The sequence below is a fragment of the Cajanus cajan genome, chromosome 1 (genome assembly GCF_000230855.2).
Source record: "Cajanus cajan strain Asha chromosome 1, NIPB_CcT2T_4, whole genome shotgun sequence".
NCBI classification, from domain to species: domain Eukaryota; kingdom Viridiplantae; phylum Streptophyta; class Magnoliopsida; order Fabales; family Fabaceae; genus Cajanus; species Cajanus cajan.
In genome coordinates, this window is record NC_138517.1 from 41,210,589 (window position 1) to 41,354,767 (window position 144,179).

At 34.1% G+C, this 144,179-nt stretch overlaps 8 protein-coding genes, 1 long non-coding RNA gene and 3 pseudogenes across 28 annotated transcripts; all 12 read right to left on the bottom strand.

Moving 5' to 3' along the window:
• Positions 1-31,573: 31,573 nt before the first annotated feature.
• Positions 31,574-36,256, bottom strand: LOC145954539 (zinc finger CCCH domain-containing protein 48-like; annotated as a pseudogene).
• Positions 36,257-38,682: 2,426 nt separating this feature from the next.
• On the bottom strand, positions 38,683-42,838 carry LOC145954540 (uncharacterized). Its single transcript, XM_083068979.1, has 6 exons — positions 42,770-42,838; positions 41,726-41,789; positions 40,311-41,237; positions 40,063-40,181; positions 39,805-39,948; positions 38,683-39,060 (listed from the first exon to the last, which is right to left on the bottom strand). The coding sequence occupies exons 1-6, from the start codon at positions 42,836-42,838 to the stop codon at positions 38,683-38,685; spliced, it is 1,701 nt and encodes a 566-aa protein (XP_082925105.1).
• A 12,860-nt stretch (positions 42,839-55,698) lies between these two features.
• On the bottom strand, positions 55,699-56,472 carry LOC145954541 (uncharacterized). Its single transcript, XM_083068983.1, has one exon. The coding sequence runs from the start codon at positions 56,470-56,472 to the stop codon at positions 55,699-55,701; it is 774 nt and encodes a 257-aa protein (XP_082925109.1).
• Positions 56,473-56,630: 158 nt separating this feature from the next.
• LOC109799443 (putative disease resistance RPP13-like protein 1) lies at positions 56,631-63,127 on the bottom strand. The gene is made up of 2 exons (XM_020360008.3): positions 59,728-63,127; positions 56,631-59,507 (listed from the first exon to the last, which is right to left on the bottom strand). Exon 1 carries the CDS (start codon positions 63,086-63,088, stop codon positions 59,750-59,752), a length of 3,339 nt encoding a protein of 1,112 aa, XP_020215597.2. The 5' UTR covers positions 63,089-63,127; the 3' UTR covers positions 56,631-59,507; positions 59,728-59,749.
• A 7,523-nt stretch (positions 63,128-70,650) lies between these two features.
• Positions 70,651-75,690, bottom strand: LOC145954542 (serine/threonine-protein phosphatase 7 long form homolog). Its single transcript, XM_083068985.1, has 4 exons — positions 75,664-75,690; positions 75,325-75,504; positions 71,083-71,889; positions 70,651-70,992 (listed from the first exon to the last, which is right to left on the bottom strand). The coding sequence occupies exons 1-4, from the start codon at positions 75,688-75,690 to the stop codon at positions 70,651-70,653; spliced, it is 1,356 nt and encodes a 451-aa protein (XP_082925111.1).
• LOC145949260 (putative disease resistance RPP13-like protein 1) lies at positions 74,526-79,597 on the bottom strand. The gene is made up of 2 exons (XM_083060488.1): positions 75,695-79,597; positions 74,526-75,504 (listed from the first exon to the last, which is right to left on the bottom strand). The coding sequence occupies exon 1, from the start codon at positions 79,432-79,434 to the stop codon at positions 75,724-75,726; it is 3,711 nt and encodes a 1,236-aa protein (XP_082916614.1). The 5' UTR covers positions 79,435-79,597; the 3' UTR covers positions 74,526-75,504; positions 75,695-75,723.
• A 3,973-nt stretch (positions 79,598-83,570) lies between these two features.
• On the bottom strand, positions 83,571-85,927 carry LOC109799507 (putative glycosyltransferase At3g07620; annotated as a pseudogene).
• Positions 85,928-105,826: 19,899 nt separating this feature from the next.
• Positions 105,827-109,233, bottom strand: LOC109799442 (putative disease resistance RPP13-like protein 1). Its single transcript, XM_083068990.1, has 4 exons — positions 109,223-109,233; positions 106,678-109,118; positions 106,314-106,564; positions 105,827-106,054 (listed from the first exon to the last, which is right to left on the bottom strand). The coding sequence occupies exons 1-4, from the start codon at positions 109,231-109,233 to the stop codon at positions 105,827-105,829; spliced, it is 2,931 nt and encodes a 976-aa protein (XP_082925116.1).
• A 24-nt stretch (positions 109,234-109,257) lies between these two features.
• Positions 109,258-109,944, bottom strand: LOC145949699 (putative disease resistance RPP13-like protein 1; annotated as a pseudogene).
• A 12,958-nt stretch (positions 109,945-122,902) lies between these two features.
• LOC145953956 (uncharacterized) lies at positions 122,903-123,440 on the bottom strand. Its single transcript, XR_014431172.1, has 2 exons — positions 123,276-123,440; positions 122,903-123,194 (listed from the first exon to the last, which is right to left on the bottom strand). It is a non-coding gene; the product is annotated as an uncharacterized LOC145953956 (long non-coding RNA).
• A 2,043-nt stretch (positions 123,441-125,483) lies between these two features.
• LOC109799444 (putative disease resistance RPP13-like protein 1) lies at positions 125,484-129,931 on the bottom strand. Its single transcript, XM_020360010.3, has 2 exons — positions 126,089-129,931; positions 125,484-125,900 (listed from the first exon to the last, which is right to left on the bottom strand). The coding sequence occupies exon 1, from the start codon at positions 129,826-129,828 to the stop codon at positions 126,118-126,120; it is 3,711 nt and encodes a 1,236-aa protein (XP_020215599.2). The 5' UTR covers positions 129,829-129,931; the 3' UTR covers positions 125,484-125,900; positions 126,089-126,117.
• A 5,978-nt stretch (positions 129,932-135,909) lies between these two features.
• Positions 135,910-139,543, bottom strand: LOC145949705 (kinesin-like protein KIN-4C). Of its 20 annotated transcripts, none has more exons than XM_083060521.1 (11): positions 139,069-139,537; positions 138,918-138,992; positions 138,726-138,811; positions 138,105-138,188; positions 137,950-137,988; positions 137,532-137,621; positions 137,193-137,229; positions 137,019-137,110; positions 136,740-136,892; positions 136,555-136,647; positions 135,910-136,444 (listed from the first exon to the last, which is right to left on the bottom strand). In XM_083060521.1, the coding sequence occupies exons 7-10, from the start codon at positions 137,197-137,199 to the stop codon at positions 136,555-136,557; spliced, it is 345 nt and encodes a 114-aa protein (XP_082916647.1). In that variant the 5' UTR covers positions 137,200-137,229; positions 137,532-137,621; positions 137,950-137,988; positions 138,105-138,188; positions 138,726-138,811; positions 138,918-138,992; positions 139,069-139,537; the 3' UTR covers positions 135,910-136,444. The 20 variants fall into 20 exon arrangements, 16 of the variants coding, with proteins under 16 accessions (XP_082916647.1, XP_082916653.1, XP_082916657.1 ...); XM_083060545.1 differs by having other exon boundaries at positions 135,960-136,444; positions 136,612-136,647; positions 139,069-139,536; XM_083060527.1 differs by having other exon boundaries at positions 135,910-136,647; positions 139,150-139,537.
• Between the last annotated feature and the right edge of the window lie 4,636 nt (positions 139,544-144,179).

The following is a 144,179-nucleotide window of genomic DNA, read 5'->3' on the forward strand; positions in this document are numbered from 1 at the left end:
ACAATTTAAAAGAGGATATTTTCTTTTTGTGTCTACTTTTTTAACACATTTATATTGTAACATTTTTTTCTACTAATATATCTCTTAAGGATAAAATAGGAAAAATGTGTATATAAAAGATTAACCACCCACTCAATAAATAATAATTACTCACTTATTTGTTTTATTTTAACTAGATTCACATTTTTTCTAACATTTTTTTTTCTCTCTAAACTCTCTTTTGATATGTACATAGTATGATCTATGATATATATGCATGCAATCATACTCTGATACAATGTTTTAAAAATTATATCAGTCATCAAACCAATTAAAGTATTGAATTAATGGATCAAATATCGAACTGATAAATTAATATAATATTGATTAAGCAACTAAATTATAGACTTATTGACCATATAAATTAATGTATAATTAAATATATAACTTTAAACTAAATATATTATATAAAATTTTAAAGTTATTATATCACAATTTAGCAAGTTGGTTAAGTAGTGCGTGTTTGGTTTCTATTTTTAAAAGCAATTTTTTTTTCTCTTTCCACGTCCAATTATGAATTTACAGAAAAACTACTATTTTTCCTTCTGGTTAAACGTAAAAAATCACGCTTGGACGCTGATACAAACACACGCGTAATCATTGAGGTGTTCATATGTATTAAATATATAATTTAAATATAACATAAAAGTATATAAATAAAATGTGCAGGGTACATAACAAAATAAAATGTTGCTGCACACTTTTGGACAGAGTGTTGCACCTTTGGAAAATGTGTTATAGTAGTTTGAAAAGAAAAAATCACTAGTGCAAAAATTGGATTTAAAATCGGAGTTTTAAGATCGGTTACAAGATACCCAATCTTAAAAGTGAAGCGGTGATAATTTTGTAAATAACATGAACACTTTTAAGATCGGTTGAAATTTAACCGATCTTAAAAGTACTTTTAAGATCGGTTCTTTTATAACCGATTTTAAAAGTACTACTTTTAAAATCAGTTATTTCAAAATCGATTTTGTATGTAGTATACAAAATCGGTTATGGAATAACCGATTTTAAAAGTATCGTCAGAAATCTTTTATTTTCCCCTGCATTCTCATTCTCTTCAATCTTTCCCTGAAGCTCTCATTTTCTAAAGTCTCCAATAAGGTAAATTTCGTTGTCTAATTCATTTTTATTTTCGTCTTCTCATGTTCTTCTTGTATTTCTTTTCATTTTTTCATGATTTCTCGTCTCTGTGTTGTAGATCTAGTTGGGTTCGAAACTGGAACAGCCCGTTCTGCAAGGAGAACGGTCTATTTTCCAAGCAGAACGGGCCGTTCTCTTTCCGGTTATAAAACAACCGATTTTAATTTTAGGCCTTTCAATCAGACTTGAACGACCCTTTCCGGTTTTGGAACGACCCGTTCCAGTTTAATTTTTTTTCCACATCCGAACTTTTAAAATCGGTTATAAAACAACCGATTTTAAAAGTTAACTTTTAAAATTGGTTGTTTAACCGATTTTAAAAGTCTAACTTTTAAATCGGCTCTTTCAAGATCGGTTAAAGAACCGATTTTAAAAGTAAAAAATAACCGATTTTAAAAGTCTTTTTTTCACTAGTGAATGGTTGGACCGAGGAGTTGGTTTTCACCAATTTTTAAACAAGTTGCTAAAGTCAACACGAGTTGACTACATAAGCAATATGAAAACATGACTAGATCGGGCATGAGTCTGGTTCTCAGTTCAACCGGTTGAATCAACCAGTTCGGTCTAAATTTTAAAATTATGTTATGATACATTAGACCATGATTATATGTTTTGTATGAATGTGTTTGAGTGCGTATTATTCATAATTGAATATGATTATATTTTATATGTTTAAAACCTTGTTTTCAACATTATGTTTGTTATTGTCAAAAAGAGAGATATTGTATAATCAAAGGACGATTTAGAACTCTTTAAAAGTTATGTTTTAATATTAATAACATTTTAGAAAAGGTATAAAAAGATAAATGTCAATGATGATATAGACAATGTTAATTGAATGTTGAAATGCATGAAAACTCTTTAGACTATACACTTTGTCCATTTAAAACAAATACTTTAAATATCATATTTAATATGTATGGTGTTTCTATCATCTACTTTCATGTTATTTCTTAACAAATCAAAGGAATAAAAGTTTCTTTGACACTCACAACACATAAAGAAACAAGAATTTGCTTTTCGTCGAAAAAAAAACAAATATCTTGAAGTATAAAAAGTCAGTTAAAAGTCGTTCTCGACTAACACATAGAATAATTAATTCCTTTCCTTTTGTACCCTAAAAATAATAAGTAATCTCCTTAATCATATAAGAAGTGGTCATTTGGTAAACACATTTAATGCAAACATTTATTACACCACTAACTCCTAGTTTTACAAAGAAGCAAGATGAAGTAAGATAAAGCAAGTTAGCAAGTGTGACTCAAGGATTTGCTATAGTTATCTTCAAAAGTCACCTATATAAAGAAGTTTGATCATCTAAGAGAAGTAGAATAACAATATACAATCACTAGTGGAAAAAAGGCTTTTAAAATCGGTTATTTTCAACTTTTAAAATCGGTTTCGTAACCGATTTTAAAAAATCCGATTTTGAAAGTTAGACTTTTAAAATCGGTTAAATAACCGATCTAAAAAGTCTGGGTTGCAAAAAAAATTAATTTGGAATGGGCCGTTCAAAACCAGAACGGGCCGTTCCAGGTTTTTTAAAATGAGAACGGCTCGTTCTCCTAGTAGAACGCCTCGTTCTGCAAGGAGAACGCCCCCTTCTGCATGGAGAACGGACCTTTCTACTTGGAGAATGGGTCGTTCTCCCTGAAGAACTCCCCGTTCTCCTTGCAGAACGGGCCGTTCCAGTTTCGTAATTTGCCCAGGCTGAAATATAAATAAGAGAAGAGCATGAGAAAACTAAAAAAGACACAAAAAGAGTATAAGAAGGTGAAAACGAAAACGAAAACCAGAACGAAATTTACCTTATTGAAGACTTTAGAAAATGAGAGCGCAAAAGAGTACAAAAATGAATGGAAGGAAAGATTAAAGAGAATGAGAATGGAGGAAAATATAAAAGGTTTCTGACGATACTTTTAAAATCGGTTATTTATGAATCGATTTTGTATACTACATACAAAATCGGTTCTGAAATAACCGATTTTAAAAGTAGCACTTTTAAAATCGGTTATTTTTTAAAATCAGTTCTTAAATAACCGATTTTAAAAGTAGCACTTTTAAGATCGGTTAAAATATAACCGATCTTAAAAATACTTTTAAGATCGGTTATTTATGAACTGATCTTAAAAGTGATGTCTGATACAACTTTTAAGATCGGTTCTTTTGTAACCGATCTTAAAAGTTATGTCAGACATACCTTTTAAGATCGGTTATTTTATAACCGATCTTAAAAGTACTTTTAAGATCGGTTAAATTTTAACCGATCTTAAAAGTGTTCATATTATTTACAAAATTGCTATCGCGTCACTTTTAAGATCGGTTACCTTATAACCGATCTTAAAACTCCGATTTTAAATCTAATTTTTGCACTAGTGAATCATTGAAGCAATTTCACTAACATATTCTTTAATCATTCATTGTACTTAAAAGGTTATTACATCTTGTTTGTAAGACAAATTCTATTAGCTTACCCAATTTAAATTGTGTGTTTGAGCTTGATGTTTGAAGAAACTTTGTTGTTTAAAGCACACATGATATTGAAGCTTGGAGGGACTTTATTGGTCTAAAAATACTTGGGTAATTTGTATAATGATTTTGTAGGTCATTACACTTACTAAATGTGACATCCTTTTTACCTCGCTAGTCAACATATATAATTAATCATAAAGTAATACATTTTTTTTTAATAAAACTTCGTCCTTATGTATTACAAAAGGTTCGTACTAAGGGTAGAAGATTCATATTTTTTTTTGCACACATAAACAAGTTCTAGAAGAGGTAACTAATATAGAAACCAAAACAAAATACATTCAAGTGGCTACCCAAAAGACATAACAAAACTCTGAAAGATTAATAAGTTTTCTAAAATAAATAGACAAGACATCAAAAGAATACAAAAAACACAACTCTATATTCTTGATATCACATCTTATTAGAACTCAATTCATAAGTATATCACAAGATCGAAGTTTTGTCACCAACATCATCGTTATGAAGATCTTCATGAATACAACACGCAAACAAGGAGAGTGAGAAATGTCTCACTTTGACTACTAATGTAATATAGAGTTGGATAGTCACACACAACAACAATATAAGCATATATAACAATTTCAAATAATAAACATAACAATTATCATATAAGAAGCATTTCAACAAACACCAACATGATTATAATGTTCATGATTCACACATATATAATGGACACAAACTTCATTAGACTATATACATTTAGTGTCGGTAAAATATTTTAACATCGGCGAATACTCATACTTGAAAGATAAAATCTTGTGTATGATTATAAAATATTTTGTGCACATAATGTAAGTCTCACATATAAGACTCTATGTATAATTCTAAAGGAACTTGATGATGAGAGAAGACATCCTATCTTATTTTAAACAACAACAAAAATTGCATTGAACCAAAATAGAGTTATTAATTGGGATACATTGCACTAAAACCATCAAAACAATATAATTTCCTTTTTAAAAAAATGCAAATAAATTGCCTTAGTTTTATTTTGAAGTAGATTCTATATTGATGATGATTGTGACTATGTTCTGATTAAAATTTTAATAATAATTATAAAATAAATAATTTAAAAAATAATTTAACATAAAATTTAAACTCTAATTTTATTAATAAATTAACATCATCTTTAAAATGTAAACATGAATATTTTAAAATTTATATAAATCTCGTTTGAAATATTATATTTATAAAATACATTTTTTTTATTACAATGTGATTAATTGGGTTTTTGGGAACACAAATTAAGAGATATAATTATTTTGAAGTTTTAACATGAATGAATACTACACCTTGTACTTTTCTTATATTCATCTGTCTCAAGAAATTTCTTTTACCAGATATAATAATTCATTTTACTTTACAGGTCTATATAATTAAGAAAATAGATTGAAAGAGGAGAATTATAATGAAGGAAGTGAAAGTTATTTTTTTTTATTCACAAAGGGAGAAGAGAAAATTGAAAAACTAATTAACTTACCTTTATATACTCGTAATTTTGAATTTTTAAAAATAAATAAAAATATTTTAAACAATATACTGAACATCTTATACTAAACCAAAATTGTATTGAACAAAAATAGTTATTAATTGGAGTTCCAATGGCATGCAATCATGCATTAGTTCCTTAATCTCATGCCCATGGAAAGAGCCTCTTTCTACCTTTTTAAACATACGTGTAAAATCATCCATTTCCACTATATGGCATATCATAATTTCTGAGATTTAAGGACAATATAAGAAACTCTATATTAAGAACATGATAGGATGACAATAAAATTTAAATACGTAAAAGGCTTGAAAATAAGTTATTGCTGGCCAAATGAATAAACGCAAGAAAGTTTGTTATCGAGGACAGCCACACAGTAGAGCATGCATAGCCACACTAATCAGGTAATAAATTATATTTTTAAAACACTGGAAACTGAGCAAGGCTAAATAAATTATGGATTAATTATATTTTCAGTCTTCTAAATTTAAAATAGTTAACTTTTTAATTCCCAAATTTACAATTTATATTTTTTGTCTATCTAATTTCAAAAAAATATTATTTTAATCTTTATAAATATTCTTCTAATCTCTCAAACTTAAAATATGCATTTTAGTCACCAAAATATAAAAATTATTTAGTCTTTTAAATTAAAAATTTATCATTTTAATTTATTTAATTTAAAAATATTATTTTAATATCTTATGGTCATTGATAACATAATTGATAGTCACATATTAAAACAATTTTATAGTATTAGTTGATCAAATATGATATTTTAATTAATAATAATACTAATAAAATAATTTTAGGGGACATATTACAATAAGTCCAAACCATAAGTTACAATAAAAAAAATATCCACCAAATTGGTGACTTTACTACTACAAACCGAAGCCTTTTCCTTCAAACACTGAATCTATAGCATTCTCAACAAACTTCAGGTTTTTATTCTGATTTTCAGACAGTAGTTCATATTAAAATAAGTATAAATGTTTGGTTAGACTTTAGCTGCAAGATTAAAAATATAGCAACGTGTGGAACATCTAAGGTAACAAAGTTTCATGCTCCAGAAGATACATTTTAGCAGAATATTTTCTACTCTAACAAGTCCCAAACCATCTCATATAGAAAACAGAACTTGTATTTCTCAAACAAAGAGTTGATGGTATAGAAAATCAATACTAAGAACAAATTTGTAGGGCAGATATTCTTAGTTCCATGCATACACGAGAAATCAATATTACCATATTCTAAAGCATCAAATGCATCCCCTTTTCCACCTGCTAAAAGTTTACGATACAAAATTTACCATAAAAAGGTTTAATATTAGGTTATCAAAGACAGAGTCATTAAGAAATTAGGGGGAAATGGATACGAATTGGGAGTGAAAGAATATAAGACTAGGAATTATCTCATTTATGCTCACAATTTTAAGGGACATGATGATGGTCTTCTCTATAATAAGTATAAACAGATATTTTAAAACTCAGTTCATCTTTTGATCATTTATATACTTTATGTTTTCTTTTTTCTTAATTAATTAAAAATTGCTCTCTGCAACATATGGCAATGCTCAATACTCCAAATTTCAGCTAAAATGATCACTAAAATCTAAACAGAGATTGCGTATTTCTTCAAATATCTGACTTCACTCACCAACTGTCGAAGCCCTTCGTGACATATTCATCAATCATTCAAGCTAAAGTCAAAAGAAATAAAACAATAAACCAAGATTGAGAAGAAGCCCAGTAATACACTTAATCCAACTACACAAAGATGAACCACACACCTCCCCAATGCCGAAACACAATTTTAACCAGTGTCAAACTTCAATTAAAATATAGAATGTCACGAAACAAAAACTATCAATCCATCAACAAAACATAAAAAGAGGGAAGGGGGTAAGACATATAACTTATAATTTATCATTATCATTCATCACCCCTAAACAAGTTTCAATGATACTATAACTAAATTGAGAACACCAAAGTGAAATTGAGAATCAATCCAACACAACAGCAGCACCCAACTCCTTAAGCTTCTCCATGATGGGCTTAACCTCCTCCTTCAGCCCCAAGTCAGTGAAAGCCCTCACTTCCTTAACGATCTTGATCTTCACAGCAGCATCATACTTCTCCAGCTTCAGTGGCCCCGGCCTCTTCGATGAAGTCGTCTGAAAAAAAGAGAAAAATATAAATGAGTAGGTGACATAATGCAATAATAATAAAAAGATATATAAAAATAAATATAATGAGTAGGTCCCATGCTGACGTGCTGCATCCGTATACTGTTAGCATTCTATAATTTTAAAATATACCAAGTATATAATATAAAGAGTTATGCTAAAGCTTTCGAATCAGTTGTCCGAATTATGATTCGAAATTTTAAAATATTAATATTTTTCAATAAATTTATTATAAAATAATTATTTAATTTAATATTTTATAATTTAAATTATTAATTTAATAATTCGGAATGAATTCGGAACAGGATTTCGGAATCCGAATCATTTTCCTAATATAAATCTTGTCTAACAAAAATTCGTTACGGTTCAATTTATTGATGCGAAGACTCTGTCGGTGAACAATATATAAAATTTTAAGATTTGTTCGGATCACAGTGAGTCATTTAATACAATTCACTTAAACTTTTTAATAAAATAATATATATATATATATATATATATATAAAGATTTACTTATTTTAACAATAATTTAATTATTGAATTAAATTTTTTAATATATATATCAAATCTATAAATTTTAAAAATTTTAAAATTATTTAATATTTTATTTTGTTAATTTAAATTAATAAATAATAAAAATATTTTATATGTTAATTTAAATTTATAAAATAAAACATTAAAATAATTTAATTATATATTAAAGTTTTTTTAATTTAATAATTAAATTGTTAAAATTTAATAAATAAAATAAATTATTAAATAAATTAAATTTAAATAAATTTACTTTAAAATAACTTAATCTCTTATATATATATATATTTTTTTTTTCCAGTTTACTGTAGCCCTATCAACAGCACCATATGGTTACAATTCATACTAGTGGAACATGAAATTTTCAATTTTGAAGTTTGGCATAAACTAAGAGTCCAAAGTATTAAAAGATAGAAAAACACCAAGTTTAATTAACGATTACCTTGGATCATCAAAAGCAGTTTTTCTTTCTTAGCAGCTTGTATTCCTAACAAAAGTCCCATGCCTATGACTTGAAACTTTTTTTCTGCAATAATATTTTTTTAAAAAAATTACAAAAAATGGAACTGGATACAAATTATTTATCAAAGTAGTACTATCACGCATGAAGCAAACATAATTGATAAAGGACAATTATTTATAATTATTTTAGGCAAATCTTTTACAAACTTATTTAGAGTTGATTTTATAATTCCATTTTTAGCACAAAGTTACATGCAGTCTCTTTATCAACTGAATTTGGCAAATGAACCTGGTAATTTCTCAAATCCTCCACAAGCTCATCCTGAATTAGAAGATCAAGAACTACAACGAAGAAATCCACCACGTAACAGATATCGCCCTCATTGTGAAACTGGACACTATTACGAAGATAATTAATTAATGTATGTAATTATCGATTGCTTATGAATTACTTTCTAATTATCCTCGTCTTTTCTGTTCATCAATAGTATAATAGAAGAACTTTTATCTATTTTTCTATTTATATTCTTCTTTTTTGTAACAAGAATTCATAATCATTTATATTTAATAATATTAAACTTATTATAATTAATAATTTAATAAAAAAAATTTCTATCTTATTAATTTTAAAAATTATTAAACTTAATTTAAACATATATATTTTTTATCTTCTAATATTTAAATTATACAAATAATATGTATTCAAATTATTTATTAAAAATATATTTTATTTGTAAATATTATTAATATTTTTAAACACATTTATTTATAATACATACTAACTTATTAAATTTATTTATAATTTTTTCAATTAATAATTTACTAAATTTATAATTTATTATAAATATAAGTTAATAAAATTATTATTTATTAACATTATAACTTATTACATTTATAACTCATTAAATTTATAAATTAACTTATTTTATTTATATAATACAAAATCTATTTTATTTAAATATTACATTTATTTTTTATTTTAAAAACTATGAATTTTTTTAAAAAAGATATTCAGCTTAATCAAAATAAAAAAAAAGGAAAACGCTGCTCGACATTCGGCTCCCCAGAAACCGAATTCCAATTGCCACCAATGCACATTAGGAGCCAACGGAGGAGGTCAAAATTCGATTTTCGGGGAACTAAACCTCAATAATAAATAGTGCTACTCTAGTAAATAAATTCTGTCCAGTTCCATTTTCGTAAACTATTTTTTTTAAAAAAATATTATTGTTGTACCATTGCAAGTTTCAGAAGGCCCAAAGTCCAGTATGGGTGATTTAGTAGCCCAGAACGGGTCGTTCCCTAACTGGAACGGGTCCTTCCAAACTACTAAATTGACCTATAAATCGTAGTTGAGAACGGGTCGTTCCAAAACCCAGAACGGGCCGTTCTGAATGGAGAACGGGCTGTTCTAGATGTGTAACGACCTGCCATGGTCTCTACACTTAGTGGAATCACACTACTACTAGTGAACTAGGAGAAATATTAAGTTGGATAACTCATACATACAGGTATAGATAAGAATAAAATAACTAAATTTCTTAAATACAAATCAAAACGCCATATATGTACAGTCATCCCTTAAGTAATATTCCCTAGTGCCGGTCAAGCACAGTCAAACCCGTTACCTAAAATGGTAACTCTAACACGAGGATCAAAACTCCCCGTCTCGTAGCGGACATCTCGACTCCAAGCTAGTCTTGACCTGCTCCCATACCAAGTATGATCATCGCAGTTCCACCACATGGAAACAAAAGGGTAAGCTAGAATTCACAAATCAGTCATACAAATATAGAACAATAATCTATACTACACAATTATCTAACCCTCAATCATATACATAGAGTCACATCATAAACTCTATCCAATACTACTCATGCATAAAATACAATTCACCAATCATGAAGTCAAACACCACACTTCATTATATTAATAATCATGCAATAAATGCATCTCATGACAGATATCAATGCATATCAATCATTTAATGCGTCGTCACGCATACACCTAGGAGATCTCCATAACAACAGAGATGTATAAGTGACATTACATCCTACCGAAACCACCCCAACCGTTTTCACGCCCAATGCGCTCGCTCGGTCACAACTAAACAGGATATATAATCCTCACTCGGGTTTACTCGGATGATGTCACTTACACAATTGGAAGTCCAGATCCACCGTCAGGTATAGCACAGCTGGGTACGGGCTTACCACGACCTTGGCATGCATAACCAAGTCAATTGTAGAGTTCGCCCACCGACTATCCGCAAGGATCCATGCACCTTCCCGAGTACTTGGTTAAGGGATAACCCTCGACCTCATACCCCGCTCCAACACTAGCTAAGGACTTAGAGGAGACTCACCCAACCCAGTGGCCTATCTGAGCACCACTCTCCCAAATCTAGTGGCCTCCCAGAGCACCACTCTCATATATCAGTGGCCTATCCAAGCACCACTCTCAAGAGACTCTGTGTGAGCTCTTCTAGTTCGAAAATATTTTTCCTCTCCTCAAGTCCTAGGCTAGACTCATGCCATAGGCATCACATGCAATCATGCATCATACATCATAATGGTCTGCCCACCATCTTGATCAACAATCATACACTTGTCATAAGACATCACATGCAATAATGCATCATTCATCATAAATGGTCTACCTACCATTATGATCAATAAACATACTCATATGAACATATACACATGTCATATCATATTCAAACATTCATACGTTTCATCATAAAGCATACATATGGATCACACCTCACCATACATCATATATCATACATACATGATCTAAAACTTCAACTTTAAACATGTATAAGCATCAATTCATTCATAAACATATTCACGCTCGGCGTAGCCTGAGCTCGCCCAACCTAATCCCAGCCTAAGAGTCCTAAGACTCATCCACGCCTAGCGCGTTCAACTCACGCTCGGTGTCCTTGAAACAGAGACTCCTAAGAGTATTCACGCTTGACGCAACCAAATAATGTCTGGCCCAACATCTAACCCGAGAGCCCTAAGCTCTCCCACGCCTGACGCGCTCAACCTGCGCCTAGCTTAATCCCAGTCAGAGAGTTCAAACTTTCATCCAAACTAACAAATCTAACCATATGCAAACACAAAAACACAATGGCTCCATACAACATAAAACAAACTCAAAATCAACATGCACCCATCTAATGCATCAAATTCACCAGAAACCCCATTTTTCCCAAGACCTCGAACAATTAGCGAATTCTCCGATCTAGCCATGGATCCTCAACTTTCATGCATCAATTGAGTTTCTAAACTCACATGCAACTTAAATAACAAACATTCTAGCTTCCCTTACCTGAAGATTGACTCAAAATAGCCAACAACTAAGACGGAATAGAATTCCCTTCCAAAGCTCAATCCAGAACTTCAATCCTCCTAAAACAAGCTTTCCAATATGAATTTCAAGAAAAGTCAGAAGGAGTTAGTGATCTAGAGGAGAAAATGAGTCAAACAGAGAAATTTGGGAGAGAAAGGAGCTCACTGACCCAGAGACCTTCTCTCTAAAACTTCTCTCTAAAAACTCACATTTTCCTGAAGGCCCCCAACCCCTATTTATAGACTTTCGGATTGGCCCAGAACGGCCTGTACCTCTGAACTCCCAAATCACGCACAAAATCCATGCCCAGAACGGCCGGTTTTGAAATCAGAACAGCTCGTTCCGGGACTCATCCGGAACGGCCCGTTCTCCTTCCAGAACGGCCCGTTCTCCATCTAGAACGGTCGTTCTGGAATTTGGAACGACCCATTCTCTCTCCAGAACGGCCCGTTCCCAACCACGAATTTTAGTTTAATTTAATAGCTTGGAACGGCCCGTTCCAGATTGGGAACGGCCCGTTCCGGGCTACTAAATCAGCCACATTTTTTATAAACCACGTTACAATACTCCCCAACAAACAGGAATTTTCGTCCCCGAAAATAGGTCTACCTGAAGAGAGGAATGGATACTGTTCCTTGAACTAACTCTCCACCTCCCAGGTAACCTCACTAGTAGCTGCATCCCAAACAATTCTCACCAAGCTAATGGATTTGCCACAAAACTTCTTCAACTTGTGATCAATCACAGCTACCGGTCTCTTCTCATAAGTCAAGTTCTCTCTAACTTGCACCTCATCCATCTCTACCACTTGGCTCGGATTTGAATGTACTTCCTCAACTGTGAAACGTGAAACACATGCTCTCCCTCTTCAAATTCTAGAGGTCTCCTCCTCCTATAAGCATAGGACTTTCATTAACTCTGGGTAGCCCTTAACCTTTCCTGAATCTATCTCACCATCTCAGTAGTCTAAAGAACTAACTCTGGACCAACCACTACTGACTCACCCTCCTGATACCAACATAATGGAGTCCTACACCTCCTACCATACAAAGCCTCAAAAGGCATCATGCCAATACTCGAATGATAACTGTTATTATAAATGAACTTTACCAATGGTAACACCTCCTCCTAGCTACCCAGATGATCCAACACACAAGCTCTTAGAAGATCCTCTAGCGACTGAATTATCCTTTCTGACTGACCATCTATCTGTGGATGATAAGCGGAGCTCAACCTCAACCTCGTCCCCAAAACCTGATGCAGAGTCTGCCAACCTGGAAGTAAACCTTGGATCTCTGTCAGAGATAATACTGGAAGACACTCCATGCAATTGTACTATCTCTCTAATATACAACTGTGCAAGCCTCTCCAAGGACCACCTCTTGACAGGAAGAAAGTGCGCACACTTTGTCAACCTTTCAACAATCACCCAGATAGAGTCACTGTTCCTAGCTGTCCTAGGCAACCCAACCACAAAGTCCTTAGTGACACTATCACACTTCCACTCGGGAATCTCCATCAACACTAAGCTCAAAACACTAAGCTCAAAACCAGCTGCCCTCTCAATACCAAGCAATCCCAAAATCCTCAACAACTCTAGATCTTGTAATTGCTTAGTTCCCACCTGTCTCAAGAACTCATTAGTTATGGTGATCATACCACAACTAATATGATCATAAACAACCACCACCTCTAGTCTCAAATTTCTAAACTACTCAATCAGCTCCAACTCCTTAATCAACATAACCGACACATGAATGGATTTCCTACTCAATACATCTGCTACCACACTCGTCTTTCTAGGATGATACATCAACTTGAAATCAAAGTCCTTTAGGAATTCCATCCACCTTCTCTGCCTCATATTCAACTCCTTCTGATCATTAAATACACTGAATCTCGCACCATACAGATAGTGCCTCCACGACTTCAAGGCAAACACCATAGCTGCAAGCTCCAAATCATGAGTAGGATAATTCCTCTCATGAGTCTTAAGTTGCCTCGAAGCATACGCTACTACTCTCCCTTCTTGCATCAACACACGGTCCAACCCCTGGTGAGAAGCATCACAGAACATATCAAAATACTCACCAGTGTCAGGTAACACCAAAATTGGAGAAATAGTCAATCACTCCTTCAATTCCTGAAAACTCTGCTCACAAGCTTCCATCCAAACAAAAAGTTGATCCTTCCAAGTCAGTTAAGTCAAAGGCATTACTGTTCAAGAGAAACCTTCTATAAATCTATGATAGTAACCCGTTAACCCAACAAAACTCCTAATCTCCGTAACAGTCCTCGGACGCTTCCACTGAATCATAGCCTCCACCTTGGCTAGATCCACTACAATCCCCTCTACCGATATCACATGCCCCAAATCTCACCTCAAACAATCAAAACTCACAGTTGGACAACTTGGCATACAACTACCTCTCTCTTAGCACCTCTAAAACCAACTTCAGATGCTCACGGTGATCCTCCAAAGATCTAGAATACACCAATATATCATCAATGAAGACCACCACAAACCTGTCCAAGAATGACCCGAAAATCCTGTTCATGTAATCCATGAACACTGTTGGAGCATTAATGACACCGAAACGCATCACTACGTACTCACAGCGACCATACCTAGTCCTGAAAGTAATCTTCAGTATGTCACTTTCCTTTACCCTAATTTGATGGTATCCGGATCTTAAATAAATCTTTGAAAATATCGAAGTTCCCCTCAACTGATCCATCAAATCATCAATCCTCGGAAGTGGATACTTATTCTTTATTGTCAACTTATTAAGTTGCCGATAATCAACACACAAATGGGCTCCACCATCCTTCTTTTTCACTAACAATACCGAGCACCCCAAGAAGAAACACTAGGCCTCACCACCTGTTTCTCCAACAAATCCTCAATCTATCTCTTCAACTCTACCAACTCAGCTGGAGCCATGCTATAAGGAACCACTAATACCGATCTTGCACCCAGTACCAGATCAATGCTAAACACAACCTCACGCATAGGTGACAATCCTGACACATCATCTGAGTACACCTTAGGAAACTCACTGACAATCTCAATCCTAGTGATAACCCTTTTTTGTCTCAACACTCAAAATGACAAACAACATGAAGCACTCAACTCCATCTCTCATCAACTACTCAGCCTGACCCGCTGACAACAACACCTCATCCTCTAACTGAGGAAGTACCAACTCTCTTTGAGCATAATCTATAAGGATGTGATGGGAAGATAACCAATCCATCCCTAAAATTATGTCGATATCCACCATGGGTAACACAATCAGGTTCACTCAAAACCTCCTACCAAACACCTCTATCAGGAATCTTACACACATCTCCAATGTCACCAAAGAAATTAAAGCCAGAATAGATACATATAAATCACCGTGCCATGCAGACACCGACAACCCAATCTCCCCACACAATCAAAAAAAAATAAATGAATGTATGGCACCAGAATCAAACAGGAACAAAATATCCTCACCTGCTACTTTCCCCTTCCTCTTCACCAAATCTGATGAAGTGGAAGTCTCTACACTTGACAATGCAAACACTCTCCCCACAGCTATAGGCCTGGGTGGCCCCGGGACACTCCCAGATGAATTCGACGGTGTCTAACAATCTTTAGAGATGTGGCCTGGCCTACCACATCTGAAGCAAACATTCTTCGGATGGGGACAATCTCTAACCATGTGGGCTTCTCCACATCTGTAACATTGCACTGACTGTGCTCCACCCTGAGGAGTAGCAGGACGAGGTCCCCTACTAACAGCTTCTCTCTGAGACTAAACAGGCTTGTCATAAGGTCCTCTCTGCTGACATCCCCTCCTAGATCCAAATGATCCCTCATAAACTCTAACAGCCTTGTCGCTGCTACCACCCTCCAATCTCTCAGCAGTCTCTACCTTCTCAACCAAGGCAGGAAACTCCATTATAGACATAGGGACTATGACCCTCTTCAGCTCATGCCTCAACCCCTCCGCAACTTCCTACATCCCCAAGGAGAGTAGAAACGAGCCAGATGCTCAAACCTCGTAGCATAATCTGGAATAGAGATGCTCCCCTGTTGCAGTCTCATGAACTTAGCCTCCTTAGCATATCTAACGCTGTCCAAGAAATACTTCTCTAATAAAACTCTCTTAAATCAATCCCAATCAATAAGTACACCCCTGCTTCAACCGGCTAAGTGTACTTTCGGAGTTCGGTCGGGTAAGCTTCTCGGGTTCATTGTCAGTGAAAAAGGCATAGAGGTGGATCCCGATAAAGTGAAGGCAATAATGGAAATGCCTCCTCTAAGACCGAGAAAGAGATAAGAGGATTCCTTGGCAGGGTGAACTATGTCGCAAGGTTCATCGCACAGTTGACCGACACATGTAGACCAATATTCAGGCTGTTGCGCAAGAATCATTCCGAATCTTGGAATGAGGATTGTCAACAAGCTTTCGACAAGATCAAACAGTGCTTGGCCAATCCACCAGTATTGGTGCCACCTATCGAGCGAAGACCATTAATCCTCTATTTAACCGTGCTTGATGAGTCCATGGGATGTGTGCTAGGACAACAAGATGAAACGGGAAAGAAAGAACGAGCCATCTACTACCTGAGCAAGAAATTTCTTGACTACGAAACCCGCTACACACCATTAGAAAAGACATGTTGTGCGTTAGCATGGGCAACACAACGGCTCAGGCAGTATATGATTAGGCATACTACTTGGTTGGTTTCCAAAATGGATCCAATTAAGTACGTGTTCGAAAAACCAATAATCACTGGGAAGATTGCCCGATGGCAAGTACAGTTATCAGAATTCGACATCATACATGTCACACAAAAGGCCATCAAGGGTAGTACCCTAGCTGATTACCTAGCACACGGGCCGACCAATGATTACCAATCCCTTCAGGATGATTTCCCCGATGAGGATATAATGAATCTACAACATGAGGAGCCTAAAGACGATGCATGGACCATGTATTTTGATGGAGCCTCCAACATGCTTGGACGAGGGATTGGCACAGTGCTAATCTCTCCACAAGGAAAATACATTCCCATAACGGCAAGACTCAACTTCGATTGTACAAACAACATGGCTGAATACGAGGCTTGCGCGTTGGGAATCCAAGCAGCCATCAACAATGGTATCCTGAAGCTCAAAGTGTTTGGTGATTCGGCCCTAGTCATCTACCAACTACGAGGTGATTGGGAAGTCCGAAATCCTAAATTGATACCATACGTTGAGCACATCAAAGATTTGACACATCTCTTCCAAAGTGTCATCTTTGAATACATTCCAAGGGAGGAGAATCAGTTTGCTGACGCTCTTGCTACACTCTCTTCGATGTTCGCCTTGGATAAGGAGCATGAAATTCCCGTCATCAATATCCGGCGGCACGATAAGCAAGCGTTCTGCCTACTGATAGATGAAGCTGTCGATGATTGTCCATGGTTCCATGACATCAAGCAATATTTAACAAAAGGGGAATATCCTGATGCGGCCAGCGATAATGACAAGAAGCATATCCGAAGAAGGGCCATGGGATTTTTGCTAGTTGGTGAAACCCTCTACAAGAAAAATTATGACTCGGTCTTGTTGAGATGTATAGACCAAGTTGAAGCTCAAAATATGATCAAAGAAATACATGAGGGGGTTTTCGGTACCCATATCCCTGGGCCTGCAATGGCTAAAAAGATCCTCAGGGCAGGATACTACTGATCGACCATGGAAAGGGATTGTTACCAGTACGTGCGAAAATGCCATAAGTGTCAAGCATACGCCGACAACATTCATGTCCCACCTACTCCACTCAACGTACTGACTTCACCTTGGCCATTCGCAATGTGGGGCATGGATGTTATTGGACCTATCGAGCCAAAAGCATCCAATGGACATAGGTTCATCCTTGTGGCCATTGATTATTTCACCAAATGGGTAGAGGCGGCATCATATGCTCACGTGACCCGAAAGGTGGTAACGACCTTCATCAAGAAGAACATCATATGCAGATACGGCATTCCCGATAAAATCATCACTGATAATGGATCTAATTTGAACAACAAAATGGTGGAAGAACTGTGCCAAGAATTCAAGATCCAACACCACAACTCTTCCCCATATCAGCCAAAGATGAATGGGGCAGTCGAGGCAGCCAATAAAAATATCAAGAAAATTGTGCAAAAGATGGTTGTCTCATTTAAAGACTGGCACGAGATGCTACCCTTCGCTCTTCATGGTTACAGGACTTCAGTACGCACGTCTACAGGAGCTACTCCATTCTCCCTCGTCTATGGGATGGAGGCAGTTCTACCCGTCGAAGTCGAAATACCTTCTCTAAGGGTAATCATGGAAGCAAAACTTTCCGAGGCAGAGTGGGTTCAAAGCCGATACGACCAGTTGAATCTTATTGAAGAGAAACGGCTGAACGCCATATGCCATGGTCAAGCCTATCAGAGGAAGATCAAAAAGGCTTTTGACAAGAAAGTCCACCCTCGAGTCTACCATGAGGGAGAGTTGGTAATGAAGAAATTACTACCAATTCAAAAGGACAAAATCGGAAAGTGGGCCCCAAATTACGAAGGACCATACGTGGTAAAGCGAGCTTTCTCAGGTGGAGCATTGATCCTCACAGACATGGATGGAGAAGAACTTCGATACCCAGTCAACGCTGACGTGGTAAAGAAGTACTATGCTTGAAGACGTTGCTTGCATAAGCCCGCTAGGATGAAAACCCAAAAAGGGCGTCCTAGGCAAAAGTTAGGGCAAAATAAAAAGCCCGCCGGTACAAGGGTACTAGGCAAAACAAAGGCGAATTTATCCCCGCTAGGATACGTCCTAGGCAAAAATTAGGGGCAAAAGAATAAGATACGAAAACAAAGCAAGCAACGATCACTTGAATCGAAAACCAAAAGGCGGTTCAAGTGATTATCTTCTAGAAGCAAGCGTCTTGCAGTATCTACACTCCTGGCTCAGGCATCTCACCCGAAGCAATTAGGGGAACGTAAGAGCAACAATTACAGATATAATTGTTAAGCCTGATGTATATAGCCTACCCTGGCCAACCATTCTTCATAAATTCCTTTTGTACATCTTTCTGTAAATACATTTGCGAATATCAATAAAATATCTATTCCTTTCTTTTCTCTCTTGACCATGTGATTATGCCTCTAAATTGGTATTTCATAAAAATTGTACGAAATTCCTTTAATAATCAGTCAATAAAGAAAGTTGGAGGGGTTCCTATAAAATCCGTAATCTCCTGCGAAAAAGGCTCACAAAAAAATCTTCCCTCACGTCGACGACAGAAATTCCTCCAAGAAAAGGAGGATAGGGAGAGCCATTCATTTTTCTAAAAACATTAACAAAATAATTAAACTTGCATTTTGTGCATCACACACACATTAGTTGCACATTCAAAGACCTTATCATGAGGCAACCGCATAAAATAGAAAAATAGGAAAAATTGCTTGTGTATGATAGCAGTCAACAGAAAAAGCCAAAAAACGACAAAAAAGGCAAAAAATTCAGAAAATCAACCACATCATACAGAATAACTGAGCCTGGAGAGGCTTGCCGAAATAATACTCCCTCATCATACAGAATAACTGAGCCTGGAGAGGCTTGCCGAAATAATACTCCCCAATTGTACAGAATAACTGAGCCTGGAGAGGCTTGTCGAAATAATACTTCCCAGAGACTTTTCAGCTCACTCTCGTGGATCAAATCCCCAGTAAGAGCTATCAAAACAAGATCAGCAAGATTCCCCAATGGAAGCATGATCATCTGAACAGAATATCCGAGTCAAAGGACTTTGACTTCCTCAGTGGAAGATAGCTTTCCAACTCGAGCGACGAGTGAAGCTAAGCCAGAAGAGGCTTTCTAAATAATACTTTGGGATACATAAGATCTTCAATCCCCATTCGCCTACTCAGAGGCACCCCTTCGAAAAGAGAAAAATCGAAAAGATCAATAACCATTCCCCAAGCGGAATCCGGCACTCAGCCGAACACTGAACATCAAGATCATTCGCCTACTCAGAGGCACTCCTTCAAAAAGAGAAAATCAAAAAAAAAAAAAAAAATCAATAATCATTCCCCAAGCAGAATTCGGCATTCAGCCAATCATTGAACGTCAAGATGATCCGCCTAACAGAAGAGGCCAATCAAGATCAAAACGACAGAATTCCCCAGCGGATGACAGCCTACGCAGAGGCAACAAAACCAAAAAAATCAAAAGAGTCACCCGAATAAGGATAACCAGGGTACTCCACCATCGTCAAAAGGACGACAGCCAATCATAAGGCATCGCTCACCTCAGAAGGAGCATCTTTGTGTCTGCACCCCCAAGGAAACAGAATTTCCCAGTGGGTACCAACTACGCAATGGAAAGTTGGGACACAAGAACCTATGAGTAACTGCACATCCCCTAGACGGATCCCTGCGTTATCCAGCCCTCAGCGGCATCAAAATAAAAAAACAACCGTCGAAGCAGCATCGTGGACTGTGGAGACAAAATCATACGACAGAATCCCCCAGTGGATAACAGCCTACACAGAGGCAATAAAACAAGAAAATCAAAAAGAGTCACCCGAATAAGGATAACCGGGATACTCCACCAACGTCGAAAGGACGTCAGCCAATCATAAGGCACCGCTCACATCAGAAAGAGCATCTTTGTGTCTGCATCCCCAAGGAATCAGAAATTCCCCAGTGGGTACCAACTACGCAATGGAAAGTTGGGACACAAGAACTTATGAAATAACTGCACATCCCATAGACAGATCCCTGCGTTATCCAGCCCTCAGCGGCATCAAAATCAAAAACAATCGTCGAAGCAGCATCGTGGACTGTGGAGACAAAATCATCGCAAATCCCTGGAGAGGGCAAACTCACACTACCAAAGTGACCAGAATCACGGAGGTACGCAGCTTCCGGCTCGGGCGTCGAGTGAAGCTGACCCTGGAGAGGGCAAACTCATGCTACCGAGGTTGTCAGAAACACCGAGGTATGCAACGAGCCTGGAGAGGCGACGACTAATACTCACAATACCCCGTCGTCAGAAACACGGAGGTATACAACTTCCAGCTCGGGCGTCGAGTGAAGTTGACCCTGGAGAGGGCAAACTCACGTTACCAAAGTGACCAGAAGCACGGAGGTACGCAGCTTCCGGCTCGGGCGTCGAGCGAAGCTGACCCTGGAGAGGGAAAACTCATGCTACCGAGGTTGTCAGAAACACCGAGGTATGCAACGAGCCTGGAGAGGCGACGACTAATACTCACAATACCCCGTCGTCAGAAACACGGAGGTATACAACTTCCAGCTCGGGCGTCGAGTGAAGTTGACCCTGGAGAGGGCAAACTCACGTTACCAAAGTGACCAGAAGCACGGAGGTACGCAGCTTCCGGCTCGGGCGTCGAGCGAAGCTGACCCTGGAGAGGGCAAACTCATGCTACCGAGGTTGTCAGAAACACCGAGGTATGCAATGAGCCTGGAGAGGCGACGACTAATACTCACACTACCCCTTCGTCAGAAACACGGAGGTAGGCAACTTCCAGCTCGGGCGTCGAGTGAAGTTGAGCCTGGAGAGGCGGTACTCAGCTACCGAAGTTGTCAGAAGCACCAAGGTATGCACGAGCCTGGAGAGGCGACGACTAATACTCAACCTGGAGAGGCTACTCAACAATTTTCCATCGGAAGACACTACAAGTCAGAAGGATGGCCTACTCCCCGGACAATTGGGTCAACTCCTTTACTTCGCAACCGGTACACTAAAAAGCCGTTTGACTAAGTAAAGGGGGGGCAGCTGTAGACCCCTAAAATTGTCCGGGTCGGAAATAAGACTCGAAGACTCTCGAAGACCGAAGGAAAGTCAGCCAGAAGGACTCCTGGAAGACCCTAGGATGATTATCTGTAGGTTTAGAGGTCTTAGAGTAGCTTAAAATAAGGATGTGGGAGGATTGAAGCTCAATACGGCCTCCTAGAAGTTCAGTACGGCCGTACTGAACAATTTGAACTACAATACGGTCGTACTGAAACCAATACGGCCATACTGAAGTTTTTGAACTTCAGTACGGCCGTACTGAAACCAATACGGCCGTACTGAAGTTTTTGAAACTTCAGTACGGCCGTACTGAATTCAATACGGCCGTACTGTAGTTCAAATCTTCAGTACGGGCCGTATTGATGTCAGAGGTCGTACTGCGCCTCACTCCTATATATAGGACGTCATTTGGACGTCATTCCACACTTTTCCACACTTCTTGGACTCTCTTCTTGAGTATTCTGGGGTTTTTGAGCAGTGTTCTGCCCTAGAATTCTCTCCGAGAGCCGATCCGACGAAGTTCTTGAGTTCTGAGCATTTAGCTTGAGAATTCGAACTAGTCGAAGGGAAATCTTTTTGATTTCCATAGTAAAGATTAATTTTTAGGGAAGGAGCGAGCGAGTGTGTAGTGGGAGGGAGCGCCAAAAAGCCTCCTAACATTTGAATATATAAAAGCACGCTTCAAAGGTTTCTTCTTCAAAATCCTTCCTTTTACTGCTTTCTGATTGTTGCATCGCATGTTTAATTTATTCATCATGTAGATACCTTATTCATAGCCGTTTATAATAAATAGGGGTAATTTAGTAATTTTACACTGTTATTTATGAAATAATCTGTCATAGGGAACCCGAAAGGGGCGTTGTGGGGTGCTAACACCTTCCCCGCACGTAACCGACTCCCTTACCCAACTCTGGTTGTAATGGCCAAGGTTGATTTGCGAAAATCAATTGCCTTATCCCTTTTTCCAATGTTTTGAGTAAAACATTGGTGGCGACTCCAAGAACCCTTCTTTTTGCGAAAACCACTAATCCATGGAGGGTCCCGCTTGGGATTAACGTGGATTGGTGAATCATTTAATAAAATTGTTAGTTCGATGAGGTCTCAGTTTGAGAATAAGTCGTTCTAACAATCCATCATTTTTTTCCAAACTTTAAAAAAGAGTCCGACCATCGTCGCGAATGCCAAGGTCCGTTTCGGCGGGTGGCGACAGATCACTAAACACCTCAAATTTTGAACCATACAAATAATGTCTCCAAATCTTAAGTGTGAATACCACAACTGCTAATTCAAGATCATGGGTGGGGTAATTCTTCTCATGTATTTTCAATTGCCTAGATGCATAAGATACGACCTTTTCCTCTTGCATTAACACTCCACCCAAACCCATCTTAGAAGCGTCACAATAAACCACAAAAGTCTTACTAAGGTCAGGCAACACTAAAACAGGTGCACTAGTCAACTTCTCCTTAAGGGCTTGAAAACTATTCTCACATTTACTATCCCATACAAACACAACTCCTTTCCTAGTTAAACTTGTCAAGGGTAATGCTAACTTAGAGAATCCCTCTATGAATCTTCTATAATATCCAGCCAATCCAAGGAAGCTCCTAATCTCACTAACTGACTTAGGTGTTTCCCACTTGAGCACCGCCTCAACTTTAGATGGATCTACTGCTATACCCCCACTTGAAATCACATGTCCTAAGAAACTCACCTCCTCTAGCCAAAAGTCACACTTAGACAACTTGGCATAAAGTTGTCTCTCCCTAAGGGTTTGAAGTACTACCTTTAAGTGTTCCTCATGTTCCTCTTTAGTCTTGGAATAAACTAGTATTTCATCTATGAAGACAACTACAAATTTATCCAAGTACGGATGAAAAATTCGGTTCATGTAATCCATAAAAATTGCAGGAGCATTCGTTACACCAAAAGGCATTACTAGATACTCATAATGTCCATAACGAGTCCTAAATGCTGTCTTAGGTACATCCTCACCCTTAACTCTAATTTGATGGTACCCCGATCTAAGATCAATTTTACTAAATACACAAGCACCCACCAACTGCTCCATAAGATCATCTATCCTAGGCAATGGATATTTATTCTTAATGGTCACCTTGTTCAACTGGCGATAATCTACACACAATCTCATGCTACCATCCTTCTTCTTGACTAAGAGTACGAGTGCTCCCCAAGGTGATACACTAGGTCTCACAAACCCCTTCTCCAACAAGTCTTCTATTTGTTTCTTAAGCTCCACTAACTCTACGGGTGACATCCTATAAGGTGCAATAGAAATAGGTCCTATTCCTGGTACTAAGTCTATGGAAAATTCTACTTCTCTTCTAGGTGGTAAGCTAGACATATCATCAGAGAAGACATCCGAAAAGTCACACACAACAGGCAGTTCATTCACCAAAACATTACTCTCAGAATTCAAAGAAGCTAACAACATGTACACTTGGGCATCCTCTTGCAAAGATACCTTAACTTGGTTGGCAGTCAAATAATCCTTACTCACTTTTTCAACAGGATCACCAAAAATAATAGATTTATTAGCACAATTCAAAAGGACATGATTAGAAGATAACCAGTCCATACCCAGAATAACATCTAGCTGACTTAGAGGCAAACAAATTAAGTCAACCATGAAATCTCTACCCTCAATAATCAAAGGACATTTTAAACAGACATTAGAAGTAGACACTGAACCACTAGTTGGTGTCTCTACTATTAATTCAAAAGACAAGGAAGAAATAGGAAATTTTAATTTGGACACACACGCATGTGATATAAAAGAGTGAGTCGCACCAGAGTCATACAAAACAATTAGAGGAGTTCCATTGATGAAACACATACCCTGGATTAAGTCTTTGGATTGTGAAGCTTCAACACCACTCAAGGCAAACACCCTTCCTGTCACTCGAGCTTTGCTAGCACTCCCCCCAACCTCTGTTGTCTTGTTCTTGGGGCAATCACGAGCTCTGTGTCCCTTCTCTTGACATTTGAAGCACGTTATTTCTCTAGGCAACGGACATTCATATGCCCTATGACCTGGCTTCCCACAATTGTAGCAGTTGTTGTGTGAAACAGAACCCACACTTCCTCCTCTAGAAGTTTGGCTAGCTGTGGGAACTTGGCTTCTTTGTTGCACAGAACCTTGATTATTCACCTCAGAACTTGAATTTTCGGCAAACTTGGTGTAAGGTTTACCCTTACTAGATGACCCAAACTTATTATTCCTCATGGGTCCTCCACTCTTATAATGAGTTACCCTAGCACGGTTATCCTCATCATATACTCGGCACTTGTTTACCAATTCGTGATAGTGAGTAATCCCTTGATAATTGAAAACTTGTTTAATCTCAGGGCGAAGACCACTCACAAACTTCACACATTTGTCCTCCTCATTGCCCACACCATCATACATAGGGCAGAATCTAACCAAGTCTTCAAACTTAGTCACATAATCAGCCACAGAATCTTCACCTTGCTTCAATTCAAGGAATTCCACCTGTTTCTTATGTCTCACATCTCGGGGAAAGTATTTCTCCAAGAATAGCCGCTTGAAATTTTCCCAGTTCACTTGGGTACCTGCAGCTATCATTCTTTGTAAAGTACCTTGCCACCAGATGCCAGCCTCTCCAGAAAGCATGAAGGCAGCCAAAGTTACCTTCTGTATCAAAGGACATCCCACAGCTTGGAATATCTTTTCAACTTCAAAAATCCAGTCAGTAGCTCCATCAGGATTATAACCCCCACGGAAGCTTGGCGGATTATGTCGTTGGAATCTCTCCAACCAATCTATCTCTGGTTGTTGGTTCATATTACCAAGAGCCTGAGCCATCGCTTGTAGGGCATCAGCGATTGCATGATCGTTCCTACCTCCTGCCATTACTTTTCTGATCACCAGAAAAGTTAACAATTATACTATAAGTAAACAACAAACTAACATATCAACAAATTCCACAATCAATCATTCCATTAATTATCTACCAAACAAGCATAATAGACTCATAACTCACGGCCGATTGGATCGACCTGCTTTGATACCACTAAATGTGACACCCTTATTACCCCAACACATATATTGTAATAATGAAAACTTACAAATAAATTTTTCAATTTCGGTAAAAGGGTTCACATGAGAATATTCAAAATTATACTTCAATAACCACAATAATAAAAATGAACGCAAGAGTTTATAAATTGTTTTCAAAAATGACATTTACAATTCCAAATCCAAATAAAAACATATGTTCTAAAAATCCTCTGCCCCGATGTCACAATATTAGAGCATCCCCACAATTCAACTGTTGGCATACTATATGCCACTCGAAGCAGGATCTTCCTCACCTAAAACATCCACAATTTGTTCGGTGAGAAAAGAAAACATCTATATATATAGCACATAAGAAAACACAATATATTATCTCATTATAATTTAATATTCATAAATATTTCAACATATCGTATTTCAATCAATCATGCATTGTCATTACTTCATAATTCTCAATCACACCAATCATCACAAATCTTGCACTTCATACTATGCCAAGGTCACGCTACTCATTTAAAAATCTCGGGTCGTGCTCACCCCTGATGTAACACTATGCCAAGGTCATGTTATCCCTATCCTAGGGTCGTGCTCACCCCTGATATAACACTGTGCCAAGGTCACGTTATCCCTAACCTAGGGTCGTGCTCACCCCTGACATGTTAACCAAGGTCACGATACTCATGTAACAAGCTCGGGCCGTGCTCACCCCTGGTCATAGGTGTGAAGAACCAAAACCACATCTCATTCACATTCAACACAACATCTCATAGTTCAATTTCATACATATATCAGATATGTCCAAAATAATGGGTTTCACACGTATCAAGTAATTCACATTTAAATCATCAATTTTTATCAAATAATATAACAATGATATTCATAAATTAATATAATAAACAACGGAATTACCAATTTAATATAATTTCAACATAAATAGTAAAACCCCTAATTGTTCCAAAACCTAGCTCACAGGCACTTTTCTACAATTTCGTTCTCTCTCCCAGATCATCATTCTTACGATTTTAAATATATATTTCTAATCCTCAACACATACGGAATCCAATGGTATAATCAATTCCTCAAACAAAAATAATCCAATTTTTCCAAAACCTAACCTACAGGCACTTTTCTATAATTTCGTTCTCACTCCTAGAGCATCAATTGTACAAACAAATTATATATTTATTGTCCTAAATATATACAGAATCAAATAATGCCAATAATTCTTCAAACAGAAATATTTCTAAAATTGCTCATAATTCTAAGGGGTTCTTCCTCTACCCAATTCCCTCATGTAACTCTATATATAAATAATTCCCTTTTTCCCCGTACCTGGATATGTAGAAGCTGAATTTATACGAGATCTGGTTGGTCTCCCTCGCTGGGTTCCCCTCGGCCTGAAGCAGAATGTAGAGGGAAAAGAAGAGAGAGCAGAAGAAAAGAAATCAGAAAATGAGAGGTGTGTTTTTTCAGAGTGGCAGACAGCTCAATTTATAGGCCTCAGACTTCGCCAGAACGGCCCGTTTAAATTTCGGAACGGCCCGTTCTGGACCCCAAAATCGTGGGCAAAAATCACACCCAGAACGACCCGTTCCCAAACCAGAACGGCCCGTTCTGGTTGCATTTATTACTCACAACTACCGTAGCCCGTACCAAGCCCGTTCCCACTTAAAGTACAAAGCATTTTATAATAGTCCAGAACGGCCCGTTCCAACTTGAGAACGGCCCGTTCTGGCCTACGAACTAGCATACAATTTGGTAGTCTAGAACGGCCCGTTCCAATTCCGGAACAGCCCGTTCCCAGCTACTAAATCACATACGTTTTGGTAGTTTGGAACGGCCCGTTCCAATTCCGGAACAGCCCGTTCCAAGCTACTAAATCACCTCTATACCTTTATAAAATTTACCAAAATACCCTCAAAAATAAAATAAAATTGAAATAATAAAAATGGGGTGTTACACCACTGAGTCACTTTCCACTTTTCATATTTCTTTGACTCAATGGCTCTCATGTACCATCCACATCCATCATGTGCATTTGGACATCTAGCAACCCACTTAGTCTTTTTCGACTCAACCACATAAAAGCTTTGATGCATTCTCATTGCATTTTGCTTTACTGCATTTTTTACCGCATCTTTATTCTCAAACTCCAACCTCACATATAAATCTTGGCCAATTGACCAAGTATTACGCACATCCATCCCTGAGATATCTTTTTCATCTGGATGATTCCAATTGATGTTAGTGTAATGGGGTAAATTATCCCAAAATTGATTTCCACCTATTTTAATAATAATAAATATAGTAATTTAAATAAAATAAATTTCAACTCGATTTTTTAAATAAGTAACAAAAATTATTGACAAATTTAATTTTCAGATGTTACCTTCAGTAGATGGATAAATTGAAATTGGTTCAACCATTGGACTATGAACAATAACATTTGACTCCACTTCACTATCAGATGCTTCACAATCATCTATTTCATCTTCATTTGATTCATCAACGCTTTCATATGATAATGAAGCATGATAGTCTTCATCCGCTTCGTCATCTTCATCTTTGTCTCTTGTCATCAATGGTGATCGTTCAATTGAAAAATTTTCTAATGAAATTGTTGAAGATTCTTTCATACCTATTTCAGCATATAATTCCATTATTGGCATCACATTCTGGCTCTGAAATGCTTCTATCATGCATTGTACATCATCATCGTCACTCAATTCCAATGAAGAATATATGTTGTCATCATGGTGTGAAACTACAAATATGTAACTTACAGATAATATCACTTGATTTGACTTAAGATGAAATTTATTGTGAATCATTCTCTTTAATATATCCAAAGTTAAACCTCGTTTAACATACATTCCTTTTCTTGGTCCATCAAATGTTACACCTTCAGAACTTTCATACATCCTTCCAATGTAAATATAAGCTATAATTTGATCCATAATATCTGCAAAAGAAATTAATAATTAGTACAAATAGCTATAATTTATATTTCAACTACAACAAAATTTCACTCACAAATTTTAATACAGAGCTCCACCTATTATACTTATCGGTGTAATTTCAAATGTGAACAAAACGTAACTGGCAGGAAATGTATATATACTGCAATAGTCACTATGGGTCATAGAGTCACAAAGTCGCTATGGCCTATAGCGACCTTATTTTTCAAATTTTTTTTCTCCATATGCCTTTTACCCATAGCGCCTTTGTGTCACTATGATCCATAGCGCCTTTGTGTCACTATGATCCATAGCGACATCTTTTTTTTTAATACTTTCTTTTTTGTGTGCGTTTTTATTTATTTCTTTCTTTCAATTAATTAAAATACATATGAAAAAAAATATAAAATTAACTGAACCAACAAAATAAAAAAAATTGCAGAAAAAAATAACTATAAAAAAAAATACTAAAAATAAATTATAAAATAAATGTGGAAAAGTTAAAAATAAATAAATAAAAACAAAGGTCGCTAGGGCTCATAGTGACTTTGTGTCGCTATGGCCCAGAGTGACATCCTTTTTTCTTTTTTTTAAATACTTCTCTTTTTGTGCATTTTTTTTCCTTCAATTAATTAAAATACATCGAGAAAAAGAAAAAAACAAGGAAAAATATCAAATATAAAATTAACTAAACGAACAAAATGAAAAAAAAAAACGCAGAAAAAAATAACTATAAAATAAAATTTTTAAAATTAATATATAAAATAAATCTGGAAAAACTTAAAAATAAAAATAAAAAGGGAGGTCGCTATGTGTCGCTATGGGCCCTAGTGCCTCCAATAAATATATAAATTTTATTTTCAAAAATTTTGCTTCGTTGTAGAAAAATTATTAATATATTTTTAAACATCAAGTTTTAAAAGAAATATATTTTAAATTATATTTTTTCTCTATTAAAAAATATTTTTTATTATAAAATTGAGCCATTTTAAATGGTTTAGGAGCTTATAATGACACTACCTAAGTCACTACAGCCGGTAGCGACTTCTATGTGGCTAAGTTGAAGCCATTTTCAATTTAAAAAAAAAAAAAAAAAAAAACAAACACGTGACACTGGTGTCGCTATGGGCCATAGCGACACTGTAGAAAACAATCCCAAAAGCGTAAATAGTTTCAAAAAAGTCTCATTTAAGTAATTTATTTTAAAAATTACCCTACCATGGAATATATATAGTATCTACAATCTCTGATGTTAGTTAAAGTGCTAAACTGCTAAGCTAAGCAGGATGTTGAACTGAGGATGTCACCTTGAAATCCAACCATTTCCATACTGTGACACACTTACTACCCCAACACATATATTGTAATAATGAAAACTTACAAATAAATTTTTTCAATTTCGGTAAAAGGGTTCACATGAGAATATTCAAAATTATCCTTCAATAACCACAATAATAAAAATAAACGCAAGAGTTTATAAATTGTTTTCAAAAATGACATTACAATTCCAAATCCAAATAAAAACATATGTTCTAAAAATCCTCTGCCCCGATGTCACAATATCAGAGCATCCCCACAATTCAATTGTTGGCATACTATATGCCACTCGAAGCAGGATCTTCCTCACCTAAAACATCCACAATTTGTACGGTGAGAAAAGAAAACATCTATATATATAGCACATAAGAAAACACAATATATTATCTCATTATAATTTAATATTCATAAATATTTCAACATATCGTATTTCAATCAATCATGCATTGTCATCACTTCATAATTCTCAATCACACCAATCATCACAAATCTTGCACTTCATACTATGCCAAGGTCACGCTACCCATTTAACAATCTCGGGCCGTGCTCACCCCTGATATAACACCGTGCCAAGGTCACGTTATCCCTATCCTAGGGCCGTGCTCACCCCTGACATGTTAACCAATGTCACGATACCCACGTAACAATCTAGAGCCGTGCTCACCCCTGATATAACACTATGCCAAGGTCACGTTATCCCTAACCTAGGGCCGTGCTAACCCCTAACATGTTAACCAAGGTCACGATACTCATGTAACAAGCTCGGGCCGTGCTCACCCCTGGTCATAGGTGTGAAGAACCACAACCACATCTCATTCACATTCCACACAACATCTCAGTTCAATTCCATACACATATCAGATAAGTCCAAAATAATGGGTTTCATACATATCAATCAATTCACATTTAAATCATCAATTTTTATCAAATAATATAACAATGATATCCATAAATTAATAATAATCAATAGAATTATCCATTTAATATAATTTCAGCATAAACAGTAAAACCCCTAATTGTTCCAAAACCTAGCTCACAAGCACTTTTCTACAATTTCGTTCTCTCTCCCAGATCATCATTCTTACAAATTATTAGCATATTTATAATCCTCAACACATACAGAATCTAATGGTATAATTAATTCCTCAAACAGAAATAATCCAATTTTTCCAAAACCTAACCTACAGACACTTTTCTATAATTTCGTTCTCTCTCCTAGAGCATCATTTTTACAAACAAATCATATATTTGTTGTCCTAAATATATACAGAATCACATGAGACCAAAAATTCTCCAAACAGAAATAATTATAAAATTTCTCATAATCCTAAGGGTTCTTCCTCTACCCAATTCCCTCATGTAACTCTACATATAAATGATCCCCTTTTCCCCCGTACCTGGATATGTAGAAGCTGAATTTATACGAGATCTGGTTGGTCTCCCTCGCTGGGTTCCCCTCGGTCTGAAGCAGAAAGTAGAGGGAAAAGAAGAGAGAGCAGAAGAAAAGAAATCAGAAAATGAGAGGTGTGCTTTTTCAGAGTGGAAGACAGCTCAATTTATAGGCCTCAGACTTCGCCAGAACGGCCCGTTCCAATTTCGGAACGGCCCGTTCTGGACCCCAAAATCGTGGGCAAAAATCACACCCAGAACGACCCGTTCCCAAACCAGAACGGCCCGTTCTGGTTGCATTTATTACTCACAACTGCCGTAGCCCGTTCCAAGCCCATTCCCACTTAAAGTATAAAGAATTTTTTTAATAGTCCAGAACGGCCCGTTCCAACTTGAGAACGGCCCGTTCTGGCCTATGAACTAGCATACAATCTGGTAGTCTGGAAGGGCCCGTTCCAATTCCGGAACAGCCCGTTCCCAGCTACTAAATGACATACGTTTTGGTAGTTTGGAACGGCCCGTTCCAATTCCGGAACAGCCCGTTCCAAGCTACTAAATCACCTCTATACCTTTATAAAATTTACCAAAATACCCTCAAAAATAAAATAAAATTAAAATAATAAAAATGGGGTGTTACACATACTGTCAGCAAACCGGTCCTGTCTCTGGTGAAAAAGCGTCCACCAAGACCTATCTCAAAAGTTGCAACCTCTTTCTTGGTAAATAAATGACCCCTCCCTGAAAATATGTTAAATTACACATGTTTAGAGCTGGGTGACAGAAATAAATGTTTCAAAGGAACAGAAAATCAATTCGAGTTTACTTACGATGGCAGTTCATGCAAGGGAACTGAATTGTCTTTGCATGAGAAAAACAGTATAAGATTGCCTTCTGCATCAAGTCATCCCAGAAAGTGCAACAGCACCCTGTGAAAAATATCATAACCAATATATAAAATATCAGCTCAGTTTTTATAAATGAAAATATAGTCAACAAGAACATGTTAACTAACATTTTTCTCAGTGTCGTGTATATCTCTTCCAAAGTTTTCTCCTCAGTAGCAGCCCAGACCTTAATTGTGCAGTCAAATGAACTTGAAAACAAATAATGGCCCCAACAAATAAGAGATGCAACTACATCAGTATGCCCATTGAGTGTCATTTCACACTCTAATGTATCTATGTCCCAAACCTGAAGAAAAAACAAGATAAAACTACTCATAAAATGATGATACATTTATCTAATCTGTAGTTCAGTTTTAAAAATTTCACATAACGCAAAAGGTATATATTTAAAAAAGGACAAGAGACGTGCCTTTATGCTTTGGTCCATGGAACCTGAGCACGGTCTCTTCCATCCATAAGTAAGACAAACCACATCTTTAGAGTGGTCAGTTAGTGATGTAAGCAAACCAATTCAAAAGGGGAGGTGAAGTTAGCTTCAGAACTTCCTATTCATGCATAAATGACACCATCCTGCATGCATTTCAAATAATCAGATTATACATATAAGACAAAAAAAAATCAAGACCTAATTCAAAAACAAAGCTTTAATTCCATATACCTTTGCTCCAGCAAAAAGTGTATCATTGTCAACAATCATGGAAAGGACTTGTCCTTTAGGTCCATCAAGAGTAAACTCTGATAAAGTTTGAATATTCCAAGCCTTAAACACAGTCAGTAATTTCTCTTGTATATAAAGCATTAATATTTCATAAAATTAAACAAACAAAAGACAGTAGAAACTAGAAAGCTTACCTTGACAGCATTCTGTATACCAACAAAAACCCATGGTCCCTGGCTGATCAAAGAAGTGGGTTTGATGCCAAAAAATATCACATTAGTACATCCACCAGTAGCAGTATGACAGTCCCATATCCGAACTGTCCCGTCACTACTGCCAGAGTAAAGTTTGTTGGGTCCAATTGGAAGTGCAATTCTTGAGATAACCTGTTTTCAAAAGCTCTAATTTTATTAATTAATTCAAATTAGAATATGTTTGAATATAAGTTAAAAGTGATTTGAAAATTTCTCCGCTGCTCTAAAAAAAATGTTTATAAGCTTGTATTCAAATAAAGTCTAATTAACTTATTATCTTAAAAGTGAGACACAAAATTTATAAAGATTCTGTTTGAAAGCGCTTTCTACTGGAAATAAAAAATATTTATAGAAAAAATCTCAAAAGTATTTATTAACTTGTACTCAAACAAACACAAAGTCAATTACCTTCTTATGTTCTTGAAGTTTTGTCACGGAAGAAACCGTGAAATGATGAATGCAAATTCCAACATTGTTGACCATATACGCAGTTGTCATTTATCCAATATTTACATATGTTTGGCAACTCATCTCTATTGTTTCTTTGTGAGAGGTGTCTTTGAGTTAGAGTGAAAGGAGGAAGGGAACTTCCTTATGTATGTGTAAGGAGTATTGACATAATGATAGGTAGTATGCGACCATGATTCTGAAAAAGCACAATCATTTCTAATTTTTAAGAACTATTAGGAATTCTTCTAACTTCTTATCAAATTTAAATTTTTTATTTATCGTATTTATTTATAAATTAAATTTAATATTTTAAAATAAATGATCAATAATTAAAAAAAATATATACTATAACCTAGATTATTTATCTTATATTAATCACGAATGACTATTTTATGAATTATTATTTTACATAAGTGTGTTTTAGTGATTATTATTCGACCGATTATTTATATAATTCATTTAACGTAGTATCTAATTCAATTTTTTTTTATTTATCATATTTATTTATGAATTAAATTTACTTCAATATATTAAACATGACTATAATGCATAAGAGTATTTTTAAAGTTATTCTTTGTGCTTTTAGGTTTCTATAATTAATTGTATAATTTAATTTTTTTATTTATCATATTTTTTATGAATTAATTTTTAATATTTTTAAATAAATTATTAATAATTAAAAATAGTATTATATTGTAATATAAATTATTTATCCTATATTTAAAAATATAACTTATATGTTTAAATATATATATAAATATATATATACACATAAATTTTAAATATACTAAAAAGTTATTGATTTAAGTATAGTATTGAACTCACAACACTTTCTCCCTTTAAACTAGGTCTCGAGAGTCTTGTGCATGAGAAAAATGTAGTTGGTAGGACCTACAAAGTCGGTAAATATTTCATACAATAATATGGTTAATAAAAAAAATATAAATTTTAATATAATTTATATTTAAATATAATATTTATTTGAATATATAATTTATTATAAATTTAATTATATATAATAAATATTTAACTTGTGAAATATATAAGTTAAAATACTAGTTTCTTATAATCATCTCAAGTGTTTGAAAAAAAAATATTAATTGCTTTTTTTGCTTGTTTTATTTTATTTTATTTTATTATAAATTTAATCTTCTAAGTATTTTTATTGTATTTTTGTAATAAAAAATAGGTAGTTATTAATTTTAAAAAGCAATTATTTAATATAGTAAACAGCACAACAAAACATCACAGCAATCAGCACAACAAACAACACATCAAGACAACACAACACAGAGTTCAGCACAACAAAAGCCTAAAGGAACCACCCCCAAAGAGTGTCCACTAGACTCGAACTGCTATGATACCACTAAAGTGTAAGGACCCAGTTGGTCACTACACACCGCACAACACACTAGAAACACCACACAGAAAGGAACAAGTGTATACATATAGGGTTTACAATATATACATATACATGGTCCAAGTCTGGATAGAGTTAAAGTGTACAAAAATACAATCAAATGCTACTACACCAAGTAGCTAAAACAACAAAACATCCTAAAAGATCAGCTCTGCCTGCTAACTGAAGACTCATCACCAGCCACCAACCTATCCCTGCTCTGCTCCCACACATAGTATGATCATTGCAGTCCAAACATCATGGAGACAACAAAGGGTAAGCTAGTGAAAAGAAATCAACATACATATATAGCAATATGATATAAAAACAGCTACAACTATCAGCACACTAGTACAGCTATCAGCACACCAGTACAACTTATACTACACCAAAACATTTAACAAATATCAGCACCGCAAAGCGGCAATATCAGCACTGCATAGCAGCAATAACAACACCACTCAAATGGCTATAACAGCACCGCATAGCGGCAATAACAGCACCGACTTAACGGCTATAACAACACCACATTAGTGGCTAATAACAGTATCGGCATAGCGGCAAGAACAACACCACAATAGTGGCTAATGATCAGCATACAGCTCAGCCAACACAACACACAACACAACACAACAAATCAACATACAGCACAGTCAAGTAGTATTCAACACAGCTTACTACTCTCATCTCAGCTCAACATTCCATAGTACAACACTACTATAATTCAGCATTTTAAAATCATCAATCACAGCCCAGCTCAGCACAACAATATACATCTTATTACAGCTCAGCAAAAATTTTCAGCATTAAACAACATCTATCAATGTTGTCAACAAAATTTAACAGCTATCAGCATATAAATCATCATCATCATACGCGCCCGGCGCACTCATGGTCGCGCCCGGCGTGACATAACCAGAGAGCACCAAGGGACATCGCGCCCGGCGCAAGAGTACTCGCGCCCGGCATGACCCATCCAGAGAGTCAAAGGCTCTCACGCGCCTGGCGCAATTCAGCTTTGCGCCTAGTGCATGCCCAGGCAGAGACTCCAAGGAGTCTCACGCGCCCAGCGTGGCCTAACCCGTGCCCAGCGTGGGGAAGGCAGAGACCTACCAAGGTCTCGCGCCCAGCGCAATTCGAATTGCACCCCACGCCCTCATGGCAGAGACTCCCAAGGAGCCTCCGTGCCCAGCAAGACCAAACGCGCACCTAGCGCAGCACCAGAACCCCAAAACATGTCACTACTGATATCGCGCCCGGTGCAGTTCCCATCACGCCTGGCGAGGGCCATCTAGAGGCTCCCATTCTCAAGCTCGCCCAGCGCACACAACTTTGCGCTCGGCGGGCCTGCCTAAATATAGAGCCCCTGGTGGTCACGTGCCCAGCGCGAAGAACAGCGCGAAGCTCAGCAACAACTTCCCCAAGTTCAAAAATTTGCCAAAACATGCAAAAACCAACAGAAAATCCACATGCAAACGGTTCAAAGTACCACATTTTCATCAAACATCAACAAAAATGCCTCATTTTCAACATGCAATCACAAACCATTAAAATCCCCCAAATTTCCTCCGAACCCGAAAAAAAACCCAAAAACCCCAATTCATCATTTTCAGAAATTCTCAGCTCAAACTTAGCAAACATCATACCATCAAAGAGTTCCTAGAACTCGTTTTCAGCTAAACACAAAAAAAGACTAACTTCCCTTACCTCGATTCAACGGCTTCGAGCTTCGGGAAGAAGAGAATGATGAAGAAGAAGAATAAGCTTGAGGAGAACTCCGCACGGCTCAGCTAAACCCAACACTAGGTATCAGCACCTTGAATCCAAGCAAAGAGAAAAGGATCAGCCAAATGAAGATTTTAGAGGGAAGAAGAGAGTTTGAGTGAGTGGGGAGGGAGTTGGGAAGAAAGAAAAACGGAAAAGGGGTCTCACAACCTCCCCAACAACAAGAGTTTTCGTTCCCGAAAATAGACTTACTTGGGAATAGAAACGGATACCGCTCCCTGCACTACTGCTCCACCTCCCAAGTAGCCTCACCAGTAGCTGCATCCCACAACACTTTCACCAGAGCAATAGACTTGCCCCTCAGCTCCTTCAGCTTATGATCGACCACAACTACCGGCAACTTCTCAAAAGTAAGGTTCTCCTTCACTTGCACATCATCCAGCTCCACCACATGACTAGGGTCATGGACATACTTCCTCAGCTGGAATACATGAAACACATCGTGTAGGTTTGAAAGAGACGGTGGCAAAGCCAACCGATAAGAAATTGGACCCACACGCTGTATGATCTGATAGGGACCAACGAACCTCGGTGTCAACTTCCTTGCCTTCATCGCTCTACCCACACCAGATGTTGGAGTCACCTTCAGAAACACATGCTCCCCTTCAGCAAACTCCAAAGGCTTGCGCCTCTTGTCAGCATAAGATTTCTGCCTACTCTGAGCAGTCTTCATCCTCTCCTGAATCATCTTCACCTTCTCAGTAGTCTACAGGATCAACTCCAGTCCCACAACCACTGACTCACCATCTTGAACCAGCACAAAGGAGTCCTACACCTCCTACCATACAAGGTTTCAAACGACGCCATCCCAATGCTAGCATGAAAGCTGTTATTGTAAGTAAACTCCACCAGTGGTAGGACCTCCTCCCAGCTACCCAAGTGGTCTAACACGCAAGCCCTCAGCAGATCCTCCAAGGACTTGATTGTCCTCTCTGACTGACCATCTGTCTGCAGATGATAAGCAAAACTTAGCTTCAGCTTCATGCCTAAGGCTTGATGTAGACTCTGCCAAAACCTAGAAGTGAACCTCGGATCTCTGTCAGAAATAATACTAGAAGGCACCTCGTGCAATTGTACTATCTCTCACATACAATTGTGTCAGCTTCTCCAAGGACCACTTGATGTTGACAGGAAAGAAATGCGCACACTTGGTCAATCGATCAACAATCACCCAAATAGCATCACTACTCCTAGTTGACCTAGGTAACCCCAGAATGAAATCCATAGTAATGTTATCCCACTTCCACTCTGGAATCTCAATCTGTTGCATCAACCCACTCGGCTTCTGATGCTCAACCTTTGCCTTCTGACAGGTCAAACAGGCCGTCACATATTCAGCTATCTCCCTCTTCATACCAGACCACCAGAAAGTCTTCTTGAGGTATTGGTACATCTTAGTCATACCAGGATGTATGCTAAGTCTGCTTTTGTGGCCTTCCTCCAATACAGCTCTCTTCAGCTCAGCATCCTGAGGTAGGAAAATTCTTCCCTTGAACCTCAAGATTCCATCTTCTCCCAGCTCAAAACCAACAGCCTTCTCGGTACCCAGCAAACCAAGAAGCTTCACCAGTTCAACATCTTGCAGCTGTTTAAGTCCAACCTGCCTCAAGAACTCACTAGTTATGGTAATCATCCCACAACTAATGTGATCCTGAGCTAATTCCACACTGAGATTCAGATCTTTGAACTCCTCAACCAGCTCCAGCTCCCTCACCATCATACATGACATGTGGATGGATTTCCTACTTAGCGCATCTGCCACAACATTGGCCTTGCCAGGATGATACATCAACTGGAAGTCATAATCCTTCAGAAACTCCATCCATCGTCTCTGCCTCATGTTCAGCTCCTTCTGATCAAATAGGTACTTCAGACTCTTGTGATCACTGAAGACGCTGAACCGAGCTCCATACAAGTAATGCCTCCATATCTTCAAGGCAAACACCACAGCTGCCAATTCCAAATCATGAGTGGAAAGTTCCTCTCATGGTTCATCAATTTCCTCGAAGCATACGCCACTACTTTCCTGTTTTGCATCAGCACACACCCCAGACCCTGGTAAGAAGAATCACAATACACATCAAAGGGCTCACCAGAATTCGGAAACACCAGCACAGGGGAAGTAGTCAACCTCCTTTTCAGCTCATCAAAGCTTCGCTCACAGGCATCAGTCCAAATGAACAGCTGCTCCTTCCTCTTCAGCTGGGTCAGAGGCGCTACTATCTTAGAGAATCCTTCAATGAACCTTCGATAGTAACCCACTAAACCCACAAAGCTCCGAATATCAGTGACAGTCCTTGGTCGCTCCCACTGCAACACCGACTCCACCTTAGCCGGGTCAACAACAATCCCCTCAGCTGAGATCACATGTCCCAAGAACTTCACTTCATCCAACCAGAACTCACATTTTGAAAGCTTAGTATATAGCTGCTTCGCCTTCAAAATCTCCAGCACTAACCTTAAGTGCTCACCATGCTCCTCCCGGGTTCTTGAATAAATTAGGATGTCATCAATAAATACCACCACAAATTTATCCAAGAACGGCCGGAAAATCCTATTCATGTAGTCCATGAACACTGCGGGGGCGTTGGTCATACCAAACGGCATCACAACATATTCATAGTGACCATACCTAGTCCTGAAAGCAGTCTTCGGTATGTCACCCTCCTTCACCCTAATCTGGTGATATCCTGACCTCAAGTCAATCTTAGAAAACATCGATGCTCCCCTCAGTTGATCCATTAAGTCATCTATCCGGGGAAGTGGATATTTGTTCTTAATGGTCAACTTGTTCAACTGCCGGTAATCAACACACAATCGACTACCTCCATCCTTCTTCTTTACCAACAACACCGGAGCAACCCACGACGAAACACTTGGTCGCACCAATTGCTTTTCCAACAGGTCCTCCAATTACTAACCCTTCAGCTCAACCAATTCAGTAGGAGCCATCCTATAGGGAGCCACCGACACTGGCCCCGCACTTGGAACCAAGTCAATGCTGAACTCCATCTCCCTAACAGGAGGCAACCCAGGCACCTCATCAGGGAACACCTCAGCAAAATCCCTTACCACATTAATATCAGCTAAGACCCTCTCGGTCTCCACACTCATAGCAGCAAGCAGAAGACAGCATTCTGCTCCATCTCTCAGTAATGACTCAGCTTGGCCAGCTGAAATAAATAGCTCATCTTCCACCTGAGGAAAAATCAACCTCTTATTGGCACAATCTATAAGAATGCGATTGGCAGACAACCAATCCATCCCTAAGATTATGTCAATATCCACCAAAGGTAAACAAATCAGGTTCACCTTATACTTCTTCTCATTCACAACAATCGGGAAACCAACACACAACTTAGAAGCAACTACCGAAGCAGAAGCGGGCGTCGACACAAGCAATCTCAACCCCAAATCACACACAGGCACACCTAGCATAGCAACACATGCATAAGATATAAAGGAATGTGAAGCACCAGAATCAAAAAGAATCATCACATCCTTACCAGCAGCTTTGCCCTTCCCCTTCACAAGATCAGAAGAAGTCGAAGCCTCAGCACCCGTCAAGGCAAATACCCTACAAGTTGTAGTGGGTCTGTCACCCCTTTGAGTATCACCCCTCTGGGCACCACCCCTCCGAGCATCACCCCTCTCCGGTCGGTTCTTAGCAGGAAAGTTGGCTGACTCATGACCCATCTGATGGCATCTGAAACAACAGCTCTCCGTGTGTGGACAACCCCTGACAAAATGGGGCCTAACACACCTGTAACATCTTAGAGTGGCACCTCCACTCTGTCTACCTCCACCAGCAGCACCGGAAGGTTGCCTAATGACAGGACCCCCTTGTTGTGGTTGGGGCCTATCATATGGCTTCCTCTGATTCCCACCTCTCTTGGACAGAGCTGGTCCCTCAGCAGTCTTCACAGCACGGTTACCACCTTCCAACCGCTCAACAACCTTCGCCTTCTCCACTAAGGCCGAAAATTTAGTGATGGCCATAGGCACCACCACCCTCTTCAGCTCATATCTCAGTCCCTCAACAAACTTCCTGCATTTCCAGGCCTCAGCTATACCTTGCGAATAGAAACGAGCCAGGTGCTCGAATCTCATCATATACTCAGAAACTATCATCCCTCCCTGGTGTAACCGCATAAACTCAGCCTCCTTGGCGTGCCTCACGCTCTCAGGGAAATACTTCTCCAAGAACATCCTCCTGAAGCACTCCCAGTCAACAGCCACTCCTCTAGCAATCGGCATATGGTGAGTACCCCTCCACCAATGCTTAGCCTCCCCGACCAGCATGTACACAGCATATGCCAGCCTCTTCTCTTGAGAACATCCCAGCACTGTAAAGATTTTCTCCAGCTCACAGATCCAATGGTCAGCTACCTCTAGATCTACCTCTACCTTAAACTGCGGAGGATGGCATTTCCGGAACTCAGCTAGATCCCAGCTCTCCTGTGACCCCGTGGGCCTTGTTGCACCAGCTGCAGCTCTATCAGCCTCCATCCTAGCAAAATAAGCATTTTGCTGCTGCATAGCCATAACCATCATCTCCATGGCACGGGCTATCTGTTCGTTGGTTCTAGTCATTGTCAACAAAAGTAACAACATCTTTAGTATACAATAACTAAACCAAACTACAAATAAACAGCACAACAAAACATCACAGCAATCAGCACAACAAACAACACAGCAAGACAACACAACACAGAGCTCAGCACAACAAAAGCCTAAAGGAACCACCCCCAAAGAGTGTCCACTAGACTCGAACTGCTCTGATACCACTAAAGTGTAAGGGCCCAGCTGGTCACTACACACTGCACAACACACTAGAAACACCACACAGAAAGGAACAAGTGTATACATATAGGGTCTACAATATATACATATACATGGTCCAAGTCTGGATAGAGTTAAAGTGTACAAAAATACAATCAAATGCTACTACACCAAGTAGCTAAAACAACAAAACATCCTAAAAGATCAGCTCTTCCTGCTAACTGAAGACTATCACCAGCCACCAACCTATCCCTGCTCTGCTCCCATACATAGTATGATCATTGCAGTCCAAACATCATGGAGACAACAAAGGGAAAGCTAGTGAAAAGAAATCAACATACATATATAACAATATGATATAAAACAACTATAGCTATCAGCACACCAGTACAGCTTATACTACACCACAACATTTAACAAATATCAGCACCGCAAAGCGGCAATATCAGCACTGCATAACAGCAATAACAACACCACTCAAGTGGCTATAACAGCACCGCATAGCGGCAATAACAGCTTCGACTTAACGGCTATAACATCACCACATTAGTGGCTAATAACAGGACCGACATAGCGACTAGAACAGCACCACAATAGTGGCTAATGATCAGCATACAGCTCAGCAAACACAACACACAACACAGCACAACAAATCAGCATACAACACAACCAAGTAGTATTCAACACAGCTTACTACTCTCATCTCAGCTCAACATTCCATAATACAACACTACTATAATTCAGCATTTTAAAATCATCAATCACAAACCAGCTCAGCACAACAATATACATCTTATTATAGCTCAGCAAAAATTTTCAGCATTAAACAACATTTATCAATGTTGTCAGCAAAATTTAACAGCTATCAGCATATAAATCATCATCATCATACGCGCCCGGCGCACTCATGGTCGCGCTCGGCATGACACAATCAGAGAGCACCAAGGGGCATCGCGCCCGGTGCAAGAGTACTCGCGCCCGACGTGACCCATCCAGAGAGTCCAAGGCTCTCACACACCTGGCACAATTCATCTTTGCACCCAACGCATGCCCAGGCAGAGACTCCAAGGAGTCTCACGCGCCCAGCTTGGCCTAACCCGCGCCCAGCGTGGGGAAGGCAGAGACCTACTAAGGTCTCGCGCCCAGCATAATTCGAATTGCGCCCGGCGCCCTCATGGAAGAGACTCCCATGGAGCCTCCGCCCCCAGCAAGACCAAACGTGCACCTAGCGCAGCACCAGAACCCCAAGACATGTCACTACTGATATCGCGCCGGCGTAGTTCCCATCATGCCCGGCGAGGGCCATCTAGAGGCTCCCATTCTCAAGCTCCCCCGACGCACACAGCTTTGCGCCCGGCGGGCTTGCCTAAATAGAGCCCCTGGTGGTCACGCGCCCAGCGCGAAGCTCAGCATCAACTTCCCCAAGTTCAAAAATTTGCCAAAACCTGCAAAAACCAACAGAATCCACATGCAAACGTTTCAAAGTACCACATTTTCATCAAACATCAACAAAAATGCCTCATTTTCAACATGCAATCACAAACCATTAAAATCCCCCAAATATCCTCCGAACCCAAAAAAAAACCCAAAAACCCCAATTCATCATTTTCATAAATTCTCAGCTCAAACTTAGCAAACATCAGACCATCAAAGAGTTCCTAGAACTCGTTTTCAGCTAAACACAACAAAAGACTAACTTCCCTTACCTCGGTTCAACAGCTCCGAGCTTCGGGAAGAAGAGAATGATGAAGAAGAAGAATAAGCTTGAGGAGAACTTCGCACGGCTTAGCTAAACCCAACACTAGGTATCAGCACGTTGAATCCAAGCAAAGAGAAAAGGATCAGCCAAATGAAGATTTTAGAGGGAAGAAGAGAGTTTGAGTGAGTGGGGAGGGAGTTGGGAAGAAAGAAAAATGGAAAAGGGGTCTCACAAATATCATCTTTCTTTCTTATTTTTGTTCTTAAGAGATATAATGGTCTTTTAAAATGTGAAAATTAAAGAATGATACTCCTTTATATATTATTATAGATACATCAAGTTACCATACGACAAAAACAATATATCATATTTATTTACTATAGGAAAATGTTATCAAATTTAAAAAATAAGTGAACTCATATTTTAAGGTTAGTGAATATAAATGGCAAAAAGCTAACAAATTTTTAAACTAAAAGAATTTAGTCCTTAACATTAGTTTTGATAGCTAAATACCATAAAAAATTAGCAATTTACGCCAATTTTTAAAAAAATTATGAACTCATTTTTTATTTTATTTTATTTTACTTATCCACAACCTAGTTATAAGTTTTGTAAGTTTAACAATTTGCTTGAAAATTTCCTATAACTATAACTAGACATAGACTCATGTGATGTGCGGATAAAAAAAGAAATTATTTAAATTAAAAAAATATTATTTTATTAGTTAATATATAAATTTTATATATAATTTTTTTAATTATGTAATATGAGTTTGTTATTGATTTTTTACGACAAATAAATTTATTATTGTAATAGGATTTGTAAAGAAAATATCATTATAAATATTTTTGATATTTATATTTATATAGTATTTCATCCTTTATTTTGTTTGTTAGATTCAAATTGAAAAACATAAAATTCAAGTAAATAATCTTTTAAAAAGTTCATAACTAAAGGTAATATATCCAGATAAATATTTTTGATAACTAAATTATAAAATAGTTTATTTCGATATTTTATCAAATTAATAATAAAGAAAAGTAATACGTTTTATTTTTGATAAAAATTATCATGTGAAAACTAAAATAAATAAAGATAGTAACAGATAGATTAAATAGAATGTAAATATGTAATATAAAACATAGATGAGAAAAAAAAGTAGTACATTTCATTTATGACAACGATTGTCATGTGAGATGAAAATTAAACAAAGAGGATAAAAAATAGATTAGATAGAACATAAATATATAATATAAAGGATAGAGGAGAAAAAAGGAAAATAGAAAAAAGTAATACCATGATGAAATAAAAATTAGATAGTAGAGAAATGAGAGGAGAACAAAAAAGGAAGATAGAAAACAATAATACCTTTTTGATGACGATGATGATGAAATAAAAATTAGACAATATAAATTAGATAGAACATAAATATATATTATAAAGGATAGAGGAAAAAAAAGAGAGAGAAAAGTAGTACCATGTTGAAATAAAAATTAGACAGTAGAGAAATGAGACAAAAAAAGGAAGATAGAAAACAATAGTACCTTTTTTGATATAAATGAGAGTTAGATTAAATAGAATGTGGAGAGATGTAATATATAGAAAATAAATAAAAAAAATATGATAAAAGATAAAAGTTTAGAGGATTTGATGATGATGATGAAATAAAAATTAGACAATAGAGAAATGAGAGTTAGATTAAGGAGGTTGTATTGGATTGAGATTCCATAAGACTTTAGTTGAAAAAAGTTTAGGGTTTAGGGTTTAGAGTTTAAAATTCGCAAGACTTTTTTAGTGAATTTTAAAAGATTTTATAGGATCACTAGTGGAAAAAAGAGCTACTACGTCTCTTCATTTACGTCGGAAACTAGCACACCCGATGTGGTAAAAATGCGGTGGCAGTTCCGTAAATAAGAGGAGTTATTTACGTCGGACATTGATGGGTCCGACGTAAATGAGATAATTTACGTCGGACAGCTAAAGCAGCCGACGTAAATTATCTCATTTACGTCTGACCCATCTTTGTCCGACGTAAATAACTCCTTAAATGAAGGGTGCGCACTATAGATTTCAAATCGTGGCATTCACCCTCAACTTCACGTTCTCCCGCGCGTTGTGGATTTTTGTTCCTCATCCCTCCGCCTCCTCCTCAAATCGTGGTTGTCTTCCTCATCTTCACGTTCTTCTGTTTTTCTTCTTCGGAGTTGCGTTGGTTTCTTCTTCGCGTGTTGATGGAAATGGCTTAACCATACATCCATCTGTTTTTCTATGAGGTAGCATCTTCTTCGCGTTCTGTTTTTCTATGTTTTTTTCGTAATAATGTTTGTGTTGCATTTCGTGTTTGTGAAGCTGCAGAAGGAAGTGACCGCTGCCTAGGTTTATCAAGCAGAACGACCCGTTCTGCTTGCACTCGTTTTTTTTTTTTTTTTTTTTTTTTTTTTTTTTTTAATTTTTATGACTTTTTTACGTCGGACCTTGGCATGTCTGACGTAAATTTACGTCGGTTTTTGACCCCTGACGTAAATTTTACGTCTCCCGTATTAACATCTGATGCTTTTCCGATGTAAAAGGCTTCAAATACCCGACGTAAAATGGGTCTTTTGTACTAGTGGATTTTCATGATTTTTAAGACTTTACATAATTTTGTAAGATTTTAAATCAAGATTTTAATAGATTTTACAAGACTTTTAATAGATTTTACGAGACTTTGTAGACTTTGCAGAATTTCATGATTTTTTTTACAGATATAAGAGTTCAAGATTTGTTTTTATACATTCAAATTTAAAAAGAGTCAAACACACACACACACACACACACACACATATATATATATATATATATATATATATATATATATATATTATTTTAGTTATATATTATATATGATATTTTTTATATAATTAAAATTTAGCAAATATTTTTAATCTTTAAACTATATTATAATTAAAATTCACAATAAATGGATATATTTAAATATATGAATTAAAATTTAAATTTATAATCAATAATTATTGATATAAAATTATTTTAAATATTAATAATTATTGTAAATAAATTATCAAAATTAAATTAAGAAATATAATTAAAATATAATAGACTGAAAGGTTAGATAATTAAAAATTTATATATTAACATAAAAATAAAATGAATATAATTTAACATAATTGAGAGAGTTTTTTTTAATTACAAAAATAATGTCTAAAATTAATATTAAGAAAGATAAATAATATTAAAAAATTGAATTAATGGAGGAATATATATAATAATATTTATAATGTAAATGTAAATTATTCTAAACAAAATTTTAAAATATTTTATTTATAATTTATAATTATTGAGTGATAAAAGGATCATGGATAATAGTAGAAAAACTCGAGGGAGGGAGAGAGATCACTGTTTTTGTATTATGATGGTTCTTCCCCCAACTAAGAGTCATTCTCAACTCATTCTACTCATAGAAATCCTAAGTCAATTGATTACAAGGTCTTAAAGATCTACAGTTGATTGTAGAGATCGTGATATCAATTTCAGTTTTCACCTTTCCCTTTTCTTGACTTAAAAATTGAAATTTCAAGCATTTTCTATTTTATATATATGAGGAACAAGAGAATGCAAGTTAATTGGCACTGTCATTTATGTACTGGAGTTTCACCAAACAGGAGAATAGAATGGGAACAGAAATACAATATTATATATGATCAGGAATGTATTATTAGTAAAGGAAAAAAATGAGAAGATAGGAGCATAGAAAAAAAAAATGAAAAAACTCATTTGGAAAAATCACTTCAAACAATTCTCCAAAATCTAATGGGTTTGGATAGGATTGTTTTATGAATTTGGTATTTATAGATACTACTAAAAAAATCCTTCAAAATCCCTCTAATACAATAATCCTTTAAAATCCTTATATTTTTTAATATCAATGGATTATTTTTAAGTTGTTAAAAGTCTCAATCGAATACCAATGGATTTTAATGGACCCTTTGAAAAATCTTGAAAATCTAGATTGAATACCACTGTATTACTTTTAAGTGACATAAAATCCTGGTTAAATACCAACAAACTTTTTTACTTAAAAAAAGTCTTTTAAAATCCTATGAAATCCTAAACTAATACACTCCCTTAAATAGAATGTGGAGAGATGTAATATACAGAAAGTAAAGGAAAAATATGATAAAAGATATAAATTTAAAGAATTTGTCACATATACATGATATGCTGACATGATAACATGTAAAATTAATTTTATAATGACATGTCAACGTAAAATAAAAAAGAAAGATAGAAAATAGAACTACCTTTTTTATGACGATGATGAAGAAATAAAAATTAGACAATAGATTAGGCTTATTGGCTTACATTGTAATTTAAATTGACATGGATTAAGTTGCCCATACTTTAAAAGTGTTACTTTTTTCTGCACAAATTTAAACTTTTAAGAACAGATGACAAATTAAAAATAAGATGAATTTTTGTAATTAGAAAGTGAAAATCAAAATTTGAAATAAAAATATACTAGTCCTTGACATCTCTAATTTTTTACATGTATAATTATTTATATAACAAAACATTATTTTATCTATTTATCTTTCTATTATTAATATATGTAAAAAAATGATGTGATGAAAAAAAAATAATATATATATATATATATATATATATATATATATATATATATATATATAAAGTATTTGATATGTGAGTTTATTTGTTAATTAACCTACTAATCCAACCAAATCATTAGAATCAACTCGTTAGGTGAGGAATTAAGATAGATGAATGAAGAGTTAAATTTAATTCTCATCGGAAAGTGAGAGGAAAATGGACTATTAGGGGCCAAACTCATAAGCACCTCAAACCGCAAATCTACTACTGTAAAAGACTGCAAAAATTATAGATCTTGTATCTGCAAGCAGTTCTTTTTTGTGACTTCATAGTTTGCCCTTTGAACACCATCAATTTGAGGTTGCAAAAAACGCACTGCCGACTTACAAAGTGTTAAAGCAGTGACCATAAAACTTTCTTTGCATCTACATTTACGTCTTAAAGTACCAGAGTGCAGAATTGTTGACATTGTGCAAAAATACATTAATGTCATGCTTGGGAAAGTTTTAGCTTAGCTCTTTTTTATTGCTAGTAAAAAGAAATAACTGATTTGGATACACATACAAACTTTTATGCAGTGTTTTAAAACCCGGACCGACCCGGCCGGTCGGACCGGTTGGACCGGGAACCGGTGGTCCAGCCGGTCCGAATCTGAAGTTGGATCGGTTATGCAGTCGACCCGTTTCAAACCGGATTGAACCGGTCAAATTTCCGGTTCAACCGGTGAACCGGTGGGTCAAACCGGTTCAACCACTTTTTTTTTTTTTTTTTTTACATTTTTTTAAGGGACCATAAATCACAAAAATAATAATGAAAATTGAATCTCTTAATGAAAAAGCAAGGAGTCTTATTAAATATAACAATGACTACTTGTTCTAATATATTTGTTTGCAATATATACAACTTAAATAACTTTTATAGTATATTATTAATTTTAAATTATATATTTAATAATGCAATATCTATGTAAATATTACATATATTATTTTCTGATATTAATTGCAAGCATATTATATATGTACATATTATTTATATTTTTAATTTGTATTAATATACCGTTTAACATGTAATTTTTTTATGTATTTTTTTACAAAATAAAAATAAAAATAATTTTAAATAAGATAGAAAAATTGAAATTTAAAATAAGATATGAATTTATTAAAATTTATAAGTATAAAATATATTTAATATGAATACTTTTTAATAAAAATAAATAAAAATCGAGTCATGCGGTTCAACTAGTGACCCACCGGTTCAACCTTTGACCCACTGACCCAGTACCTTAACCGGTTCGATGACCGGTCCGGTTTTTAAAACTATGCTTTTATGTCAAATTGTAGAATTACGTGAAAGCAACAGTTCACAACTTCTCATTTAGCGCAGAAATAACATACAACATCCCAACACATTTAATTGCATAGGATCCATCGGAATTGGGCCATTTCATTGAAGTTTAATAAATATCTCCCCGCAAAATAATTGTTTGATCTCCCTCAAATTTTATATTTGTAGATAATGAATGTAATACTTTGTTTAATTATCTCGCAACTTAATACCCCAATAGACGTTGTAAAAATTCACCAAAAAAATATATGGTTGTTTTCTGTTAAGATATGCAATGGACGGCCGAAGCATAAAACATAAAATCATATAAAACCATAAAACAGAAAAGAGAAAAGGTTAGGGAACAAAACAATTTCATATTTATTGGATAATCATACCATTCTGCATGTTTTTCATTCATATATAAGGCAAATACATGAAAATGATAGTCATACATATAGTCCATAAATATCAGTAAAACATATGTTCTCACCATATCATTAAGCGTGTAAATTTGCCTAAAATCATATATCTAGCAGGATATTACCCACTAGACTAAGTAAACATAATCACAATAGAACCTTTACCCATTAATACAAACAACAATAATTATTTACAACAATAAAAAAATAAAGGAAAAGCTTTACTGCTTTAACACTTCTCCTTAAAATTTTTTTTAAGGACTCCCAACTTGCTTCTTAGCTCATTAAACTAAGTACTTGGAAGTGCCTTAGTGAGTATGTCTGCCAATTGCTCCTTGGACCTGCAATACATCAATTGAATATCTCCATTCTTCTCAACTTCCTTTATAGTATGAAATTTGACATTGATATGCTTGGTTCTCCCATGTTAAATTGGGCTTTTAGCAATTGGAATAGTTGACTTGTTTTCACACCATAACACAGTAGATTCCATTTGCACATGACTCAAATCTATCAAAATTTTTCTAACTCATATAACCTAATTTGAGGCTGCTACTGCAACTACATATTTAGCCTCAGTAAGGATTCAACAACCACATCTTACTTCTTATAGTTCCATGAAAATAATCTACTACCAAGTGAAAAAAACATACCATATTGTGCTCTTAAAGTCATCAATAGATCCAACCCAATCACTATCAACAAAATCTTCAACCTTTCCATCACTTTTGCTATACCAAATGCCAAAGTCAATTCACAAAGGGAGAAGATAAAATTTAAAAACTAATTGATTTACTTTTATATACTTGTAATTTTGAATTTTAAAAATAAATAAAAATATTCTAAACAATATACTGAAAATCTTTTACTCTCCTCCGGTCTCCTCTTCTTCCTAAAATTTAAAAATTAATTCTCATTACAAAATTAATGCATTGTTTACTCATTTTTTTTTAAAGGCAACAATATTTCAATCATATACGTAAATTTCAAGCAACAATGTAATTGGAGTTCTTAAGTTCTTAAATCTTCTCAACCAATCAATGCATCGAAGTAATTGGAGTTTCAATGGGATGCAATCATGCATTAGTTCCTTAATCTCATGCTCATGGAAAAAGCCTCTTTCTCCCCTTTTAATCATACATGTAAAATTATCCATTTCCACTATATGGCAGATCACATAATTGATGAGATTTAAGGACAATATAAGAAACTCTATATTAAGAACATGATAGGATGACGATATAAGTTAAATACGTAAAAGGCTTGAAAATAAGTTATTGCTGCCCAAATGAATAAACGCAAGAAAGTTTGTTACGAGGACAGCAACACAGTAGAGCATCAGCATGCATAGCCGCACTAATCAGGTAATAAAACGTTTAAAACATTGGAAAATGAGCTAGGCAAAATAAGTTATGGATTAATTATATTTTTAGTCCTCTAAATTTAGAATAATTATTTTTTTAATTTTCAAATTTATAATTTATATTTTTAGTCTATGTTGTTTCAAAAAAATATTATTTTAGTTTTTATAAATATTCTTTTAATCTCTCAAATTTAAAACACATTTTTATTCACCAAAATATAAAAATTATTTAGTCTTTTAAACTAAAAATTTATCATTTTAATTTATGTAATTTTAAAAATATTATTTTAATATCTTATGGTCATTGATAACATAATTGATAGTCACAACTTAAAACAATTTTATAGTATTAATTGATTTAATATGATATTTTAATTAATAATAATACTAATAAAATAATTTTCTGCGACATATTAATTAATTACCAAAGCTAACTCTTTACCTCTCTTCTACACTACCGAGGTAAATATACTGGTGTATATGCTCAATTGAAAGTAGAAAAAAAAAGCATCTAATCATCTAAATTGGTAAAGTAGTTAACTGACATATACTGGTGTATATGCTCAATTGAAAGTAGAAAAAAAAAGCATCTAATCATCTAAATTGGTAAAGTAGTTAACTGACATATACTGGTGTATATGCTCAATTGAAAGTAGAAAAAAAAAGCATCTAATCATCTAAATTGGTAAAGTAGTTAACTGACATGATGCACGGTCCAAACCATAAGTTGCAATAAAAAAAAATATCCTCCAAGTTCGTGACCTTCCTACTACAAACTGAAACCTTTTCCTTCAAATACTGAATCTATAGCATTCTCAACAAACTTCAGGTTTTTATTCTGATTTTCAGACAGTAGTTCATATTAAAATAAGTATAAATGTTTGGGTAGACTTTAGCTGCAAGATAGAAATATAGCACCGTGTTGAACATATAAGGTAACAAAGTTTCATAATCCAGAGGATACATTTTAGCAGAATATTTTCTACTCTTAAGTCTCTAACTAGTCCCAAACCATCTCATATAGAAAACAGAACTTGTATTTCTCAAACAATGAGTTGATAGTATATAGAAAATCAATACTAAGAACAAATTTGTAGGCATGGGAAACACATTAACATATCTAATATTAGCTGCTTAACATGTTGAGAAAGTAACACTTCTCTAGCACTTCATTGAATTTACATAGTCTCATGAGTCATGACAATGAAGTTCTTGAACCTTAGAAACAATGGCCAGAAAACTGGATAAATGTGGGACTGACTTTCAGTTTACTGTGGCCCGAACAATAGCGTATAGTAACTGTTGCACAAGAGGTGTTTTTATGAATCAGAAACGTGAAGGGGTTTTTCATTAATCTATTTGCTGATGAGTTTCTGATACATATATAGAGCATAAATAAATACATAGCAACACATTTTGAACTACCTAACAGGTATGGGTAACCTGTCCAACATCATTACATAGCTGAACACACTCCAAAAGGTTGAGTCTTGCAGTAGACTGACAAACACACCAACTACAACATAAATTTTAGATAAAAGTTCACATTACAAAATACTGTTGTCATCAGAAATTTCAGCTGCTTCAACACTCCTCCTTGAAATTTTTGATGGACACTCCAATCAATTCTCTAAGTCTTTCAAATCTTTCTTTTGGAAGAGCTTTAGTTAATATATCAGCAACTTGAAGATCAGAACAACAATGAATCAACTTGATCTCATGATTTTTGACAGCTTCACGTATGACATGAAACTTTACTTGGATATGCTTAGTCTTTCCATGTTGGACTGGATTTTCTGCAATTGCAATTGCTGACTTGCTGTCACAATAAATTTCAGTGGCTTCCAGCTGCTCTGCTCCTAAATCAAGAAGAATTTTCCTCAACCAAATAGCTTGGTTAGCTGCTGCTGCTCCAGCTACATACTCCGCTTCAGCAGTGGATTGAGCAACAATTTCTTGCTTCTTTGAGTTCCATGAGAACATACCAGAACCTAAGGAAAAAACGTAACCCGTAGTGCTCTTCATGTCATCAATGTTTCCTGCCCAATCACTATCAACATAGCCAATTAGACTTCCATTTTTTCTTGGCTTGTACCATATTCCAAATTGAGTAGTTCCTTTCAAGTACCTAAGCACTCTCTTTGTTGCAGCAAAATGTATCTCACTTGGACTCTGCATGAATCTTGAGAGTAAGCTAGCTGCATACATAAGATCAGGTCTAGATGAAGTGAGATAAAGTAAACTTCCAACAAGACTTCTATAAAGAGAAACATTAACTTTTTCAGCTCCATCTTCCTTGGAGAGTTTCAAATTTTGCACCAAAGGAGTTGGGACAAATTTGCAACTTTCCATTTTATACTTCTTTAAAACTTCATGAGCATACTTCTCTTGATTCATAAAAATACCATCCTTAGTTTGATGCACTTCCAAGCCTAGAAAATAGTTCATTTTTCCTAAGTTGGACATTTTAAATTGATTTTGCATCTCCTCCATAAGTTGTTGCACTTCTTGTTGATTATTGCTAGTCACTAGCAAATCATCAACATACAAGGAAATAATCAAAGAGCCACCATCCAACAACTTTTTCACATAAAGAGTTGCATCATTTTCACTCCTCCTAAAACCTTGACTGCAAAAATAGCTATCAATTCTGCTATACCAGGCTCTAGGGGCTTGTTTTAGCCCATACAAGGCTTTGTGAAGCTTATACACCTTGTCTTCATCCCCTTTCACAACAAAACCTTCAGGTTGAGCTACATAAATTTCTTCAACTAGATCGCCATTTAGGAATGCAGATTTGACATCTAAATGCCAGATTTCCCATTTCATTTGAGCTGCCAAAGCTAGAAGAATACGAATAGTGTCCATTCTTGCTACCGGAGCAAAAGTTTCTGTGAAGTCAATTCCAAGTTGTTGAACATAACCTTTAACAACAAGTCTGACCTTGTACTTATTGCTGGATCTATCAGGGTTTAACTTTGTCCTATAGACCCATTTTACTCCAATTACATTCTTGTCTTTTGGCTTGTCAACTAGCTGCCATGTCTTGTTATCTTCAATGGTGGTCATCTCCTCCTTCATAGCTTGGTTCCACTCATCAACCTTACTAGCTTCTTCAAAGTTAGTAGGTTCAAGTACAACAACATTACACCTTTGATAAATTTCTGAAAGACGTCTAGTGCCTCTTATAGCAAAATCATCATCAATATCTTCTTCTTGGTCTTCAATTGTGCTCTCAAAAGTAGGCAAAACTGAATGCCTTTCCATTTGACAAGTCTCCCAATTCCAATAAGCATCTTCATCCACTTTAATATCTCTACTAACATAAACTTTTCCAGAATCAATTCCATAGACTTTATAGCCCTTAGATTTTGAGCTATAGCCTATTAAAATTCCCCTTTCAGCTCTCTCATCCAATTTGCTTCTTTTCACAGCTGGTACATGAGTGTAACAAAGTGAACCAAATACCTTTAGATGTCTAACGGATGGCTTGATACCTCCCCAAGCCTCAACCGGTGTCATTCCCTTTATTGCCCTTGTAGGAAGCCTATTTTGGAGGTATACAGCAGTATTTATAGCCTCTGCCCAAAAGGACTTTGGCAACTTCTTCTAAAAAATCATACATCTAGCCATCTCAAGAACTGATCTATTTTTCCTCTCTGCTACTCCATTTTGCTGGGGTGAATAGCTCACTGTAAGTTGATGCTCAACTCCCAAATCATCACAAAATATATTAAATTCTGTAGAAGTATACTCCTTCCCATTGTCAGTTCTAAGTTTTTTTTAAAAGAAAACCACTTTGAGCTTCAACGAGGGCTTTAAACTTCTTAAAAACAGAAAAAACTTCAGATTTTTGCTTAAGAAAGTAAACCCATGTCATTCTTGTAAAATCATCAATAAAGAGAATGAAGTACTTGTTGCCATTCAATGAAGTAGTTTTCATAGGTCCGCAAACATCAGAGTGGACTAACTCAAGCTTTTCATTTGCTCTCCATGTAACAGAATTCGGAAAAGGCAATCTATATTGCTTACCAAGTTGACAACTTTCACATACTTCTGAACATATTTGAATGTTTGGCAAGTCTTTAACCAACTCTTGTTTTTGAGCAAATTGAATAGATTTCAAATTATAGTGGCCAAACCTCTTATGCCATAGCTTAGAATCAAGTTCAATCTTGCTAATTTTACACTCATGTTCAGAAATTAAATTCCAGTTAACCGGAAAGCTTCTTTTTCTCATCTCTATTTCAAATAATTCATGACCATCAACATCAGTGACTATACAACTTCCTTCTTTAAATAGCAAGCAATAACCACTTTGCATCATTTGACCCACACTCAATAGATTTTGATCAAGTTCAGGCACTAAAAGAACATCAGAAATATGTTTAATACCTGTTGCAGTATGAATTCCCACAATTCCTTTACCAGTGATTGCAAGTCTGTCTCCATTTCCAATCTTTACTCTTCCTCCAGCAGGTTTCAGCTCTAAAAAAAATTCTGGTTTGCTTGTCATGTGTTGAGTGCAGCCACTATCAATAAACCAAGTGTTTTCATCCTCCAAACACTTTGTAGTCTTGGCCATGAACAATAGGTCTTCATCACCTTCGATTTCAGTGACATTCGCCTTTTGAGGACTTTGATTCTGTTGATTTTGTTGCTGCTGTTTCAACCTACAAAACCTTTCTATGTGACCATATTTATTGCAAAATCTACACTGGATTGGTGGTGGTGTCTTTCCTTTGTACCAGCAATCACTCTCTTTGTGACTGGTTCTTTTGCAAATTCCACACTTTGGAAAAGTTTCTCTTCTTTGAATCTTTTCCAGAATGTTCTCCAACAAACTTACCCTTCATTGTTGGACCTTTCCCTTTATGCCTCACGTGTAAGGCTGATTCAATTGCTTCCTCTTGTCTAAGAAGCCTTCTTTGTTCTTGAGCTTGAAGAGCATTTACAAGCTCTGTCAAGCTTATCTTGGAGAGATCCTTAGACTCTTCAAGTGAAGAAATCTTGGATTCAAACCTTTCAGGTAAGACAACCAAGACTTTTTCAACAATTCTGCTATCCGGAAGTTTTTCTCCCAACAATCGGATTTGGTTTACAACTTTCATCAACTTGGTCATGAAATCTTTTATGTTTTCAACCTCATTCATCTTCAAGGCTTCAAACTCTCTTTTAAGGTTAAGAACTTGCATTTGCTTGGTCCTTTCGTTTCCAAAGAACTCCTCTTGAAGCTTCTCCCAAACTTCCTTTGCTGTATCTAAATTTGAAATTCTCATAAAAATATCATCATCCACAGCTGAATGCAAGATGGTAAGAGCCTTGGCTCTTTTGGCAACTTGCTCACTGTGAAATTTCATCTGAGCAACGGTGGGATTTTCTGGCAAGGGAGGAGGTTCAACACCAGTTTCCACCACTTCCCAGAGATCATAAGCTCTCAACTGAGCTCTCATCTTTACAGCCCAAATTTCGTAGTTCTTTCCTGTAAATACAGGAGGTGATGGTAGTGAAATATTGTTGGAAGCCATTTAGGAGAATGGGTATTAACGAAGCAGGTTGAGTTTTTTTGGTTTTCTCCTCAATTGGGTCTCTCTTGTTCTTCTCTCTGTTTTTTTTTTATGGGCTCTCTCACAGGTCCCTCAAAGATCAGAAAATGCTCTTGATACCATTTGTTGCACAAGAGGTGTTTTTATGAATCAGAAACGTGAAGGGGTTTTTCATTAATCTATTTGCTGATGAGTTTCTGATACATATATAGAGCATAAATAAATACATAGCAACACATTTTGAACTACCTAACAGGTATGGGTAACCTGTCCAACATCATTACATAGCTGAACACACTCCAAAAGGTTGAGTCTTGCAGTAGACTGACAAACACACCAACTACAACATAAATTTTAGATAAAAGTTCACATTACAAAATACTGTTGTCATCAGAAATTTCAGCTGCTTCAACAGTAACAATTCATATCGGTGCAACATGGAATTTTAAATTTTGAGGTTCAGCATACCCCAAGAGGCAAAAGTCTTTAAATACAGAAAAATACATAAACCAAGAGGTTATCCAAAGAAGTTTTACTTTCTTAGCAGTTTGTATTCCTAACAAAAAATCCCACGCCCATGACTTCATTCAACTTAACATCAACAAAATAACCAATTCAGTAGTCATAAAATGAGCACAACGCAGAATGTTATCCTAACACAATAGAGAATACATATATTTTAAGCTGAATAAAAATTCCATGACCAGTGCTTTAAATGTGAAATTAGTAAGCATGATACAACCAAATATTTCATAGGCACTTCAACATCAGCACAACATATTTTAAGTAAGTTAGGATCAAGACTCCTTATCATAGAATAGATCAAAATCATGATCTGGACATACTGTGGAACATAAATTTAGTTTCAATCCAAAAGAACTTTCTTTTCATAACAACACAAAGCGTGATTTCTGTCATTAATTGGACAAGGAAGAAGCAAACCACAAGCAGCTGTAAGGTTCAAATCTAAAAGAAAAGAAAGCAAAGAAAATTATAGCCAAGACCACCAAAAGTTGTTGCATGGTTTCAAATTTCCATAATAAAACAAACAAGCATGTGAGAGCCATGTTCATGGTGGAACATGAACTGCTCAATATGCCATCATCACACAAAGCCATGACTCAGCATGATTTTCGTCACAAAACTGAACATAGAAAATAATACATAATTGTAAAGAAAACATCCTAGTGATCAGAAAATTCAACAAAGCTCCCTTTTTCCTACTTAATACTGCATCATGTCAACACATAAAATGATTACAATTGATCATGTACAACAATAGCAATGTGTTCATATGGTTCAAGCCTCAAACATGACCAAAATTATGGTGGCACAAAGAAGACTGATAGAGTCAAAGAGTTAGAACAACTTTAAAAGGAAATGGCATGACTCAAACAAGTTTAAATGTCATGAAGACTATAAAATAATCTCCTTAGAACATCATTTAAAATGGGATAAATGGTACTATTCTCAGCCACATTTTAAGAATTGTAGAAACAGAATTTCAAATTGCACTCAGACATGCAATTAAATGCATTATTTAGATTGTCTATAGGTCTTGAAGAAAAGGATTGTCAGCATAGCTTCACAAATGAAGTTAAAAGAAGAAAGAAAATTATACTACCCCCTGCCATATGGGTATCGCAAACATACAACCAACTTTCTTCTCAGAGCAATACATAGGCTCAACCATAAATTTCTGAAGCATAGATGTGACACACAATTACCCACAGCATGTTACTTAAAAGTTCTTTAGTCTTTCTTTGAAGGGCTGAATTCACATTTATCTCCAATAGGTTTTTCTTCCTCCTACTGTAATAAGAGTGACAGTGCAGAAGCCTGAAACATATACCTTAGCATGGTAAACATGAGAAATCAGTATTACCATTTTCCAAAACAACAAATAAATTAATCAATGAAATGATTTTAAGACCTTGTTTTTCAATGCTAGTGCTAAAGCATCAAATGCATCCCCTTTTCCACCTGCTAAAAGTTTACCGTACAAAATTTACCATAAAAAAGTTTAATATTAGGTTATCAAAGACAGAGTCATTAAGAAATTAGGGGGAAATGGATAGGAATTTGGAGTGAAAGAATATAAGACTAGGAATTATCTCATTTGTGCTCACAATTTTAAGGGACATGATGATAGTCCTCTATAATAAGTATAAACAGATATTTTAAAACTCAGTTCATGTTTTGATCATTTATATACTTTATATTTTCTTTCTTCTTAATTAATTAAAAAACTGCTTTCTGCAACATATGACACTACTCAATACTCCAAATTTCAGCTAAAATGATCACTTAAACCCAAACAGACACTGCGTATTTCTTCAAATATCTGATAGACACCATTCCGCAATGCAAAATCTGGTCATTTTGAAAAACAACTTTCCAAATCACTTCTGACTTCACTCACCAACTGTCCAAGCCCTTCATAACATATTCATCAATCATTCAAGCTAAAGACAAAAGAAATAAAACAATAAACCAAGTTTGAAAATAAGCCCAGTAATACACTTATTCCAACTACACAAAGATGAACCACACACCTCCCCAATGCTGAAACAATTTTAACCCATTAAAAGTGGTTACCGGTGTCAAACTTCCATTAAAATATAGAATGTCACATAACAAAAACTATCAATCCACCAACAAAACATAATAAGAGGGAAGGGGGTAAGACATATAACTTATAATTTATCATTATCATTCATCACCCCTAAACAAGTTTCAATGATTCTATAACTAACACAAAATTCAGAACATCAAAGTGAAATTGAGAATCAATCCAACACAACAGCAGCACCCAACTCCTTAAGGTTCTCCATGATGGGCTTAACCTCCTCCTTAGTGATCTCCTTCTTCAAAACACAGGGAGCCTTCTCCACCAAGTCCTTCGCTTTCTTCAGCCCCAAGTCAGTGAAAGCCCTCACTTCCTTGACGATCTTGATCTTCACAGCATCATCATACTTCTCCAGCTTCAGTGGCCCCGGCCTCTTCGATGAAGTCGTCTGAAAAAAAAGAGAAAAATATAAATGAGATAGGTGACATAATGCAATAATAATAAAAAGATGTATAAAAATAAATAATAACAGTTAATGGAGTATATAAGATTATGGAACGTTCCCTCCAAAAAAAACAAAGATTATGGAACGTCCAAATATAATAACTGTTATTTATATACGTAATAACATTAACACCGGAGTTTCCCAAAATACATGAAGCATTTACCTTTTCAACAGTTCATAACATCTTATATTATCACTTCACCATTTATCTTGATTGCCGGAATGTGAGCAATCTTAGACCAATATTTCCCTTTCTGACTTTGATACCTTGCTTCTAGTAAAGGACAGGAATCAATCTCCAGTAATTCTAGAGAGGGTGACAATTGATCTTCTGGCAAGGACTCAAGGCTTCCACAATACCATATGTGAAGCTCTCGGAGAGAAGTGAGATGTTGAAGCCCTTTTCCTTCCAACAACTTTAAACCATCAAAAGACCACAGCATCAGATGCTGGAGAGAAGTAGGCAGTAACCGCTCCTTCAACAAGGTATTGAGCAGATCTTCCCCCGAAAAACCCCAAAGGCGAAGACTTGACAGAGAAGTGAGGCATTGGAATAGCGAACCTAACTCATGTTTAGACATTGATGATAAAATTCCAATACCAATCCAAAGTGATTCTAAACTGGAAGGCAAACAACTTGGGGGAATCGATAATAGCTGCGGAAGCCCTCTAAGGTAGGAGTATTTAAGGACAGGGAGAACAATCTGTTCTGGCAGTGATGAAAGTTTCTCACAACCACGTATACAAAAAATTAATAATTTGAGAGCAACCCATCCACCTTGAGTAGTAATTGCTTCCAAGTTGGGACAATACAATATATGAATCCATTGAAGGGATGGGAAGCAATCCAATGGAAAGGATTTCATGGAATGACAGCTATTCCGAATTATCAGTTTTTCAAGTGATGTGTATTTGTGCCATGTTTCATGAGATAGAAATTCTAAGTTCCCACAGTATTTGATTTCAAGTAATTGCAATGACGTGGACAAACCATGTGTTGGAAAAGAAATTAAAGAAGGGATATTTTTAAGAGTCAACCTTTGAAGACAATTGGCACCGAGCATCATTCTTGGCAAAGATTGAAAGCTGTCACAATTTTCAATAGATAGTTCCAACCAAGAATATTTGTCAAGCAAAGAGAACAGATCTTCTCCCCCTTCTCTAATATGTATAACTTCAACTGATGAGTTCCATTGCAGATCACATGCTTTTGTTTCTAGCAGTTTGCACTCTGAGATACTAATCTTTGTTAATGAAGGTAGAGAGCTGGGCAAGTTTCCTCTCAAATTAGGGCACTTGGATAATGTCAAACTCTTAAGACAAGGAAAACAAAAGTTGCTACCTTCAACTTCAAATGGTAACCACTCCTCCCACTCTGGCATGTCTTCGAATTGGAGACTCTCTAATAACGGAAATGGCTGAAAAGAAGACAAACCTAAATTGCTGCAGTAGAACTCATTGCCAATTGTATTTACCATTTTCATCCTTTTGATGGCAAGCTCCTTAAGAGAAGGTAATTGTCCAAATGGGGGAAGTGACAAGCAATAGTTGCAATCAGTAATACCAAGGACTATAACATTAGAATATGAAGAATCACCCAGCCATTTTGGAAAGCTTGTGCCGCCATAGGATCTGATGTTGAGTTCCTTTAAATTTGTTGACGGTTGCAGATTGTCAAGTACATCTTTGGCAATTTGTGAATCCTGTGGATCACTACCCCATTCCAACGTAAGCTCCTCAATCTGCTCTTTTTTCTTCAGGTTGGCTTGAAATGCCTCCATGGGATGGTCAACATTTTGTAGTTCCAAAATGGAAAGCTTACCCTGCAAATGGGGAAATCTTCTTAATTTCGTGATGCTTAGTCCATTTTGTTTGCCTACTACAAAATAAGTCAATGTACGGAGACTTTGTAGATTGCATATTTGTGTCGGCAACTCCAAATATGTGTCACTGATATCCAAGTGACGTAAATTGACCAAATTTCCTAATTGTTCTGGCAGCTGAATTAGAAATTTACAATTGGATAATTTCAAAGTCTGCAGATTGTAAAGCACAAAGGTTGCATTAGGCAACATTTTGATGTAAGTATAGGAAAGGTCTAGATACCTTAGAAGCACCAGATTACCAATTGAATTGGGCAGCTCAGTGATATTTTTGTATTCAGACAATGAGAGTGTTCGCAAGCATCTTAGTTTTGGCAACCAATCACATGATACTACTTTTGCTAAGTAACATGATTCAAATGAATATTGGCGTCGCTGTAGAAAGGTCCGCAAACATTTTAGCTCATACAAGCCCTCAAATCTCCTAGATACATCAAACTCCCTGGCAAGAAATGTTAAATGGCGAACACTTCCCGGGAACTTACCACATTCAAAGTAGCATGAACTTTTTCCAGATACTAGTTTAGCTAAATCATAAATGAGGTCATGCATTCGAAAATTTTCTCCAACTACAGCTTTCTCTTTGTCAATTAAGGATCTAGATAAGAATTCATTAAAGCAATCATCACCTGCTGATTCCATTGCTTTCTCACTGTGGACCTGTTGAAGAAAGCCTTCAGCCATCCATAACAAAATCAATTCCTTCTTATCCAAAAAATGTTGTCTTGGAAAAGTTGAGCAGTAAGCAAAACATCTTTTCATATGTGCTGGAAGATGTAGATAACTTATGCGTAGAGCGGGTAAAACATCATCATGTGCCCATAAGCTGCTGTTCAGAATTCTTTTCCATTCCCCAAGATCAACATTTGATCGCAAAAGGCCTCCCAATGTTTTAGCAGCTAGTGGTAGGCCATTGCATTTTCTTGCAATGTTCCTACCAATTTCTTCGAGGCTAGGATACTTGTGGTAACCTTCATTTCCAAATGCATGATTGGCTAGTATGTGCCAACAATTATCATCTGTAAGAGGTTTCAACTCACAAATGGGAAAAGTATGCGTGACCTGTGCAACTCTTTGTTGTCGGGTTGTCACAATGATCTTACTTCCTTTCTTCCCGCTGCTGAAAGGAGCTATTAGGTGATGCCAATCATTATACTTGTCATTCCAAAGGTCATCAAGCACAAGCAAAAATTTCTTCTCTCTTAAACTATTCCTTAATTCAACACGAAGAACATCCAAATTAGTAATATGACTATCTTTCAATGTGAGAGATTCAACAATTTTTTTCGTCACTCTAAAAACATCAAAATCATCTGACACCCATGCCCAAACTTTCAAATCAAAATGTTTCTGCACTTCACTATCATTATAAAGGGATTGAGCAAGGGTTGTTTTTCCCATTCCTCCCATGGCCAATATTGTAATTACTTCTATATTGTTCTTCTTTTCATCGTCATCAGATAGAAGCATGTTCAATAGCTTTTCTTTGTCATCATCTCTTGCAACAACAATAGGTTCAATCAATGAATCTGTAGCTGTTCTACAAGAAACTCTCCTAGAAACACTTTGCAAACCAAGAATATCTTTTTGTTTCACAAAATGTTCTAGTCTTGTAGATATTTCTTCAAGTTTTGGATTCATACTCCTATGGAATTGGTTAAAGGGAGATGAAAGAAATGATCTAACCTCGGCAGCAAATGTTTTATATTCTCCCTCCACCTTGCATCTCAAAGACTCAGTGTTGATTTCATCCAACAAATCTTCTGCATCATAGACAGCATCTTTCAACTCATCAAGCCATTCCTTCACTGCAGGATTAGTGATCTGCTTCTCCTCAGCATCATTGAGCACAGTGTTAAGTGCCAACAATTTTATCTTCAATCCATCCAACACAGAAACATTTAGCTTTGTGCTGGAAAAGAAATCTCTGAACTCTCTGGAGGCCATCCTATCCAATAAGATCTGCACAGAAGCAGAGATAAGTGCCTCTCCCACCATAGCTAATGCCATTTCTTCTTTTGTTCTGCAAATTGGATCAGAAAATTGGAGCTTTAACTAAATGATGAAATTGATACATACATACTTGTGCAAGTGAGGGGTTGTTGTATTATAATGCTTTAAGTCAAGTCAACTTGTGTCCCGTGCTGGCGTGCTGCATCCGTATACTGTTAGCATTGTATAATTTTAAAATATACCAAGTATATATATAATATAAATCTTAGCTAACAAAAATTAGTTACAGTTGGATTTACTGATGCGAAGACTCTATCAGTGAACAATATATAAAATTTTAAGACTTGTTCGGATCACCGTGAGTCGTTTAATATAATTCACTTACACTTTTTAATAAAATAATATATATATATATATATATATATATAAAAGAAAAAAGATTTACTTATTCTAACAACAATTCAATTATTGAATTAAATTTTTTAATATATACTTTAAATCTATAATTTTAAAAATAAATTTAAAAATTACCATCTCCGTTCTTATATATAAGAAACAAAACTGTAATTTTTTTTATTCTTAAATGTAAGCAACATAGTCATATTTTTATTTGTATTAATTAATAGATTTTTTTTTATATCCCCAATATATAATTAAGAAAGAAACACTGACCAATTTTTCATATCAGTATCATTGAAACATTTAATTGTATGAGTATTTTGGTAATAAAATTAAATTTAAGATATATTAATTACGATTAACAGCTCAAATGACATTTTCTTAATCTATGTGATTTTCGTCCTATGTTTCTTATATATAGGAATGGGGGAGTATTTAAATTTTGTTTTATTATTTTAAATTGACAAATAATAAAAAATATTTCATATGTTGATTTGAATTTATGAAATAAAGTATCAAATTATTTTTAAATTTAACTATATATTAAAAAAATTTAATTTAACAATTGAATGTTTAAAATTTGATAAAAAAAAATGAATTATTAAGTGAAATAACTTTAAGTAAATTTACTCTTAAAATAAGCAGTAAATCTCTCCTATATATATATATATATATATATTTATAAATATATTTTCAGTTTACTGTAGCCTATCAATGGCTGTATAGCACCATATGGTAACAATTCATACTAGTGGAACATGGAATTTTCAATTTTGAAGTTTGGCATAAACCAAGAGTTCAAAGTCTTAAAAGATAGAAAAACACCAAGTTTAATTAATGACTACCCTGGGTCATCAAAAGCAGTTTTTCTTTCTTAGCAGCTTGTGTTCCTAACAAAAATCCCATGCCCATGACTTCATTTAATTTTAACAAAATAAAACTTCAATTCAGTAGTCATAATAAAATGAGCACAATGCTGAATGTGATCCTGACACAGTAATAACCTGGAACTGTAGTTAACAAAAACATGGTAGGCAGCACATGCTATTACTCATGTAGAGAATACATATATTTCAGGCTGAATAAAAATTCCATGACCACTGCTTTAAATGTGAAATTAGTAATCATGATTTAGCCAAATATCTTATAGGAATTTCAACATCAGCACAATATTTCAAAATAACATAAGATCGAGACTCCTAATCACATAACAGATCAAAATCCATAGTCTGGAAATACTATGGAACATAAATTTAGTGCAAATTAAAAAGAACTCTATTGTCATAATAACACAAAACATGATTTCTGTCATCAATAAGACAAGGAGGAAGTAAACCACAAGCAGCTCTAAGGTTCACAATCTAAAAGAAAAAGAAGAAAGAAAATTAAACTCCCCCTTCCCTATAGGAATTTCAAACATACAACTAAATTTCTCCTAGCATCTTAATATTCAAAATGTCCGAAGCATAGATGTGACCCGCAATTACCTAGAACAAGTTCCTTATCAGTCTTCTAATTGGCACGCAACACAATTTCATGGCTACAATAGAGATATCTATTTCATGCAAAACTCAACCGATTAATTTCACCCAAAACTTAATTAAACGCAAGCCAGTCAAAACACAAACAGTGTCATGTTTCCAATAAATCTTCAGTACCAGCTACAAAGACTTCAACTTTGCAAAATGAACCAACACCCTTTAACCAAAAACCACAGAAAAGGATAGAATTTTAAATAAATTTTCATTCCACCAAAAATAATATTAAAGAGAAGAAAATCACAGAACATTACCTCAAAACTGTGACATTTTAACAGCTTTTCAGTTTGGCCGAAGAATATAGTGTTGCTCAAATGCAGCAGAATATAATATAAATGACGTGGTTGTCAAATGTCAACAATACACATTATCAAAAAAAAATATGGGAATGAAATTTTAATTATAATTGAAGAATATCCTATTTTTTTCTTCTTCTCAGATATTGCCTAATTTTTTCTAAGGATTAACAATTGTCATTAAATTAAAAAGTATAAAGTCTCCATAGATAATTAATATGATTTTATCATAAATATGGCAAATGCAACCCCATAGGCCAGACCAATTGGAGTTGGAGGCTCAAATAATGAAAATGAAGATGGAAGAGGTAGAGGACTTAACCATACATGATAATCTTGGTGGAGAATGTTTAGAAATATAAAGGAAAATAGGCATTCATTCTACAATGTCTATGCAAGAGTTTGGAAGGAAAAAACAAGCACAATAAATTTAGTTGTTTGGGTGATAATTTTTTACTCCATGTTCATATTAATTCTTACCTTTCCCGTTTGCAAAAACTATTAATCATATATAATATTATCTCGTAATTATTGTTGATGCATAATAATTTTACCTCAATTCTTTATGTATATTAATTTGTTGAACGGCGATGAATCTTTGATCGAAGTCGAACAGAATTATCCTGAAAACTTCAAAGCCTATTGTGACTGATTGTAAATAATTTTGCTAAACATAATTAATCAATCAATCAACGATTCAAATAGTCCAAGACAGCTGATATTACACTCCCCACAAAGAAGAGACTATTTTGAGACCTCTGCAAAATTACTGATATAAAATTAAGTAGCATTTCACATATTTCATTTCTCAATTATGTCCAAAAATAAAGAAAACAGAAATGAAGAAAATCATAAAAGAGTAATGCATGGATTTCTAAGAAGGTAAGTGCAATAAAAGAATTATTGAAAAGGAAACAGGGAGTTGAGGGGACTGATCAGTTTCTAAAATAAGCTATGCTATATAATACATCAAAGAATTCTACCTGTACACAGTAACGGCTAAATATATATGATACAAAACACATGCTAATAATTAACATTCACATTTTATAACCTCAAATGGCCAAAAACGAATATGTAAACAGTTTTATTCTTCCATACAACTTTCTATTGAAACAAGAATGTGTAAAATATATATAGTATCTTCAATCTCTGATATGTTAGCTAAAGTGCTAAACTGCTAAGCTAAGCAGGATGTTGAACTGAGGATGTCACCTTGACATCCAACCATTTCCATACTGTCAGCAAACCAGTCCTGTCTCCGGTGAAAAAGCGTCCACCAAGACCTAACTCAAAAGTTGCAATCTCTTTCTTAGTAAATAAATGAGAAATTTTTACTTAAATAATATTTTTTTAAAAAAAATTACAAAAGTATCAACTGTGCAGGTTTATTTACCAATATAGAACTGTTTACTGTGCATGCTCAGAATTCGGTTCCTGGGAAACCGAATTCTGAGCCTCAAAATCTTATTTTTTTTTGTTTTTTCTTCTCAAAATTCAGTTCCCGGGGAACCGAATTCTGAGCTGTTTTAATATTTTTTTTTTCCGGGTTTGTGGGTAAATCTAGGCAAATTTTGGAAGTGGAACGGCCCGTTCCGAAAACAGTATGGGCCGTTCTGCTTAAACACAGAGAGTATTTTTTTAAAATTAAAACGGGCCAAGAACGGGCCGTTCCAAGATTAAGTTTTAACGGAAAAATTGACCCCTGAAACGGCCCGTTTGAAAGAATTATTGTAGTTATTTTTTTAACCTGGAACTGGCCGTTCTTGTTTTAGAACAGCCCGTTCCAAAATAAAAATTTTAGCATTTTTTTGAATCTGGAACGGCCCGTTCCAGGAGCTGTTTTAACGAATTAGAAACTGGTTTGGAACGGGCCGTTCTGGGCAAACAGTGAAAACCAGCGTTTTCCTATAAATAGGCCCTCTACCCTTCATTATTTCCACACAATTTCAGCTTACCTTCTCTCCTTTATTCCTTACGTCTAACCCTTTTGAATCACTTTCTTAGAATCACGTTCATTTCCTTTAAATCTTTCATAAAATGGCTTCTTCAATTTACGTTATTGTTCATTCTGATGGTTCCCTTAACCAATGTCCGAATGAAGGAATCACCTTTTCCTCTCCATCTGCAAAATTAGTTCGTATCAAGAGAGGAATTACTCTAGAAAGGCTTCAAAGAGTCATCCACACAAAGCTACATCGACAAGATTCTGAGAGGGTGGCTAGCATACATTTTCGGTACCTATTAGACTTGGCCCAGGGGTTAGTAACTATACCTGTGTTGAGTTGACGGATGATGAAGACGTTGAGGCACTTTTCAATGTTCACGATTCTAATCAACTTCAATCAGGTATTGAATTGTATGCTACATTCACTACAGTTGAATCACATGCACCACAAGTTTCACCTTCACGTTCACCTTACGAAATTTATCAAAGTTACCAGAACACTAACCCATCTGGTCCTTCTTATGATATCCCGTCCAACTACGACATTGAGTCATACACACAGCTTTTAACTGGTCCAATCATAGACCTTAATCAAATACCTTCTCAGCCATTTGAGCAAGCTACACCTTCTGCTTCTCAACCCAATGTTCAAAGCAACATTGAAGATCATGTTGTTGTTGGTCTCCCAATAAAAAATGTCTTTGATCCTTTTAGCGAGGACGAAGACGAAATTCTCTCTGCACATGAAGATGATGATGAAGAAACCCTCCCAATTCCAAATAATCCACCATTACAACCAGTAGCCATATACAACCCACCTCCACACTTTTTAGAGTTTCCCAATGAAATCCAACAAGACACTGAGTATAGCCATTTGTTGGAGCGTGATATGGTTGTGTATCCACCTGGAACACTATTTGTTGGCCAACGCTTCCAAACAAAAGAACAAATGCAGGACGCCATAAATAGATTTCACATTGTCAACCATTGCACTTACAAGGTTAAACACTCAATCAGTAGTAGGCTTGTTACCAAGGTGGCTTATTGGATGAGGGGAGTGTTATATTTAAAAGGTTATTTTGGACCTTTAAACATGCATTGATGGTTTTGCCTTCTGCAAACCAATTGTACAAGTGGATGGACCTTTTTATACGGGAGATACAAAGGTACGCTATTGGTCGCAATTGCGCAAGATGGTCGCAACAACATAATTCCTATTGCATTTGCTGTTGTTGAAGGTGAAACTAGCGATGCATGATTTTTTTTTCTTAAGAACTTAAGGTGGTATGTAACACCGCAAGATGGGTTGTTCCTTATTTTTGATCGTTATGAAGCTATTCGAAGTGCATACTCAAGAAATGGAAGTGGCTGGACGGAAAATAATTCTGTCCATGTCTATTGTATTCGACATATTGCACAAAATTTCATGCGACGATTCAAAAATGAAACACTGAAGAAGGATGTCGTCAATATGGGTAAGTTTATCATTACTTTTTTAAAAGAATTTGATTATTACTTTTCATTATTTAATAATTTATTTTTTTTGCAGCCTACGGGATGATTGAACCTAGATTCTTTTACTATTACAACATAGTAAGAGATAGTAATGTTGAAGCAACTCAATGGTTAAACAACATTCCTAGGGAAAAATGGACACTAGCATGGGACAATGGACGACGTTGGGGACACATGACAACAAACCTAGCTGAGTCAATTAATTCCGTGTTGAAGAAAACACGAAATTTGCCAATTTGTTCCATGGTAATGGCCACATACACTCGTTGCAACAAGTTTTTCGTTCAAAGAGGTAGGGAAGTGGATGCAATGATTAATGCTGGACATGTCTACTCGGAAATTGCAAATAAAACTATTCAAGATGCATAGTCTAAGGCAAATACTCATAGAGTTATCACCTTTGACAAATCAAGCAGTAGATTTGTAGTGGAAGAAACGCAACATTCCAGAGAAGTTCGACCAGCTGGGAGATTTGCAGTAAGGCTTGATGAATTGTGGTGTGATTGTGGCAAGTTCCAGAAAGTTCATATCCCTTGCTCACATGTACTTGTTTCATGCTTACATGCACATGACGACTATGAAAGGTACATATCTCCCATATATACCTTACAACAAGTTGCAAAGGTATACGAAGGACAGTTTGGAGAGCTTCGACATGAAGATTATTGGCCTACTTACACTGGTCCAACTTTGTGGCCAAATCCAGAACTGAAGAGAACTTCCAAGGTCGACCAAAGTCCACCAGGATTAGAACAGAGATGGATATTAGAGAACAACATAGTCATGTAAAAAATTGTTCTTATTGTCACACTCCTGGTCACACTAAGAAGACATGTCCGAATATTAGTCATGGATGTAGTTCCCGCCACAATTGATCATTATTGTTGTAATCAGTTGTAATAAATTTATTTAGTTATGTAATATTAAAGTTAATTACTTGGTGTTAGTGTCGGATACTACGTTGTGTTTGTGTTGCAATCGTATATTGTGTTGAAATCGTATATTGTGTTCGCTACAATACTTATAATTATAATAGTTTATAACCTTCTTAGTGCATTAAATGTAAAAATGCATAACATTAAAAATCATATTACATTCATAAAGACACATAGTACATTAAAATAAAAAAACAATAACATTAACATAGAGTGATTTATATACATTACGTCGTGGAGGTTGTTGCTCAGAAGGATTTGGTTCATCATCAACCATCGGATGTTGAAATGGTGCTGAAGAACTTCCAGGTTCATTACCGAATTCTGGTCGGTAAAGAGATTGCATATATGATTGTGCTGAAGATGGAGTTCTAAAATCTACTCCAAATAAATTTGTAAAAAAATCCTCTGAAGTTGTTGTAAATGAATGTTGTCTGTCAATTATGTTTTCTTCAAGAGTGACGTAGTGACGATTTGATACATGCTGACCAGTCTCTTCATGCGACTGCATGAAAGTTCCACCGGTCTCAAATGTTGTGGAAGTCCTTCGTTGTTGATGGGTCCTTGGATCTTGTAGTAATCGTGGCACAGATAAAAAATAGATGGAATTGGCCATGTATCATTCCATGTATTCTCGTGTGTGAAACAGTGGGCCTTGCATTGGATGACCCATCAATGTGTGCTCACGTCTATTGTTCCATGTGTCGATCCATTGAGCATGTCTTGTAACCCAATTTTCATCTTGTCTTCCCCTCATGTCAATGTTGTGCAGGTTATCCAAATTATTCGGTGGAGAAGGGACATCCTGGAAGAGACGAAATTGCAATTTCACTCTATCAGATTGGTGCCATTCAACAATTGCAAAACAAATAATGGAGGTACATGATGTCCATAGCTGAGCATCTCTATATGCTTGCATCGGTATTGCTGTTTGCAACACTACATATGGAGCCCATAAAAACTACAAAAAAATTAAACTTTTTTAGTTAACATAATATGTTAAACAAAAGAAAATAAAAAAAATAATAAAACTTTCATTTTAAATAGTTACTTGATCATTTTGAATGTGATCAAACCTTGATCTATTTCCAACAACATCATTATGAGGTACATTTTGAAAGTTAAAAACTTTTCCTCCGCTCCATTTACAGACTAGAGGGAATGTTGATGGTATCCTGAAAATAGGCTCAATATATGGCATGTGATGCCATGCCCAAGATTGTAACAAAGATGCACAACCACCCATTGTTTTGCTACTAACATTTGTAGCTCTACACATTTCTCTATATAACATAGCCAAACAAGCCGACCCCCAACTATATCGTCTTGCTCTTCTAAGATTTATTAATAAAGATAAATACATAAGATGTACCTTATTGCCTATTTTTTCAGGCATCAAAACACCTCCTATTAAACCTAATATATATGCTCTACAATATGCATGAATTTGTTCTTCAGATGATTCTTCTGGTAATTCTAACATATTTTCTCTTAACCACTTTAACTTAATCATAGAGCCAATTAGTGACTCACTTTTAACTGGCATGATTCCGAGATACGTGGAGCACATTTCCTCCCAGTCATATAATGTTGGGTCAATGACTGGTAAACCATCAACTCTTAGCCCAAGTTGAAGTGCAACATCCTCTAGTGTTATGGTGCACTCTCCAGTTGGAAAATGGAAGGTATGAGTCTCAGGCCTCCATCTTTCAACCAAAGCTGTGATTAATGCGTGATCCACTTTCAGATGTCTGAGGTTTGCAACCCCAGAAAAACCAACTTCCTCTAGTATAGGAACAATTAGAGGGTGGGGTTCTAGCATTGAATGACAGTAAGAACAAATAATATTCTCAGTCTCCTGCAATAATTACCAAAATTAGTACTAATTTGTTACAAGTTCATTGAAATTTAAAGTAAATAACGAAAGTGCTAAACTTACCGTTCTACCAATAAAGGTAGACCTATGCTTATTTTGCTTCTACAATAACATTTTTGATATTTGTTTAATGAAAATTGAACCAAACAAACAATTTCTTACTATGAAAGTGATTCAGAAGCAGTACAGGGAAGGAATAAAGGAGTGAAACTGAGCTAAAATCATGTGCAAATAATGAAGGGGAGAGGGCCTATTTATAGGAAAACGCTGGTTTTCACTGTTTGCCCAGAACGGGCCATTCCAAAACCAGAACGACCCGTTCCAAACCAGTTTCTAATTCGTTAAAACAGCTCCTGGAACGGGCCGTTCCAAGACCGTTCCAGATTCAAAAAAATGCTAAAATTTTTATTTTGGAACAAAACAAGAACGGCCCGTTCCAGGTTAAAAAAAATAACTACAATAATTCTTTCAAATGGGCCGTTTCAGGGGTCAATTTTTTCGTTAAAACTTAATCCTGGAACGGCCCGTTCTTGGCCCATTTTAATTTAAAAAAAATACTCTCTGTGTTTAAGCAGAACGACCCGTACTGCTTTCGGAACGGGCCGTTCCACTTCCAAAATTTGTCTAGATTTGCCCACAAACCCGAAAAAAAAATTTAAAACAACTTAGAATTCGGTTCCCCGGGAACCGAATTCTGAGAAGAAAAAACAAAAAAAAATAAGATTTTGAATCTCAGAATTCAGTTCCCCGGGAACCGAATTCTGAGCATGCACAGTAAACAGTTCTATATTAGTAAATAAACCTGCACAGTTGATACTTTTGTAATTTTTTTTAGAAAAATATTATTTAAGTAAAAATTTCAAATAAATGACCCCTCTCTGAAAATCTGTGAAATTACACATGGTTAAAGCTGGGTGACAGAAATAAATGTTACACAGGAACAGAAAATCAATTCAAGTTTACTTACGACGACAGTTCATGCAAGGGAACTGAATTGTCTTTGCATGAACAAAACAATATATGATTGCCTTCTGCATCAGTCATCCCGGAAAGTGCAACCACACTCTGTGATAAATATCATAACCAATATAATTAACATAATTTTCATAAAATACAATATTTTTAAACCATAAAAATAAAATGAATAAATAAAAATACTTAATTTCCTATTAAAATAAAAATAAAATGAATAATATAAAAATTATAACTTTAAATATACTACTTGATAATGAACTTCTGAAGAAAGAAGGAATGAAAATTAACAAAGAAATTATTTTTCTTATATGGATAATAATCTTTTATTTTGATTCACATAACAATTCTCAATATGAAAACTGATAAGGGATTATGGGTGGACAGGAGTTATAAAATATTTTTTTTATAATATTAAAATACTATTTTTAAGAAAAAAAATGAGTGGAGGCAATATTTTATTTAAGTACAAAAATAATACAAATGATAAATGCATACTAAAATAAAAGAAGTTGAAAAGTTAGTGGGGCAGCTGCCCCACATATATAAGCGTAGACCCGTCCATGTGAATCATTATGAGATTTCTTTCTTAATTTTATTGAGAATTTTTTGTCCTGTTTAAACAATCAACTTTGTTTTATATAAGAATGTTCATGTTGCAGGAATTATTATATAAAAAGAATTTTATCACCAATGAATATACAACAATATGAAGTAGTGAAACAGGGATGAATAGTCAAAACATATAAATAAAAACCATTATTAAAAGAATAGTGCCATATTTTTTTAACACCAATTGAAATAAATTTTTAATTACAAAATAAAATATTAATATTTAACTGATAATTAAATGTAATTTATAAGCATATGTTATTGATTATCAATTATAACAATTAAATGTATTTTTATAATTATCAGTTACTAATTATCTACATGTTTTAAAATTTTATTAGGGTAATTTTCTAAAGAAATAAATATTTAGTATATGCTTTATTGATTTAATACAAGTCATGTGTTTGAATAAAAAATGAAAATAAATTGTTTATGTTTAAAATGAGATGCGTTGAGAAATAACCACGTAATTTGAAATAAGATAAACTTATATTTTTAATTTTTAATTTTATAATATTATCTAAAGTTAAAAGACTAATATATAATCTATATCCAGTAAAAGAAAATACACAATTTATTAATAAACTTAGATTTAAATTAATTCTTCAAATAATGTAATTTAATGCTATGTAATTTTATCATTAGACATGAGAAAATTTTGTTTTTAATAGTACATTACTAGTATATTGTTTTTTTAATCATGTATTGTAAAATTATTTTCAATACATATAAAATTCATCCAATATATTTTTTATCCTATTGATATGACAAATAATTTTATAATACAAAATAAGCATTTTGTAAATTTAGTGCCATTTAATTATTTCATTTAAAATTCAAATGTCAATTAATGTCATCATTATATTTTAAAAATAACATTCATATATATAACTGTCAATTCAATACGTATCTTTTGTTACCTGCTCATATTAAACTGATTATTCTATAAAATTTTACATATATATTAGAATGTATTATACAATTATAAACTCAATCTATTTTATTTTTTACACAAAAGAATATAAAAATTAAAATGAAAAATCAAAATTAAAAATATTGTATCTATTGATTTATCAATCCGTACATAGCACAAACTAATATCTAGTTTAAAAATTAATTCTCATTTCAGATGCAGCCTTATGTTTCACCTTATATGTTTTCTACCGAAGTTAACTCTTTACCTCTCTTCTACACTACCGAGCTAAATGTACTGGTGGATATCTCAATTGAAATTAGAGACAAGCATCTAGTCATCTAGATTGGCAAAGTAGTTAACTGACAAGATGCACAGTCCTAACCATAAGTTACAATAAAAAAAAAAAATATCATCCAAATTCGTAACTTTCCTACTACAAACTGAAGCCTTTTCCTTCAAACACTGATTCTATAGCATTCTCATCAAACTTCAGGTTTTTATTCTGAATTTCAGACAGTAGTTCATATTAAAAAAACTATAAATGTTTGGGTAGACTTTAGCTGCAAAATTAGAAATATAGCAACGTGTTGAACATATAAGGTAACAAATTAAAGTTTCATGCTCCAGAAGATACATTTTAGCAGAATATTTTTCTACTCTAACTAGTCCCAAACCATCTCATATAGAAAACAGAACTTTTATTTCTGAAACAATGAGTTGATAGTATAGAAAATCAATACTAAGAACAAATTTGTGTGGCAGAAATTTTAGCTGCTTAACATGTTGAGAAAGATGCACTTCTCTAGCACTTCATTGAATTGACATAGTCTCATCACCCATAAACAAGTTCCAATGATTTTACAACTAACAAAAAATTGAGAACACCAAAGTGAAATTCAGAATCACTCTAACACAACAGCAGCACCCAACTCCTTGGTGAGCTCCTTCTTCAAAACACAGGGAGCCTTCTCCACCAAGTCCTTCGCTTCCTTCAGCCCCAAGTCAGTGAAAGCCCTCACTTCCTTGACAATCTTGATCTTCACAGCAGCATCATACTTCTCCAGCTTCAGTGGCCCCGGCCTCTTCGATGAAGTCGTCTGAAAAAAAAAAGAGAAAAATATAAATGACATAGGTGACATAATGCAATAATAATAAAAGGATATATAAAAATAAATAATAACAGTTAATGGAGTATATAAGATTATGGAACGTCCAAATATAATAACTGTTATTTATATACGTAATAACATTAACACCGGAGTTTCCCAAAAAAAATGAAGCATTTACCTTTCAACAGTTCATACTCATGAAACATTTTATATTATCACTTCACCATTTATTTTGATTGCCGGAATGTGAGCAATCTTAGACCAATATTTCCCTTTCTGACTTTGATACCTTGCTTCTAGTAAAGGACAGGAATCAATCTCCAGTAATTCTAGAGAGGGTGGCAATTGATCTTCTGGCAAGGACTCAAGGCTTCCACAATTCCAGAAGTGAAGCTCCCGGAGAGAAGTGAGATGTTGAAGCCCTTTTCCTTCCAATAACTTTAAATCATCAAAAGACCACAGCATCAGATCCTGGAGAGAAGTGGGCAGTAACCGCTCCTTCAACAAGGTGTTGAGCAGATCTTCCCCCCGCAAACCCACAAAGTCAAGACGTGACAGAGAAGTAAGGCATTGGAATAGCGAACCTAACTCATGTTTAGATATTGATGATAAAATTCCAATATCAACAACAAGTGATTCTAAACTGGAAGGCAAACAACTTGGGGAAATCGATAATAGCTGAGGAAGCCCTTTAAGGTAGGAGTGTTTAAGGACAGGGAGAACAATCTGTTCTGGCAGTGACGAAAGTTTCTCACATTCATTGATATAAAAATTTGTTAATTTGAGAGCAACCCATCCACCTTGAGTAGTAATTGCTTCCAAGTTGGGACAATTCCATATATCAATCCATTGAAGGGATGGGAAACAATCCAATGGAAAGGATTTCATGGAATGACAGCTATTCCGAATTATCAGCTCACCAAGTGATGTGTATTTGTGCCACGTTTCATGAGATAGAAATTCTAAGTTCCCACAGTCTGAGATTCTAAGTGATTGCAATGACGTGGACAAACCATGTGTTGGGAAGGAAATCAAAGAACGGATATTTGTAAGAGTCAACCTTTGAAGACAATTGGCACCGAGCATCATTCCTGGCAAAGATTGAAAGCTGCCACAATTTTCAATTGATAGTTTTAACGGAGAATATTTGTCAAGCAAAGACAACAGGTCTTCTCCCCCTTCACTAATATGTATTACTTCAACTGATGAGTTCCATTGCAGATCAGATGATTTTGCTTGTAGCAGCTTGCACTCTGAGATACTAATCTTTGTTAATGAAGGTAGAGAGGTGGGCAAGTTTCCTCTCAAATTAGGGCACTTGGATAATGTCAAACTCTTAAGACAAGGAAAACAAAAGTTGCTACCTTCCCCTTCAAATGGTAACCACTCCTCCCACTCTGGCATGTCTTCAAATTGGAGACTCTCTAACAATGGAAATGCCTGAAAAGAAGACAAACCTATATTGCTGCAGTAGAACTCATTGCCAACTGTATTTACCATTTTCATCCTTTTGATGGCAAGCTCCTTAAGAGAAGGTAATTGTCCAAATGGGGGAAGTGACAAGCAATAGTTGCAATCAGTAATACCAAGGACTATAACATTAGAATATGAAGAATCACCCAGCCATTTTGGAAAGCTTGTGCCGCCATAGGATCTGATGTTGAGTTCCTTTAAATTTGTTGACGGTTGCAGATTGTCAAGTACATCTTTGGCAATTTGTGAATCCTGTGGATCACTACCCCATTCCAACGTAAGCTCCTCAATCTGCTCTTTTTTCTTCAGGTCGGCTTGAAATGCCTCCAAGGGATGGTCAACATTGTGTAGTTCCAAAATGGAAAGCTTACCCTGCAAATGGGGAAATCTTCTTAATTCCGTGATGCTTAGTCCATTTTGTTTGCCTACTACAAAACAAGTCAATGTACGGAGACTTTGTAGATTGCATATTTGTGTCGGCAACTCCAAATTTGTGTCACTGATATCCAAGTGACGTAAATTGACCAAATTTCCCAATTGTTCTGGCAGCTGAATTAGAAATTTACAATTGGATAATTTCAAAGTCTGCAGATTGTAAAGAAAAAAGGTTGCATCAGGCAAAATTTTGATGCAACTATTGGAAAGGTCTAGATACCTTAGAAGCACCAGATTACCAATTGAATCGGGCAGCTCAGTGATATTTTTGTATTCAGACAATGAGAGTGTTCGCAAGCATCTTAGTTTTGGCAACCAATCACATGATACTACTTTTGCCAAGTAACATTCTTGACTTGAATATAGCAGTCGTGGTAGAAAGGTCCGCAAACAGTTCAACTCATACAAGCCCTCAAATCTCCTAGATACATCAAACTCCCTTGTACGAAATGTTAAATGGCGAACACTTCCCGGGAACTGACCACCAGATTCAAAGTAGCATGAACTTTTTCCAGATACTAGTTTAGCTAAATCATAAATGAGGTCATGCATTCGAAACTTTTCTCCAACTTCAGCTTTCTCTTTGTCAATTAAGGATCTAGATAAGAATTCATTAAAGCAATCATCACCTACTGATTCCATTGCTTTCTCACCGTGGATCTGTTGAAGAAAGCCTTCAGCCATCCATAACAAAATCAATTCCTTCTTATCCAAAAAATGTTGTCTTGGAAAAGTTGAGCAGTAAGCAAAACATCTTTTCATATGTGCTGGAAGATGTAGATAACTTATGCGTAGAGCGGGTAAAACATCATCATGTGCCCATAAGCTGCTGTTCAGAATTCTTTTCCATTCCCCAAGATCAACATTCGATCGCAAAAGGCCTCCCAATGTTTTAGCAGCTAGTGGTAGGCCATTGCATTTTCTTGCAATTTTCCTACCAATTTCTTCTAGGCTAGGATATTTGTGGTAACCTTCATTTCCAAATGCATGATTGGCTAGTATGTGCCAACAATTATCATCTGTAAGAGGTTTCAACTCACAAATGGGAAAAGTATGCGTGACCTGTGCAACTCTTTGTTGTCGGGTTGTGACAATGATCTTACTTCCTTTCTTCCCGCTGCTGAAAGGAGCTATTAGGTGATGCCAATCATTATATTTGTCATTCCAAAGGTCATCAAGCACAAGCAAAAATTTCTTCTCTCTTAAACTATTCCTTAATTCAACACGAAGAACATCCAAATTAGTAATATGACTATCTTTCAATGTGAGAGATTCAACAATCTTTTTTGTCACTCTAAAAACATCAAAATCATCTGACACCCATGCCCAAACTTTCAAATCAAAATGTTCCTGCACTTCACTATCATTATAAAGGGATTGAGCAAGGGTTGTTTTTCCCATTCCTCCCATGGCCAATATTGTAATTACTTCTATATTGTTCTTCTTTTCATCGTCATCAGATAGAAGCATGTTCAGTAGCTTTTCTTTGTCATCATCTCTTGCAACAACAATAGGTTCAACCAATGAATCTGTAGCTGTTCTACAAGAAACTCTCCTAGAAACACTTCGCAAACCAAGAATATCTTTTTGTTTCACAAAATGTTCTAGTCTTGTAGATATTTCTTCAAGTTTCGGATTCATGCTCCTATGGAATTGGTTAAAGGGAGATGAAAGAAATGATCTAACCTCGGTAGCAAATGTTTTATATTCTCCCTCCACCTTGCATCTGAAAGACTCAGTGTTGATTTCATCCAACAAATCTTCAGCATCATAGACAGCATCTTTCAACTCATCAAGCCATGCTTTCACTGCAGGATCAGTGATCTGCTTCTCCTCAGCATCATTGAGCACAGTGTTAAGAGCCAACAAGTTTATCTTCAATCCAACCAACACAGAAACATTTAGCTTTGTGCTGGAAAAGAAATCTCTGAACTCTCTGGAGGCCATCCTATCCAATAAGATCTCCACAGAAGCAGAGATAAGTGCCTCTCCCACCATAGCTAATGCCATGTCTTCTTTTGTTCTGCAAATTGGATCAGAAAACTGAAGCTTTAACTAAATGATGAAGTTGATACATACATACTTCATACTTGTGCTAGTGAGGGGTCGTTGTATTATAATGCTAAGTCAAGTCAAAGTTCTGATTTCCCAATAAACTTAGTATTATAATCAACGCTTGAACCCCTTTGCTTTCTCGGGGTTTTTGTTTATTGCATGTTGAATCACGAAAGTGCGGCATCATTTTATTATTAAATACATACTTTCAACAAAAATATTTTCTGAGGACATTTTCATTATCAATTTTTCTTTAGAATAATATAAACTACTTATGGGAGCCAATTCTTCTGATTATAATAGTACGGTTTATTGTTGAAATCGATCCATCAAATATGTTCTATGTTATCCCTTTTACCAATAAAACATTTTATCTTGTTCTAACAGCGAAGTAAAAGTAAAATAATTCCTCCTTACTCGCGTATTCACCTTCCTCTTAGTCTTAATTTTATTTGTTTTTAAATTTAAAATTGTTTTTATCACAGTTGTAATTATGTGATTTTAGTTTTTAAATTTTAATTAAATTATTTACTTAAATATATTCTCAATCTCTTAAATTTAAGATAAATTTATTTTTAGTTTTTAAAATTAATTTTTTAGTTTTTTTTTAAATTATTTTAGTTCTTATATTCAAATTTTGTTTAAAAAATTATTAAATACTATCACACAAAATCTATCTATTGACACTAGAAATGAGAATAGATCAGGCTTTAAACAAAAATCTATAGCCTGACTTCTTTAAGATATGGTCTAACATTACCTATTTAATAAAAAAGTCAAGTTTAGATTTAAAAAAAAAATATATTTATATAAAAAAATGATACTTAGACTTATAGAAAAGTCTGTTATATTTTATAGAGCAGTCTATTTATTTATATAATATAATAATAAAAATAATATATATTATTAAAAATATAAATAACACAAATAAATTTATAAAATAAAAATAAAGCATCAATATTTAAAATATTTTTTATTATAGGTTTATAAGTTTACAACTTGTACATAAGTGTACATTAATATATATCCTCCTGATAGAATATGTCACATTGGGGATAGGCAGGATTAGTTTAAAGTGCTATTTTCATTGAACTATTTGAAAATTTAGTTTTATTTATTTGTAATTTCACTGACATGTTATTTGGATTAAGTTTATGGATAGAACTTCTTACCCTTATGTGGTTGGAGATTTGGTTTTTAAATAATTATCAAAAAAAAAATTTTATATTTATGTGTGCGGTAAAAGGTGTCACACTAGTTTTTTTATTATGATAAAAAACATGTCTTTAGTTCCTTTATTAAATTGTGGGTACTGAAGAAGATTTATGAATTTCACCTATTAAGGAACCATGTGAACAAAAAAGATTTTGTTATCAAACATCATAAATGATATAAGTTAAGAGCATATGAGTTATAGATAAAGTGCTTCATCTGTGAGACTTAATGTCAAGATAATTAAACGTCTTAAACAAATCATCTTATAAACATTCGTCTTAAAGAAAATATTTTCCCTTGAAAAAATTCTATGTATGTTATTGTTAAAACTTGAAATCCTAAGGAGTCTAAGATCGTCTTTTGACTTAACAGATAATTAATACTTTGTTAAACCATATTTTTTTAAGTGATATTTTGATTGTATTATGGTTGAAGTATTTAATTTATATTTTGGTGGGGATATAATGGTTGAACTTTAATAATATATATATAAAAAAAAAATTGATTGCATCGAAGCTATTGATGATACTCATATTCCAACAATAGCAAGGAGACAAGATGTAAGCAATTATCATAATCATCATAGAAAGATATTATAAAATGTATTAGCAACTTGTAATTTTGATTTGAAACTCATGTATGCTCTTAGCAAGTGGGACAGTTTAGGTCATTATTCCAAGTTATTAAGTGATGGTTTAATAAGGAGAAATGAACTTAAAGTATCTAAAGGTAAATATTTTTTAATAATAAATATATTTTCTTTTAACTTTTCATACTAATTTTATATGTGTTGTATATGTAATTAGGTAAATAATTTTTAGTGGATTGTGAATTTCCTAATAGACACCAAGTTTTGGTTTTTGAGGTGTGTGATATCATCTCCAAGATTTTGCAGGTCATGATAATGATTATCAAAATGAAAATGAAGTGTTCAATTTACATCATCCATTTTTAAGAAATTTGATTGAAAGAATGCTTGGTATTTTTAAATTACACTTCACAATATTTTAAATTGGCGCCTTCATTTTTATCTAAGACACAAACTAAACTTATATTAGCATATGTAACATTACATAATTTTCTTCGCAAAGAATGTCGTTATAATTAATTTTTAATTAATAGATAAATCTTCATCTTTAGTACTATCAATTAATAAAGACTATAATTTTGAAAATATTGTTCAAACTCAAGAATATGAAAGAAAATATGTCAATGCACGAAGAACTAATATAATTTTAGATATGTAGAGAAATATTAGTTAAAAAGATATTAAAGTCAATTATTTATCAAAAGATAAAAGATAATTATTTGCTAAAAAAATGTGTTGATTTTATTTTTCTTTATTATTTATATTATATTTTTTTTAATTCTTGGAACATTAAATATATTTTATAAATTCATATTTTTCTATAAATTCACAAAATCTTTTAAAATGTTATGATATAAATCTATTAAAATATGTTAAAATCTATTAAAATTTAAATTATAAAATCTTAATTAAAATTCATATTTTAAAAAACATGGCATTCCTTCAAAAAAAGAATTTAAAATTCATATGATCTTTTTATATTAAAATAATTTTTTTAAATTTCGATCCAATATAAAGTTAACATATTCTTTCCTTGAACGTGACCGTCCAACCACCCACTTTGCATTTCAATTTTTTTTAATGTATACATACTTTATTACCACACACTTCGCATTTCAACTTTTTTTTAGTATAATTTATACACAGGCTGCCCCTAAGAAATTGTGCGACAGCTGCCCAAGGAAAGCGTCAGACTTGTGTCGCGTGCTGCATGCAGATATTATTAACAACAAGCCTTTACTTACTCATATTGCCACAAACGACACTACTTGCAAAAATCCTTTACCTTAACGGGTTTAGAGCTTGAGGGAATTATGTATTGTCCACTTCAGACAATCAAGTTATCTCGGTCAGCCAAGTTGACCACTTGTGGCTTGTCCATAACAACTCGCCCACACAGCTTGCCCCTTGCCTATCATTACGAAGTGAAATTTTAAGTAACATTAAAACTTTGTATCTCAATAATATTAAAATACACTCAAAGAGTAATAAAGAAATAATGAATCCAAGTAATAATTCTCGCATACAATTATCGAGATATTAGTAATTATTATATTATCTCCTTGAATTACGCTATCAACGTATATATAAGGAACATTAGGCATCATTCGAACTAACTCTAATCCATCTCTTAAATTTTCCTCTAAGTTTAATGTTAAAGTGCCTTTGCAAATGCTCTCTCTCGATGGATTGTGGAGTAATAAGGACGTCACATCATTCTAACTAACCCTAATCCTTTACTTAAATTTTCTTCTAACTTTAGGGTCAAAGTGTCTTTGCAAATGCTCCCTCTACATGGACTGTGGAACAACAAGGATGTCACATCCATTGGGAGCATATGCAAGATCTAGGTAAGAACATTTAGCATTCACCATGATTTCTACCCGAAATTTGATCATGAATAAAACCGCAAGAACTTCTATAGATTGCCACCTGCTTCCTTAGTTCCTTAGTTGGTGAGTGGAAAATGGATTACTGGAGGGCCAAACTAGTAAGCATCTCAAACTGCAAGCAATTATCTACTAGACTGCAAAAGTTATAGATCTTGTATTTGTAAGCAGTTTTTTCTGTGACTTCATAGTTTGCCCTTTGAACACCACCAATTTGATATTGCAAAAAACGTGTTACTGACTCTATAGACAAAGTGTTGAAGTAGTGACCATAAAACTTTCTTTGAGTCTACATGTACCTCTTAAAGTACCACAGTGCAGTATTGTTCATTGTGAAAAAATACATTAATGTCATGCTTTACAAAGAGACTTCTTGAGACATACCTGGGAAAGTCTCAAATTAGCTCTTTTTCATTGCTAGTAAAAAAAATAACTGATTTGGATACACATACAAACTTTTATGTCAAATTGTAGAATTACGTGAAAGCGACAGTTCACAGCTTCTCATTTAGCGTAGAAATACACATACAACAACCCAACACACATTTCATTGCATAGGATCCATCAGAATTGGGCCATTTCATTGAAGTTTAATTATCTGGCAACTTAACATCCCAACAGAAGTTGTAAAAATTCACAAAAAAAAAACAAACAGAAGTTGTAAATAAAAGTATTTATGGAGATTTATCAAATGTGGTTTTGGCCCAACCGTTTAAAGAGGGGTCAAGTTCAACCGGATAATCCAAAATGCAGGTTGGCTTATAAGTGCCCTGACATATTGAAAGCATGAGACAGAACTTTGTCTATCCAGTTGTTCAGCACATCATTTTGGTCATATTTCATGCTGACTTCATCCAACAAAGGATCTGTTTTGATAAATCTCCATAAATACTTTCAAGAAAAAAAATGAAATAAACTTTTTCATAAACTAAAATTAATTTATTCATTAGTTAAAAACAATTTTAGAAAAGTTAATATAAGAAAGGTTTTACAAATTAGCTTAAGCGTATAGTTAATTTTAACTTTGAAAGAAACCTGTTTCTTTTTTCCTTTCTTATTTTCTCCACTTATAAGTACTTACAAAGAAATTTATCTAAACATGGCCTAACTTATTCATGATATGGTCACCTGGGTCTAATCTGAGAAAGCCTATTGTTCCATATTGCATGAAGAATTATATGAAACAAGTCATACTTAACAGGAACTTTGTCCCACAAGAAGTGCTGCTGAACCTTCTTTACTCCCAAATGCAGTGCCAGCCAGGTACTTCTCTTCTGGGATCGAGGGAAGTATGTTTCTGAGACAAGGGATATCCCTTTCACGAACAAACACAGAAAATTCCTCCCACTTCAATACCTCAAATAAAGGAGGCACATAGTTATCTATGATATTAATCATATGATAACCGGCACACTCAGAAAAAATGGCCTCAATTATTCTTGGCGTGTGAACCTCGTAACCTCTAGCACATATGCAATACTTGCTGCTATTCATATATTCAATATACATTTTTTTACCTTCCAAATCATGCGACATTGGACCAAAAATTTTCATGTCAGGTTCTTTGGTCTTCCAGTGTTTTAGCAGGATTGTACAGTGATAACCGTGCATTCTTCCTGCAAAAAAGGCAAGAATAAATCTTTTTGACGGAGGCATTCCTGCAAATCCTCTTAGAGGATCGTTCATAGTGTGTATATATTTAACAGGTAGAGTAGTGTCCCTCCTTCCCTCTTTGGAAGCCTTTAGCAACATCAGAATTACGAAGAGACCTAATACAATCTTTCATTGGTTGCTTTGTGATATGGGAGGCCTGCAATTGCATACATCTCAATGTGTAAATATTGCAGAAAATTCAAGCTAAACCATAGATTCAGGTTCATCACTTCAAATAATAATATAGCATGGGGGACATTAATACATTATCCCTTTTCACTAGATACATATGCACTATGCTGAAAATTTTCAAAAACACAATTTATCTTAGAATTTGCATCAAGTTATTTGGTGTAAACTGTAAAACATGTCGGACATGATGTTATAGGACATTTAGCAAGGAAAAAAAACTTCCATGACTTAGTATAACAAGTATTCAACAAATATAAGCAAATGGAAAAACTTGGCCACATCATTCTAGAAAAAGGTCCTCAGATCTAAAGGTGTTGTGCCTGTACACCAGTCAAGTTGTGGGTGCTTTGTAATGAATATACGATCAACTCTACTCTATATGTAGCTAATGCATGATCCGATCAAATTTCTGAATTGATATATGGTTGTTTTGTTAAAAGAGAACTTTACTAGCATTATCTTGTAAAAATTTACATAAATACTAATAAAAGTGATGCGTTGGAAGTGCACCCAATCATGACAAGCAACAAGAAAATGGTATCCTCCTGTAATTAACTCCACATATTTCTAAAGGTATTGCTCCATCTGCTTAAGGTCAGAAAGGGAAACTCTTAGCATTTCTGAACTGAATGGTAGGTAAAACAAATGAGCTTTTTGGGGATCTCTCACAATGAACTTTTTATTTCCCTCCATCAATTTCATAAACCACCCCTGTGAAGCATAAATTCCTCTCATCTTTGGTTGGTGAAATATAGGTTTTGCCCCTTCTCTATAGATAAAAGCCTTGAGCTTGCACTCCATCAGCTCATGACTCCTTTAGAACAGATGTATAGATGTGCTTCAATTATCTACTGAAACTAGACCTATGCATGATGTAACAGCCCAATTTTCACTGGGCCAAGAGCCCAATTAAGGTGTTTTAGCAGCCCGGAACGGGCCGTTCCAAAATTGGAACGGGTCGTTCCAAATTAGTAAATAGACCTACTTTTGGTAGTCTGGAACGGGCCGTTCCGGAATTGGAACGGGCCGTTCTAAACTATTAAGTTGGCCTATGTTTCTTAAGTGAGAACGGGCCATTTCGGGGGTGAGAACGGGCCGTTCCGAAATATGACCGTTGTAACCATTAAATGCACCCCAGAACGGGCCGTTCTGGTTTGAGAACGGGCCGTTCTGGATGTGTTTTTTTGTCTTAATTTAAGGGTCTAGAACGGGCCGTTCTGGATTTGGAACGGGCCGTTCTGGCGAAGCCTGATTCCTATAAATAGAACTCTCGGTCACTCCCAAAAAGCACACCTCTCATTTTTCTGATTTCTTTTCTTCTGCTCTCTCTTATTTTCCCTTTACTTTTTGCTTTAGACCGAGGGGAACCCAGCAAGGGAGACCAACCAGATCTCGTATAAATTTAGCTTCTACATATCCAGGTACGGGAGAAAAGGGAATTATTTATATGTAGAGTTACATGAGGGAATCAGGTAGAGGAATAACCTGTATAATTATGAGTAATTTTATAATTATTTATGTTTGGAGAATTATTTGTTTTATGTGATTTTATATGAAATTAGGATTATGAATATATATTTTATTTGTAAAAATGATGCTCTGGAGGAGAGAACGAAATTATAGAAAAGTGTCTGTAAGTTAGGTTGTGAAAAATTAGATGATTTCTATTTGAGGAATTGATGATCCCATTAGATTTTGTATGTGTTGAGGATTATAAATATGTTAATAATTTGTAAGAATAATGATCTGAGAGGGAGAACGAAACTGTAGAAAAGTGCCTTTGAGCTAGGTTTTGGAACAATTAGGGGTTTTACCATTATGTTGAAATTATATTAAATTGGTAATTTTGTTGAGTATTATATTAATTTATGAATGTTATTGTTATATTAATTGATAAAAATTAATGATTTAGACGTGAATTGCTTGATGTGTATGAAACCCATTTTTTTGGACTTGTTTGATGTGTGTATGGTATTGAGCTATGAGATGAGATGTTGTATGGATGTGATTATGATTGTGGTTCCTCACATCAATGACCAGGAATGGCATGGCCCTTGGGTAAGTGATGCTACAGGGAGGGCATGACCCTGACATGGTGTGGGATGAGTGAGACAATTGACACGTATCACTTATGTCAAATATGGCAGCCCTGACATAGGGTTAATTGCAAGAGAATGTGTGGATTGTGATGTGATTGTGGTTCCTCACATCAATGACCAAGGATGACACGGTCCCTGGGTAAGTGATGCTACAAGGAGGGCGTGACCCTGCGTGGTGTGGGATGAGTGAGACAATTAACTCGTATCACTTATGTCAGTTGTGGCGTGGCCTTGGCATAGGGTTAATTGTAAGATTTGTGTGGATTATGATGGATTGATGTAATTGATATGTGAAGATGATGAATGATTGATAAATTATGATATATATATAAATACTTGTGAATATTTCATTAAATAATGAGTTCTGATTATTGTGTTTTTCCTTGTGTGCTTTCCACATAGATGTTTTCTTTTCTCACCGTATAATTTGTGGATGTTTTAGGTGAGGAAAATCTAGCTTTGAGTGGCATCTAGAATGTCAACAGTTATTTTATGGGTATGCTCTGATATTGTGACATCGGGGTAGAGCATTTCTAGGACATGGATTGTATTTATATATGGAGTTGAACCTATTATTTTGAAAATATTTTGTAATCTCTTATGTTTTATTTTCCCAGTTTCATTTTCAGACTATTTTGGATATTGAAGAATGTTTCTAAAGGTTTTTATGTGAACCCTTTTACCTATGTTGAAAATTTTATTTTACTTAGTTTATTGATATTATTACAATATATGTGTTGGGGTAGTAAGGGCGTCACATTTAGTAGTATCAGAGCAGGTCGATCCAATCGACCGTGTGTTATGAGTCTACTATGCTTGTTTGGTAGATTAATAATGTGATAAATTGATTGTTGAAATTATTGATGAGCTAATGTGATGATTGATTTTGTTTGTTGTTATTTAATTGTGTGTACTCTAACAATGTTTTGAATTATGATGATGATAATGATGATGATGTTTCCCTTATGTTAGTGTTGTGCTTACACTCATATTATTTTCTCATAGTTTGGCTGAAAGACATGATATAACTTAGTTGATGCTATTCATGATTGCTTATTTGTTTTGATACTTCTTGCTTATGTAAGAAGTAGTGGTTGAGTGGTATCGCTCGTGTTGCGAGCATATGTGCTAGTAATAGTGGACGAAGCCTTGTGCTAACCAACTAGAACTATTAGAACCTTGAATGTGGGTGAGACATTGATTTGTCGAGTGTACTAAGAGTTTACGATTAGTGGCGTTTCTGAAAGCTATCGTTGTAGTGATTGAATCTAAGAGGTTATGTGTCGAGCATAGAGCTTTGAGTGTTCTTGATGAAAGGTCAAAGTTTTGGTGATTTCCTTAAGTTTTGATGCTTGCATGTTAATCTTGTTAGGGGTTAGGTTGCATGAGGATTTTATTTCAGCTCTATGTCTTTTGTGGAATAGGTGAGTTATTTTCGTTTAGGGATTGTAGTTGGAAGCTTGGATATGAGTTTAAGGTAGAAAGAAGTAAGTTTGGAAGGGTTGAGGTATTTTGTGGGATGTTAGTGCACTATTTTTGTCTAGTGTAGGAGATATTTTCGCTGTATTTTTGTTATGCCAGTAGGAGTACCGTATTGATAGATTTAGATTTTGTGGTCTTCATGAAAGTTGTAGTCTTAGATGTGATCTTTTCAATGGCACTAGAATCAAGTAAAATGAAGGTTTAGAACTCCAATTATAGTTGTTTTGGTAATCAGAGGCTAGTTGTAAGCGTTAAATATATCTGTTGTGATTTTTGAATTGTTAGCTAAGAAGAGGATCTATTCAGAATCTCATGTCTTCATAAGAGTTATAGCTTATTCTTTTATCTTTCTTTTGAGATAGGATTGAGATCATTGGACGAGTGTAACTCTCTAGGTATCATTTCTTGCTAGTTGTTGAAGGGATATGTATGGTGTCATGATTTTTTGAGTTGTTAGGCAATGCAAGGATAAAAAAAAAAGATTTGGATATGATGTTTTTAGGTTTTGTCATTGAGAGGTTGTTTAAGATGATATGATGCTATGTGGTAAGATTGGTTCATGTACATGCTATATGGAGTAAATGGTGATTGATTCGTACATGCTTAGGAATGGTATATATATGAAGGTTTAAAGTAGGTATTCTAATATGATTTGATATGCATGTATATTGATATGAGGATAAATGATCTTATATATCAATTAGTGGGTGTTTGTGTGTTTAGTAAGATTGACCTTAGGATGTGATATCATCAAATTAGAGTTGGGGATGCTAGACAGTTTTATGCTAACTATCTAAGTGTGATTTTTGATTGTATGAGATGAGTGTTCTTGGCCCTGTAATTTCTAGCGGATGTATAACGTAGATCTACCTAAGGTAGAAGTTGTGCTTAAGTGGGAGTACTAAAAGTCAATTAGTGAGGTTAAGAGTTTTCTTAGAATAATTTATTGGAGATTTACTGAGTAAATTTCTAAGATAGTAGTTCGAGGTTTAGGCTGCTCTCATTTCACTCGCCTCTACTACAGGAATCGCTTTTGCTTTCTTTTCCTCTAGCTACTAAGATGTTTCAGTTCACTAAGTTGTCTTTTGCCTACCCATGAATTCAACAGTAGTTCGAAAGGTTAACCTATATCGAGGATCCCCGGACCTATGCTTATTTTCAACTCCCTAAAGCATTTCGTCGCTTACTTCTCTAGGTTGCTTACTATGTGACTAGATTGACTAGGAAAGAGTTGCCTTTGTATGGGATAATAAATGTGAGAGTAGGTTTCAAACTCTTAAGGAAAGATTGGATAATGTTACCGGATTTTAGTAAGTCTTATGTGGTATATAGTGATGCTTCTAAGATGAATTTGGAGGTAGTGTAGAAGGAAGGGTAATAGCTTATGTATGTGTTGAGGATTATAAATATGTTAATAATTTGTAAGAATAATGATCTGAGAGGGAGAACGAAACTGTAGAAAAGTGTCTGTGAGCTAGGTTTTGGAATAATTGGGGATTTTTACCGTTATGTTAAAATTATATTAAATTGGTAATTCCATTGAGTATTATATTAATTTATGAATGTTATTGTTATATTAATTGATAAAAATTGATGATTTAGACGTGAATTGCTTGATGTGTATGAAACCCATTATTTTGGACTTGTTTGATGTGTGTATGGTATTGAGCTATGAGATGAGATGTTGTATGGATGTGAATATGATTGTGGTTCCTCACATCAATGACCAGGGATGGCATGGCCCCTGGGTAAGTGATGCTATAGGGAGGGCATGACCCTGGCATGGTGTGGGATGAGTGAGACAATTGACACGTATCACTTATGTCAAATATGGCAGCCTTGGCATAGGATTAATTGCAAGAGAATGTGTGGATTGTGATGTGATTGTGGTTCCTCACATCAATGACCAGGGATGGCACGACCCCTGGGTAAGTGATGCTACAGGGAGGGCGTGACCCTAGCGTGGTGTGGGATGAGTGATGCAATTAACCTATATCACTTATGTCAGTTGTGGCTTGGCCTTGACATAGTGTTAATTGTAAGATTTGTGTGGATTATGATGGATTGATGTAATTGAGATGTAAAGATGATGAATGATTGATAAATTATGATATATGTAAATAATTGTGAATATTTCATTAAATAATGAGTTATGATTATGTTGTGTTTTTCCTTGTGTGCTTTCCATATAAATATTTTCTTTTCTCACCGTATAATTTGTGGATGTTATAGGTGAGGAAGATCCGACTTTGAGTGACATCTAGAATGTCAACAGTTGTTTTATGGGTATGCTCTGATATTGTGACATCGGGGCAGAACATTTCTAGGACATGAATTGTATTTATATATGGAGTTGAACCTATTATTTTGAAAATATTTTGTAACCTCTTATGTTTTATTTTCCTAGTTTCATTTTCAAACTATTTTGGATATTGAAGAATGTTTCTAAAGGTTTTTATGTGAACCCTTTTGCCTATGTTGAAAATTTTATTTTCCTTAGTTTATTGATATTATTTCAATATATGTGTTGGGGGTAGTAAGGATGTCACACATGAGAACAGGTTAGGAAAGAAAAAAAAGAGTAGGAAAGGGTGTGTCTCTAGGCCAATAGATGTAATGATGTCCACATTTATACTTGTAGAATTAAACTACAAATTAATTCTAGAAAGGACAAAACTTAGGTACAATTATTTAGGTACTGTTAATACTATTCTCTTATTAGAATTAAAATTTTACTTTGGTAATACATGTAAATGTATACTTCCGAGATCTACACTAAATATAAATATATATTAATGCAAATTACTGAGGTAAAACTTAGATTAGAAACAATACCAATCATACACAAAAAAATTGAATAGAATTAGGGTTAGAGTTCCTGGACCAGAGTGCTCTAGTACCAACTTGAATATGAATAATTTTTTATTAATCTGAATTAATGGGTACAATTAAATAAATAGACAAGTAACAGAAACAATCCCTAAAGTTTAGAGATTAAGATAAACTATAGATTAGGAAAAGATAAATTAATATATCTAAACTATATCTTAGAATATCTTAACACTAAGTTTTGTCTTTCTTTAAATTGATTTTAGCAATTCCAAATCTAGTCAAATCAATCATAGTAACACACTAACCAAAAACATACATGGCAGCTTGCAACTGAATGACTGATATATGAATGATAAGAATGAAACAAAAACACTCCATAATGCAATGCTATACATCTAACATATTGAAGAGTTGCTAGGATACCTTGAAAACTTGGAAACATCTCAGAAAGTAGGTGCATAAAGTCTCGAAGAATCTGGTATGACATGGGCATTTTCAATGATCTCCAGTTTTGCAAATAAGAGTTCCCAGTCACATTGAGAAGACCACCTTGGCCTTTGTCATCAATACACAATACATGAAAATTAGGACTCCGTAGAAATTCCACAGTAGCTAAAACTCGAACCACAAAGCTTAAGTCCATACCATATAAGCAGAATTAGAACTCTGAAGCAACAAAGAGTTCATATGTGCTATTGAAGTTGGCCACACCAACCTACTCCTGGTCCACGATGTACCCATCTTAAGTTAACTATTTAAAATGGACAAAGGAGAATTCAATACTTGTGGTTCCATTTCCACACTTTACAGTCTACTGACATTTGAAGGCTTTTCTATAGCTAGTAACATATCAGATGTGCTCAAATTAGCATACTTGGGTCTTTTCTAAGTGAAACTGTCAACTGCATCCTCATGATTTCCCATTTTAAAACTCCTATTATTAAAAATGTGACCCTTTCTTGAATTTCTGCTCCCATCAAATTCCAATTCATTTTCCAAATCAACTTCTTTTTTCAGAAGCATATTCCTTTGAATGAGAGGCAAAAGAGACATCGTTTGCTGTGGATCTAAACATACCCACATCCTCCGTTTCTCAAGTTCCAGAAATGAAAAGTTCAACTGGGAAAGCCAATGAGCTACTATCATCATGAAACAGAGAATAATAGCTTATCCAACAATATTGGAAAACAACTATTACAGCAATGAACATGCCAACAATTAAGAGTCTCCTTAGAAGTTCTTCACAAAATAACTCTTCTCTTTTAAAATATTATTTTTATAAATTAAATTTTAACATTTTAAATAAATTATTAATTAACTTAATATATTTATTCATCTTATATCTAAGATATAAAATTCAAAAAATAGATTTATTCTTGTTTTATTTTCTAATTATCAACCACTAATAAAATACTAATTTCAAATCTTATATAATTATATCATAATATTTTCATATCAAATTTAAAACCAGATATTAGTTATACAAAAATAAAATATTATACTTATTATTGTTTTCATTTATTTTAAATATTATACTTATGACACCTTCTACCGCGCATACCATAACACATAAATAATAAAATTTGAAGAACATAATCTTTTATAATTAAAATATCAAACATGTTTAGATAAAGAGGACCACATCCATAACTTAAACAAGTAACCTAATCAACAAAAATTACAAAAGAAATAAGGCTAAGCACTACAAGAAAATTCGGTATTTCAGACGGCAAAAATCCGTGGGAAATGCCCAAAATCCGTGGGTAATGAGGCATTTCCGACGGATTACCGACGGACACTAATCCGTCGGTAAATTGGTCGTCTGAAATTTACCCATGGATTTTTATCCGTGGGTAATTTCCCACGGATTTATCCATGGGTAATTTCCTGAAATTATAATTTTTTTTAATTTTAATAAATTTATTAATGTAACAACCCTCATATTTGGCCTCTCAAGGGTTTTATTTCACGATATTTCATTGTTTAGTGTGTTTTATCCTTACTTGTACAATTTCTGGGAAACTTCCCAGAGGTCACCCATCCCTGTACTACTCCAGGTCAAGCACGCTTAACTGTGAAGTTCTTATGAGTAAGCTACCGAAATGTATATGTATGTTATCAGTATAACTTGTACAAATTAATTCATTTAAGTCATCCTCAAATATACAATCTCATATTTGTACTATAATAATAATATATAATAATTTATATTACAAATAATAATAATTATTAATAATAATATATTTAATTATTATTTATTTATATGTACTTACTTTTATAATTAACGTCTATTTATTTTTATTTAAAATTATAATTTAAATTATTTAATTTTATAATTTATAATGATAATATAATTTAAAAAATTATAAATATTTATTTAATACATACTTATAAATTAAATTTTAATATTTTAAATAAATTATTAATTAATTTAATATATTTATTTACCTTAAATCAAACATATAAAATTCAAAAAATGTATTTATCCTTGTTTTTTTTTTTCTAATTATCAACTATTAATAAAATACTAACTTAAAATCTTATCTAATTATATATAATATTCTCATATCAAATTTAAAATTAGATATTAGTTATACAAAAATATTAAGATCATATAGTAAAACCAGATATTAATTATACAAAAATATTAAGATCATATAGTAAATTTGTCAATAAGATTTTAGTTAAATAATTTAAAATAATTAATGTTTCAATTATATTGTTAATTCACAAATAATTTATTCCAAAACTAATTAATTTTTTATATTAATTATTAGGAAAATTTAGTAACTTTTAATTTAACAATTAATTAGATCGATAAAATTCAACACACGCCATGAGTTACTAAGCGGAATAACTTTACCAAAGAGTTATTTTATAAGTTATCTTAAATCAAATATATAAAATTCAAAAAATGTATTTATCCTTGTTTTATTTTTTAATTATCAACTATTAATAAAATACTAACTTAAAATCTTATCTAATAATATCATAATATTTTCATATCAAATTTAAAACCAGTTCTTACATTTTCGACAAATATAAATTTGTCTGAAATATTTCATCAATAATATAGCTTTTCCTACAAAAATTTTCTCATCGAAAATATAAATTTTTCAACGGATTTAATTTTGTTTTATAAGAAATCATCTTCGATTAATATAACATTTTGTATATATGATTTAAGAGTAAAATATTTTTAATAACGGTTGAATTTACAAAATTCACATTTAATATAAAGTTATATGTCATCTTGTAACTGATTTTGTCTAAAAAATAATAGATAATCATACCCTTAACTGATTTTTATTTTATATATTCTAATTTTATTTGTAATAATATAATTATATATTTAAATAATTTAATTTTAATAATTTTTTAAGTATATTTTTGTCTTTTCACTTAAAATATTTGAATTTCCATATTTCAATTTGAATTATTTTTTAAGTATATTTTTGTCTTTTTGTCTAAAATTTTTGAATTTCTATATTGTAATTTAAATAATTTTTTATTTCTATTATTTGTTAATTCTTTTCTTTTTTAATGTTTTATAACATTATTAAAATTTTATAATTTTAATCTCTCTAATTTTATCTTACTTTTTATTTTGTAAATATAGTTTGGATTATTCATTTTATAATTAAATTAATTTTTTAAAATTTTTTATGAGTTTACATTCTAAGAATGTATTGAAACTCCTCAATTTTGAATTTTAAAAAAAATAATTTTTCACAGAATTTCTCACGGATTTATCCGTGGGTAATTTCCCACGGACTAATCCGTGGGTAATTTCTCACGGATAAATCCGTGGGAAATCCGTGGGAAATTCTGTGAAAAATTATTTTTTTTAAATTTAAAATTTTATTAAATAATTATCCTATTTAAAGATATTAAATCAATCATAATTATGTAAATCAAAACAAGTTCATTCATACAAAATAAAATGTCATACATAACAAATAAAGTTTAGGAGTTTAAATTTAAAAATAACATATAGTACGATCAGTAGTAGAATTATAACATAATGTCTAATAATCAGAATATTCATGTTGTTGCTATTTAATAATCAAATATTGAGGAATTTCAATACATTCTTAGAATGTAAACTCATAAAAAATTTAAAAAATTTAATTTAATTATAAAATGAATAAACCAAATTATATTTATAAAATAAAAAGTAAGATAGAATTAGAGAGATTAAAATTATAAAATTTTAGTAATGTTATAAAATATTTAAAATGAAAAGAATTAATAAATAATAGAAATAAAAAATTATTAAAATTAAAATATAGAAATTCAAAAATTTAAGACAAAAAGACAAAAATATACTTAAAAAATAATTCAAATTAAAATATAGAAATTCAAATATTTTAAGTGAAAAGACAAAAATATACTTAAAAAATTATTAAAATTAAACTATTTAAATATATAATCATATTATTTCAAATAAAATTAGAATATATAAAATAAAAATTAGTTAAGGGTATGATTATCTATTATTTTTTAGACAAAATCAGTTACAAGATGACGTATATTTCCCTTTATCTATTACTATAGATATTCAAGAAACTATATATTTAACTATTTTTCTTCTATTCATTTTCTCTGTCTTTATCTCTACTTTCTATATATAGATTCATTGAAGTTTTAAATACTCATATTTATACTCGTTACTTTGTATTTTACTGATTTACTTAAATATAAAATTCAGAAATCAATAAAATGTAAAGTTAAGAAATTACTACAACTTAAAGAGAGATTTTTAAATCAATCAGTTATTAGGAACAAAAATAATTATTTAGTGTAATTATTTTAACTTTAATGTTTTAAGTTTTAAATAAAGAAGATTTAATCTAGAAAAAATTCCATTAACCCCTACTTGAAGTTTTTCTCAATAACGTCATACATATATCTCTTCTCAAATTTTTAAGTGAGTATTAATTTTCTTATTTATTTATTTAAGTGGCACATACAACTACTTATATAAGATAATACTGTTTATATACTATTAAGAGAAAATAATTTATTAATATAAATATCAATAATTAAATGAGATTTGATCTCTTATTTCATTATTTCAACTTTTTTGAAATTTATTTTAAATATCATGCACACTGTGATTTAAAAAAATATATTAAATTTAAGTAATAATTTTAAAAATGAATTGAAAAAAATCTTATTTTCAAAATTGAAGATCAATGAAAGTTTTCATCAAAATGACATAGTATTGGATGTAATTTAGAAATAAATGATAGATACATATATATGATTTGCAGAACATAATTTAACTTTTTTCCCCCTTATTTAATTAATAACGTTATTTTGAAAGAGATGAGTGATTTTTAAAAATTAAAGAAAAGATGTGTTATTCTTAAATTTGAACGTCATGTGTTGGTATTTTTCAAGATAAGTAACAAAAAACACATTTACGCTAATTAGTTTATAATTTATAATAACCTAAATATATAATTATATATAGGTAATATAAGTCATACCTCACACACTTTGATTTATATTTATCTTATTTATATTTTGAAAACACCCATATAATAATGAAAATATTATATAGTGCATTGTTGTGTGTATTGATGCAATTAGGATTGGTTGCCTTTGAAAAATAATTGGCTTAAATTTTATTTAATAATTTCAGACATGGGAAACTCCATCAGAAATTTCAGACGGATTTTAATCCGCGGGAAACTTCGTCAAAAATTTTAGACGGATTTAAATCCGTGGGAAATTCCGTCAGAAATTTCAGATGGATATAAATCCGTGGGAAATTCCGTCAGAAATTTCCCATGGATTTAAATCCGTGGGAAATTCCGTCGGAAATTTCCCACGGATTTAAATCCGTCGGAAATTCCGTCGAAAAGTCCTTCATGTAAAAATCCGTGGGAAATTTCCAACGGATTTTGGTCCGTGGGAAATTTGACTTTTTCTTGTAGTGAAGGTTTTCAAAATAATTTAATAGCAACAACATCCTAATTTAATCCTATCTACGCCCGATGTCATATGTTCTATCAGAGCAAAACTCAACACTGAAGCCTAAGCTTCATCATCAACATCCTCAGCCTCATGCTGATGATCACCTGTATAACAGCCAAAGGAAAACAACACAAAAGAAAAGGGAGTGAGAAACATCTCACTCTAGCTCACGGTGTAGGAATACACACCAGATAGTCAAACACAAACAAGACATGTATATGTACATAGCATAGATAGATTAACAATATTACATCCCACTCATCCTAGACATAAAAATCACTTTAACATATAACATTAAAATGCACATGTAATGGACATGGACTACATATTATCATGCATGTGGGGTCAATAACACATCATATGGTGCATTGCCGCTAGCAACACACCTAGAGTAGTCTAGGAGTACATGCCGGGTCACACCCTCTGCGCACTCTCACTAGAATGACATACTACCAGGGTCTAGTCGGGATAACTAAGCCACGCAAGATACATCCCATCCACACAATGGGCGTGACTAGGACTTACAAACCGAGTTATCCCCAAGCTTTTACACAAGGGGGCCTTCCTTGGCGATGTATTCCATATCCTATCCTTAAAAATATTTATGCAAATGATGCATGTAAATCAAGACTCTATGCATTCTCATATCACATCATCAAGTCTCATTATCACATATCATCATATCTCATGTCTCATATTCACTTTTCACATTGTCTCATCATATTCACATTGTCTCCATAAAGCACTCTAATTCATATCAAAACTTGTCTATTTTTGAAATTAAACACATTTACATTCAACAAACATCAAGGAACAAATAGAAAACTGAGAAGGTAAAACATAAAACATTCAAAATTTACCTATTTCTCATAGGGTTTTCATAGGAACCCACAGAGCACTCTAATTCATATCAAAACTTGTTTATTTTCAAAAATAGACACATATTTACACTCAGCAAACATCAAGGAACACAGTAGAAAATTGAGAAGGTAAAAGAAAATATTCAAAATTTGTCTGTTTCTCATAGGGTTCTCACACGAACTCACAGAACACTCTAATTCATATAAAAACTTGTTTATTTTCAAAATTAAACACATATTTACACTCAGCAAACATCAAGGAACACAACATACAACTCAGAAGGCAAAACAGAAAACATTAAAAATTTTCCTGTTTCTCATTGGGTTTCCCATAGGAACTCATAAAAATCTCAAATCATACAATTATAATTCTAAAACTAAAATTAATCATTCATTCAAGCAATTCATATAATTAATTACATACAAGAATAACAATAGATAAAACAGACACAATTGGGAAAACCCCTCATAGATGAGCATACAACAAACACGGGATCGGGGACCAATCCTACTACCCAACATACATTCCCACACCCAGAACAAGGTTTCTCACTTCTCTCTTACCTTGTTGAGCAGAAAAAAGATGAATGCTTAAATCTGGGGTGGTTTCCTCCTCCTTCCGGCTTTCCGAGCTCTGGAGAGTAAAAGTGAGAAAAATTTAAAAATGTAAAAACTGATTAGCTTTTTTTTTTTTTGTTTTTTTTAAACCTAACATTCCTTTAACCCTTTAGTAAAAATGTGAACCAGGGTTATTAAAAATAATTTCCATTCCCTTATCATAAATAATTAAAATAAAATATATAAATAATTACAATAAAACACATAATTTTATCCAAATGCTTATTATAACAAAAAATCATAAGAATACATAGTTCTCTAATAAATACTACACAAAATAATTTTCATAAATATTTATTATTTAATTAAAATACTCATAATTATTAAAAATCTCTAAAATATTCTATAAAACCCATTTAATTAATTAAAATAATTATAAAAAATAATCCTAATAAATATGAAAATAATCCTAATAAATATAAAAATAAATAATAATTAAACTATTATATTAGTAGAAAATTTGGGATATTACAGTACTTATTTTTAAATTAAATGTTATTAAATATTTTGATATTATTATAAAAAAATATTGTTATTTTTTTTATCATTAATTTATAAAAATAAAAAATTTAAAATGACAATTTTTTCGAATATTTATTTTTTACTAAATATTCTTTACATCACTTAAGGTATAAATTTTTTTCCTTGCATCCCGCCAAGGTTATCTACGAAAAATCCGTAGGTAATTTGAATTTTTTCATTACCCACCCACCATATGTTATTTATAGAAAATTTTTGTAGATAACTAAAAATTATCTAAAGAAAAAAATTCGTAGGTAATATTCTGTAGATAACTAAACATTTTCTACAGGAAAAATTTAGTAGGTAATATTCCGTAGATAACTAAACATTGACTAAAAAATTTTTTGTAGGTAATATTCCATAGAAAACTAAAAATTGTCTATAGAAAAAATTCCGTAGGTAATATTCCGTAGATAACTAAACTTGTCTACAGAAAAATTCCATAGGTAATATTCTATAGATAACTAAACATTGTCTACAAAAAAATTCCGTAGATAATATTCCATAGATAACTAAACATTGACTAAGAAAAATTTTTTGTAGGTAATATTCCATAGATAACTAAACATTGTCTACAGAAAAATTCTGTAGGTAATATTCTGTAGATAACTAAACATTATTTACAGAAAAAATTTCGTAGATAATATTTCATAGATAACTAAACATTATCTATAAAAAAATCTCGTAGTTAATTTTTCATAGATAATAATAATTTTTCTTGTAGTTTCTATATTCTCGATGTCACATCCTATTAGAACTCAACTCATAAGTATATTACAAGATCTAAGTCTTGTCACCAATATCATCGTTATGATGATCCTCATGAATATAACACACTAACAAGGAGAGTGAGAAATGTCCCACTTTGACTACTAATGTAAGATAGAGTTGGATAGTCACACACAACAACAATATAAACATATATAACAATTTCAAATAATTACCATAACAATTATAATATAAGAAGCATTTCAGCAAACACCAACATGATTACAATATTTATGATTCACACATATGTAATTGACACGAACTTCATTAGACTATATACATTTAGTGTCAGTAAAATATTTTAACATTGGTGAATACTTATAATTGAAGGTAAAATCTTGTGTATGATTGTAAAATATTTTTTGCACATAATATAAGTCTCACATACAAGACTCTATGTACAATTCTAAAGGAACTTGATGATAGAAGACATCCTATCTTATTTTAAACAACAACAAAAATTGCATTGAACCAAAATAGAGTTGTTATTAATTGAGTTACATTGCACTAAAATCATCAAAACAATATGATTTTCTTTTTAAAAAAATGTAAATAAATTGGCCTTACTTTTATTTTGAAGTAGATTCTACATTAATGATGATTGTGACTATGTTCTGATTAAAATTTTAATAATAATTATAAAATAAATAATTAAAAAAATAATTAACATAAAATTTAAACTCTAATTTTATTAATAAATTAACATCATCTTTAAAATGTAAACATGAATATTTTAAAATTTTTATAAATCTCGTTTGAAATATTATATTTATAAAAAAAAAACATTTTTTTTATTACAATGTGATTAATTGGGTTCTAGGAACACAAATTAAGAGATATAATTATTTTGAAGTTTTAACATAATGAATACTACACCTTGTACTTTTCTTATATTCATCTGTCTCAAGAAATTTCTTTTACCGGATATAATAATTCATTTTACTTTACAAGTCTATATAATTAAGGAAATAGATTGAAAGAGGAGAATTATAATGAAGGAAGTGAAAGTTATTTTTTTTATTCACAAAGGAAGAAGAGAAAATTGAAAAACTAATTGATTTACCTTTATATACTTGTAATTTTGAATTTTAAAAATAAATAAAAATATTTTAAACAATATACTGAAAATCTTTTACCCTCCTCTAGTCTCCTCTCCTTCCTAAAATTTAAAAATTAATTCTCATTACAAAATTAATGCATTGTTTACTCACTTTTTTTATAAAAAAAAAGGCAACAATTTCAATCGTATATGTAAATTTCAAGCAACAATGTAATTGGAGTTCTAAGTTCTTAAATCTTCTCAACCAATCAATGCATCAAAGTAATTGGAGTTCCAATGGCATGCAATCATGCATTAGTTCCTTAATCTCATGCCCATGGAAAAAGCCTCTTTCTCCCCTTTTAAAGATACGTGTAAAATTATATCCATTTCCACTATATGACAGATCATAATTTCTGAGATTTAAGGATAATATAAGAAACTCTATATTAAGAACATGATAGGATGACAATAAAAGTTAAGTACGTAAGAGGCTTGAAAATAAGTTATTGCTTGCCAAAAGAATAAACGCAAGAAAGTTTGCTTTTCAAGGACAGCCACACAGTAGAGCATGCATAGCCACACTAATTAGGTACTAAAACGTATAAAACACTGGAAAATGAGCCAGGTTAAATAAATTTATGGATTAATTATATTTTTAGTACTCTAAATTTAGAATAATTATTTTTTTAATTCTTAAATTTATAATTTATATTTTTAGTCTCTATAATTAAAAAAAAAATTATTTTAGTCCTTATATATATTTTCTAGTCCCTTAAACCTAAAACAAGTATTTTTAGTTATCAAAATATAAAAATTATTTAGTCTCTCAAATAAAAATTTTATCTCTTGTAATTTTAAAAATATTATTTTAGTCCTTAATAATTATTAATTGCATAATTGACAATAACAAATTAAGATAATATTATAATATTAGTTGGTTTAATTTAATGTTTTCCTGCTAATAACATTAGTCAAAAAAATTTATGTGATAAGTTAATTAATAACATTTGAATAGAAAAATAAAAATAATATTTTTACATATTGGGACTCAAAATCTATGTTTTAAATTTGAAGAAGTAAAAAAGATAAATTTTGATATATGAGGAACCAAAATATTTTTTTATATATATTTTAGACACTAAAATCACATATTTTAAATTTTAGAGAAAAAATACGTAATTGAAATTTGAAGTATTAAAAATATAATTAAGTATAAAACTATTGTTCCTAATAAATAGATAAAACATATGGGGATGATGGTCAAACGCTTTGTGCACTGTGTGGTGGCAACCCAAAATATTTGGCGCAAAATAGCGTCTTGCTCTCGGCTAAATGCTCCACAAAGAAAGCAACTAGTGAAGAACCGAACACAACTCTTTGCCTCTGGTATGTCACTGTTTGGATCCAAATTGGCGAAAACATTTAAGGTGAAACATTAGGCAGCATTTGAAATGGATATATATATTGCCTCATAAAACTTGCAACCTTCATTACCAAAGCTAACTCTTTACCTCCCTTCTACACTACCGAGCTAAATGTACTGGTGGATATGCTCAATTGAAAGTAGAAAAAAAAAGCATCTAGGCATCTAGATTGGCAAAGTAGTTAATTGACATGATGCACAGTCCAAACCATAAGTTGCAATAAAAAAAAATATCCTCCAAATTCGTAACTTTCCTACTACAAAGTGAAACCTTTTCCTTCAAATACTGAATCTATAGCATTCTCAACAAACTTCAGGTTTTTATTCTGATTTTCAGACAGTAGTTCATATTCAAGTAAGCATAAATGTTTGGGTAGACTTTAGCTGCAGCCTGCAAGATTAGAAATATAGCAACGTATTGAACATAAAAGGTAACAAAGTTTCATGCTCCAGAGGATACATTTTAGCAGAATATTTTTCTACTCTAACTAGTCCCAAACCATTTAATATAGAAAGCAGAACTTTTATTTCTCAAACAATGAGTTGATAGTATAGAAAATCAATACTAAGAACAAATTTGTTTGGCAGAAATTCTTAGTTCCATGCATACATGGGAAACACATTAACAGATCTAATATTAGCTGCTTAACATGTTGGGAAAGTAGCACTTCTCTAGCACTTCATTGAATTGACATAGTCTTATGAGTCTTGACAATGAAGTCCTTGAACCTTAGAAACAATGGCCAGAAAACTGGATATATGTGGGACTGATTTTCAGTTTACTGTGGCCCGTATAGTAACAATTCATATCGGTGCAACATGGAATTTTAAATTTTGAGGTTCAACATACCCCAAGAGGCAAAAGTCTTTAAATACAGAAAAATACATAAACCAAGAGGTTATCCAAAGAAGTTTTACTTTCTTAGCAGTTTGTATTCCTAACAAAAAATCCCACGCCCATGATTTCATTCAACTTAACATCAGCAAAATAACCAATTCAGTAGTCATAAAATGAGCACAACGCAGAATGTGATCCTGACACAATAGAGAATACATATATTTTAAGCTGAATAAAATTTCCATGATCAGTGCTTTAAATGTGAAATTAGTAAGCATGATACAACCAAATATTTCATAGGCACTTCAACATCAGCACAACATTTTAAGTAAGTTAGGATCAAGACTCCGTATCATAGAATAGATCAAAATCATGGTCTGGACATACTGTGGAACATAAATTTAGTGTCAATCCAAAAGAACATTCTTTTCATAACAATACAAAGCGTGATTTCTGTCATTAATTGAACAAGGAAGAAGCAAAGCACAAGCAGCTCTAAGGTTCAAATCTAAAAGAAAAGAAAGCAAAGTAAATTATAGCCAAGAGCCCAAGACCACCAAAAGTTGTTTCATGGTTTCAAATTTCCATAATAAAACAAACAAGCATGTGAGAGCCATGTTCATGGTGGAACATGAACTGCTAAATATGCCATCATCACACAAAGCCATGACTCGATTTTCGTCACAAAACTGAACATAGAAAATAGTACTTAATTGTAAAGAAAACAGCCTAGTGATCAGAAAATTCAACAAGGCTCCCTTTTTCCTACTTAATACTGCATCATGTCAACACATAAAATGATTACAATTGATCAAGTACAACAATAGCAATGTGTTCAGATGGCTCAAGCCTCAAACATGACCAAAATTATGGTGGCACAAAGAAGACTGATAGAGTCAAAGGGTTAGAACAACTTTAAAAGGAAATGGCATGACTCAAACAAGTTTAAATGTCATGAAGACTATAAAAAAGATCTACTTAGAACATCATTTAAAATGGGATAAATGGTACTATTCTCAGCCACATTTTAAGAATTGAAGAAACAGAATTTCAAATTGCACTCAGACATGCAATTAAATGCATTATTTAGATTGTCTATAGGTCTTGAAGAAAAGGATTGTCAGCATAGCTTCACAAATGAAGTTAAAAGAAGAAAGAAAATTATACTACCCCCTGCCATATGGGTATCGCAAACATACAACCAACTTTCTTCTCAGAGCAATACATAGGCTCAACCATAAACTTCTGAAGCATAGATGTGACACACAATTACCCGCAGCAAGTTACTTAAAAGTTCTTCAGTCTTTCTTTGAAGGGCTGAATTCACATTTATCTCCAATAGGTTTTTCTTCCTCCTACTGTAATAAGAGTGACAGTGCAGAAGGCTGAAACATATAGCTTAGCATGGTAAACATGAGAAATCAATATTACCATTTTCCAAAACAACAAATAAATTAATCAATGAAATGATTTTAAGACCTTGTTTTTCAATGCTAGTGCTAAAGCATCAAATGCATCCCCTTTTCCACCTGCTAAAAGTTTACCATACAAAATTTACCATAAAAAAGTTTAATATTAGGTTATCAAAGACAGAGTCATTAAGAAATTAGGGGGAAATGGATAGGAATTTGGAGTGAAAGAATACAAGACTAGGAATTATCTCATTTATGCTCACAATTTTAAGGGACATGATGATAGTCTTCTCTATAATAAGTATAAACAGATATTTTAAAACTCAGTTCATGTTTTGATCATTTATATACTTTATGTTTTCTTTCTTCTTAATTAATTAAAAAAGTGCTTTCTGCAACATATGACACTACTCAATACTCCAAATTTCAGCTAAAATGATCACTTAAACCCAAACACACAGCGTATTTCTTCAAATATCCAATAGACACCATTCCGCAATGCAAAATCTGGTCATTTTGAAAAACAACTTTCCAAATTACTTCTGACTTCACTCACCAACTGTCCAAGCCCTTCATAACATATTCATCAATCATTCAAGCTAAAGACAAAAGAAATAAAACAATAAACCAAGTTTGAAAATAAGCCCATGTAATACACTTATTCCAACTACACAAAGATGAACCACACACCTCCCCAATGCTGAAACACAATTTTAACCCATTAAAAGTGGTTACCGCGGTGTCAAACTTCCATTAAAATATAGAATGTCACATAACAAAAACTATCAATCCACCAACAAAACATAATAAGAGGGAAGGGGGTAAGACATATAACTTATAATTTATCATTATCATTCATCACCTCTAAACAAGTTTCAATGAATTTATAACTAACACAAAATTCAGAACATCAAAGTGAAATTGAGAATCAATCCAACACAACAGCAGCACCCAACTTCTTAAGCTTCTCCATGATGGGCTTAGCCTCCTCCTTAGTGAGTCCCTTCTTCAAAACACAGGGAGCCTTCTCCACCAAGTCCTTCGCTTCCTTCAGCCCCAAGTCAGTGAAAGCCCTCACTTCCTTGACGATCTTGATCTTCACAGCAACATCATACTTCTCCAGCTTCAGTGGCCCCGGCCTCTTCGATGAAGTCGTCTGAAAAAAAAGAGAAAAATATAAATGAGATTGGTGACATAATGCAATAATAGTAAAAAGATGTATAAAAATAAATAATAACAGTTAATGGAGTATATAAGATTATGAAACGTTCCCTTAAAAAAAAGAGATTATGGAACGTCCAAATATAATAACTGTCATTTATATACGCAATAACATTAACACCGGAGTTTCTCAAAATAAATGAAGCATTTACCTTTTCAACGCTTCATACTCATGAAACATCTTATATTATCACTTCATCATTTATCTGGATTGCCGGAATGTGAGCAATCTTAGACCAATATTTCCCTTTCTGACTTTGATACCTTGCTTCTAGTAAAGGACAGAAACAAATCTCCAGTAATTCTAGAGAGGGTGGCAATTGAGCTTCTGGCAAGGACTCAAGGCTTCCACAATTCCAGATGTGAAGCTCTCGGAGAGAAGTGAGATGCTGAAGCCCTTTTCCTTCCAACAACTTTAAACCATCAAAATCGGACAGCTCATATCCTGGAGAGAAGTGGGCAGTAACCGCTCCTTCAACAAGGTATTGAGCAGATCTTCCCCCCGCAAACCCACAATGTTAAGACTTGACAGAGAAGTGAGGCATTGGAATAGCGAACCTAACTCATATTTAGACATTGATGATAAAATTCCAATATCAAGATGAAGTGATTCTAAACTGGAAGGCAAACAACTTGGGGGAATCGATAATAGCTGCGGAAGCCTTGTAAGGCAGCAGATTTTAAGGACAGGGAGAACAATCTGTTCTGGCAGTGACGAAAGTTTCTCACATTCCCAGGTAAAAAAATTTGATAATTTGAGAGCAACCCATCCACCTTGAGTAGTAATTGCTTCCAAGTTGGGACAATTCCATATATCAATCCATTGAAGGGATGGGAAACAATCCAATGGAAAGGATTTCATGGAATGACAGCTATTCCAAATTCGCAGGTTTTCAAGTGATGTGTATTTGTGCCATGTTTCATGAGATAGAAATTCTAAGTTCCCACAGTCCATGCTTTTAAGCGATTGCAATGACGTGGACAAACCATGTGTTGGGAAAGAAATCAAAGAAGGGATATTTAGAAGAGTCAACCTTTGAAGACAATTGGCACCGAGTATCATTCTTGGCAAAGATTGAAAGCTGCCACAATTTTCAATTGATAGTTCCAACCAAGAATATTTGTCAAGCAAAGACAACAGGTCTTCTCCCCCTTCTCTAATATGTATTTCTTCAACTGATGATTTCCATTGCAGATCACATGATTTTGCTTGTAGCAGGTTGCACTCTAAGATACTAATCTTTGTTAATGAAGGTAGAGAGCTGGGCAAGTTTCCTCTCAAATTAGGGCACTTGGATAATGTCAAACTCTTAAGACAAGGAAAAAAAAAGTTGCTACCTTCACCTTCAAATGGTAACCACTCCTCCCACTCTGGCATGTCTTCGAATTGGAGACTCTCTAACAACGGAAATGGATGAAAAGAAGGCAAACCTATATTGGTGCAGTAGAATTCATTGCCAATTGTATTTACCATTTTCATCCTTTTGATGGCAAGCTCCTTAAGAGAAGGTAATTGTCCAAATGGTTGAAGTGACAAGCAATAGTTGCAATCAGTAATACCAATGACTATAACATTAGAATATGAAGAATCACCCAGCCATTTTGGAAAGCTTGTGCCGCCATAGGATCTGATGTTGAGTTCCTTCAAATTTGTTGACGGTTGCAGATTGTCAAGTACATCTTTGGCCATTTGTGAATCTTGTGAATCACTACCCCATTCTAACGTAAGCTCCTCAATCTGCTCTTTTTTCTTTAGGTCGGCTTGAAATGCCTCCATGGGATGGTCAACATTTTGTAGTTCCAAAATGGAAAGCTTACCCTGCAAATGGGGAAATCTTCCTAATTCCGTGATGCTTAGTCCATTTTGTTTGCCTACTACAAAAGAAGTCAATGTACAGAGACTTTGTAGATTGCATATTTGTGTCGGCAACTCCAAATTTGTGCCACTGATATCCAAGTGACGTAAATTGATCAAATTTCCTAATTGTTCTGGCAGCTGAATTAGAAATTTACAATTGGATAATTTCAAAGTCTGCAGATTGTAAAGCACAAAGGTTGCATTAGGCAACATTTTGATGCAAGTATTGGAAAGGTCTAGATACCTTAGAAGCACCAGATTACCAATTGGATCGGGCAGCTCAGTGATATTTTTGTAATTAGACAATGAGAATGTTCGCAAGCATCTTAGTTTTGGCAACCAATCACATGATACTATTTTTGCTAAGTAACATTGAGTTGGATATCGGAATCGTGGTAGAAAGGTCCGCAAACAATTTAGCTCATACAAGCCCTCAAATCTCCTAGTTACATCAAACTTCCTTGCAATAAATGTTAGATGGCGAACACTTCCCGGGAACTTACCACCAGATTCAAAGTAGCATGAACTTTTTCCGGATACTAGTTTTGCTAAATCATAAATGAGGTCATGCATTCGAAACTTTTCTCCAACTTCAGCTTTCTCTTTGTCAATTGAGGATCTAGATAAGAATTCATTAAAGCAATCATCACCTGCTGATTCCATTGCTTTCTCACTGTGGACCTGTTGAAGAAAGCCTTCAGCCATCCATAACAAAATCAATTCCTTCTTATTCAAAAAATGTTGTCTTGGAAAAATTGAGCAGTAAGCAAAACATCTTCTCATATGTGCTGGAAGATGTTGATAACTTATGCGTAGAGCGGGTAAAACATCATCATGTGCCCATAAGCTGCTGTTCAGAATTCTTTTCCAGTCACCAAGATCAACAATTGATCGCAAAAGGCCTCCCAATGTTTTAGCAGCTAGTGGTAGGCCATTGCATTTTCTTGCAATTTTCCTACCAATTTCTTCGAGGCTAGGATATTTGTCGTAACCTTCATTTCCAAATGCATGATTGGCTAGTATGTGCCAACAATTATCATCTGTAAGAGGCTTCAACTCACAAATGGGAAAAGTATGTGTGATCTGTGCAACTCTTTGTTGTCGGGTTGTCACAATGATCTTACTTCCTTTCTTCCCGCCGCTGAAAGGAGCTATTAGGTGATGCCAATCATTATACTTGTTATTCCAAAGGTCATCAAGCACAAGCAAAAATTTCTTCTCTCTTAACCTATTCCTTAATTCAACACGAAGAACATCCAAATTAGTAATATTACTATCTTTCAATGTGAGAGATTCAACAATTTTTTTGTCACTCTAAAAACATCAAAATCATCTGACACCCATGCCCAAACTTTCAAATCAAAATGTTCCTGCACTTCACTGTCATTATAAAGGGATTGAGCAAGGGTTGTTTTTCCCATTCCTCCCATGGGCAATATTGTAATTACTTCTATATTGTTCTTCTTTTCATGGTCATCAGATAGAAGCATGTTCAGTAGCTTTTCTTTGTCATCATCTCTTGCAACAACAATAGGTTCAATCAATGAATCTGTAGCTGTTCTACAAGAAACTCTCCTAGAAACACTTTGAAAACCAAGAATATCTTTTTGTTTCACAAAATGTTCTAGTCTTGTAGATATTTCTTCAAGTTTTGGATTCATGCTCCTATGGAATTGGTTAAAGGGAGATGAAAGAAACGATCTAACCTCGGTAGCAAATGTTTTATATTATCCCTCCACCTTGCATCTCAAAGACTCGGTGTTGATTTCATCCAACAAATCTTCAGCATAATAGACAGCATCTTTCAACTTATCAAGCCATGCTTTCACTGCAGGATCAGTGATCTGCTTCTCCTCAGCATCATTGAGCACAGCTTTCAGTGCCAACAATTTTCTCTGAACAATTTTCTCTAATAAGATCTCCACAGAAGCAGAGACAAGTGCCTCTCCCACCATAGCTAATGCCATTTCTTCTTTTGTTCTGCAAATTGGATCAGAAAACTGGAGCTTTAACTAAATGATGAAGTTGATACATACATACTTGTGCAAGTGAGGGGTTGTTGTATTATAATGCTTTAAGTCAAGTCAACTTGTGAGGACTTTTCCATTATCAATTTTTCTTTAAAATAATATAAACTACTTAAGGGAGTAAATTCTTCTGATTATAATACTAGAGTTTGTTGTTAAAATCGATCCATCAAATGTGATCTTTGTTATCCCTTTTACCAATAAAACATTTTATCTTGTCCTAATACACGAAGTAAAAGTAAAATAACTCCTCCTTCATCATGTATTTACTTTCCTCTTCTGTGTTATGGTTAACAATATATATATATAGACGCTTCCATAACTATGCTAGTATATTTTTTTAAAGGCTCAACTGCGTTTTTGGATAATATTATAATTATGTAATTTTAATCTTTAAATTTAAATTAAGTAATTTTATTTAAGTATTATAGTTGTCTAATGATTCAATTTTTAATTAAGGAATTTTAACTCATCAAATATCATAATTGTGTAATTTTTGTCCCCTAATTAAAAATCTAATAATTTTTGTTAATGTAACATTAATAAGTAATTTGATTTATTGATATTTCTAATTAATTTTTTAATATATTTATTTTATCAAATATCTTTATATTTTTTTTTGAAAGATACATTAATATATACTACTTTGTATGATTGAAATTATTAATTTATCTATATCAATAATATTATAATACTAAAAATTTATATACATTTTATTTAATTAATGATAAAAAATATATATTATTTATATATGAATTAAAATTATAATATATGTATTTAAATAAGTTAATAATTATATGATTTTAACACATTATATATATATATATATATATATATATATATATATATATTCTAAAATTAATAAACTTTAAATAAAAGAGACTAAATTCATATAATTGAGAGACTAAAATTAAAGACACCGAATATTTAAAAGATGGAACACAAAAATTAAGTCATCCTTTTATGGAATAAACATAATAAAATACAAAAGTTGAAACGGAATTTTTGGAATAATAATAATATTTATTATTATTATCATAATTAATAATTAATTATTAATTATTACTGCATCCGTATACTGTTAGCATTCTATAATTTTAAAATATACCATATATATAATATAAATCTTAGTTAACAAAAATTAGTTTCTGATGTGAGTTCTATTTACTGATGCGAAGACTACCGGTGAACAATATATAAAATTTTAAGACTTGTACGGGTTACAGTGAGTCGTTTAATACAATTCAGTTAAACTTTTTAATAAAATAATATATATATATATATATATATATATATATATATATAAAGATTTACTTATTTTAATAACAATTTAATTATTGAATTAAACTTTTTAATATATAATGAAATCAATAAATTTTAGAAAGTTAAAAACTATTTAATATTTTATTTTATGAATTTAAATTAACAAATGCTAAAAAAATTTATATGTTAATTTGAATTTATAAAATAAAATATTAAAATAATTTATTTATATATTAAAATTTTTAACTTAACAGTTAAATTATTATAATTTAATAAATAAAATAAATTATTAAAATAAAATAAATGTAAATAAACTTATTTTTAAATAAATGAATCTCTCCTATCTCTCTATATATATATTTTTAGTTTACTGTAGCACTATAATAGCACCATATGGTAACAATTCATACTAGTGGAATATGGAACTTTCAATTTTGAAGTTTGCCATAAACCAAGAGTCCAAAGTCTTCAAAGATAGAAAAACACCAAGTTTAATTAATGAGTACCTTGAGTCATCAAAAGCAGTTTTTATTTTTTAGCAGCTTGAATTCCTAACAAAAATCTCATGTCCATGACTTGAATTTTTTTTTGTAATAATAATTTTTTAAAATTTTTTTACAAAAATGGAACCGACAAAAATTATTTATCAAAGTAGTACTATCATGCTTGAAGCAAACATAATTGATAGAATACATTTATTTGCAACTACTTCAGATGAATTTTTTAAAATTTATTTGGAGTTAATTTTACAACTTCATTTTTAGCCCAAAGTTATATGCGGTCTTTCTATCAATCGAATTTGACAAATAAATCTTGTAGTTCCTCAAATTCTCAGCAAGTTCATCCTGGATTAGAAGACCAATAACTATAATAAAGAAATCCATCACGTAACAAACATCACTCTCGTTGTGAAACTGTATACCATTATAGGGATAGTTAATTAATATATGTAATTATCGATTACTTATGAATTACTTTCTAATTATCGTCACCCTCTGTGATCATCAATAGTATCTGTTCTTACCGAATTTTGGTCGTAGGGATGATCCGTCCAGTAAGATTGATGAGCCTCCTTCACTGGTACTCTGGTGTTCCAAGGTGGGGGTGGTACCTGCAAAAGAGACTCCGATGCTAAAGTTAGTGCTTGTGTGAATAATAGTCTCGTATATATAATGCGCGTACCTTTGTGTGGATTAGGGTTTTATTGGGCCCTAGGCCTGAGATAAGATATGTCATGGTGTGATATATTGTGATATGATATGGCGTAATTGGCGGGCAGTTTCGGTCTGGGACGAGATCCCCGGGCTCGGGTGTGATCCGCCCAGATGCCACGCTCTAGGTACCGGGCTGACATCGCTCAGTGTGTGCCCGGGGATGTCTTTGCATCGTTAGTCCGAGCTGGGAGCCCGGGTGTAAAATACGGTTAGTACACTAGCCCCCCCGAGCTCCGAAGATCGTAAGTTAAGGAGCTGAGTCCGGGCTTGCGCGTGGCTTTTCCGCATGCGTTGAGGGGGTGCCATGCGCTGCGACTGTCCATTTCTGGAACGTGTGAGTGACGCATTGAAGGATGCGACGGTTATGTGATGATGTCTTGCAATTAATGTGCTGCCAGGCGTGCCCCTTGGTTGGCACATGGCTTGGAAGTTTTGAATTTTGGGGAGAGGCTTTTCCTTTTCTCGCGCCTCTTCCCCCTTTCACTTTACTTTTTTCGTGTTTTTCAGCTTCTTGCGCACGTTTCGTCTCCGCTTGCTCTCCCCTTCCTTTTTCTTTGTCTTTCTTGCGTTTCTTTGGGTTTTCTTGATGGCCGGTGGTCATGGCGGTGGTTCTTCTACCTCTGCTAGGGGTAGAGTGCGTGGCAAGGCGGTGGTTGTTGGGAAAGGCGCCGCGGAGGGAAGAGGGATGCCTCCGCCCGGGGACTCGGAGTTGGGCCTTCCTGGCTATGAGTGGGTAAAGCGTGAAATGGCCAAGTTTACGAGTGTTTTTGACTCGAGCTTGGAAGTCGATGCGCTCTGGGAAGCGCACAGGATTTGTGATTCCTCCGTTTCTCAGATGGTCCGCCTGGAGCCTTGTTCGGCCGGTGAAGGTGTGTATATGAAAAGGTCCGCCGACCCCCCCTCTTTCTATGTGTATCAGAGTTTCTTCAAGGATTTGGGTGTCTGTCTTCCTTTTACGCCGTTTGAGTGCGACTTTCTGAATTACATTAATGCAGCCCCCAGTCAGCTGCATCCCAATAGCTGGGGTTTTCTGAGGGCGTTTGAGGTCTTGTGCGCGATTCTAGGGATGGAGGTATCCCTGCAGGTTTTTCTCTCTTTCTACCAGTTGAAGGTGGGTGCTTCGCCGTACGGGACTCTGTCCTTGAGTGGGGGTAAAGAGGGGGGTTTATTTACTCCTTACTCCCAATCGTATAAAAATTATAGGCAGGAGTTTTTCCGGGTTACCCTGGTTGATGTCGACCCTTTGGAGGATGGGGGGTTTTATTTCAGCGGGCTGCCGAGGTTTCCCCTCTACTGGTGTCGTGATCCGTCTAGGTTTCATGGGGTGGACCCTTCACATCTAACGCCGTCAGAGACGGCTACTTTTGATGCCTTGAAAGCTCTTCCTCGCCCGCTGGATTGCAAGCTCATCCTGTCACTCGAGCATTCGGTGCACAGAGAAAGAGATTTGGAGGGTGAGGATTTTTGGTACTTCGTTTACATGCTAGGGTTATATGCTTGCTGACGTAGTCTGCCCTTTGTTTTCAGGTATTATGGGCAGGGATTTGTGGCGTGACTGGAAGCAGCGCCATCCCTACAATGTTGTTGAGCTTGCAGTTCCCCACGCTGCGGGAGACGGAGAGGTCCCTCCCCTGAAGGTTAATCGGAAAAGGAAGAGGGTTCCGCAGGAGGTTCGGGAGGTCACTGTCCTCCGCGAGGCGGAGGAGACCAATGCTGGGGTCTCTGGTGCTGAGGTGGAGGGCGCGCCCGGGAGACCTCTGCCCGATGGGGTGGCTCAGGTAGTTTCCGAGGGGGCGGCAACCGTTGTCGGGCCGTCCGTCCCAACTGCCGGGGTATGTGTCCGGGCTTTTGAACGAGGAGTTGCTTCTTCTCTTTTTTATTGTTTTCATATATGTATATGGTCTTCTTCGGTTTCCTGAGGTGGACTTGTTTATTGTAGGTGGAGGTTGTCGTTGGGTCGTCTTCTAGAGGGGCCGACCGGGTTGGTATGGCGTCTGACGTGGGGGTTCCAACCATCGGGCGGGTTGCTCCTGTTGTTGAGGTAGGCCCTGTATGCTTGTGACCTATTGGTTTGTCGTGGTTCAAACTTGTTTGCTCAAACTCGTTTCTTTTTCTGTTGTATGTCTTTCGCAGGCGGGCAGGGCCGCGAGGGCTCTGAAGGTTTTGAGGTCAACGGCGGTAGGGGCTGGTGTTCCGAGGGCCGAGACGGGGCGTTTTTCTTCTTCGGCTGGTCCTTGTGACGAGGAGCCTGGCTCCGGGGTTCCAACCTCTACAGCGAGGGGGCCCCCAAGACGCCCCTATCTTGCGTATCGCTACGCGCAGGAGGGTGCTTCAACGCGGTTGGAGCACTTGAGTGCGTTGGAGGAGGTTGATTCCTGGTGGAGCGCTTCCTTGACGCCTGAAAAGTTTTTTTCAAGGGGGTCACTGAGTGCGGCCGACCAGGCGATGTTTGAATCTGCCGGGCCCATGGCGAGCTTTGATGCTGCCCAGATCTTTCTGCAGAGGGGTACGACTATTGTGGACTATTGGAAACATAAGTGGTCGAAGCAGCAGGAAGATCTGATGAAGCTGAAGGGCCAGGTGCAGCCCTTGATGGAGGAGAACAAGGTTCTGGCCGCCACCCTTTCCGAGGCGAAGATGCAAGGGATCGAGCTTAGTACGGCCCGGAGGGACCTTGCCGAGACTCGGGGATCGCTGGAGGACGCTCTCCGTGCTAATAAGGGTTACGCTAGCCAGGTTCGTTCATTGGAGGAAGAGGTGACTTTTTTGAGGGGCGAGCTGGTGTCCATAACCGAGGAGCGTCTTCGCGACGAAGTGGTCCTTAGTAGCAAGGAGGTAGATGTGGCCAGGCAGAGGGTGAGTCTTTCGGCTCTAGAGGCCGAGAATACGACGTTGAGGAAGAGGCTTGAGGAGGTTGAGCGTGCGGTCGTGGTGGAGCACAAGAGAGGCTTCCTCAAGGCAGCTCGGCAGGCTAGGCTCCTCGCGCCGGGGTTCGACTTTTCCGGAATGCATGTGGAAAAGGTCGTTCGCTTTGGGCGGCTAGTCCGGGAGGACGATATCGAGGATAGTTCTAGTGACAATGCCTCAGTATAGGGTGACTTGGATATAATTTTTGTTTCTAACTTTGTATATGGATTGTAATTTTTGTGCACGTGAGTGCTGATTTTCTCCCGAATTTGCCGTGTCAGGGCATGGGTTTGTTTTTTGGCTTTTTGCCTAAAGCTGTGTGGTAGATTTATTTATGTCTCGACGAGTTTTATTTGAGACCATTAGGGGTGATGAGGTTCGTTTTCGACCCCAGATAGTTGTTAAGAGGTTCGTTTTCGACCTCTATTGTTTGTTAGGAGGTTCGTGTTCGACCTTCATTTGTTTTTAGGGGGTTCGTTTTCGACCTCCCTTAGTTGTAACGAGGTTTGTTCTCAACCCCTATTAATCGTAATGAGGTTCATTTTCGACCTCTATTAATCGTTAGGAGGTTCGCTTTTGACCTCCATTGATCGTAATGAGGTTCGTTCTCGACCTCTATTAATCGTTAGGAGGTTCGCTTTCGACCTCCATTGATCGTAATGAGGTTCGTTCTCGACCTCTATTAATCGTTAGGAGGTTCGTTTTCGACCTCTATTAATCGTTAGGAGGTTCGCTTTCGACCTCCATTGATCGTAATGAGGTTTGTTCTCGACCTCTATTAATCGTTATGAGGTTCGTTTTCGACCTCTATTTGAAAACAAAGAAAAGGAAGTGCAAGTAATGGAGGAAGGATGGAAAGAGGGTGATTCGTTTTATCGACGAAAACTGTTTGTTTTACAAATTTTAGAAGTAAAATTTGAGGTGGGTGGCATTCCAAGTTTGTGGTACGGGCGTTTCGTTGAGCTCCTCTAGTCGGTAGGCGCCGTTTTCCAGGTTTTTTGTAACTCGGAATGGGTCGCCCCAAGTGGGTGCGAGTTTCCCATCTGTCGCGTCTTTTCGGGCTTCCCTGAGTAGTCGCCATACCAAGTCGCCTGCTCGGAAAGAACGGGGTCTAACTCGGGAATTGTACCTCCGGGAAGCTCGGAGTTTGCAGGCCTCTTCGTGGACTTTGGCTTCGTCTCTGATCTCGTCTAACAGATCGAGGTCGGTTGCTAGTTTGTGGGTGTTTTGTTCATTATTGAAGACTTGTTGTCGATGGGACGTTTGTTCGATTTCGACCGGGATCATTGCGTTGGCCCCATAAGTTAACCTGTAGGGTGTTTCTTGCGTGGCTGATTGAGGGGTGCAGTGATACGCCCAGAGGATACTGGGAAGCATGTCGGGCCATTGTCCTTTTGCGTTCCCTAGTCGTTTCTTGAGTTCTCGGAGGATGACCTTGTTTGCTGCTTCGGCTTGCCCGTTGGTTTGGGGGTGCTCTACCGAGGTTGGAAAGTGCTTGATTCCGAGCTCTCGGAGGAAGTCCTCGAATTCCCCTGCGACGAACTATCGCGCATTGTCGGTGACGATAGTGTGGGGGATCCCAAATCTGCAGACAATGTTTTTCCATGTGAATTTCCGCACGTTTTCCGTGGTGATTTTAGCTAGTGGGCATGCCTCAATCCACTTGGTAAAATAGTCGACTGCTACCAGGAGGAATTTTAGTTGGCCTTTCGCGGGGGGAATGGTCCCAGGATGTCCATTCCCCATTGGGAGAAAGGCCATGCTGACATCATCTGATAGAGGGCTTCGGGGGGCTGTCGGTGTGCGCTGCCAAATTGCTGACACTCCTTACATTTCTGGATGTAGTTTTTGCAGTCTGATTTTAAGGTGGGCCAGTAGTACCCGGCTCGGAGCACCCTGGCTGCCATTGAGCGAGCCCCGGTGTGCATTCCGCATATTCCCTGATGGATTTCTTTGATGACATAGGTTGCTTGCGACGTGGTCAAACATTTGAGTAGCGGAGTGGAGATTCCCCGCTTGAATAGTTCACCATTGATGATGATGAATTTTGCTGACCGTACTCTCACCTTTCGTGCCTCATCTGTGTCTGTAGGCAAGGTGCCCTCTTGTAGGTAGCTCCATATGTCTGTCATCCATCCCAGCTCTTCGCTGTCGTTGGCGTTCACAATTTTGTCTTCCAGGCTAGGTGAATGCAGGGTTTCCTGGATGATGGTTCGGTGTTGACCGGGTTTTTTGGTACTGGCGAGTTTTGACAGGAGGTCTGCTCTGGCATTTTGTTCTCGCGGCACATGTTTTACTGAGAACTCATCGAAAGATGAGATCTATTGGGATGTGATATGGAAGTACCGCTGTAGGAGGGTGTCTTTGGTTTGGTATGTTCCATTGAGTTGTTCTACCATGAGTTTCGAGTCGCTGTTGCAGTTTACCCTTCGAGCCCCAAGGTCTCGGGCTAATCTCAGGCCGGCGAGGAGGGCTTCGTACTCTGCTTGATTATTAGTTGCTTTAAATCCGAACTTGAGGGATTGTTCCAGGGTGACTTGGTTTGGTCCTTCCAAAATGATGCCTGCACCTCCTCCTTTGGAGTTGGAGGACCCGTCAACATGCAGGGTCCACGCTTGGGATGTTTCAGTAGAGGCCGGTGTGAGCTCGGCTACGAAGTCGGCTAAGCATTGGGCCTTCAGGGGTCCGCGACTCTCGTATCGAATGATGAACTCGGACAGTTCTATTGACCATGCAATCATACGTCCGGCGAGCTCAGGTTTTCATAGGATTTGTTTGATGGGATAGTCGATTTTCACTACTACCTGGTGGCTCTGGAAGTAGGGTCGGAGTCGCCGGGCTGCGGTGACTAGGGCCAACGCCAGCTTTTCGACCATCTGGTATCTTTTTTCCGCATCTTGGAGAACCTGACTGATGAAGTAAATGGGTGTCTGCGTCTGCTGATGCTCTTGTACGATGACAACACTGATGGCGCTTTCCGCTACCGCCAAGTAGAGAAGGAGGTCGGTACTGTGATCCGGCCTCTGTAAGACTGGCGGGGTTGCGAGGAATTCCCTGAAGCTTTGAAAGGCTTCCTCACACTGGTTGGTCCATAGAAAGTTATTTGGCTTTTTTAGCAAGGTGAAAATTGGTCCCGCTCTCTCCGCGAGCTTGGGGATAAAGCGGGACAGTGAGACCAGCCGCCCGACTAGGCGCTGAACCTGTTTTACTGTTTGCAGGCTCTGCATTTGTATGATGGCTTTGCACTTTTCGGGGTTGGCCTCGATCCCTCTGTTGGTTATCATGAAGCCGAGGAATTTTCCTCCCTGGACGCCGAAGACGCACTTCTCTGGATTGAGGCGCATGTTGTGCTTTCTGATATGGGCGAATACTTCGGCGAGGTCGGTAGCGTGGTCCTTTGCTGAGGCGGTTTTGACCACCATGTCGTCCACGTATACTTCCATGTTTCGCCCGATTTGGTGGTGGAACACTTTATCCATCAACCGCTAGTAAGTAGCCCCTGCGTTTTTGAGGCCGAAAGGCATCACCCGGTAACAATAGTTGGCGTGGTCAGTGATGAAAGACGTGTGTACTTCATCAGGTGGGTACATCATTATCTGATTGTACCCGGAATAGGCATCGAGGAAGCTGAGGAGGGCATGTCCGGAGGCTCCGTCGACTAACCTGTCGATGCTCGGTAAGGGGTATGAGTCCTTGGGGCATGCTTTATTGAGGTCGGTATAGTTGACGCACATACGCCACTTTCCCGAGTTCTTTTTCACTAGGACCACGTTTGCCAGCCAGGTAGTGTATCTGACTTCACGGATGAAGCCGGCGTGGAGTAACTTCTGTGTTTCGGCGATGACTGCTTCCCGTCTTTTGCCACCTACCTTCCTCTTTCTCTGTGTGACTGGTTTTGCCTCCTTATGTATCGCTAGTCTGTGACAGATAAAGTTGGCGTCTATGCCGGGCATATCAGCACTGGACCAGGCGAAAAGGTCCGCGTTTTTGAGGATCTCCACCTGGAGTTGCTGATGCAGCTCGGGAGCCAATTACCTGCTGATCTTCGTTGTTTGGCCGGGGAGCTTTCCGATTTGAAGGTCGTCGAGCTCATCGACGGGGCTGGGTCGTTCGTCGTGAGCGTCGGATCTTGGGTCGAGGTCGGTGACTTCCTCGTGGTCGGCGTGAGCTAGAGCATTGAGGTTGTTTTGATGTTGTTCGTTTGGCGAGGTGGTTTGTAGGTTGTTCGCGTAGCATTGTCGTGCTGCCTGTTGGTTTGCTCTGACGGAGATGATCCTTCCGTCGTGCCCTGGAAATTTCATGGTAAGGTGTGGAGTGGATACCACTACCTTAAGTTGGTTTAGGGTTGGTCTGTCGATGATGATGTTATAGGAGGCGTCAGCTTCGACGAGTAGGTATCGTACCATGGCTCGCCTTGAGTCCGGAGGAGCTCCGAAGGTCATCAGTAGGTCTACGTACCCACGAGTGTGGACGCTCTTCTCTGCAAAATCGATGAGGGGTTCCGTGTGAGGCTGTATGAGAGAATGATGGATATCTAACCTGAGGAATGTTGACCAATAGAATGTCGGCCGAGCTCCCTTGGTCGACCAGGGTCTTGTGGACCTCCCAATTGGCCAGTGCTACCGCTATGACCATGGGGTCATCCTGAACCGGGTTGATCCCGACATAGTCGTCGTCGGTGAAAGTGATCGCCGGCGAGCTCTGGCGAGAAGTGGGGGTGGTGAGATGTACGCGATTAATCTCACGCAGGTGTTTTTTCCGGGCTGAGTTGCTGACGCCTCCTCCGGCGAAACCTCTTGCAATCGTACCGATTATTCTCCGCAGGGGAGTTGGTTCTGCTCCCGGGTTTGCCTCGCCTCGCTTTGCTCTACCGGGGTTAGGTTGAGAGTCGAAGGGGCGATCAGGGTATCGCCGTCGGGGTTGAACACGAATCTTGTCGTTCTTCGTGCTCAAGGTTGTTAGGTCGACTTGGTTGACCAATCCTCCTGAGGTTGTGGCGTCGCGGTCCATAATGATTGAGTGCTCCGTGTTGTCAGTCGCACTTCTGGTGTGGCTTTTAGTAAAAACCATGCAGGTGGCCGATAAGAGTCGTCTCGATCGGCCCCACGGTGGACGCTAAATGTTCTTACCGAATTTTGGTCGTAGGGATGATTCGTCCAGTAAGATTGATGAGCCTCCTTCACTGGTACTCTGGTGTTCCAAGGTGGGGGTGATACCTGCAAAAGAGACTCCGATGCTAAAGTTAGTGCTTGTGTGAATAATAATCTCGTATATATAATGCGCGTACCTTTGTGTGGATTAGGGTTTTATTGGGCCCTAGGCCTGAGATAAGATATGTCATGGTGTGATATATTGTGATATGATATGGCGTAATTGGCGGGCAGTTTCGGTCTGGGACGAGATCCCCGGGTTCGGGTGTGATCCGCCCAGATGCCACGCTCTAGGTACCCGGGCTGACATCGCTCAGTGTGTGCCCGGGGATGTCTTTGCATCGTTAATCCGAGCTGGGAGCCCGGGTGTAAAATACGGTTAGTACAATATCAATAGTATAATGAAAGAACTTTTATCTATTTTTCTATTTATATTCTTCTTTTTTCTAACAAGAATTCATAATCATTTATATTTAATATTATTAAACTTATTATAATAAATAATTTAATTAACAAATTTTCTATCTTATTAATTTTAAAAATTATTAAACTTAATTTAAACATATATATTTTTCATCTTCTAATATTTAAATTATACAAATAATATTTATTCAAATTAGTAATTAAAAATATATTTTATTCGTAAATATTATTAATATTTTTAACACATTTATTTATAATACATACTACTTATTAAATTTATTTATAATTTTTTAATTAATAATTTATTAAATTTCTAATTTATTATAAATATAAGTTAATAAAATTATTATTTATTAACATTATAACTTGTTAAATTTATAAATTAACTTATTTTATTTATATAATACAAAATCTATTTTATTTAAATATTACATTTATTTTTAATTTTTAAAAACTATAAATTCTTTTTCAAAAAAATTCAATTTAATCAAAACAAAAAAAAAAACAAAAAAAAGGAAAATGTTGATCGGAATTTGTCTCCTCGGGAACCGAATTCCGACCGTCATCAATGCACGTCGGGAGCCAATGGAAGAGGTTAGAATTTAGTTCCCATAAAAGTAAATGGTGAACCTCATCAGTGAATAATGCTACTCTGCTAAATAAATTCTTTCTGATTCCATTTTTGTAAATTTTTTTTAAAAAATATTATTGCAAAAAAAAAAGTCCCATGACTTCATGCTATTACTCATGTAGAGAATACATATAGACTTTAAATGTGAAATTAATTAGCATGATACAGCCAAATATCTGATAGGAACTCAATGTAAGCACAATATTTCAAAATAACATAGGATCGAGACTCCTAACAGAACAGATCAACATCCATAGTCTGGACATACTATGGAACATAAATTTAGTGCAAATTAAAACGAAGGCTATTGTCATAATAACACAAAACATGATTTCTGTCATCAATAAGACAAGGAGGAAGTAAACCACAAGCAGCTCTAAGGTTCACAATCTAAAAGAAAAAGAAGAAAGAAAATTAAACTGCCCCTGCCCTACAGGAATTTCAAACATACAACTAACTTTCTACTCATAGGCTCAAATAATGAAAATGAATATGGAAGAGGCAGAGGACTTCACCATAAATGATAATCTTGGTGGAGAATGTTTAGAAATTTAAAGGAAAATAGGCATTCATTCTACAATGTCTTTGGAAGAGTTTGGAGGGAAAAAACAAGCAAAATAAATTTAGTTGTTTGTGTTGGAGTGTATTTATATCGAAGAGAATGAGTAAAACCTTCTTGCTGACTTGCGATAAGGAGCACAGACATGAAACTAATTGCAACTAGGGGTGATAATTTTTTCACTCCATGTTCATATTAATTCATGCCTTTCTTGTTAGCAAAAACTATTAATCACATATAATATTATCCTCATAATTATTGTTGATGCATAATAATTTTATCTCAATTCTTTATGTATATTAATTTGTTAAACAGCTATGAATCTTCGATCGAAGTCGAACAGAATTATCCTGAAAACTTCAAAGCCTATTGTGACTGATTGTAAATAATTTTGCTGAACATGATTAATCAATCAATCAACGATTCAAATAGTCTAAGACAACTGATACTACACTCCCCAAAATGAAGAGACTATTTTGAGATCTCAGCAAAATTAATGATATAAAATTAAGTAGCATTTCACATATTCCATTTCTCAATTATGTCCAAAAATAAAGAAAACAGAAATGAAGAAAATCATAAAAGAGTAATGCATGGATTTCTAAGAAGGTAAGTGCAATAAAAGAATTATTGAAAAGGAAACGGGGAGTTGAGGGGACCGATCAGTTTCTATAATAAGCTATATGCTATACAATACTTCAAAGAATTCTAGCTGTGCACAATAACTGCTAAATATATGATACAAAAAACATACTAAAAATTAACACTTTACATTTTATAACCTCAATTGGCCAAAAACAAATATGCAAACAGTTTTATTCTTCCATACAACTTTATATAGTATCTACAATCTCTGATATGTTAGCTAAAGTGCTAAATTGCTAAGCTAAGCAAGATGTTGAACTGAGGATGTCACCTTGACATCCAACCATTTCCATACTGTTAGCAAACCAGTCCTGTCTCCGGTGAAAAAGCGTCCACCAAGACCTAACTCAAAAGTTGCAATCTCTTTCTTAGTAAATAAATGACCCCTCTATGAAAATCTGTGAAATTACACATGGTTACAGCTGGGTGACAGAAATAAATGTTACAAAGGAACAGAAAATTAATCCAAGTTTACTTACGATGGCAGTTCATGCAAGAACTCAATTGTCTTTGCATGAGAAAAACAATATATGATTTCCTTCTGCATCAGTCATCCTGGAAAGTGCAACCACACCCTGTGATAAATATCATAACCAATATAATTAATACAATGTTTATAAAATACAATATTTTTAAACCATAAAAATAAAATGAGTAAATAAAAATACATAATTTCCTATTAAAATAAAAATAAAATAAATAATATAAAAATTATAACTTTGAATATACTACCTGATAATGAATTTTTGAAGAAAGAAAGAATGAAAATTAACAAAGAAGTTATTTTTTATTTTTATATGGATAATAACTTAATTTTAATCCACCTAACAATTCTCGATATGAAAACTCATAAGGAATTATGGGTGGATAGGAGTTACAAGATAATTTTTTTTATAATATTAAAATAATATTTTTAAGCTAAAAAAAACATGAATGGAGGCAATATTTTATTTTAGTATAAAGATAATACAAATAATATATACATACTAGAATAAAAGAAGTTGAAAAGTTAGTGGAGGCTGCTACCCCACATAGATAAACGTAGATCCGTTCCTGTTCGTTATGAGATTTCTTTCTTGTTTTTATTGAGAATTTTTTATCCTGCTTTAGACAATCAATTTTGTTTTATTTAAGAATGTTCATGTTGCAGAATTATTATATAAAAAGAATTTTATCAACAATGAATATACAACAATATGAAGTAGTGGAACAGGGATGGCTAGTCAAAGCATATAAATAAAAATCATTATTAAAAGAATATTATCATATTTTTTTAACACCAATTGAAATAAAATTTTAATTACAAAATCAATTATTAATATTTATTTGCTAATTAAATTTAATTTATAAGCACATATTATTGATTATCAATTATAATAATTAAATGTATTTTATAACTATCAGTTACTAATTATCTATAAGTTTTAAAATTTTATTAGGGTAATTGTCTAAAGAAATAAGTATTTAGTATATGCTTTATTGATTTAATACAAGTCACGTGTTTTTGAATAAAAAATGAAAATAAATTGTTTATATTTAAAATGAGATGCGTTGAGAAATAACATGTAATTTGAAATAAGATAAATTTATAAATTTATAATATATCTAAAGTTAAAAGACTAATATATAATCTATATCCAGTAAAAAAAAAAACACATAATTTATTCATAAACTTCGATTTAAATTAATTCTTCAAATCATGTAATTTAATACTATGAAATTTTATCGTTAGACATGAGAAATTTTTGTTTTTAATAGTTCATTACTAGTAGATTTTTTTTATCGTGTATTGTAATATCATTTTCAATACATATAAAATTCATCGAATATATTTTTATCCTATTGATATGACAAATAATTTTATAATACAAAATAAGCATTTTGTAAATTTAGTGCCATTTAATTATTTCTTTTAAATTTCAAATGTCAATTAATGTCATCATTAATTATATTTTAAAAATAACATTCATATATATAACTGTCAATTCAATACGTATCTTTTGTTACCTGCTCATATTAAACTGATTATTCTATAAAATTTTACATATATATTAGAATGTATTATACAACTATAAACTCAATCTATTTTATTTTTTTACACAAAAGAATATAACAAATTAAAATGAAAAATCAAAATTTTAAAAATATTGTATCTATTGATTTATCAATCCGTACATAGCACAAACTAATATCTAGTTTAAAAATTAATTCTCATTTCAGATGCAGCCTTATGTTTCACCTTATATGTTTTCTACCGAAGTTAACTCTTTACCTCTCTTCTACACTACCGAGCTAAATGTACTGGTGGATATCTCAATTGAAATTAGAGACAAGCATCTAGTCATCTAGATTGGCAAAGTAGTTAACTGACAAGATGCACAGTCCTAACCATAAGTTACAATAAAAAAAAAAATATCATCCAAATTCGTAACTTTCCTACTACAAACTGAAGCCTTTTCCTTCAAACACTGATTCTATAGCATTCTCATCAAACTTCAGGTTTTTATTCTGAATTTCAGACAGTAGTTCATATTAAAAAAACTATAAATGTTTGGGTAGACTTTAGCTGCAAAATTAGAAATATAGCAACGTGTTGAACATATAAGGTAACAAATTAAAGTTTCATGCTCCAGAAGATACATTTTAGCAGAATATTTTTCTACTCTAACTAGTCCCAAACCATCTCATATAGAAAACAGAACTTTTATTTCTGAAACAATGAGTTGATAGTATAGAAAATCAATACTAAGAACAAATTTGTGTGGCAGAAATTCTTAGCTGCTTAACATGTTGAGAAAGATGCACTTCTCTAGCACTTCATTGAATTGACATAGTCTCATCACCCATAAACAAGTTCCAATGATTTTACAACTAACACAAAATTGAGAACACCAAAGTGAAATTCAGAATCACTCTAACACAACAGCAGCACCGAACTCCTTGGTGAGCTCCTTCTTCAAAACACAGGGAGCCTTCTCCACCAAGTCCTTCGCTTCCTTCAGCCCCAAGTCAGTGAAAGCCCTCACTTCCTTGACGATCTTGATCTTCACAGCAACATCATACTTCTCCAGCTTCAGTGGCCCCGGCCTCTTCGATGAAGTCGTCTGAAAAAAAAGAGAAAAATATAAATGAGATAGGTGACATAATGCAATAATAATAAAAAGATATATAAAAATAAATAATAACAGTTAATGGAGTATATAAGATTATGGAACCTCCAAATATATTAACTGTTATTTATATACGTAATAACATTAACACCGGAGTTTCCCAAAATAAATGAAGCATTTACCTTTCAACAGTTCATACTCATGAAACATCTTATATTATCACTTCACCATTTATCTTGATTGCCGGAATGTGAGCAATCTTAGACCAATATTTCCCTTTCTGACTTTGATACCTTGCTTCTAGTAAAGGACAGTCACGCATCTCCAGTAATTCTAGAGAGGGTGGCAATTGATCTTCTGGCAAGGACTCAAGGCTTCCACAATTCCAGAAGTGAAGCTCCCGGAGAGAAGTGAGATGTTGAAGCCCTTTTCCTTCCAATAACTTTAAATCATCAAAAGACCACAGCATCAGATCCTGGAGAGAAGTGGGCAGTAACCGCTCCTTCAACAAGGTGTTGAGCAGATCTTCCCCCCGCAAACCCACAAAGTCAAGACGTGACAGAGAAGTAAGGCATTGGAATAGCGAACCTAACTCATGTTTAGATATTGATGATAAAATTCCAATATCAACAATAAGTGATTCAAAACTGGAAGGCAAACAACTTGGGGAAATCGATAATAGCTGAGGAAGCCCTTTAAGGTAGGAGTGTTTAAGGACAGGGAGAACAATCTGTTCTGGCAGTGACGAAAGTTTCTCACATTCATTGATATAAAAATTTGATAATTTGAGAGCAACCCATCCACCTTGAGTAGTAATTGCTTCCAAGTTGGGACAATTCCGTATATGAATCCATTGAACGGATGGGAAACAATCCAATGGAAAGGATTTCATGGAATGACAGCTATTCCAAATTGTCAGATTTTCAAGTGATATGTATTTGTGCCACGTTTCATGAGATAGAAATTCTAAGTTTCCACAGTTTGTGATTTTAAGAAATTGCAATGACGTGGACAAACCATGTGTCGGGAAGGAAATCAAAGAACGGATATTTGTAAGAGTCAACCATTGAAGACAATTGGCACCGAGCATCATTCCTGGCAAAGATTGAAAGCTGCCACAATTTTCAATTGATAATTTTAACGGAGAATATTCGTCAAGCAAAGACAACAGATCTTCTCCCCCTTCACTAATATGTATTACTTCAACTGATGAGTTCCATTGCAGATCAGATGATTTTGCTTGTAGCAGCTTGCACTCTGAGATACTAATCTTTGTTAATGAAGGTAGAGAGCTGGGCAAGTTTCCTCTTAAATTAGGGCAGTTGGATAATTTCAAACTCTTAAGACAAGGAAAACAAAAGTTGCTACCTTCCCCTTCAAATGGTAACCACTCCTCCCACTCTGGCATGTCTTCGAATTGGAGACTCTCTAACAATGGAAATGGCTGAAAAGAAGACAAACCTATATTGCTGCAGTAGAATTCATTGCCAATTGTATTTACCATTTTCATCCTTTTGATGGTAAGCTCCTTAAGAGAAGGTAATTGTCCAAATGGTGGAAGTGACAAGCAATAGTTGCAATCAGTAATACTAAGGACTATAACATTAGAATATGAAGAATCACCCAGCCATTTTGGAAAGCTTGTGCCGCCATATGATCTGATGTTCAGTTTTTTTAAATTTGTTGACGGTTGCAGATTGTGAAGTACATCTTTGACAATTTGTGAATCTTGTGGATCACTACCCCATTCCAACGTAAGCTCCTCAATCTGCTCTTTTTTCTTCAGGTCGGCTTGAAATGCCTCCAAGGGATGGTCAACATTGTGTAGTTCCAAAATGGAAAGCTTACCCTGCAAATGGGGAAATCTTCTTAATTCCGTGATGCTTAGTCCATTTTGTTTGCCTACTACAAAAAAAGTCAATGTACGGAGACTTTGTAGATTGCATATTTGTGTCGGCAACTCCAAATTTGTGTCACTGATATCCAAGTGACGTAAATTGACCAAATTTCCCAATTGTTCTGGCAGCTGAATTAGAAATTTACAATTGGATAATTTCAAAGTCTGCAGATTGTAAAGAACAAAGGTTGCATCAGGCAAAATTTTGATGCAACTATTGGAAAGGTCTAGATACCTTAGAAGCACCAGATTACCAATTGAATCGGGCAGCTCAGTGATATTTTTGTATTCAGACAATGAGAGTGTTCGCAAGCATCTTAGTTTTGGCAACCAATCACATGATACTACTTTTGCCAAGTAACATTCTTGACTTGAATATAGCAGTCGTGGTAGAAAGGTCCGCAAACAGTTCAACTCATACAAGCCCTCAAATCTCCTAGATACATCAAACTCCCTTGTACGAAATGTTAAATGGCGAACACTTCCCGGGAACTGACCACCAGATTCAAAGTAGCATGAACTTTTTCCAGATACTAGTTTAGCTAAATCATAAATGAGGTCATGCATTCGAAACTTTTCTCCAACTTCAGCTTTCTCTTTGTCAATTAAGGATCTAGATAAGAATTCATTAAAGCAATCATCACCTACTGATTCCATTGCTTTCTCACCGTGGATCTGTTGAAGAAAGCCTTCAGCCATCCATAACAAAATCAATTCCTTCTTATCCAAAAAATGTTGTCTTGGAAAAGTTGAGCAGTAAGCAAAACATCTTTTCATATGTGCTGGAAGATGTAGATAACTTATGCGTAGAGCGGGTAAAACATCATCATGTGCCCATAAGCTGCTGTTCAGAATTCTTTTCCATTCCCCAAGATCAACATTCGATCGCAAAAGGCCTCCCAATGTTTTAGCAGCTAGTGGTAGGCCATTGCATTTTCTTGCAATTTTCCTACCAATTTCTTCTAGGCTAGGATATTTGTGGTAACCTTCATTTCCAAATGCATGATTGGCTAGTATGTGCCAACAATTATCATCTGTAAGAGGTTTCAACTCACAAATGGGAAAAGTATGCGTGACCTGTGCAACTCTTTGTTGTCGGGTTGTGACAATGATCTTACTTCCTTTCTTCCCGCTGCTGAAAGGAGCTATTAGGTGATGCCAATCATTATACTTGTCATTCCAAAGGTCATCAAGCACAAGCAAAAATTTCTTCTCTCTTAAGCTATTCCTTAATTCAACACGAAGAACATCCAAATTAGTAATATGACCATCTTTCAATGTGAGAGATTCAACAATTTTTTTTGTCACTCTAAAAACATCAAAATCATCTGACACCCATGCCCAAACTTTCAAATCAAAATGTTTCTGCACTTCACTATCATTATAAAGGGATTGAGCAAGGGTTGTTTTTCCCATTCCTCCCATGGCCAATATTGTAATTACTTCTATATTGTTCTTCTTTTCATCGTCATCATATAGAAGCATGTTCAATAGCTTTTCTTTGTCATCATCTCTTGCAACAACAATAGGTTCAACCAATGAATCTGTAGCTGTTCTACAAGAAACTCTCCTAGAAACACTTTGCAAACCAAGAATATCTTTTTGTTTCACAAAATGTTCAAGTCTTGTAGATATTTCTTCAAGTTTTGGATTCATGCTCCTATGGAATTGGTTAAAGGGAGATGAAAGAAACGATCTAACCTCGGCAGCAAATGTTTTATATTCTCTCTCCACCTTGCATCTGAAAGACTCAGTGTTGATTTCATCCAACAAATCTTCAGCATCATAGACAGCATCTTTCAACTTATCAAGCCATGCTTTCACTGCAGGATCAGTGATCTGCTTCTCCTCAGCATCGTTGAGCACAGCGTTCAGTGCCAACAATTTTCTCTCCAATCCATTCAACACAGAAACATTTAGCTTTGTGCTGGAAAAGAAATCTCTGAACTCTCTGGAGGCCATCCTATCCAATAAGATCTCCACAGAAGCAGAGATAAGTGCCTCTCCCACCATAGCTAATGCCATTTCTTCTTTTGTACTGCAAATTGGATCAGAAAACTGGAGCTTTAACTAAATGATGAAGTTGATACATTACATACTTGTGCAAATGAGGTATTGTTCTATTATAATGCTTTAAGTCAAGTCAACTTGTGTCGCGTGCTGGCATGCTGTATTCGTATACTGTTAGCATTGTATAATTTTAAAATATACCAAGTATTTATATAATATAAATCTTAGCTAACAAAAATTAGTTACAGTTCGATTTACTGATGCGAAGACTCTATCAGTGAACAATATATAAAATTTTAAGACTTGTTCGGATCACAGTGAGTCGTTTAATACAATTCACTTAAACTTTTTAATAAAATAATATATATATATATATATATATATATAAAAGAAAAAGATTTACTTGTTTTAACAACAATTCAATCATTAAATTAAATTTTTTTAATATACATTAAATATATAAATTTAAAAAAGTTTAAAAATTATTATTTCTATTCCTATATATAACAAACAAAAGTATAATTTTTTCTCTTAAATATAAAAAGAATAGTCATATTTTTATTTATATTAATTAATAGATTCTTTTTATAATCATAATTTATTAAAAAAGAGATATGGAACAATTTTTTATATTGGTACCATTAAAACATTTAATTATATGGATATTTCAATAATAAAAATTAAATTTAGGATACATTAATTATGACCAACAGTTCAAATGCATTTTCTTAATATATGTGATTTCGCCGTATATTTCTTATATATAGGAATGGCAAAAGTATTTAATATTTTATTTTATTAATTTAAATTGATGAATAATAAAAAATATTTTATAAGTTAATTTAAATTTATAAAATAAAGTATTAATTTTTTTCAAATTTATTTATATATTAAAAATACTTAATTCAACAGTTGAATCATTAAAATTTGATAAAGAAAATGAATTATTGAGTGAAATAAGTTTAAGTAAATTTACTCTTAAAAAATGAATATTTCTTTTCTCTCTTTATATATATATATATATATATATATATATATATATATATATATATATATTTATTTATTTATAAATATATTTTCAGTTTACTGTAGCCTTATAAATAGCACCATATGGTAACAATTGATACTAGGGTTCAATTTTGAAGTTTGGCATAAACCAAGAGTCCAAAGTCTTAAAAGATAAAAAAACACCAAGTTTAATTAATGACTACCTTGGGTTATCAAAAGCAGTTTTTCTATCTTAGCAGCTTGCATTTCTAACAAAAATCCCATGCCCATGACTTCATTCAATTTTAACAAAATAAAACTTCAATTCGGTAGTCATAATAAAATGAGCACAAGGCTGAATGTGATTCTGACACAGTAATAACCTGGAGTTGTAGTTAACAAAAACATGGTAAGCAGCGCATGCTATTATTTATGTAAACTCGCTAGATGAAAATTAGTCTCATATCTATTTTATATTGGCGCATGTATTCATTAAGCGGGTATTAATGAATTTCTTGAATACTCACGGATATTCATGGATATTTATAAATTTTTTAAGAAATAAAAAAAAATTATATTATAAATAATTTTAAGTTTATATTTAATGTCATTGAAATATTAAAAATAAAAACTCAATGTTAATTTTGAATTTGAATTTAACGTTAATTTTGTTGAAATAATAATTAAAATGCAACATAATCAATAATTTAAAATATATCAATCTCACAAGTTAAAGTCTCATCACATAGTTACAATAATTCAATATCATAATTCAAAACAAAAATAAACAACTTAAAATACATAAATCTTATTGGTCCAATCAAAGTTAGAAAATTAATCAAATTACATCCAACATAATTCTATAACATGTTTAACACATGTTGATAACTTCATCAACCTCACTTTTGTAAGAAAATAAGATGAGAGAGTGTAGTTTTAGGGCTATGTGATAGAAGGATAATTAGGATATTTAAAAAATAATATTAAACGGGTATCCGTGGGTATGGATATCATACCCGCCCTCGTCTCATTTATAAACGGGTAAAAAATTATCCATCCCCATTATCCGCGGGTATCCAATTAGCCTATTCATTTATTATCTGTAGCGAATTTTATTCTCAGATACCTGCAGGTGCAGATATTTTTGCCATCCCTATTTATATAGAGAATACATATATTTTAGGCTGAATAAAAATTCCATGACTAGTACTTTAAATGTGTAATTAGTAAGCATTATACAACCAAATATCTCATAGGAACTTCAACATCAGCTCAATAATTCAAAATAACATAGGATCCAGACTCCTAATCACATAACAAATCAAAATCTATAGTCTGGACATACTATATGGAACATAAATTTAGTGCAAATTAAAAAGAACTCTATTGTCATAATAACACAACATGATTTCTGTCATCAATAAGACAAGGAGGAAGTAAACCACAAGCAGCTCTAATATGTTCACAATCTAAAAGAAAAAGAAGAAAGAAAATTAAACTGCCCCTGCCCTACAGGAATTTCAAACATACAACTAACTTTCTACTCATAGGCTCAAATAATGAAAATGAATATGGAAGAGGCAGAGGACTTCACCATAAATGATAATCTTGGTGGAGAATGTTTAGAAATTTAAAGGAAAATAGGCATTCATTCTACAATGTCTTTGGAAGAGTTTGGAGGGAAAAAACAAGCAAAATAAATTTAGTTGTTTGTGTTGGAGTGTATTTATATCGAAGAGAATGAGTAAAACCTTCTTGCTGACTTGCGATAAGGAGCACAGACATGAAACTAATTGCAACTAGGGGTGATAATTTTTTCACTCCATGTTCATATTAATTCATGCCTTTCTTGTTAGCAAAAACTATTAATCACATATAATATTATCCTCATAATTATTGTTGATGCATAATAATTTTATCTCAATTCTTTATGTATATTAATTTGTTAAACAGCTATGAATCTTCGATCGAAGTCGAACAGAATTATCCTGAAAACTTCAAAGCCTATTGTGACTGATTGTAAATAATTTTGCTGAACATGATTAATCAATCAATCAACGATTCAAATAGTCTAAGACAACTGATACTACACTCCCCAAAATGAAGAGACTATTTTGAGATCTCAGCAAAATTAATGATATAAAATTAAGTAGCATTTCACATATTCCATTTCTCAATTATGTCCAAAAATAAAGAAAACAGAAATGAAGAAAATCATAAAAGAGTAATGCATGGATTTCTAAGAAGATAAGGAGCACAGTCATGAAACTAGGGGTAGGCAAAATTAACTTAACTTAACTAAAACTATTAATAACTGAATTATTTTAAACTAAAAAACTAAAACTATTTAAAATAAAAATGAACTAAACTATTTTTTAATTCAGTTTTAAAAAACTGAACTTATTTAAGTTACAGCTTAGTTAACTAAAATTAACTACATGTTAAAAAATAAAACCACGCACGGCACGAGCACGACACCGGTTGCGATTCTTGCGAATTGCAATTAAACTACGCACACACGCTACCCTTTTCTATGCGAAATCGGAATCCCTAATTCACTAGCCACCGCCCACCGGTAAATGCAAAAATGCAATCTTCCCTTTTCTACTCATTCGTAAGTATTCCAATGGGTCATGCAGTTTCGTTTTTATTTTCCTTCACTCACCTTCTCTATGTGTGAAAAGCTTCTTATCTTCATTTGGACTTGAGATTGTGCATTGGTTTCAAGGGTTTGAGGTTCTACGAATGATTTTCTGAGTTGGGGGTATGATTGACGTACATATATTTTCACGTAAAATGAATAATTAAGAATTAATTATACTTACGATAATTTGTATTGATGAAATATTATCTTAACATTAAAAAAAATAGTTATATTATTTTAAAGGGTGGGAAACTAGTTGCAAGAGTTGCATTTCTGGATTTGGGTTCTGGTTGTCTCCGTGTCTGCTACATTGAGGATTAATTCCTTAAAATATATTTTTTTTATTCTTTTGTTGATTCCCAATAATTATCTCTATTTATAGTCAATGACACTTAAATGTTCTTTTCATTAAAAACAGATTACTCTTTTTTGTTGAAGGACTTTGTTGGATAAATTGGTTATGTTTTGTATCTTTGCAGTGAATGGGTTCTGGGCAATCGAGAGGATTTGGTTAAGGATATTATTGCTGAATTACAACCAAAGAGTGCTGAGGTAATATTATATAATTTCAATTTTGTTATTTGGTTTGTGCACTAAAATTTTGTTGAGGTGGTTGATATTCATTGTTCCTCATCAATGCTAGTTGAACAAAATTTCGTCAACATAAGTAAGCACTCTTATTTAAGTCTACCCGAGGCTCACGTCTATTCTTGATTGTTTTTCCCTCTTGTGTCTGCCACGCTCTGGATTTTGGAAACAGTATTAGTGATTTAGTTCAACATTTTAGGATGGATTTGTATAGTTATTTTATGACACTGACATGCTTCCAAGGTTATATCCTTCAAAATTTCAGTGTATTAACTGTTAAAAACCACATTCATGTTCTGTTTTGTTCAACGATTAAATAGTTTTTCGAATCTGTTTTGTGTCTCTGATGGTAATATCCAATGGTGTTAATTGTTAGAAACAATTGTCTATTAAATAATGAATTGTTCTTGAGTTTTCACCCTCGTATGCATTATATTAAGTAGGACCTTACGATCTACGATACAATCTCACATATTTGTTTCACTCACTCTTCCTATTATAATCTCAATGTTGACTACCTTGTATTTGTCATAGATGGTGAGAAAATTAATGGAATGATCTATTGATTTTGCATATTGAGGAAGCCTTAAATAATTTGGAGAACACCAGGCCAATAAGATTTTATATTCCATAAGTACAATAACCACTACTAGAAAAATTAAAATTAGAGAGGGAAAAAATCCGTCACTAAACTTCAAAAAATCCGTCACAAATCAGTTAGTGACGGAATTTGTGACGGAAATGATTCCGTCACAAAATTTGGCGTCACAAAATATTTAGTGACGGATTATTTTCTCTGTCACAATTAGTGACGGAATTAAGGCGTCACAAACAATATAATTTCCGTCACTAATTTGTAACAATAAATGTTTAGAAATTAATAAAAATCCGTCGCAATTTGTGAGGGATTAAATCCCTCGCAATTTGTGAGGGATTAAATCCGTCACAAACTGTGATGACTCTAATTAAGTAGAATCCGTCACAATTTGCGAGGGATTAAATCCCTCGCAATTTGTGAGGGATTAAATCCGTCACAAACTGTGATGACTTTAATTAAGTAGAATCCGTCACAATTTGCGAGGGATTAAATCCCTCACAATTTGTGAGGGATTAAATCCGTCACAAACTGTGATGACTTTAATTAAGTAGAATCCGTCACAATTTGCGAGGGATTAAATCCCTCTCAATTTGTGAGGGATTTTATCCGTCACAAACTGTGATGAATCCCTCACTAACTGTTGATGACAAAATCTGAGGAAACCATTATTTTTAAGAGTCTGGTAATCGATTACCTATACATGTAATCGATTACCAGACAAAATGTGTGTGTAATAATTACTTTTCACATACATTGATACTCAAATGATATCAAGATTTTACTTTTCACACACAAATTAACAATCAAATATATATAGAAAAGAAAATCAAAATAAGTTTCTCCATAAACTAAAAATTAACTTATTTACAAGTTAAAAATAAAGTGAAATAACTAATCCTACACTACAGAAAGAAATTAATGAAGGAAACTGGAGTAGGAAGATCATTATATTGCTCAGTCCAACAAGTGAAATAAATTTATACGTTTAAATAGATCATGCCACACATTAGGAGAGTTCAAAATACTATAGCTTATGCCTGAAAAATCCAAATGATACCACAAGTTATAATGCCATCCCCCCCTAAAAAAAATAAAATACATTAATCACATGATCACATAATGTACTAATAAAAAAATATGCATCACCAAATCTATCATCATAAAAACTAAATTGGAATAAGTATCACCAAATGTATCATCATAAAAACCAAATATTTAATTTTTTAATATAGATCAGTTTAACCAATTTAATAAGTGATTACTAAATCATTAAATGGTATGGTTAAAACTAAGTAAACTGCATATCTTATCTTAATATATACAAAAGGCTTGGAACCTGAAAACCAATAGTAAAAGATAACTAGATTGCGCAAATCTAACATACATACATATATAGATTGAAAAGATCTAATAGCCTCCATTGGTTGACGAGGCAATCTAGTATCATTCTTCTCCTACATTGCCAGTTGTATGGTTCTATGGCGATGAAGTGCAATAATATAAGTTGAAAGAGAAGGACCAGAAACAGGATGTTGTGGAGACAACTGACCAAGAAAGATGGAAAAATGAATTAAATAATTATCAAAGTGAAAGACATTGTACCCTGTCTGGTAGGTTTGTAGGCATTGGAACTACAGTAACATATTTTTGGGGGCATGATTTATGAGCATTTGCAGTTGCATTTAGAGGATGAGGTTTCTGCCCCATCATTTTGCCCCCGACCATGAAACTTGGCAAATCGATTGATGACGGAAAATCTTTCTAAATCCTGACATTCCACTCTCAAGTCCAAAATTGAGGCTCTACTATCCAATCTGCATTATCAACAACAAAATTGGTAAAAAGTAAGTAAAAGGAGAGAACAACGAAATTGCAGCCATCATGTTAAGATAAAGAAAAGCAACAGACACGAAAATAAAATAACCTAAACTAAATCTAAAGAGATTATAGCAGTAGGCAACGGAAAAGAGAGAACACAGACCAATGCTTCCACATAAGATTTAACCAGGTCATAATCCTAGAAACAAGTTTAGACCGTGAGTCAGTGATGGATTGCTTCATCAGAAAATTATAATTATACATTAACAAAATGATTTGATGAGTTCAAACCTGATTTGAATTTGATTCAATTTCATCCCAAGATTTACCATTTCGAATTGATTCAATTTTCATGATCAGTTGGTCCTTTTCACCTCTGTAAAATAGAAGCTCAGACTGCAATTGCTCAATCTGACTTCGCATTCCCACTGGGTCACGATTGATCTGTAAGAAAAATTAAAATCATCAAATATAATAAACATGAAAATTGTCACTCACATTTTAAGAAAAAGGGACAAAATGAAACAAAACAAAACATAAACATCAAGAACACTAAAATCTAGCGCTTACAACTGTCTTGTTCTGAATATTGCGAGCTCGGTTAGCATACTTTAGAATGTTCAATGTCTCTTCAGCATTGGTGTCAGCTGGACTAACACAGGCTGCAGTGTTCCAAACAGATTAGATGATACATGAGATATTAAAAGTGTAAAATTTTCAAAATCCATCAAACAAGTATTGTACCTATCATAACAGTTTTGTTGTTTCCTCCAAGAGAATCCTACATATTCATTAACCAATTCCATGTCAAGATAATATAATATGAATCCATGATTTAGATATTTCAAAAATAAACACTAACAACTAAAAATTTAGTATCTCATTTCTAGATTGAAGTTGCAATATATAAATCCCACACACAACACTCAGTTCAGCTACAAAAATAACAGGCACGCCTCCTTTCCTAACAATACATGACCTTTTAAATAATGAGCCAAAGAAGCCATAAACTATGGAGTGAGATATAGAAAAATTCATACATATTATATGCAAAAAAGAATATAGAAGCTAGTAAGTCATTACATGGTCACGAAATATCTGCTCAAATGGATTAAAGCCACTATTGCCTCCAAAACCAGAGCTTTGTTGGTTTACAAACCCATCATGGCCAATCTACATATCCATGTTAAACTAAATCAAATAAAGAGATTGACAATAAATACAATAAAATAACAACTAAAGCAAAAAAGTAAAAATGCCATTGTTCTCCAACCTCTCCCCTCTACTTTTTCACTCAAATATATATATATATATCCTCTAATATCCATAAAACAGATATTTTTTGCTCAAGTCCTACTATTATTTCCATGTTATGCTCTTATGATCTACAATTTAGGTCTCTTGTGCATATAATCAGTTACCTATTTTATAAACATAGTTAATAGTAACAATACAAGGTTCAGTAAAGGAGCCAAAAAAAAAAACTAGAACGACATGAGACCTAGTCATACTGTTGGCGTTTTTCCTCATCCTTCAAAACCTACAGTGCAATTATTCAAAGGGGGGAAAGTCAAGAAACCAGAAGCCAGTTCACTCATCACATAACAGTTTCAATTAGAGTTCTAGGCAGTAAAAAGAACAACAACAACAGTACACCTCATATGCAATTGAAACTTCTTAAAACTTCTTTTCAGCCTCAGGATCATCTTTGTTTGTGTAAGGATGGAGCTTCTTTGCAAGCTGCAGAACATAGAGAAAAAAAAATTGAGATGGTAGAAATGGCAAAGGGAAAGAATTATTTTAGACAAACAATTCATGATTATCAAGAGTCTTTGAAGAATTTGTGTCCAGAAAGAATGAAGGATAAGTAAAGGGAACTGTAAGAAATATGTTAGCAAGCCTAGAACTTGTGCAGACATTAAAATATTATAAGCGAATAATACATTTTGATTCTGGTAAAAGAAAATCATAAAGAAGTAGCAAGTAAAAAATTAAACAGCAAAAGGTGAAAGACATATTTCTGTAATATATAATGTAAATAAGTGATTGCATATGTAAGATCAACATGATTTAAAACAAACTCTTCCTAGTCCAATTCAAACAATTATTTTTAATATTGCTACTTGGGAAATGACTGCAGTATCCACATACTATAAAGAAAATGACAGTTTTGTAAGCATGTGGGAAAGACATGAAATTAAAAAAGAATGTTATAATCTGATCCCTTTAAAGATACAAGAAATCATAAATTTTTACCAGGAAATAAGTCATGTTTACCAAAAAAAATTTTTTAAAAATCTGGCCAGTTTCTCCACATGCATCGACAAATTCTTCTCTGGAAATCCACAATGAGGTTGGTCTCCCTGTAAGAGTCATATGGAAACCAGTAAGCATGCATTATTTAGAGCAAGCAAATAAGACACCTTGAGATTCTAAAGAAAATCAACAACCCTAGACACTCATGCACACCTTCATATACTGCAAGTCAAGCTCTTCCACGCCTACATGTGCATCGATTTCAAAAAGCTCATAAAATTTACCCATCTGCACCAACAATGAGGAAAAATATTAACTTGGATCCATTGAGGAGAACCCTCAGGTCAGCGGCGACGGAGGGAACCTTGTTCTTGCCAACCAACTTGGAGGCATGTCCGTCGCCGGAATCCATCAAATTGAAAGGCATCACGTCGACCTTGAGCACCTTGCACGAGAACGCGGCGGCGACGTCAGCGAAGGCGAAGAGCATGACAGAGTGGTGGTCGAGAATGGCGGAGACAGCGAGCAGCGTGGAACGATTGGTAGTGTGGAGCGCAGGGAGTTCGTGCTCGATGACGTCTGCGTCGTCGAATTAGAATGCGTGAGGTTTTCAATTTAGGGTTTGGGAAATGAGGAGGGGAGTGCGGGAGGGGACATTGGAGAGGAGGAGGTCGTTGAGGAGGACGAGGAGGAAGGCGCGGGATTCGTGTAGGGTTAGGAAATCGGGACGGTGACGCGGTGGTTGAAGGAAGACGAAGACGTGGTGACGGCAAAGATGGAGGAGGAAGAGAGCGAAGAGTTCTTGGCCCCGAGTATGCTTTAACCTAACGCGTTCGCGGGAGGGGCTCATTTCTACATCGGTCATAAGTAAAACCGATGTAGAATTGGTCAATGAAAAATAAGTTAAAAAAAAGGGGGAAATGAAAAATAATTAAAAACAAAAAGGTGGGAATCATAATTTTTAATGAATAAATTAAATTAAGTTATAAAAATAAATTTGTGTATTACAAAACTAAGTTATAAAAATAAAAATAAATTAATTCTTTATGAGTATTATTTTTAATTTTAGTTTCTGCTCAGTTTATTTAAAATAAATAAAAAAATATTTATTTATTTTAAGATTTAATTTGAATCAAACAAGTTATTATTAAGTCATAATAAATTTTTTAATATTAAATTTAATATATATTAAAATTAATAAAATATTTGTATTTAAGAAATTATTACAGATTTTAGACATATATTTTAAAGTTTTTATTTTATTAAATTAATTAAAAATTAATTATATTTATTGTTTTTTAAAAAAGTGAGTTAATGATAATGAATTAATTAAAATTTTGAAATATATTTTTTTAAAAAATAATTTTTTGGTCAATACTAAAAAGTATTATAATAAATAATGAAATTAAATAAATTAAATCTTATAATGGTTATTTTTTCATAATGCTAAATTAAATATTCTAATTATTTTATAATAAATTAAAATAAAAATATAATAAAATATGCTAACTGATATATCAAATAAAATACATTAAAATATTATAATCAAAAGAAATTTAATATTAAATCAAAATATTATATAAATCATAATTAAAATTGTAATAAATTTTCTGATATTAAATTTATTATATATTAAAATTAATTACAGATTTGTATCAAAGAAATTGCTAAAGATTTTAGATTTTATTTATTATGTTTTATAATAAATAAAATCCAATATTAAATCAAAAGATTATAAAAATCATAACTCAAATCTAGGTAAATATTTTGATATTAAATTTATTATATATTAAAATTAATTAAACATTTTTATCAAACAAATTCATACTAGTTTATTCTCTCCTAATTTCTGGTTTAGTTTCCTTAGTCAGTTTTATCTAAATCCCTAAACTTTAGGGATTGATTATGTTTTATGCCTATTTATTTTATTGTGTCCATCAGTTCAATAGCATGAAAATCATTCAGATTCAAGTACTAAGGAAACTAAACTAGAAATTAGGAGATGATAAACTAGTATATGTAAACTATATCTTATAGAATTATCTTAACATAAATATATAACAAAAAACACAATATTTTTTAAAAATAATGTAATTTACTCCACCCACATACAAAAATTAATAAATGTACAAAGTAATCAAATATATTTAATAAACATACAAAGTAATCAAATATATATTATATTAAATTTACAATAATATATTGAAATTATATATACTTTTATTTATCTTTTTAAATATTAAACTTGTTGATTTATATAATAAAGTGAAATTTATAAGTCTAAAAATTTGTATACTTTATAATGAGTGTGCATGCTTTGTAAATTATTACTTGAGAGTACAAATGAGAGGTTAGAGTTGTTTGAGGCTAATTTAATGGTGTTTGATTCTACCGTTGACTGTGGATAGTTATTACAATGTCAATTATTCATTTGAATCAATTCTAATTCATATTTTTCACAATATTATGATACTTGAAAACACAAGATCGAGTAATACCTGTCATATTAACAACTTTCATGCAAAACAAAATATCTCCATTTTTTAAGTTGTGCTTATTTCTTTCATAAATCTAAATTAGATTAATTTATAAGTTTGCTTTTAAGCATAAAAAATAAGAAATTAAAGGATATTATTTTATTAAAAAAATAAGAATTTTTTAATTTTTAACTAAAAATTTAAATTTTAAAAATAAAAATTATGAAATTAGAAAGATATTTTTCAATAAATAAATAAATTAGTTAATTATTATTTATTTTATATTTGTGGACATTATCTTCTTATAGTTAATGACTTTTATAGAGTGTTTTAAAGGTTTTTAATAATTATTAGTATTTTAATAATGAATATTTATGAAAATTAATTTTTATAATATTTTGATTTTTAAGTAGCCTAGAACGGGTCGTTCTCACACTGGAACATTTGTGAAATTCCTTAAAATAGTATAATTTCAAATTCTCGCAAAAATAGTAGAATTTGAAATTTCTCATATTTGTTTTTCTTATTTCACCTATATATTTTATATTTTCTTTTCATTCTTTTAATTATTAGATATTCAAAAATATTTTTTAAATTATTAAATATTATCTTATATTAATTTTTAAAATTATTAAATATTTAAAAATTAGCTAATATTTATTTTTATAAAATTTATTTTTAAAAATCTCAACATATAAATATATTTTTAAAATTAATTTTATCATGATGGAATCAAATTATCATATCTAACCTAATAATTTAAAATTTGAGATATTTGAATTGACTTAATTATCCAAACAAAATATTTTAAGAATGATAGAAATTGAAATCAAAGTAATTCAAATACCAAGAATTTAAAATTCCTTGAATTTGTAAAATTCCTCATCTAAACACACCATAAGAGAAGACGAAAGGGAGGATTTATTTTATTATTTATTTTCAAATTTTTTTAAACAAATTTTACATTAAATTATTAATTATAGTCATTTTTTAACTAAGTTATTTAATTTTACTTTTTATAATCATTTTATTATTATTTTTATACTGAATTTAAATTTATTCTGTAACAGTAGACGGAACGGGCCGTTTCAAAAGTGAAACGGGCCGTTCCGGAATAACAAAAATGCCCTATATTGGAGAATCAGAACGGGCCGTTCTGCTGGTTATGAGAACGGGCCGTTCTGCTTCTCCAGTTTTGGGCATTTTTCTTATTCCGGAACGGCCCGTTTCACTTTTGAAACGGCCCGTTCCGGCCACCAGCAATTTTGAGTTATTACATATTCAACTTATTAAAAATCTAAATTTAAGATATTTCTATTTATCAAATTCATTTTTTTATATATAAAATAACATAAATATAAATTATCGTTTCAATAATTTCTAAATTCATTTTTTAAAATTTAAATATATAATCATATTTTATTATAAATTCAATTTTAAAATTAGCCTAATTTTGAATTTTGAAATTTATATAATTCTTATGGTTTTTTAATTACAAAAATTCAAATAACTAAATTTATGTTATTTTGAATATTTTATTTAGAAATTTGATTTCATTTGAGTTTTTTCCAAAAAAAAAATTATAAATAAAATCTACAATAAATTATTACATTTAGTCATTTTTTATAATCTAAATCATGTTTACTCATTTTTTAAAAAAATCAATTTAAACTTATTTATAAAAAAATTATATTCTCTCTAAATAACTACATAAAATCTTCTAACAAAAACACAAGATCGAGTAATACCTGTCATATTAATATTCTCTCTAAATGATTTAACACAGCCGGAGGTGTGGTGGCCGGCGAGAGACTGTTAGAACGGTTTAACACAAAAAGAGGTGTGGTGGCCGGGTGAGGGACTGTTAGAATGGTTAAACCGAGAAGGAGCTGTGGTGGCCGGCGAGGGAGTGTGGATTCGTTTAACAGAGAAGAGAAAGAGGTCTGCTAGGACAAGAGAGAGTGTGGATTCGTTTAACAGATTTTAGATTTTATTTATTATGTTTTATAATAAATAAAATCCAATATTAAATCAAAAGATTATAAAAATCATAACTCAAATCTAGGTAAATATTTTGATATTAAATTTATTATATTAAAATTAATTAAATATTTTTATCAAACAAACTCATTCAGATTTTAAATTTTATTTACTATCTTTCATAATCAAAAGAAATCCAATATTAATTCAAAAGATAATAAAAATTATAACTAAAATATTTATAAATTTTCTAATATTAAATTTAGTATATATTAAAATTAATTAATTAAATATTTGTATTTAAGAAATTGTTAAAGATTTTAGATATTTATTTTAAAGTTTTTATTTTATTAAATTAATTAAATTTTATCACTTTTTAATAAAGTGAGTGAATGATAATGAATTAACTAAAATTCAAAAATATATTTTAATTAAAAATATTTTTTTGGTTAATACAGTAACTAAAAAGTATTATAATAAATAATTAAACTAAAAAAATAAATTTTATAATGGTTATTTTTTTAATGATGTTAAATTAAATATTTTAATTATTTTACAATAAATTAAATAATAATAATAATAAAATATGTTAATTGATATTTTAAATAAAATATATTAAAATATCATAACCAAAAGAAATCAAGTATTATATCGAAAGATGAATAATTGATTTAGTATGTATATACTTAATTTTATTTAAATTATATATTGAATTTAATTTTTACGTATGAATTTTTTATTACCGAAACAATTAAATTCTTTGTTTAAATATATTTATATTATAAAAAAATTTATATTGAAATTTATTTTAAATTATAAAAATATTAACTTTACATTAAATATATTTATATTATAAAAAATTTTATATTATAAAAATATTTATATTAACTTTACATTAAATATTATTTTATATTGAAATTTATTTTAAATTATAATTTTTTTAAATAAATAAGGCGGGTTGGTGGGCTGCCCGTTTAGCCCACCAACCCGTCGTGGACCGGGCCGGGCTACAAAATTT

Excerpts from the sequence above, each read along its gene's own strand:
- LOC109799444 (XM_020360010.3), bottom strand. The coding sequence starts at position 129,828 with ATGGCATTAGCTATGGTGGGAGAGGCACTTATCTCTGCTTCTGTGGAG.
- LOC145949260 (XM_083060488.1), bottom strand. The coding sequence starts at position 79,434 with ATGGCATTAGCTATGGTGGGAGAGGCACTTATCTCTGCTTCTGTGGAG.
- LOC145954541 (XM_083068983.1), bottom strand. The coding sequence starts at position 56,472 with ATGGCTTCCAACAATATTTCACTACCATCACCTCCTGTATTTACAGGA.
- LOC109799443 (XM_020360008.3), bottom strand. The coding sequence starts at position 63,088 with ATGAATCCAAAACTTGAAGAAATATCTACAAGACTAGAACATTTTGTG.
- LOC109799442 (XM_083068990.1), bottom strand. Across the intron at positions 106,565-106,677 it reads AATGTCTAAATATGAGTTAG|GATATGAGCTGTCCGATTTT; the intron begins GTTCGCTATTCC and ends ACTTCTCTCCAG. Across the intron at positions 106,055-106,313 it reads CAATCCAGATAAATGATGAA|ACGACTTCATCGAAGAGGCC; the intron begins GTGATAATATAA and ends CTTTTTTTTCAG.
- LOC145954540 (XM_083068979.1), bottom strand. The coding sequence starts at position 42,838 with ATGGCCCTCGCCGGGCATGATGGGAACTACGCCGGCGCGATATCAGTA. Across the intron at positions 41,790-42,769 it reads TGACATGTCTTGGGGTTCTG|AGCAGGGATAGGTTGGTGGC; the intron begins GTGCTGCGCTAG and ends GTATGGGAGCAG. Across the intron at positions 39,061-39,804 it reads TGGTAAGGGATTTTGCTGAG|TGGGAGCGACCAAGGACTGT; the intron begins GTGTTCCCTGAT and ends TCGGTGTTGCAG.
- LOC145949705 (XM_083060497.1), bottom strand. The coding sequence starts at position 139,194 with ATGCTCTTCGCCTTCGCTGACGTCGCCGCCGCGTTCTCGTGCAAGGTG. Across the intron at positions 138,812-138,917 it reads TTGACTTGCAGTATATGAAG|GGAGACCAACCTCATTGTGG; the intron begins GTGTGCATGAGT and ends TGACTCTTACAG. Across the intron at positions 138,189-138,725 it reads TTTTTAAAAAATTTTTTTTG|CTTGCAAAGAAGCTCCATCC; the intron begins GTAAACATGACT and ends TATGTTCTGCAG.
- LOC145954542 (XM_083068985.1), bottom strand. The coding sequence starts at position 75,690 with ATGCTTCATTTTTTTTGGGAAACTCCG. Across the intron at positions 75,505-75,663 it reads ATTTTTTTTGGGAAACTCCG|ACGACTTCATCGAAGAGGCC; the intron begins GTGTTAATGTTA and ends TTTTTTTTTCAG. Across the intron at positions 70,993-71,082 it reads ATCACATTCAAAATGATCAA|TTTTTATGGGCTCCATATGT; the intron begins GTAACTATTTAA and ends ATTTTTTTGTAG.